This window comes from Parambassis ranga, chromosome 13 (genome assembly GCF_900634625.1).
Source record: "Parambassis ranga chromosome 13, fParRan2.1, whole genome shotgun sequence".
Lineage (NCBI taxonomy): Eukaryota > Metazoa > Chordata > Actinopteri > Ambassidae > Parambassis > Parambassis ranga.
In genome coordinates, this window is record NC_041033.1 from 9,821,310 (window position 1) to 9,943,205 (window position 121,896).

At 41.0% G+C, this 121,896-nt stretch overlaps 4 protein-coding genes across 13 annotated transcripts; 3 read left to right on the top strand and 1 right to left on the bottom strand.

Annotated features, from left to right (window-relative positions):
- The first annotated feature begins 20,829 nt into the window (after positions 1-20,829).
- Positions 20,830-82,720, top strand: b3gat1a (beta-1,3-glucuronyltransferase 1 (glucuronosyltransferase P) a). Of its 6 annotated transcripts, XM_028419207.1 has the most exons (12): positions 20,830-21,326; positions 21,461-21,530; positions 22,118-22,147; positions 23,697-23,797; positions 47,598-47,820; positions 63,922-64,076; positions 69,329-69,471; positions 73,564-73,635; positions 73,741-74,252; positions 77,482-77,778; positions 79,771-79,877; positions 80,129-82,720. In XM_028419207.1, exons 7-11 carry the CDS (start codon positions 69,360-69,362, stop codon positions 79,855-79,857), a joined length of 1,080 nt encoding a protein of 359 aa, XP_028275008.1. In that variant the 5' UTR covers positions 20,830-21,326; positions 21,461-21,530; positions 22,118-22,147; positions 23,697-23,797; positions 47,598-47,820; positions 63,922-64,076; positions 69,329-69,359; the 3' UTR covers positions 79,858-79,877; positions 80,129-82,720. The 6 variants fall into 6 exon arrangements, with proteins under 6 accessions (XP_028275008.1, XP_028275009.1, XP_028275010.1 ...); XM_028419208.1 differs by lacking the exon at positions 22,118-22,147 and having other exon boundaries at positions 23,662-23,797; XM_028419209.1 differs by lacking the exons at positions 21,461-21,530; positions 22,118-22,147.
- Positions 82,721-83,186: 466 nt separating this feature from the next.
- On the bottom strand, positions 83,187-100,408 carry LOC114444546 (beta-galactosidase-1-like protein 2). Of its 5 annotated transcripts, none has more exons than XM_028419200.1 (20): positions 100,340-100,408; positions 100,183-100,260; positions 97,942-98,124; positions 97,769-97,837; positions 97,271-97,366; positions 96,715-96,823; positions 95,943-96,035; positions 95,709-95,790; positions 95,140-95,204; positions 94,720-94,804; positions 92,501-92,644; positions 91,590-91,670; positions 89,880-89,986; positions 88,293-88,439; positions 88,109-88,180; positions 87,701-87,779; positions 87,457-87,544; positions 85,794-85,908; positions 84,643-84,759; positions 83,187-84,075 (listed from the first exon to the last, which is right to left on the bottom strand). In XM_028419200.1, the coding sequence occupies exons 2-20, from the start codon at positions 100,185-100,187 to the stop codon at positions 83,989-83,991; spliced, it is 1,824 nt and encodes a 607-aa protein (XP_028275001.1). In that variant the 5' UTR covers positions 100,188-100,260; positions 100,340-100,408; the 3' UTR covers positions 83,187-83,988. The 5 variants fall into 5 exon arrangements, with proteins under 5 accessions (XP_028275001.1, XP_028275002.1, XP_028275000.1 ...); XM_028419201.1 differs by adding an exon at positions 98,212-98,443 and having other exon boundaries at positions 100,183-100,404; XM_028419199.1 differs by having other exon boundaries at positions 100,183-100,404.
- A 906-nt stretch (positions 100,409-101,314) lies between these two features.
- Positions 101,315-106,498, top strand: LOC114444702 (beta-galactosidase-1-like protein 2). Its single transcript, XM_028419444.1, has 18 exons — positions 101,315-101,493; positions 101,602-101,670; positions 101,737-101,832; positions 101,910-102,018; positions 102,091-102,183; positions 102,263-102,344; positions 102,426-102,490; positions 102,572-102,656; positions 102,804-102,941; positions 103,026-103,106; positions 103,232-103,338; positions 103,658-103,804; positions 103,920-103,991; positions 104,113-104,191; positions 104,404-104,491; positions 105,157-105,271; positions 105,381-105,497; positions 105,611-106,498. Exons 1-18 carry the CDS (start codon positions 101,330-101,332, stop codon positions 105,719-105,721), a joined length of 1,818 nt encoding a protein of 605 aa, XP_028275245.1. The 5' UTR covers positions 101,315-101,329; the 3' UTR covers positions 105,722-106,498.
- Positions 106,499-106,737: 239 nt separating this feature from the next.
- LOC114445091 (transcription factor 7-like) lies at positions 106,738-110,083 on the top strand. Its single transcript, XM_028420046.1, has 10 exons — positions 106,738-106,874; positions 107,626-107,677; positions 107,996-108,184; positions 108,341-108,412; positions 108,846-108,904; positions 108,985-109,080; positions 109,333-109,486; positions 109,748-109,855; positions 109,947-109,992; positions 110,073-110,083. Exons 3-10 carry the CDS (start codon positions 108,002-108,004, stop codon positions 110,075-110,077), a joined length of 723 nt encoding a protein of 240 aa, XP_028275847.1. The 5' UTR covers positions 106,738-106,874; positions 107,626-107,677; positions 107,996-108,001; the 3' UTR covers positions 110,078-110,083.
- Positions 110,084-121,896: the final 11,813 nt, after the last annotated feature.

Below are 121,896 nucleotides of genomic sequence, written 5' to 3' on the forward strand. Positions count from 1 at the left end.
GAAGTGAAATTGCCCATTTTACCCATCAGAAAGTGAAGTTGTCAAACAGCAGCAGTGACACAAATCATACTGTAAACGTGCACACTAAGTATGACAGAGATGCTGTAATGCGAAACATGCCGTTGTTCCATATCGAGGGGCAGGATGGATAGGACAAGTCATGGTACAATGATTCAACATTAAAAGTCATGTCGTCAGTCCTTGGGGTAATGAATAGTGAAATCCATTTCCATGATAGAGCTATAAATGTCTTGTCCTTTCCAGCTCTGGAGCCTCCTACCTCTTATTCATTTCTCAGCTTTGAATGTTTGCTGCTTTTGTAAAAGTGTCACCTCCTGTTTCCTGTTTTAGTTTATTGTGTAAATGCTCTTTATTTGAAGTGTTTTTAACATTCAGCGATGTGGCCCCTGTGCCAGGTTGTTATGCTGTTCTATCCTGTAAGTTTGTCTCACTGCTTTCGTCATCTGCATGTATAGTGTGCTCCTCTGTTAGAGAGTGCCAGCAGCCTGTGCTGCATGTGCACCGGGTTATCAGGTTATTACCATGCCTCCGTTTTCTTGCAGGTTCCTGCACTGGTGATTTAAAAGTAATGCTATGGTAATAGTTGCCAATTTCAGCTGGAAAATAAAATCTCTATCTAAGGGTCATGGCGGTAGGCCCACCTGATTTTGCTGTATGCTCACTCACAATGTGATTGCTGGCAAGGCAACAGGTATTACCTCTATTATAAATTTGTGGTAATTTCATCATAATGTGTAGCAATTTTGAGACTGCTAAATCTGTCCGTACAATCACATGATCAAATGATGATTGCAGGGTAATCATTCTGCTGCTCTGAAAACGCTTTCATTTCATTCATTCATTATTTTCAACCGCTTTCCCTTTTTTTATCTTTTTGGGATCGCTGTTAAGCAGCAATCAATGAAACAAACAAGCTTCCTGCATCAAACTATTGAAAGAAGGGATGGCAGTGAAAAATGTGGAAAAATATTACATGGCAATATAGAAAAAGACACATTTACTTCACAGGTAATTGAGTTTTCTTTCACATGCTTCAGAATGTAGTGTAATTTGTATTCATCTGTTCCCTCTTTTTTCTTTTTTCTTTTTCACATTACCACCAGCTCCATCCAGTTTTCCAGTACTCTTGCTAAAAACACCTAAAAACTAGATTTTTTTCATTTTTAGCTTTCACTGCAGGGTAGTACAAAAGTTCTGGCCCATAGTAGCTGACTAAAGATCAATGTACTGTACTGCATTACACTGTAGGCATCGGGCATTTAATTTTTTAATGAAAAGACAGCGTTTCACAGTTTTACTGCATTGACTTGTAAGTTTGTATTCGTTGCTATTTGTTTCACAAAATAGAGTACACTTATACAATAAGTACAATTATATACAATACAATCAATTTTTCATTTTTCATTTCTTAGTTTGAAAAAGTATTGATCTGCAGGACGTACTATTCTTTTGGACTCAGATTGTAATATTGTTTCTTTTCTTTTGTCCCTAGAGTTGTAGGGACATAAAGTGTCAATTGGACAGTGTAGAGACACAATTATGATGCTGATGATGCCTGACATGCCATAAAAAAAAAAGATAAAATTAGATTAAAAAAATTAATGTGCTAATAAAACTGTGCGTTGTGCTGTGTATATCCGAGACTGATCACAGCAAGTCAGAAATATGATTACATCAGTGAACAGGATGTGTTCTTATATAATTTAACAGCATTTGTTTAAATATGAAGTAAAGACATAAATATAAACATCCATAAAAATGAAGGCCTGCTGTGACTCTGCTCAGTTATATTTTAGTTTTGCTTATTATTATTCGACTAAAGTCAAAAGCGATATATATATATATATATATATATATTATTATTATTATTTTATCACTGCTGTTATTTATTATTATTATTAACTGCGGTGGAAGTGTCACATGACATCTGGCCGGCTGCTACCCCCCAGATGTTGAGCCTGTTGAGCCATATGTGCGGTATCACTAGAGCAGGGATAAAACCTCTGGATTTTACAGCATTAGACCTGTTTTATCTCAGCTTTGCTGGGAGATTATGCTTCACAGAAGAAACCAGCCATCTGTCTACTGGGTCAGAAAATAAAGGACGTTTCCATACCTCTTCATGGAAGGAGGGATAATATAAGTTGCAGATCTAACAGCAGCCATTCTTCATGGTGCAGTGTGGTCAGAAATAGCTACTTTTATGTGCAGGGCCAGTGTATAGTAGACAGACTAAAGCCTGGTAATGTCCAATCTGTGTGTCTGAGTCATAACTGGCTTACATCGAGTCTGTGAACATATTTGCAGTAGTATTTATAGATTGAGTGATTATGACTGGCGTATTTGAGGCTTCAATACTTACAATAAAAAGCCACATATTTTCACATTACACAACTTTATTTGTTTCCTTAGAGGTTACAAATATTCTGGCACAGACTATATCAACTTTAAATTTGCTTCTTTGACTTCAATATGTTTTGCACAATACCTCAAAGTGATAAGCAACTTTTATTCTGCTGTGCTTGTAGAAATAAAATCCCAAACTTCGCAAAAAGATGCCACAGCAGTTGCCAACAAGGTAACGCTGATCAAATATTCATGCTGTTCCCTCAGATCCCCTGTCTGCTACTACACCAACAGAAACAATGCTTCTGAGCCCAAACACATCCTTGATACGTCCCTGACCAAATCATTTTACATCATTATAATACTGTAGTACATTAACAATTCACTAAATACACTCAACAAAAATATAAACGCAACACTTTTGTTTTGCTCCCATGTTCATGAGATGGACTTGAAGATCTAAACTTCATTCCAGATACACAATATTACCATTCCTCTCAAACATTGTTCACAAATCTGTCTAAATGTGTGATAGTGAGCACTTCTGCTTTGCTGAGATAATCCATCCCACCTCACAGGTGTGCCACATCAAGATGCTGATCTGACATCATGATTAGTGCACAGGTGTACCTCAAACTGCCCACAATAAAAGGCCACCCTGAAATGTGCAGTTTTGTCTCACAGCAAAATGCCACAGATGCCACAAGCATTGAGGGAGCGTGCAATTGGCATGCTGACAGCAGGAATGTCAACCAGATCTGTTGCTCGTGCATTGAATGTTCATTTCTCCACCATAAGCCGTCTCCAAAGGCGTTTCAGAGAATATGGCAGTACATCCAACCGGCCTCACAACCACAGACCACGAGTAACCACACCAGCCCAGGACCTCCACATCCAGCAGGTTCACCTCCGAGATCATCTGAGACCAGCCACTCAGACAGCTGCTGAAACAATTGGTTTGCATAACCAAACAATTTCTGCACAAACTGTCAGAAACCGTCTCAGGGAAACTCAACTGCATGCTCGTCGTCCTCATCGGGGTCTTAACCTGACTCCAGATCATCGCCGTAACAGACTTGAGTGGGCAAATGCTCACATTCGATGGCGTCTAGCACGTTGGAGAGGTGTTCTCTTCACGGATGAATCTCGGTTTACATTGTTCAGGGCAGATGGCAGACAGCGTGTGTGGCGTCGTGTGGGTGAGCGCTTTGCTGATGTCAATGTTGTGGATCGAGTGGCCCATGGTGGTGGTGGGGTCATGGTATGGGCAGGCATCTGTTATGGATGAAGAACACAGGTGCATTTTATTGATTGAATGCACAGAGATACCGTGATGAGATCCTGAGGGCCGATTGTTGTGCCATACATCCATGAACATCACCTCATGTTTCAGCAAGATAATGCACGGCCCCATGTTGCAAGGATCTGTACACAATTCTTGGAAGCTGAAAATGTCCCAGTTCTTGCATGGCCAGCATACTCACCGGACATGTCACCCATTGAACATGTTTGGGATGTGCTTGACCGGCGTATACGACAGCGTGCACCAGTTCCCACTAATATCCAGCAACTTCGCACAGCCATTGAAGAGGAGTGGACCAACATTCCACAGGCCACAATAGACAATCTGATAAACTCTATGCGAAGAAGATGTGTTGCACTGCATGAGGCAAATGGTGGTCACACCAGATACTGACTGGTTCTGAGTCCCCAGACAAAACTGCACATTTCAGGGTGGCCTTTTATTGTGGGCAGTTTAAGGTACATCTGTGCACTAATCATGATGTCAGATCAGCATCTTGATGTGGCACACCTGTGAGGTGGGATGGATTATCTCAGCAAAGCAGAAGTGCTCACTATCACACATTTAGACAGATTTGTGAACAATGTTTGAGAGGAATGGTAATATTGTGTATCTGGAATGAAGTTTAGATCTTCAAGTCCATCTCATGAAACATGGGAGCAAAAACAAAAGTGTTGCGTTTATATTTTTGTTGAGTGTAAATCACAGCTCAAGCGTTTGGTGTAAATGCCATGGCCCTGGATTCAATGAACTTGCTACACAATTAAATTCAATACAGCAAGGCTGCCGTGAAGATGCTTTCATTAAAGGTTTTTTTCCACTCATCACACACTGTACACTTGCTAAGCTTGTGTCACCGTTTCAGCTGGTGAATAATGGCTCCTCTTGTCTTTTTTCTACCAAGTGAACTTTAACAGAAGGGGGCAGCTAATTCTTCCCCTGTGTTTTAGCTTAAAACTACCATTTTCTATGGATGCATTGAAAGAGAGATGACCGAGCAACAAATGAGTTCAATTTTTCTTTTTCTTAATGTGTCTCAACAGCTTTTACCTGGTGAGAGCTGGGAAGTCATGGACAGGGCAGAGAGGAAGAGCAGCCATATTTGTGTCATCCATCAGTCCACAGTCAGTAAAATCTGTAACTGTGATGTATAGAAAAAGATGCAATTTCAGATATAAAGACAGCTCATGTGAGGTTTAATCTTTGTTATGTCAACAGTATTTGAACTAATTAAACCTGTGTGTCACGTTCCACTGTGTCTAATTAGATTTTAAAAAAAAAAGGTAAACAGTGCTTTGTTTGTCCTATCACAATGTTTGTCTTCGCCTCAACAGTCAGGAGGACTGCTGTAAATGAAGGTGTCCAATGAAGAACAGCAGTCATGTGGGATCCTCGGGGTGCTCAGAGACGTGATTCGGTCTGTCTTTAAGGGCAGATGGTGACGCTCAAAGCAAATCCCACATAACATCAGATCCCTGCGATAGTTTGCTCTTCATTAAAATGACTTGACTGTGATGAATAAGAGAACAAAGACAAACGGCACACCAGTGAACTCTGTGCTGTCAGCTGTGCTGTGTTGTTGTTCTGGTACATGATGATGTTTCTATTGTTTTCTTTCACAGAATACAGATGAGCTCTATTAGGGCGTCAGTGTGTGTAGATCGTCTTTACATAGGAGGGGCTTATCTGGTGGGGCACAGATTAAAAGTATCTTGAACTCAGGCATTTTTTTAAAAAGACAAAATCAAATCTGTGCCTGGTCCTGGCTGCTTTCAAATGCGAGAACTGAAGTCATAGCACCAGCCCCTTAGAAACATGCAAATTAGACTGCACAGGCTCGTATAATCTGATAAACATCCTCTATTGAATACCAAGTGCCTAAACGCAATTTCTGCAGGAAATTATAGTGCTGATGAGCAGGAGATACGTTGTTATAAATGGAGGTATAAAAGCCCATCAGGGATTTGCAGTCACAGTCTTATTGTCTTTGAAAAATATGTTAAATGTGGCTCGTCCCCCTGTTGTGGAATTAGGAAAAAAACAGTTTTACCCTCTAATTAGTTGAATATTCTGACCCAGATATGATCGACTGGATTTGGAAATGGGAGACGATACGCTTGCAGGCAGCATGTCTCTGAGGGTTATCTTATCTGTGAACACAGAATCCCGATAGAGGCGACGCACAATCAGCTCACTCTCCTCCCCAGACGGATCATAACCAAACTGTAGTCTGCTGAAATCCAACCACCAAAGTCCTTGAAAGCATAGAGGACCAGGAAGAGGGTTTAAAGCCTAAATTCAACTTAAGCAGACTGCATCACTTAAAGTTTTAAGAGGTAGTTTAATATGGGTAATAGAACTTGATGATCTTGATAATCTTTCACTTAAATGCAAGCACCAAAGTTTGCTTCTTAAGCTACAAACTACTTTTTATCTCTGGGTTTCACCTTGAAAGTGATGATGAGGGCTTGTTCTTTGTGGTATTGATCCAGTCAGAGATGCAGATCACATTTTGAAGAAGTGGCTGTTTGGATAAGAGCTCCGGGGCTGATAACTATGACTGTCGGCTGACATTGGCTGCGTGGACGGTAGCTGAACTCATTAGACTAATGAATGTGGGGGAGGAAGGGGAGGGCAGTGAACGATGCTTTGGGAGGAGAGAAGAGAGCAGGACAGACTGACCTTTTTGACGACAAGAAAAAAAACAGATATGTGAGACTCAGGTTAGCTGTGTCAGCACTAACTGGAGAGCTGTGAGCATGGGGCCCAAAGGTAGATGTATATGAAATGATAAAGCTGTAAGGGGCTTTCTAGGAATGAGTTACCAGACAAGACATGTATTTATAACAAGCAGATGTGTGTGTGCATTTCTCTGTATTCATATAGCACCATCACACACAGATGTGATGTAGCTGCATGACTACAACAGGTCTATTTTCAGTAGCTTTATTAGTTATGGTCTCCTGTTTCCTACTTTGGATGGTTGCAAAACTTTGTTAAGAAACTGCACGGCTCCCTCTAAAAAACAACTTAAAAAAACATCCTGGGATTTAAAGATGCTACATGTGTTTCCAACAGCTTGACAAGAACTGTGATTGACAACAGAGATTCTGCCTAACAACAAATGTGAAGTTTTCTTCTTCGCTTTCTTGCCAAGAATTAGTTAGAAGCTCTCCAGTTTGTGGGATAAATAGAATTCTAGACAAAGACGCTGAGTATTGATAAATCAGTGGTGCTGTCCATGGTGCTGAAGAAGCAGACCAATGTGTAATTGCTCCTTTTATCCAGACTCTCCAGTCATTGGATCTATATTGGTCACCAAACTATTTATTATACTTTCTCAGCCAACCATAGCATAGACTGTACTCTATGGACTAGTGTCTGAACAGTATGTGTAGTCACACATGGTGACACACTGCTGCCTGTAGTTTCCTTCAATATTTCTATGATCTATTTAGCCTAGTAGCAGTTCTATCAGTTTGAATTTGTTATATCAAGAATTTAGCTGTAAAATAAACTTATTAAACTTATCAAAACCGCTTCTATAATCATTTTAAAAAGATGTTTTATTCATGCTGTGTATAACTTATCACCTATCATATTGGCTGCAAACTTTGTGTGTGTGTGAATGGTGTTGTAGGACACAGAGGTCATTTCTAATGGGCCAATCACCCAAAATAACAAACTCACCATCCTGATGTGAATACAATACATATTTGTTTAAATTCTATTATGGTAAACAGAACAAAATCATCCCACATGAACAGAACCTCAAAATAAACAGCAGTAGAAAATAAATGGTTTAGATGGAAGGTATGTGCTATAAGCTAAAGAGACAGTACTTAAATGGCTCACACAGTCACACACTGTGTAAAAGCACTTTGAGGCCCTGAACAAAGCTGAGGTAAAAGGGGTCCTTTAAGATTCCACTGACTGTCCTGCCAAAGGCCTGCATGGGAAATGGCTTCCACAGGGGGGGGTGTGACAGCGAGCGTCCACACACTGCTGGGGAGAAATGCAACAGAGACCAAAGGAGAAATGAGGGTCAATGAAAACATCCCATGGGCTGATGTTTTCTGGTTCAGTAGCAACACTGCACTTTACCAGTAATTTCATTAAAAGGCCTGACAGCAAAGGCAGTCCTGGTCTCTGTTATAGTCGTCCTTTAGCCTGTAGACCAGGAACACTCCATTTTTGGCAATAATGAAATAAACAGCTAGCTTACCAAGTGGCCTACGAGGTGTGCACCACTCCTGCCTGAATGTGTTAGCTTGGTATCTTATGCCACATCTATAAATATCTTTTTTTTTCTAATTGCATGCTAACCTCTGCATTCCCCTGAGTACAAAAGACACCTGTTTGGTTAAAGCTGCATGAAAAAAGTCTATAAACAAAAGTAAACAAAAATGTGGAGCTTAAAAACAACAACGGTAGTATTCTCTGGTAAAAACACATAGAACAAGAGTACAGAGTCCCGCTGAGAGCAAGCTGCCTCTCATGTTGAAATCTGTGACCCTTTCAGTGAGATGCGACGTGCAAAATCTCTAAATCAACACATTTCATGCTCACGCTCTTTGTCTCCTGTGTCAGTCCTTTGTCTCAGTCCCCACATACGGTATATCAAGTATTTGCAGTGCTTTCTACACAAAATCTATTTACCCAGCAAAAGGCAGCACACAGCAGGACCACCTGAGTGCAGCAGCAGGCCTGTACATCATGCTCTTTATTACATAACATTTATGGTACGTTTGACTTTATTTGCCTGAATACAGTGGAATGCTGTACTCATTGACCTGGTAGAATATATGTGGTGTGTATGGTGGGCTTAGTGCAAAGTAAAAAGAAATCAACAACCATAAAAGACACGAGTACAGTGACACTCTAGAAGCAAGTACAAATGAGGTGTTTCGCAGCAAACACCTGTCTCGGTGTTTAGAGCCAACACCTTCCTCTGCTTATATTAATATAGTATCAAATGTGTTGAAGTGTTGTTTCCATGGTAGCCAAGAAAAAGTTATGCCAGATAGAAAAAAAATGAATGAACATATCACTAAAAATAGCAACGATTCCCTTAGTAATTAATGGATGCCTCCCTAACACATCTTCAGGTATAGCTGGCTTCTTTATAGCACTCTCCGTCCATTATGTAGCATTTCCCATTTTCTGCTGCTCTGTTTCTCATTCTTACAGGAAAGCAAAAGGCTTTAGTCGCAAAGGATTTTCACCCTCTCCTAATCTCTTTGATGTTTTCTTGTAGATAGTGAGATATTCCCACCAATCTGACTTTGGTGATCTTGTGCCCTTCTGTAAATCCTTCATTTCATCTTTATCTTTTCCTGCAACCTTTTCATTTTCACTCTTGTCATCTTAGCAGCTTTCCTGAACTCCTTTCTGATTAACTTTTTCCTTCCCTGTATTGGCACAGCATGGTTCAGTCTCAAACAGCCTCTTCCACATTTGTAACCTGCCCTCTGCCGATTATAGATTACACACCTCCCTTAAACTTGAGATACCTTTTCAATAATCATACATGTCTCTCACATCTTTGTTTATCTGCCCTCATATCAGTATTAGTCCATCTTTCTTTCATCAGTTCCTAAAGCGTTTCCAGGTTTTCAGAGCACTTAGACAACACTGTTTCAGATCAAGTGCCCTCCTGTGGTCATAGTTAGTCCATATGAAATGCATTGTTCTTGTCACCACGCAACCAAGAAAAAGTTTGGAAAAGCTTGTTCCAAAAGTTACAATATACAACACTCCTATCCATCTTTATGTTTTAATGCATAAACATAAAGCCCCATGATTAAACATGACCACAGGTGTTTTTTGAAGTGGGTGAATATCCCATGACTGCACAATTTAGGTAAAAGGGACTCTGTCGGAGGCTGTATTTTATATTTGGGATGACTATAGGAGCTTTGAAACTTTAAAGCTGTTGGACTTCATCAGTAGCAACTGCAGAAACAGAAAAATCGATGCAACAATAACACTCGCTTCTCCTTTGAACCGGGTCAATGTTAGACAGAGGTGTTTTTGTTTTTTTTCTTTCTGCAGTCCAATGAAGCAATTCACCTCCTTACTGCTGAGAAAATGTGGATTGTGGATGCGCTCTATTCATCACAGGATATGCAGTGGCCCCTCCATGTGTCACTTCCACAAAATCCCCACTGCACTCATTTACGGCAGATTGTGTTTTGTCTTTTTATATCAGAAATTTGATGAGCTCACCCCAGTAGAGCAACTTTATTACCTTCACTGTATTTTCGAGGCACAGGAGAGCAATGCTCATTCGTTTTCATGAATCCTGAGCTGGTTTAAGAATCTGAAATCTCATCTCACGCATAGGCTACATCACATGGGGTGCACGGTTGTGTTGCTGTGGCATACTGTTTGTTGTTGTCTACTCTTATGTTGTAGACAAAGAAACTACTGCAAACATCTGTGTAGCATGAATAAATAAAAAAAATTGGGCACAGCTGCATGTTGATTTGTTTTCTTGGACAGTGAAGCATTTCAGTGCTGACTTGGCACCACTGAGATTTTTGGATATGCACTTGCTCGCTCACACATACACACACACACACACCGTAAGCATATTTTTTATTTTCAGTGACAGGATCACATTGATCATAATCAAAAACACAAAATACAGAAAACAGAGTCAACGTGTATGACAGCCACATACCTTCCATATTTTCTGCATAAAAGTGTGGCTTACATTACAGACAGCTAAAAGCTATATTGCCTGCTTATTCTTTTCAACTTGGGTGTAAGTTGTTTAAATGTACTTCGTGAGAAGCTTTAGAACGTCTCCTTAGCTGAGCAGACATGACAAAGTGCAGCGAGTACGTGCTGCTTTTTCATAAGAGGTCACAAACTAAAAAAGCTTGAGGCAACATTAGCTGCTACAAGTGTAACACCAGGAACTCAAACCAAACTGTCATTCTCTGAGATGCACTGTAAGTAATGTAGGCACATGGTTATCGAAAGCGAGGAGGGTGAGAAGAATTAATGCAGACACTTCCTGAGAGTCAGCTGCACGGATAGATTTTTAAACTGTCCAATATGAGCTCAGCCATGTTATAAGGCATAAAGACTCAGTAGAATCATCTTCAGTGTACAAATATCTCAAAATTATAACAGACAGAACTATAAAAAATACTCAAGTGCTGCCAACACAGCACAGCCAGAGCCTTTTAAACAGGAAACCTAGTGGTGCCATCATATTTATTTACAAATCCTTACATGTCTATGGTTTGAATCCAAAATTATTTTGACAGTGGAGAGTCAAAAATGTTTTTACAACAAGATTCAGACAGCACACTACAATATCTGTAGTATGATACAAACAAAAAACAGTGACCAGTGAAGTCACTCTGACAATTAAAATAGTGACTGAGAACGAAGCAGAGAAGCTATTTTTGGAAAATATTTTTTTCTAGCAAACACAAGATACAACATGTTCTCATACATAAACAGGCTATTTAGTATCTAAAATCCTTCCAAACCTTAATGTGAAACCAGTGTTACTGGAGATGTGTGCTGTGCAATTTGCAGGGAAATACTGCTGCAGGCATATATTGTGGTCTATTGATGACAGTGAAAAAAGGTAGCGTTGGATGTAGAAGTCACATTTATATCATCTTATATGACATGTAGAGGCATATACATACACTATGCAGCATAGCAGCTCAAGCTGTAAGCAGCTTTGTAGTTAAACACTGTGATAATGAAAGAAAATGTAAGAAGCTTTTTGTTTGTTTTGGCCTCTCAGAGGATGCTGCTTGATGCACTATTAGTGACCCACTGCTTTCATTCTGCTTTCTCTTTGAAAGAGTAAGTGCACCACCAACCTTAAATAGAACCAGAGGGCTGTGAAAGCATGGAGAGTTGGGCCTTGCATTGCATTAAACCCAGAGGTCACACTGTAAACTGGGTTTGTTATCACAGAGTCACACATTTAAATTCCCAGACCACCTGGGAAAACTGGGTTTGATAAAGAAACAGCCACCGCTCCCTCACGTATAGTCCTGAGGTGCCCTTGATCAAACAGCCCCTCTGCCCAAGTGGAGCAGCCGAGAGGCCGTCTGCAGTTGCACTGGGCAGCCAACCTCCCACACACGTCATTACTGTGACTATGAAGCAGGGAGGTGAAGGAAAAGAGCATGCCTTATCATGTGACTAAGATAAAGGTCAGTGTTATAAAACATTTTTCAAATGCTGCTCGACATGCAATTTATTCTTTCTGCCTGTGTCTTAAACACAAACCGAATCCTGTCCAAAGACATTGAAAGGTCCACAAAACAGGCTCAGCTTTATGGTCAATAATGTATCATGTTAATGCACAGAAAGATGCATCATTTATTTAAGTGCTGAAACACAAATATCTTCCTCTGAACAATTGATCCTCACATCAATAAAGTGGATTGAATTACCAATTTAACCTTGCCATCAATAAACCTACAGAAAGCTCACTGGAACACACACACACACACTCACACTGCTCTTGTGTATAGCATTAATTTATAACAACAAACAGCAGTTCCTCTCAGTGTTTAGTTTAGCCTCTGTTCACCCTACTGTTTTATCTGCCTTGGAAATAGGTCTGACTTCCGGGCTCATTACGCAATATTACTGCACAAATCCCACACTATTCAGAGACAGAGGAGGATTAGTGTTCTGATTTCAGATGGGAATATATATAAATATATAACATATGTCAGATAAAGTCGTCTAATCAGACCACTGGTGGTAATTCTTCATCTGTCTGCTGCGCATTTCCGTCAGCTGCATTTATTAAGGATCTAAAGTGAGTTGAGCTTTGATCCTTTAACGAAATAAAAATGTTCACCAAATACATCATTTCAAATTTTATTTGTGTGTTCATGAAAGGCTGGAGGAAGAGAGAAGGCAAAAAAAGAGAGGGAACACAGGCAGTGTTTGCTTAAAGCCAATGCTTCATTGATTACCTCATTGGTTTCAAGGTAGCACAGGATTCTCCTTTTCCTGCGTTTCCTCGCAGCGTTTTCTTCAGTATACTTCAGTAACCTCCATAAATTTGAAACAAACCTGCCTTGCAAGCAAATCACAGGGCTGGCAGGGCAAAACTGCAAACTCCATTCAAATGCAGAGGCTGCTGGTTGTTATGTTTCTGCTGCTGTTGCTTTTAGCAGTGTTGAAAATAATAAACATTCATCCACAGTAATACCCTGTGTACTTTGATACAGGGTGTTTGTCTATTCAAATATTAAAATGTTTAATGACCATCACTCTATTTATATTCTGAAGTGGTGCTGTTATACAACTACTTTCATTTAGGGGCCAAACAATGCCCCTGCTCTCAGCTCCCAGCTCTTTTGCATGTAAAACAGCATGTACACCACATTACACTACTTATATGTGCACAAGAGAAATCAGAGATATTATGGCATATGTAGGCTGATACAGCCGAGAGACATGCACCACATGACACCAGGATTTTTCTCTCTTCCAGTGCTAACAGGGAGCCTGACCAATATACTGGGAGGCACAGCTACTCTGCTGTGTATGTAGCTTTCAATAAAACTTGGAATAATTAACGAAAACAGCTTGCTATACATGCAAAAATGAAAGTCTTCACTATAACCACCATACCCACATCCTAGGTCAAACAATATTAAGTGTATTTCTTCCACAATCAGGTGACTATGCCCTTGTAATGCTTCAGATGAAATAAGGGTCATGGGGGCTACACAGGTTTGTGATGGGACTACAACACCCTCTAGCCTTGATGTAGCATGCTGCTTGCTGCCAGCAGGTGAGGACAGCAGTACAGAGCTGCTTTGTGCACAGCAGTGATCAGCTTCTTTTGGATGAAGCATTGGCATCAGGCTACACATGAACATAAAAGTTGGGTTCCCTCAGCAGGAAAATGAACCATGGTTAATATTTCAGTCCTTGATATAGAACATGTGAGCATAATTATCTGGCCAGTGGCCAATATGATCATTTGTTTAACATAAAGTAACCATGTGTTGTATCTGGATGTGTTAGTATATAGATCCTGAAAAGCATCAGCAGCAGTGCTGTAGTGTAATGCTGGTTTGCTATCTTATTCTGGCCTATTTTAGTTTTCACCCTTCAAATGTATAGACAAAAAGGATTCAAAAATATGTCTCACTTGAGGGCATCTGCTGTAAAAATGCCACCAATGTATCACCTGCTCTCTCTCGAGCCATAGTGGTAAGTCCTTGACAACAGAGCAGGACTTCCTCATGGCTGCTCTCCATGTTTCCTGGTTACAAAGAGCAGATGTTGAATGGAGGGCAGTGCACATGCTATTGAAGCTACTAAGTATGTCAGAAAAGTGATAGCCTTGCTAGCTCCCTGTTTTTAACAGGTCCACATTGCTATTTCATGGGAAGTTTATTGTACTGGTGTTGAAGAAAATAGTCATTTATCCCTTTAAATCAACAAGACAATCATTTAAAAAGAAAACACAGATGACTGTAGTTAATTCAGTCAGAGGCACAATCTCACACAGCTGTTAATGGGCTGCTACTTTCATCATTTGTATGAATGGATAGAAAAGATTAATATACTCCATCTGTTTCTCCATACCTGTAAAAACCATCATTCGCTGACAAACTCAAGTGTGAAAGTGCTGCCTTTGGTGAAAAATCGATACAGAGGAGACAAGGCTTTTTAAAACAGAATAATATGTGTTGGAATGTTCAGATTCACTTAGTTTATCATCTAATATATGCAGCAAATGTGTTGTTGAGTTCAGTTTTGAGTCATTTTGCCTGTTTACACCTCCACTTTCAAAACACCAGCCGCCGCTCGATGATCGTATTTTCCTTGGACTCTAACATTTGCCAATGCATACTGATGAAACTACGTCTGCTACTCATTACTGTGTTCTATATCACCACACGAAATCACACCTTTCACCATTTGAAATGAACACCGAGAGCAGTATGTAAACACAGCACCATCTGAGTGCAGTTTCAAGTACACAAGTGATGCATAAAAAATGTGTGTGAATCTGACATGAGGCATACTCTTGTGTGCTTGTTAATAGTGCAGTGGGAAACAAAGAATGCAACTTATGTGCAGCAATAGAAAGAAGTTATTCAGAATGTAGCTAAAACTTGTTGACCCACCACTGCTCACATGAACTACTTTGTGTGTGAATGGAGTGACTTCCATTTTAATATTGTTCTTTAATAAGTGATTAAATATCATGATCAGACAGTCCACTGTCTCTAAAGCAGCTACGAAGTCCTTGATTGTCAGTCAATGATCATTTTGAAAAAAAAAAAAAAAAAAAAAAACAGAAGAAAAATCATTACAGATTCTTGAAGCATGAAGTCCAGCAGATGGGCAATAAATGATTCCAAGTGTCTGTTTTCATCAAAGGTATTTTTAAATTAGGGTGACCACCTACACAAAAATCTGACAGAGAAAGGCAAAGGGTTAAGAAGCTGTCAATGGGATTCAAAACGTGGTCCTCCCTCACGTCTCTTTGGTTTTTTATGAGAAAAATCCAGAAGGTAGAAAGGTGGTATTGTGCATGAATGGTAGTGAAAGAATAGTGGAAGCATGGGGGTATGAATGATAGAACATTATACAGGCAGGTATAAAGTTAGACATCATAACATGGAGGTCTATGGGGATCAAAGCCACCCTCAAGGGGCCACACAGGTTTTTGTCGCTTCTGTACTGACCTGGTTTCTCAGTCTGAGGTATTGCTGCTTGGTTAAAAAGGAAGTACTGCATACATTCATCTTTATTCTACAGAGTTTGGATTATACCTTTTCAAAATCCACAACTATCCTCTTTCAGGCTGCAAATTTGTGGATCTGTTCAGGAGATCGGATTTATTCACAGCCTGTGAGGTCTAAAACACAGACCCATTCACTTCTGCAAGACAAAGATTCTCAGACTCTTTTTTACTTGCAAGGGGAGACGTGCACCACCTGTGCCACTGACAATCTCCAACGTCTCTTTCCCTGTGATCAGTATTTATGAAGCACAAAAAATAAAACATGGTTACATGGGTATTGATATTTTGAGCCCTTTCATCATGGGAGTGCATGTGCCTCACTCCCTTCTGTGGCCTTGGCTGGCATATGAGTGATAAAGAGTGGAATGTGCAAAGAACAGAATATACAGACTCTAGTTTTCTAACACAGAGCAAAATATGATACAATTTACCTACATAGCCCCAACACAGCCCTGGATTTGTGAATAGGAAACTAAAATTTTTACAGCCAAGCAGCCAAAGGGGGCATCGATGCTTGTGTAATAACTGGAGAGCTGTGAGTTGTTAGTGCCTATGTTTGACATAGGCACTAACAACTATGTTTGACAATGCACAGCGGACTGAGTTCATGAAGGAGTATTGATGTGTACAATTAAAGTGAAGAAAATATGTAAATCATATACAATAAGAATTGTGCTGAAATTGCAATCACTCTAGTTATGAGTAGTCAGTCAGTGGTTAAGTCCTTCCATCATCATATATTATTTTCTATTATTATTAATTAAAGCTATAAGACAGCTAATGCTTATATTTGCCAACTTATTCACACAGAGCTGGGAAATCACTCTGCATTAACAACTGATGATGATAGTCAGTCCATGGTTTCATTTTATCTTATGGTTACAAAGAGAATATACACTATACACTATGCTCATTATGTGCTCTAAATCCACTGACATTTGTCAAAGAAGCACACATTTTCAGGACATTGTCCATAAACTGATGGAACACATCACACAATTGATCAAGGCAGATCAAAGAACTATGCAAACAATAATCAGCTGCACAGCTAGTAGAGTGCTGCATCAAGATTTCACACCTTTAGAATGAAAACCCACAGTATGCTACAGGTACATATGGTGTCCATTTACTTTTCGTCACATAGTGTATTTGCAAAAGCTCCCTCCAAGTTTGACTGTTATTTATTATAATTCTGATGTTCAGTGACAGAGATATCCTTAACAGTGCAACCAGTGTTAGAGGGAACATGTCTGGTGTGCTGCAAGGGACATGTACAGTATTTTTATCCAGACGGGTGAGTGTCAGGAGCTCAGCCTTCTTACAGATGCAGGAGTGTCAGTCTGTGATTTGTAGCTGTCTAAGGATTTGCCCTTGAATCACTGGCGTCTGTTTGTTGATCTGTCTGAGTCGCTTGTATGCCGAGGACCCTGTCCAACTGATGGCCTAATTCAATGTAAATACAGTCCACCCTCAGCCTACCTGCTGTTGCCAGAGACAGCTGTTCACTGGGCAGGCTTGGCCTCCCGCCACCCCCCCTCTGAGCTTTTCAAAACACTGTAAACTACAATTCTGGCCTGAAGGAGGCCATTAAAGGATGATCCAAGTTGTTCTTAGTCTTACATCTTTTTCCTGACACAGAATAAAGTCTGAATAAGACAGCATGCCTGTGAGAGATGAAACGTTTTGGGGAATTTGTGTCCGTACAAAGTGTCATGTGCTCACCCTGACCTAAAGCAGGGACCTGAAACGCCCGTTTGACATCATTTCCTACACAACAGTGAAGCAAGTATGATGGCAAGTGTTCAGCTGCTCACAGATGCACTACGCCCGTCCTGTCTAATACTGTGTGGAAGATTCAAATCCTTCCAAGGACAAAATCAAATCCATTTTAAAACTTTTATTTAGAATAGAATAGAATATACTTTATTAATCCCTTTGGGAAGGTCCCTCTGGGAAATTTGGGAAATTTGCTGCTACTAATAAAGCTTTCTCACATTAGTTGCAGCAATTTCAAGCCAGAGCATTTCTTTTGTAGGCAACAATATTTCAGTTGAAAGGTTTACTCTCATTTCCCCAGCTGCTCTCTAATTTTGGATCCCGTAAGGCCTCTCATCTGTTATGAGGAAATGGGGCCAGTGCACCTTCACTATCTATCAGTCTTGGGGACTACCTGCGGGGTCACCTGGCAACACACTCCCCTCCAAGTAATGATAGAGCCCAAGGCCGCAGACACAGGGAAGCTATAACGGTGGCTGTTATTGGGCTGGCCACCTGCCCATGGATCAGCTTAATGTTCCTTATAACCATCACACACACAGCAGTGTCATTCATCCACACCAGAGAGAGTTTATTGCAGAGGTGTCTGGTTCAGAGACACCTATGAGTCATACATTTTGGTAAACAAGCCGCCTCACTTTTTCTATACTTACCATTATATTGGTCCCAAACATGCATATTTGCACTCTCTTGTATGCCGCTCGGAGAAATGGCATAATTGAGTCTGACACAGCCCTGACACTACCCGTTTCCATTCTCACTCTGTTGTCCCTGGTAAATGTGTGCCTCTAGGCCATCCTGGAAGACATGAAAAACACAATTGTGTGAAAATGTTGCACACCGTGAACTGAATTCAGACAGCTTTTGACAACTAAATGTTTCCATAAAAAGGAACTCTCAGAAACATGCTCACTGCTAAACTGTTTGGACACTCCAGGGAGCAGTTATCTTGCCTTTACTCCGCTTCCTCTCACATTTACACATATGTTGTCAAATTTTATTGTATGTTTTTTGCTTTGCTCCCATATTTCTGCAACAAAAGTGAAAACAGGATGTAAACAGTGGGTTGTTTGTGAGAATTAGGTGTTTATGTAATTCGCAGTTTGACTTTAAGTACAGTGTACAATCTGAAACCTCTCACGAGGGAGTTGTTTTGGCAAGAAAGAAATCATGCAGACCAAATGAAGACTGTGTTTGGAATAGTATGCAATAATAGCAGAAGAAACATTCACAGCTGGAACTGCAGGTATCATCACTCCTTTTAAATGTTTGAGTGATGCAGGCCATTGAATACTTACAAAAACTGATCATTTGGTTTAGAACACTTATCATCCAGCAAAGAATTTGTGTAACAATCCCCAGAGTGGTATTAGTGTGCCAGGCAAAGTAGAATTACATTGTCTGGATTCAAATCCCCACTTCAAAGTCTGTCAGAACATTAGATATCAATGGACCCCCAATGAGGCCAGTGGGGCCTGCCCACAGGGCCTGGCATCAGCACTAGCAGCCTATTGGGGCCCCTTCCATCTGTTGCCCTTGTCCTGTGTGTGTGTGTGTGTGTGTGTGTGTGCACACTGGCCCACTCAACTCCCATTTCTATCATCTGCTGAACTCCAATCCCTCTCTGTTTATCAGCTTGAAAAGACACACCAGATGGCTTGTGGGAAAAAATCAAACTCCTCCAAAAAGGCAAGAGGCAACACCCGCAGCCATGTTCTGAAAGATTTAAGACATACATGACATACTTTAAACACACACACACATTTGTGTAAGGCCTGTACAGATGACACACACACAGCAAAAACAGACCGGCAGCAGCCGATAAATCAGAACTCTAGGATTCTTGATATACAGACCAAACATACATGACCTTGACTCTGTGACTACAAGGTGTGTCAGAACAAGTACTGTGTGTGTAATCATGTTCTGTTTGCAAACTGAATAGTCCGGTCAAGTTTATTTATAGCCCTTTACACAAGCGCGTTTCAAAGGATTCATATATCAAACACACTCAGGGGTCATTCCGAGTCTCCAGAACACCTGAGCTGTTTATCAGAACAGGGGGGGAGTAAAGCTGTGGCTGAACTCCTGGACCTGTCTGTAATGTGGCAGAGATCTTAAAGAAACGGTTTGAGATTTTGGGTATTACACCTCTTGATTTTGTGGCAACGACCTTTCTCATTAAAATCTATCTTAAATCCTTTATAGATGAAGAAGTGCTTTACATGGGTTTCTACCTATTTATTTCCATTATGCATTAATTTGAGCCTGATTCTGTTCATGTGATTCTAACCACACACTGGACCTTGTTTCTTGTTTCCACCCGTAATGAAACACACCCTGGAGCACTCAGCATTTCCAGTAAATTGTTCTGTCCAAAGCCTGTGTCACACACTCAAGCCGACTGACGAACCAAAGCTCAAAATACTGCATGACACTTTGCAGTGAAATGTAGCAGACAGTCGTTAGATCATCCCAGAGATTGTTTTCTTCAGGTTATCCAGGCATACAGACGCACAGCATTATATTAATGGCTGGAATCTTAGCAGCAATTTAGCAATTTCAGTTCCCTCTAGGGTGCAGCCTTTTTCATTATACAGTGAGGGGAAAATGCAAAGCTGCCTGTGAGTTTTAATATAGCAGACTTAATTAAAAACACAAATGTGTAGAGATGTCTTTGTATGAGTGTTCTCGTTGTCATGCATGTGATATGTTCGGGAGTTGTTATATCTTGTTCTCTCTCACTGTGGTCTTGTTTTTCCAGGTGTGATGTCCAACATTGTGTCTCTTGAGCAGGGACACCTCTTCCTGGTTCAGCTCTTCAGAGAGCCAGGTTCAGTCTCCAGGCTCAGAGGAGGTAAGCTGGCTGCTTCTGATCCTCAACACCAGACACTGTCTCACCTCCACAACACACAGGCTCTTTATTCAGTGACGCCTGAAATTAGATGGTGCACTTTTTTTTTGTGTGGATGGAAATGTTATGACAGTATTGGCATTGGAGCAGTCTTTGCCCGTCCCAGCAGCATCTGGATATCTAAGCTGTACACATTCTATTATCCAGAATAAAATATCTTTTATGTTCAAGCAAAATTTTCTTCATTCCACCCAATTTCCACAATATGTCTCTGCATGTGTGCCGCTGTGCAGTCAGTCATGCATGAGGGAATGCTTTATTCATTGCAGCTCGTCCAGAATTAATTCACTGCTGCTAAAACCAACATATGCTCTTGTCTTATATAGAGTGACTCTGCATATGTTCAAGTTGCTGTCTTTAAATGTCTTTATCAGGTCGTGTGTGTTTTAGAGCCGATGCCACTTCCTTACGCATCATTAAATGACAAACAATGAGAGGACTCCTTAGTGGGCTTTTTCTTTCTTTTCTTCTTTGACCACATCTTCTTCTAAACCACCTCTCTCCAAGCAACTCCCCCCTCTCCTTCCTCCTCCATCCCCCTCTTTCCTTTCAGTGCTGCAGCCCACCCTGCTCCAAGCTTTAATGGTACATGCCATTAGAAAGCCCATCTCTTGAAGGGAGGAGGGGAGGGTGGTCTCAATCTCAGCTAAGAGGCTACTTTAGTCCCCCAACATAAGCACATTCACAGATGTCTCTGCACGCGTAGAGCCATCTCACGACAGAGCTCCTGTGTGAGCCAACGAGCCAGGGAGAAACAGAGACGGGAGACGAAGAGAGGTAGTGAAACCAAAGGGTGGGAGGGAGAGCAGGAGAAAGAAGAGGTGAAGAGCCACAGAGCAAAACATACATCGCTGCCACTCTGACGTCTCCCCTCATGTTCCAGCGTGTGTGAGAGCGCAAGAAGAGGAGACAGGGAAGGGAGGAAAATAAATCCTGGGAGGTTGAGACCTCTCTTTGCTTTATATCCCCTTCTTTTTTTAAAATCTCTATCATCCAAGGCATGAAGGCGGGTTTCAGCTGGCACGGCAGAATAAAAGAAGGGGATGCTTTGAATGCTGCCTCTCTTTCGACAAGGGACAAGGAAGAGGAAGGGGGGGACAACACAGAGCAGAGACAAAAACAGGATTTCTAGAATGAATGGGAGTCCTTCTGCCGCATGCACTGGGAATAGCAGCTTCACACTGAAGTCTCTGAATGAGGTAAAAATAATGATACCACATTATCTTCTTTTTCATCTTCTCTGCTTGACTGGCCAGCATGGTCAGATATACATCTGCACTTTAAAGCATGCATGGGAGCTTGACAGAGACTAACCAATTTCCATGCTGATCAGGTTTGGAACAGCGGTAGAGAGATTGCCATCTTTGTGCCTGGGTCGCTGCGTGCAGCAGCACGGTGGAAGTGTGAGTGGGGAAAATGTATGCATGTTGCATGCTGCAGAGAGGCAGAGTGAGCAGGCGCTAAGAGAGTCTTTGTCGGCCCTGATGAAAGAATTGCTGGTAATCCTCGTGATGAGCGTTTGGGTGCTGAGATAGCAGAAGGGCACGGGGAGATTTTCTCTTAACTGACCCATAGAGCTGCATGGTCCAACTGGAATTTCTAATCACTGAGTTCAACTGATAAATGCAAATTAAATCCGCTTCTTTATGAAATAAGACTTTAAGATTTCATTGTGCACACTGAAAAAATCAGATGAAATTTTTTTTTAAAAAAAAGAAGGGATGAGGAGAACAAAAGTCTGAGCACTTTGTAACCCTGGAGAGCAGTATACAACCTGCCAGACAGAAAATAACAACTTGTCCACAGAGGTGAGCAAAAAAGAGGCGCTGACATGAGCAAAGAGAAGCCTGAGATGAAGTTAAGTGGGCTTTCTGTTTTCTTTTCTGACACCCTCCAAGGAAAGCCCGGCTCTGAGAGGAGATGTAGAGGCAGCTTAAACCCACTTGTGTATTTTAAATATGTTAACATCTTTTTTTGTGTTCCTGGCTAGTAAACAGAAGAAAAGTGGAAGCAGCAATATGTACGTATGTATGTATGTATGCGGATCATGCCTTGCAATATCCATATTGCAGGGTTCAGAGCTTAATTCTATGTAATTTTTCTGCAGATTAACAACAGACTCTCAGTAGGCTGTTAGTGGAAACTCTTGCACAGTGTGGTTACAGTGCCATAAGACTGGGCTTTGGTCCTGAGTTCTTACTCATGTGTCAAGACACATCAGGCTGACTAACCCTGGAAGTTCTGACTGGTCCGGTCACCGCATGCTGACACCCATCATGACATCAGACATATTGGGCAAATATGTTTTCTCTCAACCTCCTACTTTCTCAAACAAGACATAGTGTCAAAGCAAAAAGGCATCTAAAAGACTGAGTTGTAATGCATCCCTGTCTTTCTCTGTGAAAGAATTCATAATGAATAAATGACATAAAATATTTTTTGTTTCATGCTGAGACACAATAACTAACTAACTAACTTGCTGTGCTGCTCTAATTTCAACATTTCCCTCATATGTTCCACAGTCTACATATATGATGGCAGCAGCACCTGGTGCCCGTTCCTCAGTGTGTACAGTAATGTTCACATGCAGTGAAACCGTGTGTGTTCCCAGCTGTTTCTAACACAGGCGTTAGCATGCTTCTGTAGCGCTGCACTCTCTGACATGTTTATATTTAGTTTCAGGCTCAGTCTAGCAATGTCAGCAAATAGCATTCAGATCTCATTTATGGAAGCGGACGGCTTGTCATTTCATTCTGCATTCAAGGTTGCCGTTCGGCCCTGTGCTACTCAAAGTGCTGCAGGGGCCAGAAATGCACACACAATAACTCCCACCAGCTTAGAATAAGCTCCAAATTATGCATTAAGACATTGTAATTTAGCAGTTACCAATCTTTTACAATTATGTATAAATTAAATAAATGTTTTGATCCACCAGGTCTAGCTTGCCTTTACATATTTATAGAGCTATTTCAGCTCCTTAATAAGTCAAAAAGAATCTATCTTCTATTTTCCAGAAATAAAGACACACAAACACACGAAGTATATATACATATAGCTTTTCACATAATATCCACTGAAACATGAAGCACAAAGACAAAACAAGCACACAAGTGTATTTTTTAAATATATTATACAGTAGCACAATTTCAAAATATTCTGTTATGTATAACCAAAATAAAACACTCACAAACTCACCGTTTATAAAGGGCATTATCTTGTGAAAATGCAGGTGTTAGGCATCTGTATGTGGAAGTACACATGTTCCTCTCCAGCTCAGCAGTGTGTCACACATCATTGCACTGTGTAATAACACGTATGAAGCCTGACAAGACAGAGGAATTAGACTTTGAACAAATGTTTTGAAAGCTATTGACAAGGCTTGGCAAAGTTTGGAAACAGAGGGCAGCACGTGGGTGCATGAGAGGCATGTCTACCTACACACACACACAGCTCAAAGATACAGGCCTTTTTTTAACCCCCACTCCACTGTGCAAAATTCCTTTATGTTTGATGTCTGTTCAGTGTGTGCTGTAGGTTTTCTCTTTGAAGGTAACTGAGCTACTGTGCAGATCCAGTCAGGGAGCTGTCCAGCCTAAGGCAACAGAGGGCCGAAGCATCACATATATCTATAAGACTGCACTGTGTCACATGTTTGTGCATCTAACTGAAGGTGATTTTACATGCACTCACAATTTCTTCTATAAGTCTTGATTTGTGATTATGAATAATAATCTATACAACGTGGCTATTTGCAATCTCTTTGAGGGCCACAATGATCATTAGTCACAATGTGGAGTTTAAAGCTTGCATGTTGACAGCAGACAAGTAGCATTGAAGCATTCTATAGTTTGCATGTACAGTGTCAGTGGCAGCAACGCCTGGTTGTATCTGTGCTTATGTACCTTGAAAAATCCCAGCACATCATTGCTATTAAATCAGAAAGCAGAAGTTATTATTTATGCAGAGCTGTATATATATATATATATATACATATATATATAGATAGATAGATAGATAGATAGATAGATAGATAGATAGATAGATAGATAGATAGATAGATAGATAGATAGATAGATAGATAGATAGATAGATGTGTGGCCTTGACGGTACTGTCATCCTCCCGTCTGCCCTTTAAATGCCTTGCTGTTAAAAACTGTATAAACTGAATTTAATCAATATTGTTGTGAAAAAGCTTTATTGTTGGATTTTCTTCAGATTTAAAAGCAAAGCAAGAAGAAGAGAAGATGCAAAGGCAGCCTGTAACAACAGTGTTTGCTTTTAGCACTAAATACAGTGAGTCACTCAGGATGTCAAAAGCTGAAGTCTAAATTGAATGAAAATATAGGAGGGCATGGTTTGGACTTTGGCCCGTGGCTGTCCCAGAGGCGGGGGCTTAAAACGTACCGGGCACATGCCCTTTTTAATGAACAGCTTAGAAGCAAAATTAAAGCAAAATGACGACTAAGAACAATCTGTTGGGCCTTGCAGCAGTGCTGCTGTACCTCAGTGGATTACACTCCATGGGGCACTTAAATCTGTCTGGCTGCCCATTAAGACAGCCACTATCCTGGCTCATTAATGTCCTGCAGAGGAATTAGAATAAACTGCACTCCACAGACTCGTGCTGGCGGAGGCTCTCTGCCTTCTCTCCAGCAGCTTTTCTCCCTCCAGGGAGAGCGGTTGTTTGCCCGAGGTACATCAGAGCAGCTTGGAGTGACCAGCAACACCGAATAATTAGATGCTCAACTCCTCCAAACTGCTGTAGCTGTTGAATTCATCCTGACTTCTTACAGCTATTTCAGCAAGGTTGCCAGATATAATCACTGTGTAGACCACCACTGCTCACTTAAATGGGAAATTGGGTTTGAAAAGCGAGGATTATAAGCGGAGGATGGGGTGCTATCTTTGAATCAGTGCATACAAGTCAGAGGAAAGAAGTGCATGAGGTGGATCCTAATGACTTATATTTGATCTGTTTTCACCAAGAGTTTGATTATTCATTTGTTTTTTTACCTATGGAATGTTTTCAAAAAACTTGTTGAGACGGCTTGCTGCTATGCTAACAATGCTAAAAGGGTAAGCTGCAGTCAGCTGATTGGCTTAACATAACTATCTAAGCCATATTTTATAAAGCAAGTATTCAACTTTTAAATGTAACAGCTAATCTGTTGGTTTTATTGTTTTTAAATAGACTCCAACGTAAATACATACATTCCCCAACAAATGTTATGCTGGAAATCGCAGCTCTTTCAATGGAAACCAGGACAACCTGTCAAATGCAACATAATTCTTTGTGCTGAGAATGAAGACCCTATGGGTTTGGTTGTTTTTTCTGCTGATGCTGTCATGATCCTAGGCTATAAATAAATTGAGTCAGTAGATGTCTGCTTCACTTATATATCATTATTGTCAAATGAAAGCTAATGTGCTTGTTTGCTGCAACATTGTGCCAGTTAGAGCAGCTACACTGGAGTATGGTTCTCTTTGTTTTGTACTTGGGGTGCAGTTTTATTGCAGAAGCCTGTGCTCGTGCTAACTGCTGCAGAACAAGTCACTCTGAGTATCAACAAAATGAACTGCAGCATTTTCTGTTTTACAGGGATTTGCTGCTAAAGCTTGTAATGCTGTTTGCTGGTTCAATCAGTAATGCCCCACAATTCAAATAAGTTTACCCTTTTTCTTAATGATTCTTTTTTGTGTCATATAATCTCATTAAGTATATTTTGTGGGTAACCATAGTCCCTGGGGGAAGTGTTGCAGTGTGAAAAAAAGAAGGCATTAGAGACAGCTGGCAGTGTGGTATCAGTTGTGTTCACATTCATCAAGCCTGCTGGAGATTAGCAGACAGAACAGAGATGCTACCCGAGGCGTATACAGTATGTGCAGTCACATAGTGCACTGTATACACAGACCCACACATACAAAGACGTACACAGTCAACAATATCTGCAGGCACAAACAATAAGCAAAGCTCCTGACCCAGCCCTCAAGCTTTACCTCCCCCACTGTCAAACCCCGCTCTGCCACACAGAGTGACCAAGAACGGAGCAGAAAACAGTGCTTCTATATCTGTAGATATTGTCCTACATGATTACAATTACATGACACCGAAGAATGAACAGTTGCAGTCCCATTCCATCCATTATGGCAAAATAAACTTAACCTATAATCAGTGCAGAGTGTAGATTGCGCAGTTTGTGACTGTGTGTTTAGCAAAGTGTTCAGCCTAGAGGAAGGAGTTGTTGTGTGGAGCCGTCTGTGAAGCTGTTGTATGTGTCCTGTCTAACAGTAGGTGTCTGAGATCAGGAGGCTGAGATGATCATTGCGCATGATGACAGAGGTCTTCCCTTATCACCACACAATCATAATGTGACCTGACAGTGGTGCTGGACACTGCAGGCGAAGTCTGTCTTAGTTAAAACTGAAGTATACTGCCATCACACCAAAATCACAAACCAAGCAGTATCACAAAAAATAGTTATTTGTTGAGGATGTGCAATTTAGAGAAAAGAATGATCATTACTGACGTATTATAAAGGTAGGATTCTACTCGCTGCTAATAACATCAAACAGCTGTGAAACATCTACACCTTCTATGTCTGTCTGTGTCTGTGATAAACATCCAGTCCTTTCAGGGGTCGCTGCTCGCTGTAATTACTCACAGATTAGGCAACAGCGAGGGAAAAAGCACACGGCGCAATGAAAAAGTCCTGGTTTTGAGGCACAAACAAGCTTTCTCAATTACCCTCTTGAGAAAATCCTGGAGGCTTTGTTGTAAATCCCTCAGCTTTAACAAGAATAAGTGCCCATCCACGTCTGTAGGGGGGAAAGGATCGCTTTATGAACATGCGGGGAGATTATTTCAGTAACACTGGCCAGTGAAAAGGGTTCACCATTATTACCCAGAGCTGAGTCGATGAACATATGTGAACATTTATGAAACTAAATCGGTGGAAATTTAGTAAACCTGTAAGAATAGGTTAGAAACCACAATAAGAATTGAAAATGTTTCATAACCAGCGTGATTACACTCATTTCTTGCATGTTACATGAGTAGAAACCCTTTTCAAATTTGATCAACTTGGCTCTGTAATGCAAACTAAGCTGCTCTGCTTCTGTGGATGGATTTGCAATCTTCTTTGAAGGGTTATAATTACACATAACTTTACATTTGACCTTTGTAGTGTTGTGTGTCAGAGCCATACAGCAGCGCAGATATGTCATTATCTCTTCTGTTTTCACAGCACACACTGTGTAAATGATAAAACGCCATGCCTTCTTAAACACGCCTCACTCATTATTAAGCAGACCTTTGATGTGTTTTGGGGACCCATTGTTAGCGTTAATGATGCTGCCAGGCCTAAGAATTCATCATCAGATCTCAATTTCATTTCTGCTGGTCTTGATCCCATGTGTTATTTATAGGCAGGTTGTTTGTTAGACATAAATTGTGTCTGTAGGCTGGATGCTTGGATGACTTCTCGTCATTTGAAAGTTGGGTTTATAGAATGAGGATGACAATATTGTACTGTACAGATCGGATATTTATTGCTACAAACCCAGTTTATAATAGGGTTGTTTATCAGGAGCCTTAGCCCATTGTTGCGTTTCCCATTTTATTCATTGACTATATTTCCATCAACCAGAAATATAGACTGCATTAAAGGAAAAAAAAGATAACAGTCCTTGAGGTGTTTTGTCCTCCTCTATTGTTAGACTTGTGGTACAAAATGGTATTGCATGAGGATAAGAGCAAAAAATAATAAGAAGAAACATCAGGGTTGGTGTTTTATAACTTCCATATTCTAAATGATTTTCTAGATCTGAGACCAATCTGATTTACTAATCTATCCCATAAAATCACTATTAAAACCGTGACAGTTTTTTTTTTTACCCATCAATGCTAAGTGTGCGGAACTCATTTTCTTGCAGTCATCCCTGTTACTCAGTATGAAATGGGATTGGCTCAGAGAGAGGGCTGTCTGGTTTTTCTATTCAGAGTTACTAGAGGTAACGCAGGCAGCAGTTGTGACTGCTTTGACTGAGTGAGATGGATAAACATTCATTTGCAGTTGGGAATTACTCCAGATTAAATATTAATGAATGCTTTTTTTCCTTGGGTGGTACATTTATATTTCCACACCCACAATAGCAGCAAAGTGAAAGGAGTGAAAGGGGATTAGAAAAATGAAATGTAAACACTTAAAGGAATGTTAGTGACTGAAGTGAGGTGAAGAATAAGGTGCAAAGAAAAGGAGTGCCAGCGGTCACAGAGTGTCATGCAGCATGCTGAGGAGTGAGAGATTACAGGCCTGAGCTAACCTGTTGTTTTTGTTCCTGTCATTACTTGTGTAGCATTTCATGTGCAGAAGGTGCCAATTACATCTAAGTCACAGTGTTGCATCTCTGACTCACACTGGCACAGTGTGGATGCAGAGTGTCCCTGAGAAACTGTTGCTAATATGATGATATTATATTGTTACTTTACACCAGTGCAGCTTTTTGAAAATTCTTGTCACCTGACAAGAGGAGGCCTCTTTAATGTGATTGTCAGTTCATTTTTACAATCAATAAGTCACAACTTTTAAAGGACAAGGTGACCTGTTGAAGCGTCAACCGTGCGCGATTATCTTCTTTCTGGTTTAGGCTTTTAATTAATAGTTTAATAAGGGCAGTGAGCGACCTGCCTACCATTAATTTGCTGAGCTTCTTGGCAATGAGAATTAATTACTGTGAACAAACTGTAAAATACAAATACAAAATAAAGAGCTTAAACTGGTCATGCTTATAATCACTTCATAAGTGATGTGTCTCTATTTCCAAAGCAGATTGGCATGTTGTGAATATGTCTGTGACAGACTCACGCCTAATGTTAACCAGCACTTAATGCAGTTCACATATGCAGTCCTGAGGGCTGCTGCACGATGCCCCGAAGGCTACAGCTTCTGAGCCATCATCTGACTACAGACATGATTACTCTGAGTATCATCACTTAAATCATATCTGGGAATTATTAGAGCAGAAGCAATAACTTGTGCATTCATAGTGCAAAAGTGGTACTTTGTATAAACATTAGCACTCATGTCTGTTTACAGCATGCCCTTGGTGTTCATTTTTACTGAGGCAAATATTTAAATGCACAATCAGTGATGGGATCCCCTCTTAGAAAAATATTTTGGTGCTGCTTCTGGAAATGAGCTGCACATGAGCTGTAAAATGTGAAATGTTCATGGTCAGATCATGGGTACAGAGAACAGCAACAAGCTGACAAGGCAGCAGGAAGACTTCCGGTCAGAGCAGCAACACCAGCTGTCTCAATCATCACCGATCCTCACTTTAAGGATCATTTCTGTGGAAGGTGAATTTTGAATGGCTTATCTATTGGTTTTTAACAGATCGACTGAACTGTGCACAGAGGGATCTATTATCCCGTCTCCCTTCACAGCTCTGGTACAGTTTCAGAGGGTTTCAGTGAGAATGAATCAGCTCTGCAGTCATTTGGTTCCCATGAGAGACTTGAGGGAACGTCTTGTTTATGTCTGCCTCATCTTTATGAAGCACAGGAGAGAACGGAGCAAAAGTATGTTGCCAGACACACTTGTTACAAATTACTGCTGTGAACTGCTGCTGAGCAGATAAAGTGGTAGTTCCTTTAAATGCCATCTAGGTATCTGTGACAGTGTAATAATTGTTTGTGCTGCTCAGCTGACGCATCTCGGTGATGAGTTGGTTTGTCTAAAGTGCTGCCTGATGATCAAAGTGGCTCTGTGAAATTGGCAAATGTAGAATTCGATGCCTGCCTCAGGCAGAGCTGAGCTTTAACCAGTTACAGTTTGACAGTGTCCATTGCTCTCTTGTTTGCTACCCTGATGTGACTCATGTTCTCAGACAAATCTGTACACTGAACAGCAGTGAATAGTTTTCCTGTTGGCTTGTTCTTTGTGGGTTCAGTTTAAATTTAGTGCACACGTCTGGTGTGATATTAGCTCTTCAAATGAAGGGAAATGAATGTTAGCTCAAGGTTTTGGAGATTTAACGAAGAAGAATAAAAGGAGACATTATTGTAGCAGTGCACACCGAGCACACTGTCAATTACCCTGAGAGAAGGAGTGAGCTACGGCCTATGTATATGTGCATGTTCAATGTGTCCTGTGCCTGCAGACCATCACACTTAGCAGTATTTTAAGATCATTTGATATGAAGAGGCTGTCTCAGTTAGGCTGGGTGTAGCATTGTTGCTAAACATAACTGCAGACAGAAGAACAGAAGAGAGGAGTTGAGTTATAACACATTGCGGATTGGAGGCCTGAAACAAATGCCCTTGTGTGATTGATTACACACTACAAGCTAATGAGATAAACAGAGCCTGAATCGATTCAGTCGGGGGAGGAATCATGCCAGAGGGGGCACATGCAGCCGTGTGCAATGGCTATATTGACATGCTCATATTCAAAGACCTGGTGAGAAGCTACGGGTTTGGCTGAGAACGGAGCTGTGTCCTCTTTCACTGCATGGAGCGGCTTCGCCCACTACTACAATCAGGGTCGATGCTGCTCAAATCAAGCACTCGTGATGGGATCTGACAAGTTGGGCACTTACTGCTTAACAATCACTGCTAGAAAAAACCTTTTTCTAGTGAAAGACAAACAAGACGAGGGCTGTGTAGCAGGCAGTCTTGCGTTAACAGATGGGTATGGGAGAGCACCCTTAACTGTAGCTAGTGACAGAGCACATTACAGAATGAGCATGGGGCCGTCACCGTAATTTGGGGACTACGTGCTGTGGCCGCTGCCGTCTTCGTCTTACTAGTTCATGACAGACATGCTGGTGTTTCAAAAGTTCTTTTTAACCAATTAAAACATTTATACAAAGATACAAATACGTAAGACATGTCTGTGAAATCACAGGGCTTCGACAAAGTTATTATCTGTTTTTATTCTACCACCTGTTAAGGTGACTGTTTTTCTCTGTCATTGTCATGTAACAGACAATCATTCCAAGGTTTTTAAAAGAGTTTTGTGTTTATAATAATACACATTAGAGACTTAGTCCACCAGTATCTTAATATCTATTAAAACGATAGAGGATGCAGCACCACAGCATGAAATTTTAGCCTTTTGATACTCTCCGATGAGCGCGACAGCAGGGAAACACGACCGGGCGCCTGGAAGGACATTCAAAGGAGGTGTGTTTAATTGACTGCTTTATGATTGTGTCACTCAAGTCTTGAGCGTGCACCAAAGGACATGAGGGGGTGAGTCATCAGTCATGGCAAGCAGAGGGAAAGGGGGGTGACAGAAGACTGGAGCAGAAAGCGGAATCTGGCATTATTGACTGTCTTTTTTTAAACAGAAAACAAAGGGACAAGTGTGTCTGTGCTAAAGTTTCAAAGAAAAACTTCATCAGTGTCTAAACCTTGGCTTTAAAGAAAGGAGTAACAGAGTAACTACCATTAGTCCTAATATCTTTAAATGTGTTTTACCACATCGTGAAATTAACTTTAGAGGCTTTTATTTAATTTACATGCAAAATTGACTGTTAAGAGGCAAAAATAATTCACCCCTGCTGCCCTTCACTTTGCTAAGCTCTACATTTAAAGCAGTGCACATGTGCAGTCAGGTTGAGTAGACTATAATCAGGTTAATATCATTCGCTATCAATCTCCAATCAGTGCCACAGTACCTCACTCTCTGATGTAAAGAGGAGTGTTATGTTAAGTTTGCAGTTGGGATTTTCTGTAGGTCTTTCTCTCAAATCAAAGAAAAGGAGCTGATTCCACGGTCCAGCGGCTGTCCAATGAGTTCACCGCACCACACCACCACACTGATGATAATCACCATGTGATTGATAGACACTCTCTAAATGTGGTCTTGATCATGCTAATTTCAAATATGGCAAGAAGGAAAACAAGCTTTTACACTGCGTTCAGAGCTGGGGAAAGGGATGAAAATCAATACGGCTTCAGCCACGCCATACAGCAAATGAAAAGCATGCACACCACGATAATGGATATGGATTTCTGGGTGTGTGGCTCATGTTTTATTCCCATGCTGTGCTGAAGTCTTTATACTTAATGCTAGAGAAGATGATGGATGAGTACATGGGACGATGAGTGTATGCCTACATGCTATCATTTCTTTTACACTATGCTTTCATTTACAGTGGAGCATTCCTTTATTCTATCTTAGTCTGCAACAGTCCACAGCCAGACCTGCTTTTGCTGCTGCGGTTTAATTAGCAGCTGTCAAAGGCCAGGTTAGATAAAGACAGAATATGAATGAACTCTCAGACTTATGTTTAAATGGTGGGTGAGACGCTGTGAAAAAGCCAAACAGGGAGGAAAAGGAAACAGCAACGAATAAAAGAGAGAAATAGTAACATTACAATATTTACCATGCTGAGAGTAGTGGGATAGCAGCCTTGGGATGTCTCGCATTGTTTGTAATCAGTAAGACACCCGCTCTGCATCTGGCTTCCTGGTGTGTCTTTATGTGCGGAAGCCTTTCATGGTAGTGTGTACTTGTGTGTGTGTGTGTGTGTGAGAGAGGGTCACAGTGTTGCATCCCTGATACATTTGTCTGATATTTGTGGATTTCTAGGATGCTGTTACCACGGTGATAGCTCCTAAACGCATCAAACAGGTGAATGTGGTCATAAAGATGTATAAAGATTTCTTTTCATATTAATAAGATGTGGCTGCTATAAAAGTGGGTCACGCCTGCTTTTATATGAGCTGTTATGAGTTACCAAACAGACTTTTCTTCTGTTTTCTTGTCTGTGAAATCCAACTTTGCATCTCGGTCTTCTCCATCACCTGCTCTCTGAGCCCCTGCTGTACTAAGGGTTAAATATGTTGATACACATTTTTTCTCATTTCAACTTTCACTTCAGTATGAGAGGGTTAGTCTTCTCTTTGTAGTCTTCTCTTTTGTTGTGTTGCTACACACATTTTGCTTTTACTGTGTGCTTTGTCTTCACTTTGGTTATAATGAAACAGAACAGCTTGTATGTGGAAAATGAGCCGTCACAGACACCTTCTGTGTGTCAGTACACTTTCACAGTCCACGACTTCATCCGTTATCATTGACTCTAAGACAGACTGGGTGTTTTGTACTGCACGATAGTAAAATAAAAGAGGCTTCACTGCTTCACGTTTTTAATGTCAATGCAACTGAAGCACATACAGCTCAAGTCTGACACGGTATGGTTAAATAAAAGCAGGGATCTGCACACTCAAGGCCAGAATGGAAGAAAGATTTTTCTTCACTAGTTTTAAGATTAAGATTATGCAACCCTTTATTTGTTCTACAATAGGGAAATTGCATCTACTGCCAGTCTCTTCCTCTACTCCATTCAGTGTTAGGAACTGCAGGTATTATAGCAGTTATTACGAGGGTCTGTGTCCTTCACAAAACACACAGAGGGCTCCTGTGGTAGTTTCTGAAAGACCCGCTGTGACTGTGTAGCAGCTATTTACATACTGGGATGTTGCATCGCATTGATTATTTCTCAGGTGTGCAAATAGCTATAGGAGTTAGGAGCTAGTCTGAGTTTGTTGTTTTATTGGTCCAAGCAACGAGCAGGCAGTTCAGACCAAATTCATACCAGGAGGTTAAAAGCATTTTGTGTCCTGCTACTCTTTAACAAACAACAACATTCAGGACCTGAATGCAGATATCCCGAAATTTCCTCTGTGCCATGTTTTTTTTAAAGGTTAATAAGAGTGCATTCAGAGATAGTAGCACAATCCATCAGCTAAATAGGTTCAGACTAAGAAGCTTTAAGCCATTTAAAAGAAGAGAGAGGATCCTACAAAGTGTTAAGCTTCACACAAATCTGATAAGTGTGCAGCTCCCAAAGTAGCTTTGTGTAGTCTTATAGCAGCTAGTGGGCATGACACACACTGCAGCTCAGAGGTGGCACACATTCGAAACCAAGCCAGTACAACACAGACAATTTAACAGATAACTTGCATCACTGGAGACAGACGACAGCATTCTGCTTTGCTAACCACCTAATCAATAAGAGTCTTATCCATCATGGATGGGCAGATATAAGCAGGATGGTTAGGATTCAAGGAAAAGGACATTTTTCAGCAGTGTGGGCAGAGCATGAAGGCACAAATGAAAGGTTAAGAGTGCCTCCTAAATGTCATGTGTCCCCAGCGTGTTCTTAAAATATTATATAAATGTTTTTGTGAGTCCAGCCTGTCTGGTGGCTCAGGTTTGTTCTATCTTAGGCCTGTAGTTGCTTGTTTTTTTTTGTTGTATTTTGATGTATTCTATAATCGTGTTGTCATTTGTCACAAACACCTACATAAAGTATAATTAACAATAAAGCTGGAGAAGGCTGTAAAAGAAACACCTACTTCCCAATCAAGACAATTAAGATTAATAAGCCTTTAAACTGCCATCAGCGAGTAAATCTAAACATGGTCGGAGAGGATATTCCTTTAACAAAATAGTGCAAAAAGACAAAGAGAGAGCATTCTCCCCTGGCTCAGATTAGCACACGCAGCACGTGTGCCCACAGACTTACCAACACTGAGTTTCCTCGCAACAGAATTATAGCAGGAAATGTTACATCTATTTGCCCCAGGTAACATCTCAAGGTTAAGAGAAGTCATGCATGATGTCTTTATTCTCTAAAAGAAGACTTGCACTTTAAGACCACCAGGGCCATTTTTTTCTTTTCCTCCCGGGCTCCAACCTACATCTCCATCCGACCTTCCAATGAAACCAGTCGCCTTAACTTGTCTGTACTTCTTTTCTGCCTGAAGGCATTCAGGTTGATTCCAGATACTGTGTCAGCTCTACAGCCGTGCTCGCACTACTACCGACTGGAGGTCAGCGAGAACACACAGGTGTTTTCTCACATGGTATCACCTTGACACGTAATTGCAACATGGTCTAGTGTTAGAAGATGGAGCCGGAGTAGGCGATAGTGCTGTCAGGATGATCAAACAAGAAGCAACACACCCAAATTCTATTACTGTTAATTGAAGTGGAAAGAAAGAGGCGAAGTAGGGAGGGAAGGGGAAGAGGCAGCAAAGGGAGCTCCATAAGCAAAGAGGGAAAAAACCTGCAGTGAGCTTATCACCATATGAACCTCCCCAATGTGAGAGGTTAATTCAATGTCATGCCAGGGAGATGGAGTTTATTCCACTGTCTCAAATGGAGGATAGAACTGAGATGGTATTTCTACTTATGTGTGAATAAAAGACAGTTTGTGTAAACATTTATGCCAAATTGTAGATGCAAAAAATGATTGCTTTTTAGCCCAAATCACTTTCCATTCTGTTTCAGAAGTTTCTAAACAGTGAGGTGATGGAAATTAATACATTTTCTCCTTAGGTATGTTTAAAGGGATTGCTGCACAGTACTTGCTGTCTATAGATTATAATGTATTAATCCAATTATTTTTTCCCAAAGGGGTGAAACAAAAGCAACATGAGCCAGGATGCAAAGAGAGAGGGGCATGTCTGCCATCCATTTCTTTTTATTACTAAATCTGCAGTACACAGTGTGGGATTAAATGTGTAGGACCAGAATGTCTTAAAGACCAAGAGACTCAGGCCTGAAATACCCAAGTTGAAGCTGTCATAAAGAAATCATTCAAGGACACGAGTGTGACAGATGCTTTATCTGAGAGTTTGTATTGCCTTTGTAAATCTTTGAGTGACATTTCCCTGAGATAATCAATTCTACACCTGACATGTGTTTAGGGCCACTACAGGCTCAGTAAATAATATGTACACAGTAAATAGAGGGTGAAAAATATCTGCCATGTCTCTGACAGAACTAAAAACTCCAGGCCTGGGAGATAAGTCCCTTGGGACGTAGGACAGTACGCCACAGCTTTTTCTGAGACAAAAATATACAAATGTACGAAATAAGGAAGTAAATTATGAGACAACAATATCATATATGTACATAAACGTCTAAGCAATCTATACTGAATTCACATAAAAGTTAATTTTATACAACAAAACTTGGTTCTACCCTGCAGTACTGCAGCCATAGCCCTGCCTGAAACCTTTTAGTAGGTGTCACTGATCTCAGACTGGGTGTCAGAGCTCTACCGGTGTCGCAGAGTGTCCCCGGCAAGAGTTGTCTGTCTTTAATGCTGTACATCCACAGAAGCTGATGGATGGTAGAGTAAGGACAGAAGCCCTCACTCCATTCATCAAAACTAGACAACCACTTCGAGCCTGGTGGCCCCAGTGACAAACGAGGGCCAGAGCCCCAACTGGAGGGTGAGAAGGAGCTTTGGAGAAAGTCCCAGCCTGGTCAAAAAGCAGAAACCCATTTTTTTTAAATCCATATTCACTCCCCTGTGCCCACGGTTTATAAAAAGCCTCTCAACGTTTTGTCTTGAGCAATGAACTGCATGACAAATTGCTCTTTGCACTTTAAGCTGAGTTCAATAAGGTCCCAAATTGGTATTTAAAAGTGTGCAGTGAGAATGAGGCAGATGCGGCTGAAGGAGGCTATGGAGACTTGTGGAGACGTAAATCACATTTTGTATTTAGAACAGCGAGGAGGCAGGCAGCAGGGAGAAGTGATTGTACTTGAAAGCCCCATATCAACTGGAGGCTTCACAGGATATTGTTAGAAATCTGTTGAAAATGGGAGGACAGCGTGCTGGTCGAAAAGGAGAAAAGATACATTAACGTGAACGTCGCAGAAATTTGCACATCCCTTTCAAAACCCTGTAAAGAATGACTGCCAATTTACATGTACAGAGCTGCAGCGGAGCCACATTAAAACCATCACTCACACTTAATAATTCCATATATATTTTTATAGCAGACAGCTTACTGTATAGAGGTAACAGTGAAAGCTGAACAATCTCTGTTATTACAGCTTACAAAACATTCAGAGATCATTCAGTGGGAGGTTATAGAATTACCACCAGACAAATGTGGCTCTGCACGGAAATGGTATATTAAGAAATAGCAGCAGTTGAATTGTTGCAGTCTGTGTAACAACAACACTCCTTTAAGTGCTCCAAACTGCAGAATGCGTTTTAGGGCATTACTGATCAACACAGAGGGGGTGAGAACATGAAGACCGATGTATGATGCTCAGCTTAGTTGTCCTTTCTTTGGTCACAAGCGCAGAGAAAGTCTCTGTGGTGCTGAGAGAGCACACGGGGACAGTCACTGTCACTGTCCTGTGCACAATCTTGTTGGTTTGTCAATATTTGGATGCACAGAGCGATAAAATGGAGCAGAAATAGGACAGCACTCCACTTCATTATCACTTTGGCTGTATATCTTATTGAAGGGCACCTTGGATATGATTGATGAGGAAGCAGCCTGTATCTAACTCGCTGTTATTATTTCAGCTTCTAAATCTTTGTGGGTCACATAGACAGAAAAACAGCGAAGCTAGAATAGCTGCTAACTTGTAACTTACCAGATAAATGGTTTGTTTGTTTTTAATTGGAGTACACAGAGATCGTAGTGTATTTGTGTCTTTACACAGCTCAGGGTATGGTGCTTGCTTGTCTTCCAAATACATCGCTCACACTGTGGTCACAGAAAGTCATACATAGATGAGAGAAGCTCAACTGAGCTGTTAAATTCTCTTATTTTAAAACTTTGGGTCACTCTTTCACATTGCACTGCGATCTTTTTCAATGTCAGTAAAACTATTGATTGAGGGTAAAACATTTTCTGCAGCTTCACAGAGCCTGACCTGATCAGCCTTCATTTAAAACGCTGAGAGAGAGAGGAGCTATGCCTGCCCGCACACACTCTCTCACCCTCTGTCACACATGCAAGGACACACACACTTACACACACACACACACACACTTAGTGTTAGCTTAATAGTGAACTGACTTTGACTCCGACTTTCATTTTGCAGCTTAAACCTTCCATGCCCCAAATGCAAAGGAATCCATAAAACCCTTAAACTTCCCAGGGTAATTGTTATCACCAGTGGCTCAGTGAAGTGTCTCAGTCAGATTTTTTTTTTAACCCTCTGCATTTGTTTTATGAAGACTGGTTTGCAAATCTTGTTTGGTTTGATGTTTGCACATGTTATTGATTTTTGCTGAGTGCTCAGGGTGGTAAATAATCACAGAGGATATAATGCCTTCGATGCAAGTTTAGCTTTGTTTACAGAGACGGGGCGGTTTAATTGCACTTTGTGCTTAGTGCTCAAAGCAGCTTCATGTGGAGATTGATTGGATTTTAGAAATTTGTTCACTTTAATTGAATGTATTGCCTAGTTCTGTTTTGTTTAAAATAGATTATTAAGAAACTGCATTTTCATTAATGTTTTGCACAGCATTTAGATTAGAGAACCTCCTTGACTATAATGTTTCGATTCACTTTCTCCTGAACTTAAAACTGCAGTGAACATGGTTCAGTTTGGAATTAAATGCCTTACACAGTATACTTCAGTTGAGTTTCTAGAGATATTTCATGCATATTATTTATATTTTCCTCACACCAAGCCATCTTGCTTTGTTTGCTGTGCTTTCTCATTTTCTCTAATTCTTATTTGTCAGTCTAAGCAGAACTACTGGTTTCAAATCTAAACAAATGCACATCTTTGCAACTTCAGCAATCACAAACATGCTTTGAAAACAAATGATGTAATAGTAATTGCTGCAGGAACTTAAATGACAGGCCACAGATGTCCCATTGAGAACAGATAAAGAAGTAAGCCTCAGACCTCCATGGCCCCAAATTCAATGTCAGTTACTCCCACAGAGCCCTGTTTTTTTTTCCTATGGTAACACTGTGAAGAATTCTAGGTCTTATACCCACTGCTGCAGCACATCCTATCAGTCACTTCATGAAACCCCTTCTTTTTTTTTTTTTTTTTGCCTTAAGCAAGTGTTACGCTTGGCTGACTGTCCACAGGGAGCCTCAGTGAACATGCAGCCTCAGTGTGACAGGTCGGTTCTCAGATAGAGGTTATTCCTACAATACTTAACCACTGAAGACATACCTGCATTAACAAAGACCTGTGCATATGGGCCCGTGCTGAGCCGACCTCAGATAGGACTCTGCAAAATAATCAGAAATAGATTTTCGTCTCCCATTGAATTTGTTCAGTGAAATATGCAGATACAGAGTTTATCTCATCTAACATCGACATTTTATACCTCTGAAATATATATCAAACAAGTTCAGGTTTTATCCCAGTCAGCAATTATACCACACCAATATTTGTAATGTGATCTGCTATGTCGGCGTATCTCTCCTTTCATTAGCGCGCCTGTCTTGCAAAATACTTGCAATTAAGTAGAGGATCTTCTAAATAGCAGGAAAACCCATCTTGCCAGTGAGACAGAGGCAGTCTTCCTGTGGACTGAGCTGACATATTGCAGTTCAGCAGCAATTAAGAGGAAGGAACAAAGAAACTGATAGAGTCATTTTCCCATGCTGGCTCTCCAGGAAACTGGCAGAGAGAGGGCGTTTTATAGCCCCAAATGATGGTCTGTTTCCTGGGTTTGATCACTTTGAGCTCAGTTCTAATGGCTCACAGTCCATATGACAGAAACCTTTATGTTAATGCCAAGACCAGAGGTCTAGACTAGCAGTCCCAGGAGTGTATCAAATCAATTAACAACAATCAACAACCACGGCAGGCGGCGTTTTTAATGACGTTTTTTGGAGATTGTACAGAAAAGAACCCTTGTTATGAAATGATAAAATCCATCTGACAGCTCAGCAAAAGATTCTCAGCAAATAGACCCCAGGAGGTGCATGAAATGTGCTGGACTCTGCATTTTAAAAAGTTTAGGGGTGAAATACACGCTGCAGCCTCTTGCAGTCCCGTTGAATCAGCTATCAGATAAATGAACTTGTTCTGTGCCTTCTGAATCCATCGGTATGGATCCACAGCCTTTCTGCAGAGTGGGATGTTTTCCCTGGCCGCAGTCGATGGAAGGAAAGAAAAACGCATCCTTCACCAAGTGACCATGCTGTATCAAATCAAGATGAAATGCAACAGTAACTCAGAGCCGCTTTCGCTCGTGACCCCTCTGCAGTCACCAGTGATGGCACTGTGCTGTTGTGACTAAAGAGGAAGCGTGGTGTAACGGGAATGCAGAGGTCAAAATACCCATATCGAATGTGAAGCAGTGCCTGAAAAAGCACTGAGTGAAGCAGTGTTCTGTCAGGCCTGCTGACGGCAGAGTGGGGAGGATGTGTCGTCATTTGCTTCTGTTCTGATCTGAACTGTCAGTTGAGATTCATCTAGTGAGAAATACATTTATTTAGCTCCTTCCACAAGTATTCTGTCTTAAAATCCAACACTTGACTTATAGATAGATAGTTATATTTAAACCTAGAGTAGAGTCATGATGCTGCTCACACTGCTTCTTGTCAAAAAAATGCTGTGAGGGAACTATTAACCATGTCTTTATCCAAATGTGGCAGGTAGTCACGTAAGTTATGCAGCAGCACTGGTCCAACCAGGGCTTCCATGTTCTTCTTTAATGCCTCCCTTCTCACTACAATTACTTAAGCCTCCAATTTTATGGGTAGTGAAGCCCTTCAATTTCCCCAAGCCCTTGTAATTATGCAGACAATGAGTATGAACCATGTGATTGTGTTCTACGGTAGAAGGTATATTACCTTTTTAGGGTGTCAAGGAGAGTTCCTCCGGGAGCAACGTATAATTGCAGTTCGTGCAGGATTCAATTGTTAGAGCATGTTAGAGGGATTTTCTTATTGTTTGCCTGACTGCACCAGCAGCCACAGCCATGTTCAGACTGTCAGCACAGCTGTGGAGTGAAATATGTAGGCAACATGATACATGATTAGAGGTCGCCTGGCAGCAGAGTCATTTACAGTGCAGGAGCACACTTCACTATAGTTTTGAATTTCTAACAATTTTGGATATTCTCTGACCTTTCATCTCGCACCAACTTCAAATCAAATATTTAACATGTATTTTATGACATGGGATCATTCCACTGATGGTAAAATTGAGTATGAATCCAGCAAAGAGCAGAGTGCAGGATGTAACCAGGTTTTGGTTTATTTAAATGATAGATTATGAACAAGGAGTGATCGTTACCAGCATAGCCCTACCTGCAAATATGATGTGGTTACGATAATCACGTTCAGCATAATACTAAGAAAAAAAAGAGAAAGTGATAAATATTACAGTTAGCATGCTTGTTGAGATTTTACAGTGACCACTACAGTTAAGATAATAGCAGCTCATAAACATTCAGTGCAGGAAGGCAACTAAACTCTACGCCTGGAGCATGTCATCACCTTCAAAGTTTCCCAAGGTGCCCGGCGAGGGCCGTTTATGTGCACTCTGCACTTATGTGTTCTGCATCTGACAGAACGTGAGAGGCAACGCTGCCAAAAGTAAACAGCAGCTAGTAGCCAAGATTAAAAAACAAAAAAAAACATCCCTCTCCTTTACTGTCTTTGTGGGATCAACTCACAGAAGCTAAAAATGACCCTGTCAGGTTGAACGACAGTTGTGAAGATGAAAGGCGTCTAGTGAAAGGTTGTGGTTTGGAAGTGAATGTGCTATTAGTGTAATGGTACTCTAAACGTCAACACTGGCCTGTCATATCAGGGTAAAGTGAAGTACACAACAGCCACCTAACAACCACGAGGCTGTGGTGGTCATATTTTTAAAAAGTAAACAGATACATAAATACAGAAAATGGCATGGTTATAAACAATGTTTCATGGTATTACAGTGTTCCAATGGACGCAACGAGGAGCTATTATTGTTATTCCTGTATGACTCCGCAGCTCTAGCTCAGGCTGGAAATTCTTCACAGGGATCAGTGTACTCCAGAAATGGTGTAGGTGTGTGTGTGTGGTGTGTGTGTGGCAGGGGGAAGAGAGGTAATATTACAGGGGGATTGCCTATAAATCCACAACCTTCTCCTGTCCTCTGGCTCTGAAGTTCCCCCTCAGGGAGATCAGCAGGTGGTGTTGAGAGCGCAGTTTGGCTGCGGATTTAGAGGTTTTTACATTTCTATTTTTATTATTTTGTTATGCAAACTGATTTTTAATATTTAAAATGCTGGTTACTCAATATAGTTTGGTATTCTAAGACCAGAATCCTGCTCCTGACATTGTAGAAGATATTGACTCTACAATGATATTGATATATGACCCTTTAATTTAAACACTTCAGACACATTCTGTGTAGTCCTACATTAAAATCTGTCCGAACCTCATGTTTTTAGCCGTATTTTCTTCTGTTAGTTGCTATAAAAGCCAGCAAAATGCTCTCAGTTGCTGGGTGTAGGTCAGTAGAAAATAGTTCTTACATAAAGGTTAGTGTATTTTCTTAGGTAACTGGATCATGACTTCTCAAAAGAGACATTGTTTATTGAGTTTTTCACCTTTTTGATGCTTATATCTCCAAAATATGTCCAAGTGCACACTAAAACGGTGTTTAAACATGCATGCTTTTTGTTTGATTTTTATTTGCTTTTTACTTTTTGCCAGTTGTCACTGTGGACTAACTTTGCTATTGCATATTTTTCTCACTGCTATATTTAAATTACAGAAGGTGGGTTATGCGTTGATGGGATTTTGACCCTGTCACAGTTGTCATCACTTTCAGCGCTGCTATTGTGGTAGACATAGCTAGGCAGGTTTAATAGCTCTGGCTGTAAGCCAGGACATGGAGGAGCCCTGGTGCAGCAGGGGCCACATGAATCGATGCAGCTATAATATTAGCGGCCACAGGACTGAAACACTGCAATGAGGCCTTAAAGAAAAATAGCAGCTACTGGAGTATTCTGCTGATATTTGGTGAATGCATGTGCATTATCCATGCTCTGCTTTTTACACTAAGGAGTCAGTGGGTACAAGAGGAAGACAGGGTGAAAGGGATTGAGTGGACAACTGGATGTTGTTAAACCCACAGTGACTGTCCGTTTTTATGCTTTGGCATTGTTGTAGTTGTTAGCAGGTTCTCCTAACATAGTAAGGTGGCATAAAGTCTGACAGTGATAAGAGTACCACAGCAGTGCGTAAATGTATAGTTCTTTTGATTTAACCTGTGCCAAGCTTTTCTAACACACCATCAGTCCCAGCTGCCGTGTGTTGCCCTAGCAACCGTTGGTCAGGCTGAGTTCAGCACAGTACAGTTTTGGTCTTGAGAAAACCATAAACAGGAGGACAAACAAAGACTGCTCTCCAAAGCTGTGAGGAGAGAACACAGAGCTGGTATTGATGCCAGCCTGCTTACTGTCACAAGTATGCAAATTATCGTACTTGGTGAAGTCTGTGCTGCATCCATCATCCGCATCTTGTGCTATTTCGTCGTGTCAGTACATACAGCGCGCAATTACATTGTATACCTCACACAATGTATGAGGGTGTCAGGAGATTATTGCAGTAAAATCTTTCAAATAAATCACCTAAGAGATAATTACATCACATCATTGCCATTAAGCCTTTGACATTTCCTTTATTCTTTAATGTGAGTATAATGAAAGGCTAGCATTAAATCCAACGTGCTTCTACCCAGCTGATAATCGACTAAATGGGTAATTATGATTTAACTGGATGACTGTGAGTTCTGAGGGCTCGAGGGTGACCCGCTCGCTTGATGATTGTTCTTGTTAAAGGACATCCTGTGCTCTGTGGCTTGGCCTTCATTGAGCTGTCAGGAGCTGTGGGGGATGCAGCTCTGTCAGCCTGCCTGCCCACCTCCACAATCCACAGAATCGATCACACCACCGCCGCCTCCTCCTCCTAGAGAAACCCAACCACCACAGCTCCTCCAATTACTGCTGATGGGCCACATCCTTCTAGTGGTAGGTGTCAGAGCCATACGGCGCCTTTCAGAGCCAGGGACAGAAAGAGAGAGAGGAAAGGATAGAGTAGCAAGCCTGAAGTGGAACAAGAGGCAGGGAGAAAGGAAGACAGTAAGAAAGGGACGTGGTGACAAGCGTGCACAGCTGATGAAACCTTCCATGTTGAACTTTGCCAAGACGGATGCTGAACTTAGACCCGCGTGTGCATTATTAATAGTGAGCACTTACATGAGAATAAAGACGCATTTACTCACGAACTGACAAGCCTGAATTAATCATAGAGTCATACTCAAAAGGCATGATTAATTCTCATTCATGACAAACCTGGCAATTTTCACTTAAATGACAGATGTCTTCAGAATAAAAAAGGCCACCAGCTCTGTCATTAACTCTGGTATTATCTGACGCACCATCAAGAAGAGGGCAGTCTTTTTGTTCTTCTCAGCAGGGCAGTTTCCACTCACTAAAATGATGCCGCAGCGGTGATCATACATATAATTCAAAAGATAATGTTTCTATCTCTTTCTATCAAAGGAATCCAAGTGATGTATAAGGGAAGGCTGTCAATATACTGCGGGTTGGGGGAATTTCCAGCAAAGGTCTCACTCCTCAAAGATATATGTATATGTGTATATTAATTTTATACTACTGGCTCCCTGGAGGGTGAGGGCTGAACTGGAAAGATTTGTCCTCCATGTTGTCCCTAAAATATCAAAAATCATGCAGCAGTCAGTCCATATAAAAACATTAGGGCCTCCTCACATCACTTCTGTGTGTTTTATAACAAATATCGTTTGTCCCTTAAACTAGATGTCCTCCTCCAAGACCACTTCCATGTGAGAAATTATCGTTATGACTGAGTGCACAGAAACAGCATAATGTGAAAGTGGGTCCACTTCTGTTCTGATGTGTTACATTAGCAGGTTTGCAGTCAATAGCAGCACTGTCCTGTCTGTCTGGTTTCTCTGCCTGCTTCCTCTATCTGCAGGTTTCATCTCCTTCATCCCTTCATCCATCACTGTCCAATGCACAGACTGACATGGTCACAGTGGTCAGCCCGCCACAGCCTGCTGCACAGTACGAGCTTGTCTGAGTGTGTGTCTGTGTGTGTGTGTGTGTGGTATCTGGCCACAGAGCAGAACATGACAGAACGGTGGTTGAACAGGGTTATAGATCTGACTGCTGCAGTGTGAGGTTTGTGACTGTGTTGAGTCCTGCAGAGGTTTATGAGTGCAGTGCAGATTTAATAACACATCCAAAGTTATTGTGTTGGTGCCTCTTGAATGTGAATATGAGCAGCTAGGACAAATACACAAAACCAAAGGGACAGTTTCATTTTGTAAAGATATAGTGCCTTTCCCGGTTCGGGTTGCTGTTGTTGCAAATTCTATGTAAAGCTTTGTTTTTGTAAGTCACATACCAGACACTGCAGTATATACAGAGCACAAGGTGCCTCAATTTAGCTTGCTGTTGATAGCTAGAGGAGCAGACATCCTAATCTTAGCTCTTCTGTTATTCATGCTCTCCAAAGGCCACTTACACACAGCATTAGCCATTGATTGTGTTTTCCTTTCACGACCTCCTCATCAATATGATGGATACGACATCTTAGAGACGTTTTTTACATAGCGTTGCTGTTTCTTCAGATCAGTGTCACTTCTTAATAGAACACACAGAAAGTTTTGAAATTTTGTTTCTCATCGACTGTCAGTAGTTTTCATGTGTACTATTAATGCGATTAAGTGGAACAAGCTATTTGAGGTCACTCATGTAAAAAGAAATAAAGACATTCAGTGTTCAATTGTTCCCTTTCCAAAGGGTTGCAGATTTGGATTCCTGCTTCAATCAGCCATTGTCTTTTTCTGTGGTCAACAATCCTGGCAGCCAATCACAGCTGTAGCTCATGAATAATAGTCATATAAAAAAGGCCTCCTTTATTTTACAGTGAGCATGCATGCAGGTGCGGGGGTTCTAGATTAAATAATAATGTGTCTAAAACATTAAAAGCACTTTACAGCCATCCATCCATCGTGAGAACTGTCACAAGGCTTTAGCTCATACAGTATCACACCTCCTATCAGCAGCAGATTTATATTTAGTGTAGCAACCATAGCTGCTATATGTACAGCAAAAACATTTCTTTTTTGACTTAAACAGAGTTTATGTCATGTTTTCCTCCGTAACACCACTGAATTATTCTGTGCTTGTGTTTGATGCTGGTTTTAATGTTTCTACACATTTTCTTTTGTTAGGCAGATATTGCTGGGCTGTAATAGTGACACCACACAAACAGCATGTGAAAGAGCATCAGTGGTCGCTGTACAATGATATATTGTTCGCCTGTCATGCAGGAGGTGCAGGTTTGCAGTCTTTTATCTTCATCATGTCGTAGCACAATACAACACTGTGATGGAGCAAAAGGGTGTGTGTCTGTGTGGGATTGTGTGGAAATGATTTCAGCTTTTTATATAAAACTGCTAGATAAACAGTGTGTGTATGAATGTAATGTTGCCTATATATGATGACACAGTCCTATATTCCAGACAGCTTAACATACATTGTCATCTTTGATTTTGTTTCAGTCAACCTGCACAAAGAAACAGCTGTTTTCTTTCCGAGTGACCCTGCAGCTTGTTTTTTTTCTCCACTTAGCTCTGCAGTCATTTTCTCAGTCATTTTTCTTTTGTTGCTGTAATTTGGAACCGTGGAGCACGTTTTAAATCCTTGGGCTCAGGTCGAGTATCTGCACGTCAGCTGGACGTACAGGGGTATTCCCCGTGGTGTTGAGATAATTACATTCCCCCCCTTATGACAACCCTATTGAATTTAGATTAAGTCAATAACAAACCTGTAACACAGCATGCCCTCTGGATCACATCCTGCCAATAGGCTGTTAATGTGCCCGACCCCTTGTCTTATTTTTCCTTGCGTGGCATCAGCTGGTCCCTCTCTACAACCGCAACGGCTGCCCACAGGCAAGTACAACCAACACAGTGGCAGATGAGGCTGACAGAGGAAGTCTCATCAATAATGAAGAGCGGTAGCTGGGGGAGCCATGCAGAGGAATTGTGGTGGAGTGAGTGAGAAGTGCAGCTGGTGTGTTTGTCTCATTTTCTTCCAAATGGACATTTTGAAATAAAACTCCCTAGAGGCCACGCATAAGAGGAAGGCAGCTATTAATAGCTGATAGGCTGAATAAGTTGTCAAATTGCTGTTAAGCTTTGTGCCTAGACATATTTTAATGCTTAATGGACATTTTCCTTGTCATTATTTCCGTAGGGAGCGAGACAGATAAACTAATTAAACACAGGGAAATATAGAATTATACACATTTGGATTGTTACTTAAAGCCATGTAGGTGGTTGTTACACTATGTGAGAAAAATGTGAAACACCCAAATATCTATCCAGCCGAGGTCAGCTACATGATCCTAAAAGACACACCCCAAACCCAAATATCTCATCAATTTCCTGTCTGTCAAGCAACACACAAAATGATTATCTTTCCTGACAGCTGTCCAGATGCAAACAGCAAATCTGTCACAGAAGCACTGTGAATGACCCAGTAGCTGTTATAGTATGGCAGCGTCTCCTCCCAGCTGCCATCCTGCTCATTCCCTTTCTTCAATGCCCCTCATTGTGTTGGGAAGAGGAGGCCCATTCTTACTCACATCTCTCGTGCTCTTGTTTCTCCAGGGGCCTGCCCTGAGGACGTGAAACTGTCGGGAGATTTTGGATGTCAACGGTGACACAGCTTCCACTGCGTTCAACCACATCGAACCTCAGCACACATCTCTGCTCCCCAAACACGCACCAATTAAACAAAGAGCTGTGACTATCCGAGGACACACAAAGGGAGGAAAGCACACAGGAGGAGGGGTCAGTGCTTTGCTGAGAACGGGCAGAGCTTGAGCTGCTTGTGAGTATCATATTGTTTTCATTGTTGTGGAGGAACCCATTTCCATACAACTACCAGGGTCGATGGCATTTTTTTCTTTCAGTACAGCAGCTCATAACTAGAATGAACAATGAATGGATATTGATTCCTTTGGTAGAAGCAGCACAGTTCTATCTAGTGGTGTTTTTCAAATATATCAGGACATTTCTTTATCTGTGTAAACCGTCTGTGGTACAGACAGCCACGCTGACCTTGACTATCTCACTTTGTTCTGTTTTTCCCCACTGTCTCTTACATTCCTCAAGAACAAACACGCAGCAGCTTTATTCATTTTTTTTTTTTTTGCTCCAGGATAGCTAAATAAAACTCTGAGCATCAAAGCAGGTGGTTATATGTAAAATAAGGCAGTGGTGTAGGAAGCATAAAAAATGTGGGGGGACACCTTCTGTGGGTGGGTGGTGAAAAAATGTACATTAGTATATTATGAAATATAATAAGTAGTTGCGATTTCCTGCAGATTTTAACAGGAGGTTAAACTATTTTACCTACGGAAGTAAACACTCAAGGACTATTTCAGAGACAGATTCACAAAAACACATTGATTTTAAAACATGTTGACATACAGAAACTAATTCCAAGTGAAACAACAGTTTTGTCAACCATACTGGTGCTACTACACTTACAGATTATACAAGCACCTATATCTGCCACCTTCTCTCATTTACAGAGACAAAAAACTGGCAAATCTCCCTCATGTCCACCTGATAGAACAATAGAACTTCCTACACTGGCCCTGCCTCTGACTCACTCTCAGTACCAACCTCAAATATGGAGTAGAGCGATGGAGATAGATTGTGCTTTACTTTTCAATTAACAACCAATATAAGTGAGCTTTAAAATATATCAGCATATGTTGATTTAACACAGTGGTCTTCTCATCATCTGAGTTTCAAAAAGTTGTTGGACCATGAACCAAACTCTGCTTAATGCAGATAATACTGAAACACTAAAAATACTAACTTACAAAAAAATGCATGTCTTTATTTTTATTTGCTTATAAAACTGCACAATTCACAACAAACCTTGTGGTTGTGCTTATTGTATAATGATGCACTACCTTATCTGCTACATCAGTGTTTCCCTGTTCATATAATGCACCACTGTGTCCTGACGGTCCATTAAATTTATTTTATTCTTGCTGATAAGAATACGAGCAGGTGGCTATGTGCGCTGGCTAGGCGAGGCTGAAGCTAGCAGGCTAACAGGAGCTAACCTGCCTCATTACAATATGGGTTAATGCTGAAAACAACTCCAACTCTCCGTGTCTTTGTTGGGAATCTCCTCATGTCCATGTGGGGAGGCAGCAGAAAAGGCAAACAACATGGAGTGGATTTCAGCTGTGAGGTTATTCTCTTATGAAGTGGAATGGAGTTTTTTTGCAATCGAAACAGCGTTAGGTGGAGTTTCCTAATCAGTAAATGTTAGTTGGGGTCCAAACGGGCCATTTTAAAATGTGGGTGGGACACGTCCCCCTCTGATATAATGGTAGCTATGCCAATGAATACGGATACCAGTGATAGTGCCTCAACCCACTACCTTTCGTAACTCAGTCTTACTCTATCACAACTGTCTTTCTCCTGCCTTGTCTTGTTTCCTGACCAGGAAAATCCAGCAGATAAATTAGGTAGAGGACAGGGGCAAAATGATCTGACAGATCCACTTACCTCCGCTGTCTACGACCCCCCTAGCCTCTGATATTATTAGAGGTTGATATATATGTAGGCTCAGAGCACAGGGGAAGGGGATGTGGAAGGGAAGGTGTGAGAGCTCAAGAGGTAGTGCAGTTGATGACAAAGCTGCGGAAATAATCTTAAGGTGTGGAGGCAGCAAATGATTAGATAGAGAGGTGGGGAAGTGGGTGAAGGGGGTGTTAAATTGCTAGAGGTGTTGTCTCCGCAGTATATGTAGCAAAGACAAAGGATGGCAAAATTTCTTTCTGGCAAGCTCGGGGAAAGATGAAGCTAAACTTTATACTCTCTTATTGCCTTTTGCCCAGTAAAACACACACACTGTTCTGATAAGGCAAGTCAGGACACCGATCTATAGGAGTTACATAAACCACAGTGGCCTGAGATCACACTGCTGCTTAATAGCACAGCTCCACACTGCACCAAATATTAAACTTTTAAGCCTGATATTCACATGGAAGCTTTGATTTAGTACACACTGTTACCAATGATTTACTGCTGTCACAAAGGTGAAATAAAAACAATAAATAGGAGCTTTGTTATTAAATGGCATCTTTATATTTTTAATAAATTTTAAACATCGCAAATTTAGTGTGCCACGTAACTGAATCAGCAACAATAGTGAACATTAGTTCATCAACACAGTGTCACTGTAATCATTTAAACTCTCTTTAATTTTATCAAGTGCACTTCATGTGTGCAATCTGCTCTGTGGGAAATTGTCCGCAGTTATCAAAGTGCACATAATTGTGCCAGCCATGCTTTCACCCAGTGCTCACAACACTAGCAGGATTCTATAGAAAGGCTGCAGCAGATGAAGGATGTCGATAAAGTTAGCTCTCAAATTTGGTCTTCTGGTTCTTATAAATATGTATGAGCTATGTAAATATGTATGTTATAAACACCGTGTCCTTGGAGATGGCTGTACATGAAGCCATCAATGATCCATTCACCAAGTCTGTGGAGCACCGTGATTTGTGCTGCAGCTATGTTAAGGTTTGCACTCAGGACTTCTCATTGCCTGCTGCAAGAGGCATGCAATGGATGTGTAGTAATCAAAGGTTAAACAGCAATTAACAGCAATGTCAATGGAATTCAATAGAACAGCAGTATGATGTATTTTTTTAAGCTTGCAGGAGAGATTTTGTCTTTGATGTTTGATAATGCAGTTTGTTTTATTGGACTGCGTTATACTGCAGTGTATCATATGTTCTCCAATGCAATATTCCCGCAGGCTTCGCATTAGGTAATAATTTAGATAGCACTCCCAACCCCTTTAATTGGTGTGAGCTGAATTAGCTCTGACTAATCAACATCGCAGTTTCTCATCACAGATTTATAGACGGCTATGATTGCTGCCAGGGTGAAATTAACTCTTTCTGTCTGCAGGGAAATGTTGAAATGTTGCCTGGCTGGAAAGCACCCCCCCCCCCCCCCCCCCCCCCCCCGTGTGCACACAGACACTGGCGCGCACACACACACACACACACATATATACACATACAGTTATATGCAGATGAGACTTGTCTGTTCCTTCTGGCTGTCTCTGCAGAGCTGTCACACATGGAGCACCAGGAGGCCGGGGTTGACTTGAATTAAACTGAGAGGATGTCCTTTCCAGATCTGCAGAGGGCCACAGAGACACATCCGCCCACAGAGAGAGCCAGTCAAAAAGACAGGAGAAAGAGAGAGAGAGATGAATGGAGGAAGAGAGGTGGGAGATGGGGTGGAAAAGAGCAGGAAGTTAATAAAAGGTAGGCAGGGAGAAATTGCCTGTGAGAGAGAAGGGTAGAAAATGAGGTGCAGAAGGAGGAGGAGGACACCAGAATAAGGAGAGAAAGAAGATCAAATTGTGTGTGTGTGTTTGAACTGTGAAAAAAGAAGAGATAGTTTGGAGAAGCTCAGGCCACTAGACACACAGACAGAGAATATAATTCCTTTTCATTGTGCTCTGGTCAACAGTGGATCAAAATCCCACATTATGTGATCATCTAAAACATATTGCTTACAAAAAAAAGATTCTATGACAACTCATCATTAATGAAGCACATTATCTTTCAATTTATTTGGTCTATATTTCATGTCCTTATTCGATTAAAATTAAACCTCTATTTATTGTAATAATAGCCTATTTTTACAAGTAAAACCTCAGCAATTGTCATTATGGTAGCAAAAATGGCAGAGAAGCTCATAGAATTCAATAGTCTGATACAGGACACGAACCCCCCTAGTCATTCATTATAGGTAATACAGCACCACATGCAAAACAGAGAAAATGTGTTATTATTAGATGCAAAAAGACATATGCAGCGTATGCATACGTACAGTGCGTGCATAACCTGCCTCAGCTTTTATCAGAGCTCCAGCATTCAGACTAATCTTCTAAACAGAGGTGCACATCTGAACAGCAAACAGTCACACACACAACAGTGCAGTGTATGTTTAGAACAGATTACAGTAATGTATATCTTGACCTGAGGCTGCAGAACATATTTAGAAAAGGCCATCATTTTCTATATCCAACCCCTAGGCATTGTTATTAACAGTAAGCGCATTCCCCATTCTGTTCTAGCATCCCCTGTCTCTGGCTAGGCCCGGATGATAAACACACTGGAGACCGAGGTTTTTGTAGAACAAGAAATTGGACATAAATTATTAAGTGAGAATGCACTAAAAAAAGCATCCATTGTATTTTTTTTCTATTTGTGCCTGAACACCAGGCAATCCTTGAACCTCCTGCCTAGATATGAGCTTGATAATGCAGGATGAGTGTGTTAGTCCTAATACAGGGAAGACATGGCCATCATTGTTGGTAGCAAATCTATTTTATGCTCTTCGCAGCATTTCTTCTGTCCTTCATGGCTCGAGATCTTTGTTCTGTTATGGTACAAACCCATAGTATGCACTTTCTTGTTTCAATTTCAGGGCATTAGCTGCTGAATCATTCTCAGATTAATAATGCAATTCCAAGCATGACACACAATCACTGAATGTGAATACGTACACACAGGGGAAGTACAGTTCAGAGATAATAACACACATTTGGTGCTGTTAGGAACCTTTTAAATGCATTAATACTTGATTTTCCCACCTAGGCTACAATTACATTTGTGCCTTTGGCAGTTTTCTGTTGTATTAATTCTTACAAGCCAAGCAAGCCTACAAATGGCTGACCTAAAAACACTGTGCTGAAGAAGCAGCTGCCATGAAAATGCTTGGAGAGTGACTTTTTATGCTTTTCTGTCCTAGCCATTTATACGTCATCTATTTGACTTTTGAACTCAATAAAAAATACCTATTAATTTCCATTTTTAAAAGGCTTACAGAAGGAGGGATTTCAAATATCATCTACAAATCGCTTAAAGAACAGCTCAGGACAAAGGAAATGTAGAGCACATGCAAGGAAAGAGATTGTTCAAAGACATGGATAATGTTCACATTGTAAGGTTAGAAGGAGCAACAAGGATGCAACTGTTTGCAATTCCATTGTTATCATGAGAAATGTCTTTTAATGTTTCCCTCCTAAATACTAAATTATTCACTCCACAGCAACCTGCTTTTGGAGTGTAAACCATTCACAAAGCAGTTGTATGGCACAGTTACTGGCATTACATGCACGACGCTTGCAGACAGAATGCCAAACCAGCCTGAGAAACATGTTTTTCTGGCAGACAAAAGGACCAAAATTGAACACAGTAGATCACTGAAAGTTCAGCATTTGAAAAAAACACCTAAACCAACATGACCCAAATAACTGCTCCCCTAGACGTTTTGGGATTTATCCACAAACCAGCCTACTGCAGTACTGCATGGTACCTGCACACACTGAGCTCCTGCAAGATTAGATAACTAGGTCTGCTCCGAGAATCACAGGGGTACTGGGGAATTGTAAAAGTTGGTGTTGACTTGTCTGACGAAACCCACACAACATGCAGAGAACATGTAGCGGCTGCATGAGCACAAACAAAAACAACTCCTGGAGGCTTTTCTAGATAAATCCCCATAAAACCCATCAAACGTAATCATTGTCTAAGTGATTTCGGGCGTGTGTCATCAGCACTATTTATAAGCACAACCCTTCAGATTCACCTCATCTCTGTTGGGACCAAAAAGAAGATATGCCAGCAGTGTTTTAGCCTGCAGCTATACAGCTCCAACAAACCCCTCTGTTTTCCTGCCTGACATATGGCCACTGAAACACACTGAATCTGGCAGGTTGAATACCACTCTGTTGGTATTTCACAAAGTCAAGGGTGCTTCCTTGGTAGGACTGGCCCTTCCACGTTGATTCCCTCAGAGGCCCAGAAGACTTCCACCTTTAAAAAGATTGCCTTCAGTAACACACATCCTAGGGAACATTCACAGCAACACTGCAGCCCACTCATCCAGTCCTATGTTTGTTTGTTTTTTACATAGTTAAGTCTAAAAACTTTTCCTCCTTGGCCAATCTTGTCATGTTTCCATGGTAACAATCAGTGACACCTGCTGACAAAAGTGGCACAGCGTGACAATGATGATGTGAAGAAGGCATTGGAAGAAAGAAAGCTTTCAGAAAGTGCAGTAACCTGTTTTTTTCCAGTTTGTCTGAACTCTGTTAGTACAAGTTGTGCTACATTATGAAGTCTGTCCAATCTGCAGCAGGGCTGCACTGTGCTGACTTCATAATGCTGGAGGTTTTCTTGTATTGTCGATAAAAATTTCACAGTTCAACGTCTTCCAGAAATCAAACATTTTCTGTAGGAGTGAGATCTGAGCTGCATCTTTTACTTTAAAATGGTTTTAAATTAGCCAGCCTTATCTCTGTTTGCCAATCACTAACACCTTTTTTTCCTAACTGTTGCCAAACCCGCCCCTGCTGGGATCAATCACTATAAAATATAAGGAAAAAACATGGAAACCAATACTGACATCAATATTTTTTTCTCTCACTCTTGTCATATACACAAGTCACTGTCATTTAGTGAGTACACCAACAAAGAAAGAAACATATACACAATAAGGCTAGGAGCTGCTCTGAATTTATGGCAGAACACGATCAAAGCAGTGAGGCTGATAATGAACAGTGACATTTTAATGTTTGAGATTGGTAAACAATAAAAACACATACACACATCCATCTGGTGTGCAGGGACAAACACTAGATACTAACACTAATCGAACTACAGGCATTTGGCAGTGGAGGCTGTGTGAAGCTGCTTTGTCTGTGGGAATATGAGGACGTGCTGTATGTTTTGAGTTCCCTGGACTCAGAGCTGCATAAAAATCTATCTGTCTTAGTTCCACCTGGACAAAAAGGCTAATCAATAGTGAGCTGGTAAAATCCTCTCCAATGCGCAACCAGAGCTTCCTCCATAATGCAGCAGCACTGGAGGGAGAACAGGTCATTTTTTTGCCCACTGGCACCTCTTAAGACAGAGTGAGCACGAGAAACACAACAAATGCACGTCCTACTCAAAACTAAATTCTTTCAGTGAGTATTGAAACAGTGCCACATGTGAGATCATGTTCCTCTCTTTGAAAATCCATTTTAAAATGATGATGATGTCGTAATAACTGCACATTATAATATAATTTAAAACACATCCCGGATAGCTCAGTGTGATGGAACACATAATTCAAATACACATTTGACATTAGTACATGATTAGAGCATGACAAATGATTGTGTTAGGCCAATGACCTTTTCTCCTGCTTAATGGCTCTACTCCATCCATCCGGCTACAAATCAAAAAGGGCAAAGGGCTACAGGGGTCAGTCAAACTTCAGTAGATGCATTCATCAAACCGATGCAAGAGATCATAAACATACAACAGTTCCTTTAATCTGCTCATGATCTCGATGTGTTTTGAAAGAACAAGGCTTCTCTTCACAACCTATTGTAATCATGATGATCTGATGTTATGCAAATGCAATATGCATATATCAGCATCTGACATAAAGCAGCAAAATCACATTCTCATTACCATTAGATTGAAGGATTCACTGTGTCATAATATGAGTCTTTAAACTGGAATCATTTTGTGAGTAAAAATAGCACTTTGATTTGTGCAATCAGCAGAAGCAGTACAAGAAGGTGCAGGCTAACAACAGTGATTGAATGCAGCTTACAGAACACCTGATTGTAGCTCAGCCCCATCCATAACCACCCCTTTAACTTTGTTATTGTCCAGGCCTCCCCTCCCGGAGACTTTACAGCTGGATGGCCTAATTGGAACCATTTCCACATATAATGTGGCAGCCCCAAGGGGGCTCATTATACATACTGGGCCAGCCCAGCCTCCAATATTCTTCTGCAACCCCTGCACTAGTGGCCTATGGTTCAGTCCAGTGGCACATGCTGTAGGGTTTCCTTTATCATACAGGCTATTGATCACTATTAGGCGGGAGGACAGTCATTCTGGCAGTGATTGGTGACTGTGTATGAGCGTATGTGTGTGCCCGTTTAATGCTGGTCACTGCAGAAATGAGTCACCTCTCATTTGTCCAAACAAAACTGAAAGGAACATCGTAATGGCTGTTGCAGTTGTCAGTGGAAATAACATTAAATGATGGTAGATATAGTGCTGTGCTGGTTTAAATCTCTAAGGCTCCGAGAGGACTTGTCCATGATGCAAGAATAATAAACACATGTTTATAAAAAAAGGTCTGTAACTGAAATAAAAGATGTTGCAGCTTTAAAGGGGATTAGTTCCCCTTTAAGCTTTTCCCAAAAAAATATATTAGCATCGTTGTATTAGCTGTATTAGCATGAACTAAAAAACTGCATATGGATTTGGCAACAGTGTTGTGTGCGAAGACACGCTGTCACTCATCACAGTTCTCTTTATCTCAGCAAAGTCATTGCTCTGTTGAGTCAGTGACACCCCTGTAATATAGCATCAGCAGACATAGTCGCTGTGTCAACACTGTTCTGTCGGTGTCATCTTTCTGTGCCCCGGGGTGCTCTTTGTATGTGACTGCATAGCTGGATACAAGCAGGGTAGAAGGACAAATAATAATAGTAAGTGATAAGTAGAGGCCAGCAAAGAGCAGAGTAGCAAGGATCAGTTTGAAATGTCAAAATGTGCCTTGTTTTTGAGCTGATAACTATGCTGACCCGCTACTTTATGAGTCATGCATTTAACATCATTACTGAGTTGACATTTTTCCAAAGATCTTTAAATGTTAGCGCTTTTTTTGTAATATTCGGATTACCATGTGTGTGAAAGTGGTGTATACTGTGTGCTAAAGTGTTAAATGTTACAATAACTAGTGCTTTAAAGTGAACATAATAATTTGGACTGCAGTGCTACATACTGCTTCAATAAGGCAATAAACAATTAAATAGTTTCATATGCGCAGTAAGTATGGGGAATCATAATAATAATGACTTATCCATACATTACAAAAAGCATTAAATGCATCTCCAACAATTAAGTGCCTCTAAGGGGCTATGTTTTACTGACAGGCTTGAAACTAATGACAGCATGTCAAATGGAAATGGCACACACCAACTCTCTGACTAATTATGTAAGTAAGCAAAAAAAACAAAGATGGACACAAACATAATTGCTATGTGCCAAGTTCCTCTGCCTCTACATCTGACATATCATTAAAACTTCTCCTTATCTGAGTGAAGGTTTTACATCCTCCTGTACTTATGCAGTGCATACTCACACATTCAGCTACACTACATGACGACACACTCGACATCTCAGAGCCACCCAGTTTTCACATGTTGGTCACGGAGCGTTTTCCCCACTGGAATGTCTCTCCAACTTGAGGCTTCTGGTATCCCCATGTGTCATTTTTCATACCGTCACCCTTAGCTCTAAAATCTCAGTTTAATTTTTTCTGGAGGCACACCAGCCATTTTCAGAAACTAAATCAACATTTCTGAACCATTTTCAAACAAGCAGCAGCATTTTAAAGAAAACATTTTTCTCTTCTCATTTTATTTCTATTTATACCAATTATTTCCCAGCCTAAACAGAACTCATAGCTATTCACTGTCACTGCATTGGATGAAATCCCCCAGGTTTAATTAGCAGTGATCAGATTCATAATTATATATGCTTTCACTCCACAAGGGCATATAATTGGGGAATTTTGGCACTGGGGAATCTTTCATCAGAGAAATCCTTGGTCTAACCCTCATTAAGCAGCTCAGAACTCAGTGGATCCACCATGTTAAAGTCTGAGAGAAGGAAGGTGCAGCCGAGAGTCAAACACCTAAACTCCTACTCAGGAAGCAGACTTTAATTAGCTAATGAGTCTGGGAGCTCCCTCTGCCAACCTTTGACCTTTTGCTGAGGCATAATAAGCCTTTTCACAGCGTGAGACATGTCACTTGCAGTTGAAATCAATGGCTTGCCCTGTACACTAACCCATTTTAATGATAAGCACTGTGCTGTACACATTTATGAATCATTCCTGAAGATGCTCCAAAGATTCAAACGCATCAATTTAGTGCTAACAAAACCCTGGCTTCATGATTGATAACATTTGTTAAGTGGACAGCACACAAAGATCAAGGAACTAATTTACAGTTTAACCACATCTCAAAGGGAAGCAGTGACAAAACATCCTGGACAGCTGTAGTTATTGTCCCGTTGCCACAAGTAGTGCCTATGTTGTTAAATATTACCATATGTTACCATAATGTTACCATATTGCCACCATGATGTACAGCAAGCATTATGGAATAGTTATAGATATAGATAGATATAGATATTATATATATATATATATATATATATATATATATATATATATATAGATATAGATATAGATATTAGCAAAATAGTTTTGGGACACAGAAGAAGAGAACCTACACATATTATTTTTCTGTGGTAACTTCTTGTCTTTGTGGTAACCTTATGATAAATACAGCTAGCCAAGCCCTGCCCAAAGGTCAGAATCAGCCAACTGGGACCACCAGAGTAAATGGACGTGTTTTATTGGCTATCTTGTAAGTGGTGGCTTCAGACCTGCAATATAAAACTCCAAAACGACAAAACATTGTCACTGCATGACAGTCATGATGATTAAAATAAAAGAGGAGATGCTTCAACTTTCAATGGCAGCTCAGTAACAATCCTGCTGGCCACAGTCAGAAGTACAAGTCTGTTTAGATTTGATGTATTCATTTTTAACATGTCCAATAGCTGTTCAACGTTGTGTTTTGGAGCACTCTCCAGCAGTCACAATGATGCAAGACTCTGAGACATTGCCGTTATTACTCTCGTCACTCCCCACAGTCTCTGTGAGATGACATCTCCCTAGACTACCCTCTGATCAGAGCCAAGCTTTGCTGGCCAGACATGGCAGGTCTGGTCTCAGTGGCAGCCTCTGCCGTCCTGGTGGAGCTCCTTCGGCCAGCTGTAAGAGGCTGCATCTTGCTCCCAGGTCCAGTGTTGGAAATGTACCCCGGGTGAGCCGGACCATAAATTAGTCAAGATAAGTTAAGGGCAAGCTGCGCTAGGCAATCCCCCATGGCTATCAGCAGAAAAGAACCTGCCTGAAGGTTGGTGCTCTTAAATCTTTTACCACTGCTGAGCCAGCCTGATCCACACATGGACCGGTGCCATCAATCAGGGTGAATGCTCGCAGCTAATGGGTTATTCAAGTTTTCCGGAAAATAAAACAGCCATGAATCACACATGACAAACAGCACTAACAGCAGCATTCACTGGCTAATCCTTGTATCAAACAGCATTTACAGTGATTACACTAGTCTTGCAAAGACAAAAACAGGTTTTCCAAGTTCTTGCACCTCTGAATCACGCTCCAGACACTAATAATTGTCTGATCACTTCCTGTTCAGCACAAATTAAATTGAATTGTACACACCCTCTGTACAAATGTACAGTAGCTGTTCCTGTGTCACTATTATTAGCTTGACTTGATGCAGACACTTGTTTCGTGTGGAGAGGATCACATTTTGAAAACAGTCACCCCATGACAGGTGTGAATTGAACTGATGGGACAAGTATGCAAAACCTGAGAGATGGTGACCTTTCGTTTAAACTGAATCTAGAATATGGCAGCATAGGCAGAACAAGCAGAGCAGATCACTTAAAGAGATGGAATGTTGACTCCCAAGCCAGTGACATGAAAATCCTCCTTAGTTAAATTGTCATTTTAATTCTGAAAACTTTAAAACATTCACATTCAAATTTTGAAGAAAACAAATTGCCAACTCTGCTCAAGATTTCAATTAACATTGTGCAGTGTGTCATCGATTTCCCCTCTGCTCACAAATGAGTTTAATTATTTTGAGAGGAAAAAAAAGCACAAGACTGTTCCTGGTTAATTGTTTTTTCGTCCATTCTATATAACATTTCTCTCTGTGTAGAAGAAGAAACAGATTAAATTAGGCTAAAAATAATGTTAGCTATTAAACACAGTATGCTCTGTTTATTTAATTTGTTTTGCCTCTGAGAAAGGAGGAGAGTTGCTGGTGTATACTAAAGGTGTCCTGTAGTATACTCATATTTATAGTGTATAACTGCATCAAAATGTTCCCAGCATTCCCCCACAGTGCCTGCACACTGAGAAAATTTGGTGACATTCTGATTATTCTGTCCCTTAATAACCAACCCTGAGAGTACATGAGAAGCAAAAAACTATCAGAGGAAACCATGATGGATCACTTGCTCCTGGCTTACTGTCCTTCAAAAGCAATTAAGCCAGTTTGAATCAATGCCCGCAGATTCAGAATTCACATTTAATGACACCTCTAGGCGAATCCATTTTTTTGGAGCTGTGACAGCAACATCAATAATGATCTATTGTCGTGACTTGTCTTCTAAGGTTCCCCAGATATTTTTGAAAACTGTTCTGGGCTTTACCAAGTTGGTCAGAGACCAATGAATTCACAAACGAAAGCGACTGAACATAACGGGACACACTATCTCCAGAGAGCTTCCCTTCCCTGCCGACTGGAGAGTACATCAAAATGATGCCACGGCAAAGCAAGCAAGCAAAAGATGATGTTATTATTGGTCCTCGGGAAATAGGAGATGTTCATGGCCAAGGGAGCTCAGAAGTCACAGGCAGACTGATTACAAACTTGGAAACTTGCCCCTGCTTCGTCTTTGAAGACTCAGCTTTACAAATCTGAGTGAGAGTGCAGAAGGAGGAGAGTGTGTGTGCCAGCAGGGACTGTGATATACCTCTCAGTGTGAAGGCTGGAGACATAAATCATCAAAGTTTACTGTCCATTAAAGTATTTTATAGCCCAAACTACAGCGATGCATTTCAACATACTATAATTCAACATACATGTTCAACATATAAATATAGGGGTGGTTGACAAGTTTGTGACCCTACAGCAGACTGAGATTGGGATGCTGATTATTGTTGGATAGAGGGGCTGTTTAATGAAATAAAATCCACATTCCTGGATGGTGCAGATGTAAACTTGTAGACTAGATAGGTTCCTACACTCTGTACAGTATCAGTCAGTGTGGTAGGCCCTGTTTTTATATCTAGCACATTATGTTGTAAAATGTTGGTACATTTTGATCTATAAACCTGTTTAAAGCTGATTTAACAGACACAGCAGCCTACAGTTTGCAGTTGTAGAAGAGGCTATTACACTGTAGTCCAGATCTAATCTCTTGTATAATTATCTCAGTCACACACAAACCCACTAGAGAAAGGTTGTTTCACCTTTTGAGGCTAATGCTGTTAGTTCAACAATCAGTACAACAATATTCGCATGTGGCATTGTTGCTGTGATTCTTTATTAATCAGCACCAGGTGTTCCCTTCACAGCTGGTTACCTCGTGCTGATGTGAAAGGCTGTCAAGCTTCATTGTCTGCCATTGGCTGCTGCTGTGTGGGCCTGACTTTCTGTATTCTTGTTACAGCACACAGTTCAAGTGCCACAAAAGCAAACAGACCGCCTGGGTGCTTGTGGGGTACAGAGGCCTCATTACCACCATGCTCTACACAGTTAACTGTTGGTATCATAGGTTTTTTTCCCCAGACTTCTACTGAGACAGGGGATCTTTGTTTCACATTGGTATGACAATAGATGTTTGCTGCCTTGCTGCTTTATATGTGGGTTTGTGCTCACAGTCAGTTTCGTTTGGAGCCACCAGATCTGTTCCAGAAAAGCCAAAAAGATCTTTGATTGCTCATGATTGCATGGCAACACCAGCCCTAACACAAAAGCTGGTGCTTTACAGGTTGCATCTGCATAAAGGTCTGACATGGTATACACAAATATTTCATGCCCTGTACAGCTGGTAATAAAATGTGGCAGGAGCTAAAGTATGTAATTCATTACCTGTCTCTATACCAGTGGAAAAGAAAACACAGATAAATTGCTCCTGTTGTTTTAGCCTGGTAATGCACAAATGCTTGGGTATGTTTGGCAATATCACTCTTTGATGCTTCTTTGAGTCACAATACAACATACGAATTAGAGCTTTGCACCTTGTTATGGTGTTAATGTTCATAGTTTTTAAAATAAATACAGATATTTGCAAGATCTTGAAAGGGCATTTTTATTATGTCCAACTTTACCATCATATTCAGTCACGATTATCTGTACAACAAGAAACCAAACCCAAATAATAACTTACAATGATAAATGTATAGGATGCATACATTCACCACAAACATGTGTCTCTGGAGAGACATCACAGCATGCTAACACAAGCTTAGAATAACATGTTAGCATAACGTTTGCTAAAACATGTTGTACCCTTGTATTAACCAGGCCTAAGCAGTAAACACGTCATGTCCAGGCTGTGCTACTGTCAGATTAGCCACCTAAAAAAGTAACAAGGAATAAATTAATCTGGTAAAGTGCCATACTGCTGGTTAAGTTTTATTTTTTAATACAGTGTATAAAAATTCAACTGCACCAACACACCAACTGTTCATTTGGAATCAAAGAAAAACAATCCCGACCATGACCCTTAAGGGGCTCTGCTGTAATTACAGCTAAATATTGCTTGTGCTTTGCCCAACTCTGTTCAGTTGTGTAAACAACTCTGTTCCAATGACGAAATCAGGACTTTTAATGAATGCATTCATATCACAAAACACCCATTTTCTGTTCTACACTCTCAATAGCGCACACAATAGAGTTCCAGCTCCATCCAGCTGGCAGGGCTTACCACGTTGTTTTGTTATTCCAAACATTTTCTTTCAAAAATGTTTAGCACAGACGCCATGCTGGCCTGTTGAAGACTGCAGGATTTTGGCAGGTTGTTGAACTATAGCAATTTTTCTTCTCTTTAGCTCCATCTGTATGTGTGAAAAGAGAAGAGTGTGTTGTACAGAAATCAGAAAGACAACACTGTCATTTGGAGCTTGCACACATGACAGTACCTGGCAGCAATCGCAAAGCCCTTCAGTTGGTGCTGTTTAGTTTTTTTATGTCACTACAACACTTGCTTGTCGCTGTCATAAAAAAGGAAATACTGCACAAGCTGCACTTATCCATGAAGACTGTTCCCTGTATTCATCTTTTATTCCTTTTTTCTCAGAGTGATGTCAGAACCTCAGACACATGATCTGTCTGTTTGAGAAATTGGACAACAAGTCTGTGTGACCTGAAAATAGATTGTTTTGAATTTTAGTGCACATCAAGCACAAACATCCTTCTACTGCCTTACTGGGTCACTGGCAGTTTGCCTTTTTTTTCACACAAACAGTGTGCGTCAGTGAAATGACTCCAGGTCTCCTGCTGCTTATTATCTAAAACCTATACATTTGCAGTTTATGATGATTTTCTTTCACACAGATGATAAAAAAATACATTCTTTAGCAATCAAGAGCTGGTGCTGATGCAGCGCGCAGACATTGACTGTGTGAAGCATGAGCCTCCACAGAAGCAGCTTTCCCCTCAGATGTATTTGAATAAGACATGATGCCAGTTTATTTTTGTAACATCCCCCACCTCAGACTGTTGGCAGGCATCAGAGTTGTGACTAACCCTCTTCCAGCTTCCATATTAGGCAAATAAATAAAAAATACTGAGTGTGCGTCTGTGCAACAAAAATTGAAATGAATCAAGCCCATCCTAAGTATACTGTGAGAGTGTACTCAATATAGTCAGTAATAACAAGCAAAGACTGCAGCGTAAGGCCGCTGGATACCTTACATGAACCAGAATTGGTGTTCATTACATTTTACTGGCACACTTTTTCTCTGCTGCACTTTTAGCCCCGACTCTTTGATCTTTACATGTCTCATAGCCACACTGCACATGAAGAACTCTCTGTCTTTCACTCCCGTTTAAACTGCTCTAAACGGTGTGATTGTCCCTGAATGTCTTATGCTGACGTAAGTGTAAGGAGCGGCACATGAAAAAAAACAAAGGAGATATCACAACCTGACATGGCTGACCAAAATTATAACCTTATCTTCCCAGGTCTACACTCAGTCTGCAGGAGTGGATAAAGCAGAGGAATCATCAGCTGATGTATAGTCATGGAGGATGTTACTGCTAGGTAGCCTATCCAGGATGCAGTGTGGCCTTCCCAGCTGCGCATCCCTCGTGGTGCCATGATCCAGTTCTAACTGCGGGTGAGTCTTTTTTTAACCATATTCTGACATTTGTGTTATTAAAATGCTACTATACCAACTTTACAGTCATTTTCATGATAAAATATGTGGTCATGTCCTTAGCTAACCAAGCTAACCGAGCCACAAAGCAGTGGGATATGACAAGGATCTCTAGAGTTAGAGCTTTAGGGTTACAATAATAAAAAGGCTCTCAGGAAGTGGTGTTAATTGAAATAAAGACTTTCAATTTATAGGTGTTTTTTAACCCTCTGCAAGCTGTCAGTATCTGGGGAAAGGCACCAGTTTGTAACAGCGGCATATAATCATAAGGGAATATTCATAACATCAACAACTACAGGCTGCCCCCCTTTGCCATTAACAACTTGATATAACAGAAACAGAAACTTGCAAAGCTATGCGCTTCCACACGCTCAAAACACATCTCACATTTAAGCAATATCAATAAAGCCTGAATGGTAGATGTTGGAAATCTGCGTTCCCTGAGTGCCTTAGAAGACTCATCCAGCTGAGTAGAGATGAAACTTGTGTCTGTCTGCTGGGCTGGATGTTGTCAGATTGTCAAATTTAGCTCGGCTTCTTCTATCATTAGGAAACACATATCTTTAGCAACAGAGTAAGGTCTTAATACTGACATAAGGTTTGGTTGCCTTAGCAATGAGTAACGTCACTGAATGTTATCTTTGGATTCACAGTGTTTAATGTCCCATTATTTTCTGTGTAAAAAAAAAAAAAAAAAAAAAACATTTTCATGGTTTTATCACGTGATTGATCTTAATATTATCAGCACATCTTTGCACACTATAGCAGTGAAGCATCATCCGGGCAAATTTGTTAAAATCCTAAAGAATCATTTAAAGATATAATTTAAAGATGTTCAGCTTATCTCTCTCTGAGCGTACTCAGGTGATCCTGAGGAAAAGATCACCTCACACATTGACTTTGAGAAATTTAACATTTGCTTCCGACAGCCATGTTTTTAAATAATTTGCTGTGTTTGTATTCAATATGCATAGAAAACACTTACAAGGCAGTACTTAGCTGTAGCGAAATGTGCACCTTCAAAAATGTATCTCCAAAGGAGGCGTTCGGGGAGTTAATCAGTACCATTTGCTCTGTTTTCTCTACATTCTCAACTTTTTATGCTCATACATTGGAAAGCAGAACCATGCACAATACCTCTCTGAAGTAAAAAAAAAAAAAAAAAAGTAAAAAGCTTTGCAGCACCACTTTTCTTATCACAGCCAGCATTTATGTGGTGTTTCTGTCAGACCTGTTCACATCTAAGGCTTAGGCATTAATGGTGTATTTATTTATAGAGTTCAATGATCATAATTGACAGATTATACAATTATGTTAAGCCTCTACATACTGCCACCTTCCACCACCGTGGTAAAGGTGATGACTTGTTTCCTCAAGTGTAAATCTGAAATGAATACGCTAAACACCTGTGCCTACATTATGCCTATTTTCTCTTTGTTTAATTGAGCAGATCACTTAATAACTGCCTTTTTTCAGTCCGATGCCAGAAGCAGCTCTGAGAGAGAGACAGACCCTGGGAGAGTTGGGGAAGTCTGTCATCCTTAAATTCAATTTAAATGAGCTACAGAGTACAGGGAGTGGACATAATATAGCAATGCAATGTATAACAAAAGCCCAATAAAATATACTGGGATTAATATTTGTGCTGCCTGTGTCAGAGGTAAGAATTAAATTTCTTCTTTTGTAAGAAAGAGCTAGGAGTGAACAATTTTAAATATACTTTGCATAGAAAAGAGGTATATTCTCTGAAACGCCTTTGGAGACAGCTTATGGTGGAGAAATGAACATTCAATGCACGAGCAACAGATCTGGTTGACATTCCTGCTGTCAGCATGCCAATTGCACGCTCCCTCAATGCTTGTGGCATCTGTGGCATTTTGCTGTGAGACAAAACTGCACATTTCAGGGTGGCCTTTTATTGTGGGCAGTTTGAGGTACACCTGTGCACTAATCATGATGTCAGATCAGCATCTTGATGTGGCACACCTGTGAGGTGGGATGGATTATCTCAGCAAAGCAGAAGTGCTCACTATCACACATTTAGACAGATTTGTGAACAATGTTTGAGAGGAATGGTAATATTGTGTATCTGGAATGAAGTTTAGATCTTCAAGTCCATCTCATGAAACATGGGAGCAAAAACAAAAGTGTTGCGTTTATATTTTTGTTGAGTGTATATTTTTGGCTCAGCATATCTTCAGAATGCATGGGCCGATTCAAACCATTCAAACATCAAAAGATTCAGCTCATTCGGGACATTTGTGGAAACCGTCAATAATAATTGCAAATATTATAATATTAAAGATATTAAACATTTTCCATGTCTTCTGCAAAATGCTACTCCTCCTACAAATTACAAGATAGAGAAACCATTCGAAGCTTAAAGTACTTCCAACATCTTGGTCTTCAAAACTTGCATACAGAATTTGGAAATTCAGCCCCGTCTTCAAATGGCCGGGGACTTTTGAGGTCTCCTCTGCTGTTACCATGGTGACAGACTGATGCTACTTTCAGCTCCATCTTCAAATGGCAGGGGAAACTTGAAAAAATTCTTTATGCATTTAACCAGGTTGGTTTACAGTCTGCAATCTCACCACTAGTTTTATCTGATATTTTATTGCCACATTTTTATTTTTGTCAATCTTATGGCGTTTGAGCCTTCTCAGTATCCGTAGCTAGGAGTGTTGCTTAGAAACATATGTCAACAACTAATGTTGCTAGCTTACGCCTAAACATAAAAGTAGAATCAGAAGGTGGATACCACTTGCAACTACGTTCAGGTAACAGGAAGGTAATTACGTGAGTTAATCTGTGTATCTGTAATCTGTATATTATTTTATTTTTATTAGGGCCCGAGCACCGAATGGTGCAAGAGCCCTATTGAAACCCTTAGGATTATTATTTTTCTTTCCCATATGTGTGACCCTGCTGCAAAACTTTTCATGCCTCGCATACTTCATCGAATTGAGCTGAAACTCACTGTGTCCACTCAGGACACCATAGGGAATAGACGCATTCCAAAACTCTTACAAAAGTCTGACGGTGTGGCCGGGGCGTGGCCTCAAAGTTTGACCATTTCAGAGGAAACAGGAAGTCGCTATAACTTCTTCGTTTTCTGTCCGATCTGTACCAAATGTCACATGTATGATCAGAGTCTGACCCTAAACACATCTATACAACAATATTGAAGCTTTGACAGAGCGCCACCTACTGGCTACACAAAATGTTGTGTTTTCATAGGTTTTTCTGCCTGCCCCCCTGGCCTGTTTTGAGTAGGGTCATGAAAAATGGCACACATGTGTATCACCCCAAGATGCACAAAAAAAGTCTCTTGGACCCCCCCTTCAAACCCAACAGGAAGTCCGCGATTTTGAAATTTCTGTTAATTTTTGGCGATTTGTGACTCTGCTACAAAACTTTTCACGCCTCGCATACTTCATCCAATCAAGCTGAAAATCACTGTGTCCACTCAGGACACCATAGGCAATAGACGCATTCCAAAACTCTTACAAAGGTCTTATGGTGTGGTGGGGGCGTGGCCTCAAAGTTGACCATTCGCCATTACAAAGGAACTCCCTGTATTTTTTGCCCTAACGCGTAGCCCCGCTGGCCAGTTTGACACAGGATCATGAAAATTAGCACACATGTGTATCACCCCAAGATGCACAAAAAAGTCTCTTGGACCCCCCCTCCAAACCCAACAGGAAGTCCGCCATTTTGACTTATGTGGCCATTTTTTGCTTATTTGTGACCCTGCTACAAAACTTTTCACGCCTCGCATACTTCATCCAATTGAGCTGAAATTCACTGTGTCCACTCAGGACACCATAGGGAATAGACGCATTCCAAAACTCTTTCAAAAGTATTACCGTGTGGTGGGGCCGTGGCCTCAAAGTTGACCATTCGCCATTACAAAGGAACTTGCTCTATTTTATGCATTACTACCCATATACTTCATGCAATGTGGACAAAATCTTACACTTCTGCTATGGACCTGACTCTGAACAGATATATATGCTAATAGGATGATACGGTCATAGCGCCACCTACTGGTAGCAGGAAAATTGGGTTGTAAAGTGTTTGTTGTATATCTGTGGATATGAGAGGAGGAGAGCATAGGACAGGAGAGTATAGGAGACGAGAGCATAGGAGAGAAGACTGCGATGGCCCCGCGGATCGCAAGGTGCGCGAGGGCCCGCAATGCTGCTTGCAGCTTTAATTTTTTTACTTGGTTTCCTGGTTTAATGGATACTTCATCTCCAAAACCTTCTACATATTTATCCGTGTCAATCTTTTGCCTGGTATTATTATGTTTGGTATCATTTTAAAGGGGACACTCTGGGCTTTCATTCAAGTTCTTTTTTGACTACAGGCATGTATCTTTTCAAAAAGTATAAGCAACCTTTGCCACCTTGAGTGGTACCAATATCTCATCTGGCCCATGGACTATCGTTAGCTTTCTGATGGTGTCACTCTTAAAACTCAACACCAAACCGTTTTGCCTTTACAGCCAGCTGTTTGGGGAGAGTGCCGGTCATTCTTCCATTAGGACATAATGTAAAACCAAAAACAGAGAAACAGAGCAGCCCTATTTTCTAACCCCCCGCCATCTCCACATCTTTGACATCATAGACATAAAAATTATACTGTGTTGTAGAGCAACTTATTGCGATTCTCATGGTGTCCATATGTTTTGTCTAAAAGCTTCAGTTTGGACAAAAACAGAAGTTGTTTAGAGGGTGTTTTACATTGGAAATGCATTAGGAGCCATTGCAACATTTAGGTTGCAATGGCAGGCAGGCATGGCTGGTGACAGGATTACAAACAAGCAGCTTTTCCACATTAAAATCACACAGCCTGTGCTTCTTATAATCTTATGGTATTATTCCAGCCTGAGACCTTTCATATGGTTCTTCTTTAAGGTCAGTGACTTCATACTGTTTTTGTCTTCAGCAGTGTCTGTGTAAATTCAGATTGCAGATTCTCCAGCAATTCAGAGCAATTCTTCACATCAGCATTCAAAGCAATGCTTCAGCTGCAGCAATCAAACTTGCATTTTCTTTAGGAAATACTTTTCTAGTTAATTCAACTACCCTATTTTGTAAGGTTTTCTTTAGTGAAAATAGTGTGGTGTTTATGCTGCTGCATCTGTGAAAATATAAATCCTTATGTTAAAACTGCATAAAGTCAACACGCCTATCTTATTCATCCAGGTAATGCCGAGCCAAATAACCAATCCTGGAGATGCCGAAGAGAAGAGATATTCTTGCCATCGTGTTGATCGTGTTACCCTGGACTCTGCTCATCACTGTTTGGCACCAAAGTGCTATAGCTCCACTCCTCGCCATCCGCAAGGGTAAGAATCACACCGCACTCCACTGACAATATCAAACTTGAAGTGGGCTCTCAAACCTAACACCGCACTTCACATTTAGACAACAGGCAGTTCATGTAGAGGCACTCGTAAGCCATGACCATCAGCTTCATCACAACTCAATAACACTTGTCCAGTCACTGTAAATCTCATCAGTGTGCACTGTTTATGTGCATGATAAAACCTTCAATCTTACCATCACACACCCACTCTCATACATTATTTTGGTTTTACACCACTTGAATATAATGGTTAACCGTTAAGCTGCCTAGAGCAGAATGTGACAAGTCTACATCACAGCATTAAAGGAAGACAAGTGTTTGGGTGTCCAGCATAGCGGCTTGTTCATGGGTGATAAAAACTGTTGCCATGTTGACATTAAAACACATTACATATATAGATATAAAAACAGTTATTACCGTAAGACATTATCATCACATGCTGTCCTCTGGCCGGTGGAGACTGGGTGGTGCAGGCCAACAGGTCAGGTGTATGGGTGCAGCATCTGGTCATAAAATCACAGAGCTGTGGATAACGTGACATAATGTAAAGTAATTACAGCAAGACATAAAGAGTGCACTAGTAAGACTAAACAATGATAACAGCAGCAGCTCATATGAAGAAGATGATGCTGGTCTGCTCTTCTTCAGCAGAGCTGAGGACGCAGCTACAATAACAAAGAAGAGTGAACACTGATGTGATCATGATAATGACCATCAAAAAAAACAAATGTATCCACATCAAGTTTGCTCACCGATCGGAGGGAAACTCAGAATAATAATAAATGGAATAAAACCCCGCTTCAAAACCAGAGCCTGTTAGCAACATGTTAGCAACGTGCAAACTTAGCCTGGCGATAGCTGGCAGCGTCACAAACATAAAACATTCAGCTCAACAAGTAACTGAATGCTGGTTAAAGTGGCTACGTAGTCAAGGAAAATAATAAAATCATGTTAAAACAAACACTCACACACGTTCAGCCTACCTGTCCGGAAGAAATGTGGCCTCCACGGCATCACTTTGTAGCCGCTTCTGCTCCGTCAGTCGTCGCCAGCGCTGCAAAGTCGTTCCGATAACCACTCTTGCCTTACATCTTTCTGCATCGAGCCTTTTTCTGGTGGTTGCTTTTTCAAAAACAGTTTTTCTTTTCTGACTCGCCGGCTGTTTTGTTTGCCATCTTGCGACGGCCTACTCTCACTCAGGGTTGCCAGATCTGAGTGACAGTTTCCAGCACAAACTAAACGTAAAACCCGCCCAATGCGAAAAAACACCAGCCCAAATCACAACCTCCCCAGAATCTTAATGTTCAGACTGCCATATGCAGGAAAATTCAGTTCAGACAGAACAACACAGTGTCTGACCTCTGCGCAGCCGCAGTATGTGTGTGTATCTGTGTCCTTCTCTTGGACTGAACGCCAAGATCAGACTACCGTCAGTGTGTGTGGCTGATGTTTATGTTAATGTTGATTGGTTGAACTCTTCACTCAGCTGACCATTAGGATTTCATGTTGCCAGTGGACCAATGATTGTCATACTTGATGCCAGTCGATCATTTTAAAACAAACTGATAATATGAGGGGGAGGACAGTGCTGTTTTACTTAAATTAATGCATACAATGACAACTGGAATATTTCATAAAAACTCGCCAAATGCTGTGAAAAGATTTCACTAATGTGCAACAAACACTTGAAACATGACAGAAATGCACAAAACACTTAGAAAGCCACACACACACACACATACACACTGGTACAGACACATCATTTCATGTTTAAATGCAAAATATCCACTCATTGTTGTTCCTATTCTGGTTTTCAGTGAAATAAGTGAATACTTTAAAGGAGAAATTTAAACAGATTTACATGAGGAATGAGGGCCGTGTCTTTACTACAGCAACAGTTGAATCGTTTACAAGCAAAAAGCCAGACTGTGACAGTGACTCCTTAAAAGACATGTTTAATGGGAACATTGCTTTTGTTTTTTCACAAACAATCAAAACACAGTTGAGGTGGACTAATATTTCCAGCTCAGTAAATGTGGCTGTACTGCTTGCACCTTTTCTTGCTTCCCGCCATGTTGTTTGATTAAGTTTTGATATTAAACTTTTTTATAGCTTGTGTACATTTTGATTGGATGTGGAATTTTAACCAGAGCAGAGCCGACAGAGACTGACAACCAGCCCACTGTTCCGTACAGGGTCCATGTTTCTGATTGGCTGATGTTTTTAGCGTTTTGTCACTTCCACAGATGAATAATATTCTTCATTTTGATGCAAAACTGTCTAACTAATTGGCAATTTAAGTGCCTCAGAATGACATCTCCCACACAGCAGCATGTCAGTCAGTCAGGTTTCAGCTCTTCTCTGTTGTCACTCATTCAAATATAATGTCAACTGTTGTTCATCAGGGAGGTTAAAAAATTACGTAGGATATTTTGCGTTCATGTGTAATATGTGTGTACATCAGTCTGAATCATTACTCATGAGTCTAGATCATCTCCAGTGACCACGAACCAACAGTGCTGAATGTCAAGAATGCTGCTGAGTAAACATGCTCAAATTAGACTGACGGCAAATTAATAGGCCCATTTGCCCTGCTCTTACTGTATAATGTCATGAATGTACCTATAGAGGTTAACCATCAAAACAGGTTTGCTCAAATAACCCGAGGCACTAGCAGCTGAGGATAATTAAAATCACAAACAGCACTGTAATTAAAGATAAAAATAGAGTTTATTTATATCTTTTTATTGTCTTATGCCACTCACTTGTTAAAAATTACACATATTTTGTTGCCTGTGCAATCTGACTGAGCTCCGCCCACAGGCTTTCCTTTGTGTGCTCCTAAAAGAGAAGGTAGAGGTTTTGTTGGCAGCGTGCTCCCTGGCAGCCTCTGCTGAACATCTGGCCATCAGCAGATTGTGTTAATCTATGTGCTGCAGAGAAGCCCTCTTTATGTTAGAGGTGCGAATGGAGCTTGTGCAGAATAGTGACTGCCATTAGCTTTGGCACAGTGAAGAGAAATTAACAACTTTAATGATTCTATAATCTTATTCTGTCCATCAGATTAGATTCCTATAACATTTACTACCACAGAACTACAGGCTTTGATCGCAGACCCTGGTGATAGGTTCTATAGGCTGTCACCATGACTTCAGATAAGGGCTGAGCACAGAGCACCACTGTCACTCAGATCTTCCGTCCTTGTAATCCTGACCATAGTCAGTAATCCTGCTGAAAAAGATATGGATATGAAGGTTTTTGGGAAAGACTCACTTTTAGAGCCAGCTCCAAGTGACCACTGGAAGTTAGTTAGGGCAGACCAATGCATATTGTGTGCTACCTGAGAATAACAACTCAACCTCCTCCAATCTTCTGGTCATAGGTTGGTGAAATGCTTCTTTTCAGCCTGCTACGTTATCTAAGACTTACATAATGATCTTAAAATATTTGGACTTTAAAAAACACCTACATACAGTGTCTCATACATGGTGTCTCATCCTTAGAAACTGTCAGGACACGATTCATGTCAAGAGTTTATAAAACATGACAGCTGATTGGACCCTGTGTTACAAATTTATTTTATTTAATCTTATTGTTTACAGAATACAGTGGTCTCACCTGCATGAGTGCAGTAAAGTTTCTCAAAGGAAACTGAAACTGATCAGTAAGAGTGTTGTTCGGCCACAGGTGCATTGCTTGAAACGAGACAAGATGGATTGTCACTTGATCTTTTGTGACTTGTGTCTGCTTCAGCTCTGATTATTTTATTGCGGCTTGAATGCAGAACCAAGACAGTATTTACATAAATGTCTTAAATACTGTGAGCACTTCACAACCCAGTATTTACAACAAAAGTATCACAGCAGAGGATGAGGCCGTCTGTGGTGGAGTCTAGACATTTCAAAGGGCATGTCTGCCAGATCCACATTCCCATATTTTTCTCTATAAAGACAGGCCCAAAGGCAGCACTCAGAGACTAGCAGGGCTCATCTCTCCCCTCGCACATCTTGTGCTGTCTTTCTGTCCATCAGCTGTGTTATCCTCTCACGGTGCCTGCTTTCACTTTTTGCAGCCTGTCACCACCTAGTAAAAGAGATCTTTATCATTCCAGAGAAGCTTGCAGTCCGCCACCACCGGCTCTCAGGTACACTTTACCCCCATTGGGTTTAAGTCACCTGAGGCAAATATACAAAGGGCAGCTCAAGGTTGCACTAATGCCTTACATGTCTTCTTATCCCCATATCTGCAGATGATGGTGTCGATGGCAAGAGGGAGGCAGGTGGCCAGGTGCAGGACTCCAAGGAATACTGTGCCTCAGATAAGGACATTGTGGAGGTGGTAAGGACAGAGTATGTGTATACGCGGCCTCCACCCTGGTCCGACGTGCTGCCCACAATCCACATCATCACTCCCACATATAGCCGTCCCGTGCAGAAAGCAGAGCTGACACGACTAGCAAACACCTTCCTCCATGTCCCCAACCTGCACTGGATCCTGGTGGAGGACTCTCAAAGAAGAACAACCCTTGTCACACGACTGCTCCGGGAAACGGGGCTGAACTACACCCACCTCAATGTAGAGACCCCCAGGAACTATAAGCTGCGAGGTGACACTCGGGATCCCAGAATCCCCAGAGGAACCATGCAGCGGAACCTGGCCCTGCGGTGGCTGAGGGAGACCTTCAATGCCAACAGCAGTCAGGCTGGAGTCGTCTACTTTGCTGACGATGACAACACATACAGCCTGGAGCTGTTTGAGGAGGTGAGTGTTCCATGTCACTGCTGTTGGCTTTATCATGCATTTTTTACAAACTCTCCAGAAGTGTAGGACATGAAAAACACAAAAGAGCGCGCACACACATTGGCTTAAAGCTTTCATGAATAAAATGTGCCACGTTGTAAAAGAATCATTTGACTTAAAAATGTTATATAACAATTGTAAAAAATGAAAAAAATATTGCTCTCTGCTGACATCTAGGGGCAGCCGTACAAATACAACACTGTCAAATGCACAATAGTTTTGTCTTTAATTTATGTGAATATTTTATTGACACATTGATTTAAAGTAGTTGTTTACTGTTGGCTATAGCATGTATGTAGCACAGTTATAGCTTTATAGCCTCAGGAGTGCTGCACTGTTTATACTGTGCTTAAATGTAACAGACTTTATTTAAACATCTTTTAATACAGGCTATAAATCATGGTCATTTTATGCACTGTAATAAAATATCATAGACATTAATAGGAAAATAGATACACATTCTTTACAAATGAAAATATGTACTTTTTAAAATGCATGATTTCTTCTTCAGTAGCCCATTCAGTTCAATATGAACTATGAAATATGCAGTATTAAAAGACACATATACATATAATACAACAACAGTAGAAAAACAGTAGAAAATTCTGTTATTTGACACATTTTTTAGCTCTTAACAAGCATAGTCAGAGATCTGGAGCTAGTGGAAAGAAGTTTGGGGCGTGTAATCAGTACATCTCAGACCATCCATCTTGACATCAGTTGAATTACCTGAGCGGACACGGTCTAGGTCCTCCGAGTATTAGCCTCAAGTCTTGTTAGTAGTGCAGACGGGGTCCGTAGTAAATGGAGCACCGGGTATTGACGGGGCCTGTCATTACCTTTCTCTGGGAATCAGCCAAAGTGCTCCGTCTCCCTCAGAGGCCCTCCATCACCTCCAACAGGCCTATTTATGGGCCAGAGTAACGGCCATAAGGGGCAGAGAGACAGAGAGAGAGAGAGAATCGTGGAGAGGGAGAGTTAGGGGCAGGAAATAAAATGAGAGGAAAAGAGGAGGTGACAACCAGATGGACAGAACACAGAGAGTTGACTGCTGCTACAGTTTTGTCTGCTGAAAGCAAATCATAAAATTATAGAAAATTCATGCACATGCAGAAACATGTTGTTGTTTTGTGCTGTAGTGAAATCGTGCAAAGATGCCACAGCAGTGAAGCCCTTACGGTCATACCTGTATGTAACATAATTTCATTGTCACTCTTATAAGTTTCTACTGTCTGCAACATTAAATGCTTCAGTAAAGCGTCTCCTATCTTGTATCCTTGTTGAAGGGTGGCCTGTTCAAACGATCGAGGATTCATAAGCAATAATCCTTACTGTTTCTGACACACAACGCAAAAAACCACTCATCATTTTACTGATATTTTCATCATACCCTACAATTATAAATCAATTTCAGTGATGGCTTGACGTTTTTTGCAAAGAGTTTTTGCCTAAAAATATATCCAAATGATTTCCAAATCCCTTTACCTGAATAATTGCCTTGAAATATTCACATCCATTGTATTTGGGAATAATGATTCTATTTTCACAGCCGACACAAATAAGACCAAAAAACAATGATCCACCATGCAGACATGTTAATGACATGGTTCAGTTTGCTAATTGTAGTTATTTTAATTAGGACAATTTAAAAAGGTTAAATGGAAGTTAGAGCCTCCAGTTTTAAATGCACTTTGTCTCTGTAGGTTTCTTACTAAGCAGGAGGGAAACAGAGCTTAAATGCACACATAGGCATGCAGTCGCATACTGAACCAAAAACAAACACATCATATTCACCAGACTGGGACGAGGAGATTCTGGCTGCATTTTTTGATTTGCTTCAGAAGGAATCATGCTGTTTTACTTCAGTTGATATTCCCACCAGAAGCAGCAGGCGGAACGCTCATTTCCACATTTCTAGTGTAGATAGGAAAGTGACAACCCTCTTTTTGAAACTCCTTGCAAAGAGCCTGATTTATTGTTTGCATTCATTTCAAGTCATATCTGCGAGGTTAGCATGCAGGTGACATCTGTGCTCTGTGATGGCTGGATTTACTTGTGGCCTGGCAACATTTGAGAGCAGTCTCCTCTGCCTCTGAGAGAAGTTTCTGAGAACTAAGCTGAGGCGTTGATGTAGGAAGCTGAGGATGGCTAAGCACGTGGAACACAGAACAGACAGAATAAGAGTGTGATGAGAGATGGTGCTGGCTGGAAAAAAAGGCAGAAAATGTAAATGATACCATCATACACATGCATATAAGCACTCAAAAGCACTCTTTTAATATTAACACCCGAAGCTCATTAAGATAGAACATCCTGCCAAATCTTATCTGGGTGACTCGCACAGTCCCTAAAGCTCAAATCCACAGATTCCCATAAGCCCCCAGGCTGCTTCAAGCTGTTCAAACTGATCACCTGACCTGACCATCAGATCGCACAGCAGCTCTAGCACAGCGGCTCTGCATGAGATTTGCACAGAATGCATGCAGTAAAAAGCATGTAGCAAAGCTTGCATGTGGATAAAGATGTTTTCTACAGAGGCATGCTTTTTGTGCATTCAAACACTTCATCTTACAGACACACATGCTGGATACTGTCCACCACCATTATTTCTGCAGGTTGAGTTTGATTAAATGACTGTGCTGTTCTAAACCTTCCTCTTCCCTCATTATAAAAACGTACCTTTTATGACTGCAGCAGCTCGTGCTAGAATAGCAAAGACTCGCTGAGCAGCAGACAAAGGAGAGGGCGGCAAAATCGTTTGATGCTGGAAGATTAAAGCACAAAAAAAATGTGGTGCTCTATACCTTAAAGAATCTTTTCAGCCAACTAGAGCCACTTGCTCTAATGGCTTGGCTCCTTCAAACTCTCTCAGTGCTGTCTGCATTTACTCCCTTTAAAGATGGTTGAGCCTAATTATCTCATTGTAGGGCAGCTGTTGAACATTGTGTGTGATCTGCCTTCATCTAACATTGTGTCAGCTGCACAGGGCACAATGACTTGGTCAATATTCGCCATCTTTCAGAATGAATAATAGCAGCAGCACTAAGAACCCTCCTGTCCAAGCTCTGCTGTAATGCTGACGGCTGATGCTCAAATACTGTGTCTCACTGTCATGTACGCTTTTTCAGATGACTAATTTGCTCTCACCTCTCTCCTCCTCCTTTTCTTTTCTCGACTCTCCTCTGACTAGATGAGATCGACTCGGAAAGTTTCAGTGTGGCCCGTGGCCTTTGTGGGAGGTTTGCGGTATGAGTCCCCCAAGGTCAATGCAGCAGGAAAAGTCTACGGCTGGAAGACGGTGTTTGACCCTCACCGGCCCTTTGCCATCGACATGGCTGGCTTTGCAATCAACCTGAGGCTCATCCTGTTCAAGCCACAGGCGTATTTTAAGCTTCGTGGGGTGAAAGGAGGCTACCAGGAGAGTAGTTTGCTCCGGGAACTTGTCACACTCAATGACCTGGAACCTAAAGCAGCTAATTGCACTAAGGTAATTTCATTTTTTTTTTTGTTTTTACTGATGTTAAGCTGCTTAACTTAAGCGGTTTGTAGCCAAGAGTGTGACTAACCTGCATAACATACTGTATAAAATCTGTCTGGAGCATAAGAACAGCCTAACCTACATACAGTATTTGACTGGAACATAAAAAGGTCTGAACCATCCTCAAAAAAGAAAGTGGACAGAAAACACCTGGCTAAATATTCTTGCTGTTTAATGAGATGTAATAGTCCATTTTTTAGCTTTCTGTTGACAATACACTGTCATATTGATGCAGGAAACAGTGTTACTCATAAACATAACATAACAAGGGTGAACAAGAGTGTGATATCCAATAAATAAAGACAGGTTACAGAAACTATTTCTGACCATTGAAAGGCAGTGTGAATCATTAAAGAAAACATTCACCTTCCTTACTGCTTATTAACTTTTGGAGCATTTGCTTTGTTTCTAGTTTTTCTGCTAGAACTTGGCTAAGCAGCTGTGGCCTGTAGCTTCATATTTATAATACACAATAGATCATGGTATTCTCAGTGAGAATGCAAATAATCAAATTTCTCAAAACATTGAACTGCTCCTTCAATACAAAGCATTGAACTTGAAGTGAACTGGTGTTTTGTTAGCACATATCAGATTGAGGCCAGATCACTTTTCGATGCTTAAACCCACCTGAGCTACACCTGAGTGACCGCTCTTCATTATAAAATGGGTGAGAAAATATCACAATATTCTAATGGTCAGAATTTCAATTAGGTCAACATTTGTTGCCTGGAAACATGGACATTATTGATTAAGATTCACATACTTCCCACATCCACTCTTCCTCACATCCTCACATATAGTTAAGTGAAAAGCGTGAGGGCGGCAGTGGCAGAGGCAGCAACAGCGTTCTCCATACCCACTTCACCATTCCTACTCACGGCCGTTGGTCTGGGTCACTTCACTAAGCCTCTCTCTGGGCAAAGAGGAGTCAGCCAGAGGGCTTTAGCAGGCAATATCCACACCGCAGCCACCCTTACACACAAAGAACTGGAGACAGAAAGAGGGGAAAGGAAGGGAGAGAGAGATACTTTCAGCCAGGTTTTTGTCCTGCGCTCCCTCTGCCATTCAAAGGGCTAAATGAAAAGAGGGGATTCAGGGAATGGCAGAGGGAGCGGAATTGGAGTTAGTGGGGGAACAAACAGAGAGGCAGGGACGTCACACTGATTACAGATGAGAGCAGGGACAGACGGAAGGGCAGGAGAAAAAGAGGAAGGAAAAAAAATGGAGAGTCGTGCACGGGCATTTCTCTTCCTTATAATCTACCACTTCAGATGCGTGCGTGACTATTAACCTCCCTCCTTTACACCTGTGCAAAGTGGGAGTGGGCTCCTGGCACAGCTCAAACACACCATATGCATAATTCATGAAGGCTGTGCGGCAAGATGAAAGGACTGAGGTTTCCAGCACGGCGGAGAGAAGGGAAAATGAGCCTAGCACTTTTCCCCCCTCCTCATTCCCTTTGCTATCCTTTTACTGGATGTCTGTCCGGCCCTCTTGGGCCAAAACAAGCCAATGTGAAGGTTTGATAGTACACACAGAAGAACTTCCTGAAGACCTGTAGTGCAACCTCAAAGCTGATTCCTACGGCTGCAACACATTGTGAGTTGGCAGCCATTTAAAGGTAGCCATTATTTCATGGTCAGGAGAGTACTTTACACAGGCCAAGCTGAGAGGGCTCTGTCATATTTGTAGGATAACACTCTCCTGCAGTCCCTCTTCACTCCATTCTAATACAGGGTTCACGCTCAAGTAGCTCTTTACACATAGATGGGCCCCTTGGTGGTGTATGTACCGCTGGAGCTATGAGCGGAATTGAATGTTTTGAAGAACATGAGGTGGAGTGGGAGCTGACAGGGAGAGTACACTGAATGAGTGCACTAAGGGGAACAGCATGTTACTAATGTTGCTGTTGTTTGTGTCTCCATGCTGTTTTCTCACCAGATACTCGTTTGGCACACAAGAACAGAGAAGCCTGTCCTTGTAAATGAGGGGAAGAAAGGATTCACAGACCCCAATGTGGAGATCTGAATGGTCTTCCTCTGAAGATGGTAAATTATTTTGTATTAAAATGCTAAACTGGCCAGGGGGAAATGGAAATGCATTAGACAACAAAAGAGCAGGTGTTCCTTATATTTCCTAATAAATTGAACAGTTATTTCTAATGTCCTTTGGTTAGGGCACAATTACAGCAGCTGTTGTCCATTATTAAATGTCACCAAGGAAATAAAAATGTTGAATGAACTTAAATTAAGCTATAGTGCTCCTTCTCAGCTTAAAATCTTAATCCTCTCACCTGCAGGTAGCTGGCCCTGGACCTGCGACAGCAGAAAATGGTTGAGTTTCTTCATAAGTGCAACCAGTGCTCATGTCTTAATCTTCAGAAATAAATATGAGCGGGGGACCTTTTAAATGGGATTTAATCCTCTTGACTGAATCTGACATTTTTAAAATATGGACCAAAAACAGAATAAATGTGTTGTACTTAAAGCACAGATTTGTCAGGTCTACCACTGAAACGCAGAGGAGACGACAAGAAAGACGGCCTCACAGGCTGCACCTTAGCTGTACAATGGCCCCATGAGGACAACCTAACAAGGGACAGCACAACATGAAAATCATACAGCCAGCGGATTCAACCAAACAAGCAGGTTAAAAACAAACAAACAAACAAACAATACCCTTCACCTCAAATAAAAAAAAAGTGAAAGGGTCTGGATCTGCACATCAGAGGAATTCCTTTTGGATTTAAGGACATCATCATCAGCCTGGATAAAAACACGGCTTCAAGGACACGGACGTCTCATGAGGATTTTCCTTTGAGCAAACACAGCAAGAGAAGGAATGTTCGTTTGATAACTAAGAAATGTTTGCTTTAATTTAATTTAACTGGTTTAGGCATTTTACAAACTTGCTAGATCAATACTACTGACTCTGACTTGCATTTATTCTTGGGTTATCATTGTCCATTTTATAGCGTCATTATAACTCTGCCCATACACTTGAAGAGAGACTCCTGTTTGAAATGTACCCGTCGCGGGCTTTGGAGCAGAAATGTAGGTCTAGACATGGAAATCCTAACACTCTTCTTAGCACTTAAACGTACATACATACGTACACAAATACTCCTTTAAGGGAACAATCAGGTCTGATGACACAAATGCATTGTAAGTAATGTATTTATATGTGAAGAGAAAAGAAGACATCTCCCCGACTCCGTCCTCAGAATGACACACACACACACTACAGTAGGTCCAACACAAAGAAAAGAGAAATAGCACAGTTCATTTTGTTCATCACAGAAGAACTTGAAATCAAATAACTAACCTTACACTCTCCTGTGTTCATGTAAATTTTGTCATATTTCACAATGCGTTTAAATGTCCCCTCGTCTATGCACACTTGTATGCACTGGGTACACAGAGTCAGCTGTGTGTAACTGTAAAGGATGAAGCACCATCAGAGTCTGAGAATGTGGTTTTACAAAGTTTGTCAGTGTCTCTAAAAAAAAAAATACACTTAATATGAAGGAGAAACAGCCCCAAATACTACCATATAAAATCAGATAAAACATGCAACTCTAAAAAGTCAGCAGCTAAAGATAAGCACAAATAAATCTTATTTTTGCTAACGATTTGAAGTAGTGTTGTAGATGAACTACTAGTCGCTGCACCTTTTACAGCAGGCCTCAGCACCAGTGATGCTGTACAGCTGAACACTTTAACAAAGTTATTCTCTGCCTCATATAACAGGATCTCTCCTCTGCTTGGTAAATCATCCATCTAATACACAGCGGTGACTCTTATCTAACACTGACCGGCAAAAGTAGCTGGAGATAATTCAAACACTGAGCCTCTGTACTGTTGCCAGATTATCTCTGCACACAGACACACACACACGGACTCCCAAATATGCCGTTGTACTATGCGAACTTACAAAGACGATACTGTATTCTATGAAGCTCATCAGCCAGAGAGGCTGTGTTATTACATATTTCGCTGGAAAATGATAAGATACACACTCAGACAATGGCTGTGTCCTATCTCCCATCACACTGGCTGTTTTTCATTGACTGCATGATATCACACCGCACAGCCACGGAGATCACCAGCTATTCCCCACCATTATTTATTCAAAATTAAATTTAATATATTTATTTATATATTTATTTCAAGTGTGGATGTGCAATTGAACCATAGCAGCCATTCAAGTTCCGGCTGCTCTTCAAAACCGCATGCGTGCACACACCGTGTAGATCAAAAAGGTTAGTGCTCAGCAATGAATGAATTTTACCAGAGTTGTGGAAAAACACCAGTGTATTCATGAAAAGACGATCCTTTAAAAGGCAGTGTAGTCTGTTTTAAACTTGTTGTACATCACTTTCTTACCAAATGAAAGGAAATCCCTGCTCTCATCATGTAAATGTTGCTTTTGTGAAGACGCAGGCCAACAGAGGTCTTGTGGTGTACAGACCAGCATGTGGTTGGATTGGTTAAATAAGATTCTGTGATGTTACTCTCTGTGGTGTGTCCTGAAGCAGCAGAACAAACTCAAAGGGCTTCACCCTCATGGTGACGTTACAACTTGGCCCTACATTTAGTTTAATTTTTTATTTGTTATTTCAACAGACAACACATCGAGCAATATCTCTATCTCTATCTATACAGTTAACATCCACTTTAGCCCTTACTGTCAGTTGATGAGTGTTACCCCCTCTGAGGGCTTCTCTAAGGCACAATACACTTTACACAAGTCCTCCCTTTTTCCTCATCTCCACTGTCATCTTCCAGCCTCATGTGATTCACATTTTATGCATGTGACTCTTACGGTTGTTTATTTGCCACAGCGATTCTGTCTCAGAGAAAGTTGTTAGTTGAATCAAGAGAAATAAATACCTGAGAAGAACCTCAGCTGGCCCTGTGTGTTGTATCTACTCTGCATGTGTTCCTGTCCTGAGACAGCGTCACATTCACAGGCTAAATTCCTACACATTTTCAGGACAAATCATAGTGATTCAATTTCAAAAACAGTTTCCAGAAGATTGTGACTGAAGGTTCCTCCATCTCTAGCATTGTGTATTTATTGTGTCTGTGGAAACAATTCATCAGACTTCCTCTGTGTAACTCAGAAATGTTTAGATAAGCTATATTTTGGTGGTTATTAGTGATGCTATGCATTTTCTTTCAAACTAATTTGATTGCAGATTTGTGGATTTGCTGGAGGCAAAAGGCACAGAGCTGTTTTGTAGGCTGTCTCATGTAGAAGTGTGTGTTTGCCTAGCTTTTGAAGATGTCAGTCTCACTTTTGCTTGACACTCACACAGAGGCACATTTTTGGCTGCAAAGCCATAAAAACCCAGCTTGTGTGATCAATTTATTTATAGAAACAGGGACAAAGCCTAGACACAAACATTCTTTCATACTTTTGCATTCATGGTTATTTCAACATCAGATTCAAGACTTTTTAATACTCCATAAGAACCTGAATCAGAAAAAAACATGATGTTTTTGCTCCCTCAAACAGCCTGTACGACCAACTCCAGCTCCACACGACAAAATAAACAAACTCATGCCAGTTCATATGTCCTAATCATAACTGTGAGCAAAGCTATTTATTAAAAGGAAACAAATGAGGTGGAATCCAGAGATAACACACAGAAGATGACTTTCCAAATACTGTTTGTGCTCTTGGCCTCCTCCTTCACAGCAGATCATCACAAGCTGAATGTTAATAGCCACCAGAGTTTATGATACATAGAACACAAGCTTCCTTAGCCTTGGTTACTGCACAGAGGTCAGGCCTCTAACATTTACATGTTAGAGTAACTTGAAGCCTTCTAAAGCGTTTATTGTAATCAAGATCATTTTCCTTAACAGTCTCCACTTATGCAGTGTTTGACAGAACTGGTAGAAAAATGAATAAAAAGTATTTAACAAAATATCATTAATACCGTCAGTAACAAGAAAAAAAACACAGTAAGGGAGTTCATTACACTGCTGCTGATTGGTGTCATGTTTAGTGACATGTGCCACTGTTAAGTGCTGCTGGTCACGGTGGGGTGTTGGTGCCTGTGTGTTCGCGCAGTTCATGGCATCTGTCTCAGTCGTGTCCTCTTACACCACACTCCTATCATCCTCCTCTCCCCCCTCTCACCTCTTGTCCTCACTGGACATCAACTGTCATGCCATAGTCAGGGCTGCTGGCGAACTGGATTTTACCATCTGTTTCCTGTTCTTCAAACACTATGACCTGTGACAAAGCAAAAAAAAAAAAAAAAGAATACCAGCTAGTGAAGGCCGTGAAAGGACAGTGAGAGCGGGTGGTGGATGAGTGCTAATGTCAATGTATGCAAACTTCCAGTGAGGTAAAGTAGGAAAAGGCCAGAATAGGGCACACAGATACAGCAGAGCTAGTTTGTGGCCGTTTCCAGAAATTTAGAAACATCGACAAAGCGAGGGAGTGATGGCTATTGAATCTGCATGCATGCAACTTCTAACCTGAGGTTTTATATTTGCCGTATTAAGGGAGGTAGCGGTGGATTATTGGAACAAAATATAAAAGGGTACTTTGAGACTGTGTAAGGTCAAACTTGTCAAGGCACACATATATCTACACTCGGTTGCAGTTTCAAGGACAACTTGAGATATTTTCATCCTAAAATGTCATGTACTAATATTTGAGCTGCAGATTCCTGCAAGTTAATCTACATAGAATTTAATAAATCTGAATGTGGTTATGTATAAATACATGCTAAGTAAAGGATTCAACATTCACAGTACTCCAGTTGAGGCTCTCTAAATGAGTTTGACATGGTACCTGGTTGGCTCCTCTGTGAAGCCAGGGCCCTGGGACATAGAGGGTTTGCTGAGGACCAATGGACCAGTAGCGTCCCAAATTCTTCCCATTGATAAACACAACACCTTTACTCCAGCCCTGTGAATACACAGCAGGTTATTGAACACAGTGCTGATAGTGTGAAAACAACCACAGAGACACAGTTAGAGGGACACTTGAAACAGACACAGTGAATCGATAATAGCATTATGCATAACTCCATATAACCAGATGTGTTTCTGTAAAGATACTTGAAGATATGCTCCAATCTTACTAGCAGGTTAAAGGGATGATATTATTGTATATTCCTATCCAATGAACAATAGGAGACTTTAAACGCAGCTCAAAGAGCTATTTCTCTGGAGGGTTTGCACATGTGTATTAAATATGCATTAAAGACTAATTCAGTCCTTTATGATGCTAAAAGTCAACTCTAGTGCCTTTGTTCTATCTGACGGAGGTGTGACATTGAGACATGCACATATATCAATATTACATACCTTTCAAACTAGACTCGTATAGTATATATACTGAACATGTAGAGGAAAGAAAGTGTTTCTGCAAAACATTATGATGCCACAGTGTAGTAACTTTGACCTTTTGGTTTGAAAACAAAAACTCAATATTTTATCTTATTAGACATTTAAAATTAAAATGTGATGTTTGTTATGGCCAAAAAACTAGCGACCTATGACCACCAAAACGAATCAGTTTATTCTTGACTCTATAGCTGTGCCTCTAAAAGGATCAGTATGAATACTGTAATGGGCATTAAATTGGATGGCCTCTGCATCTGACATAACACAATGAAGTATGCTGCAGGAAAAATCTCACAAGCTGTCTCACAGAATTACCACAGTAGTTGCTGAATGGAGGAACAATAAGGTATCAAGATACAACCAAGACAAAAAAAGTACATACACATCATACTGTGTAGTAATTGGGGCTTTTAAGTATCTAAATGATTAGAGAGTGATTTCTGTTATCTAGAGTAGGTTAAACTGTCACTGAATTTATGGTCTAGTCTGTAAAGCTTTTCAAAAAATGTCCAAGAAGTTTCAAAGTTATGCCAGTTTTTGAGGCTTGCAGTGCTGCTGATCTGGACTGGAAGCTCTGCTGGCAGTCCTACTCACTGAGAGCTTGATGAATGTGTCCTTAGGATAGCTGTCCACATGGAGCTTGGCCTGGAAAAACCCAGGGAAGGAGGGCCGCTGGCGCATACTCATCCAGTGGCCTGAACTCTCAAGTCTGAAAGGGAAGAATAAAAAGTACAGCTATAACAAGTGTTTTGGTAGATTGTGCTGCAAATTTGGCATAAAAAAATCTCTTTTTCTCGACTGAGGGGGGCCTCTGTCAGTCAGCAGTTATTCACATCCTACATGTTACTTTAATATGTCAAGCCTAAAGTTTGCAAGTGAATGGCAGAGAAAATATTCAGATTATATTTTGCCTCCAAGTTAATTCAAATGGTTGCCTTGGTATTAATTTGTAGCTTTCATTTATACAGATCTTAAGTGGCCTGACAATGACTGTGGATGCTCTCTAACAAAGCAGACAAGACAAGTGACCCTGATGTTTATCTGTAGAAAAAAAAAATTCAGGCTGAATGGATGAAAGGCAACAGTGCTAATGACAACAGCAATCTATGGAATGTCTTAAAATCTTGGAAACATGGAAACATCATCATGTAAAATTACCTTTTAATGCTTGAGTGCTGTGCTGTCATGTATACTGTAGAAATTACCAGACATAATGACTATAATGGGATTATGGAATGGGTGACACATTAAAAGTCCTCCACCATGTTTAAATTGATGCGACACACATTTAGCTTCTAAGATAGTCCTTGGCATCAAACAAATGTAAATCGCTCATTGTATACTGCACTGCTGTCTGTGCCTCTGGTTTTAAAGGAGAAAATGAGGCAGCAGTTCCTTTCTCCAGAGGTGGTCTCTGTTGTTTCTGGTAAATACAGTGATTATCTATTGGCTGAAAGTCTAATTAAATCGGTAAGTAAGGAACAGTTTGTTAAGAACAGGAGCTGAAATGTGACCTGTGGAGTTAATCCACTTCTCCACTAGGACTGTAAACACTACATAAGACTTACAGCACAAAGCTGCACTCACTGTGGCATCTTATGCTGTCAATGTGGGGGCTAGCTAGTTAGCAACGCCAACTTCAGTAATATCCATGCAACACATAACACAGATGATTTTGACATATTAGCTGTTGCTTTCGTCACATTTTCTTTTTATGCATCCAAACACAGTAAAATGGATAAACTGACTGAGTCCTTGAAATGGAAATGGAACATTCATTGACTCACATTACTTTGAAAAGCAACATTCAAGATGTCAGAAACATGCTGCTGACTGAAAGCAAGAATAAATTACACATTAACCTCCCTTTTGTATGAAGTTACTTATTATTGTGTCCACTTAAGATGCTGCATTATACCTACATGCAGAAGAAACCATTCTACAAGTAGAGCCTGCTGTATTATGAACCTTGTCTTGTGGTAAAAACACCAAGAAAAAAATAATTGATCCTCTGTCGTTTTGAGCTTCTCACACATTCGTATTATCAAGTCTATGTGGCTTATATATTTTATGATATTTGACAGGAGACCCTGGATTAGAGGGGCATGTTTTGGTTTCTGAATTTTGCCACAGTGTTCCCAGTGTAACTGTGTTGGGCAGGGTGATAATCAGCAGGGCTGAATCAGAGGCAGGCAGGTGTAATGACAGAGAAACACAAACATGAGGGAGAACTGGATAATAATTGAAAGACACAAACCTGTTTACAAAGCCAGGCTTCATATCCAGACTATGAATAATGAAGTCTCGGAGGAGGTGCTGGTTCAACTGAATATCTCCAACAAGACCTGAAAGGAGAGTCAAAGCTGCTATCAGTTTCTTTGCGGATCTTAAGACACTGTTAATTAGAATCTTTCAAGGTCCCTAATGAAAACAGATCTTTTAGTTAGACCAGTGCTAACTGGAACATCTACGAATCCATCAGTGTGTGGAACTGTTTGTACCTTTGCGCTGCTCATCCAAGGTTTTCCCATAATTCACTCTTCCACAGTTCTCCACCAGTAAACTCAGAGTTCTTTTTCCCTTCAGAGTGAAAAAACATAAAACATGAAAAACAGCAACATTTGATACTCAGCGGAAAGAATCCACACACAAAAAAACAAAGGAGGCAGAAAGCTGGTATGATTTTTGCCATTGATCAAGGCTGCTCTGTGTGTGTGAGACTGACGTCGTCTACTTAAATTTGCTAAGGTAAGCAGCAACCATTCTGTCAAAAAGGGTTAGGGAAGAAAAAACATCTGTCATCATCCCTGAACGTCACATGCAGCGTGTTGTTAAATATTAACAACGTCATCCTTTTTGAAACAGCAGACTAAACTACACACAAAAGAGCACACAAGCTCAAAGGGTACCTTTCCATCAGGGAGTGCCAGTTTTTGCACCTTATAGTCCAAAACACCTACAAACTGTTTGTCCACAAAAACCTAGAAAAAAAGAAACAGGAAAGCTGAACTGGCAATAAAATATTTCAGAGAAAGTTCTCACAAAAAAAAGTTTAAAGGTTCGAGTGTGGGTGCGTTATGTTGCTGCCCTCACCAGTGCTCTGTCTCTGATGTTGTTTTTTGAGTTTAGGGTTCCTCCACTGTTGATTGCGGTCTCATAGAGTGTGTAGCCGTATGACTGACCGTTGTTGTTGTTGACTGGAAGATTCTCCATGTTCACCGGCAGCTCTGACTTAAATGGCTACAAAATATGTCACAGAAGAGGAAACACATTATCCAATGTATGTCCAAAATTTGAATAAACATGCTGCTTAAGTTCATTTTTTGAATGTTGTGTCTGGTGTTCTTTTATTCTGTAACACTCTCTTGCACAGGAGGTTGTAATATGCACTATTAAGAACTCATGACATGACATAATTAACTACATATCTACAGCCACATATCAAGCAGCCCTCTCTGAAGCCACAGAAGAGAACATGCTCCTTTGAAATGAGGGTGTGTGACTGGTCAGGGACAAAGCAATCGTCATCTCCGAGGGAAGCAAATTATTTCAGTTGAATAATTAATGTTGTGAGTAACTTCCACACACTATATCTGGTTTGATATGAATGTCAATGAGGAGCACAGTGTAAACTGGTGGACCGGTGGCCGTATATGTGAACAACATACAAACCAGTTGTTCTCTTCCTGTTTGGCAAAGGGAAGAGCACTCAGATCTTATTACCACAACAATCTGCTTTACAGTCATAAAGCTGCACGTTGTTGATTACAGTGGTTCCCTGAGCAAATCACTGGTGTAGTTGGAAGAGAGTCTGAGTTTTGCTCAGGGGCACATCAGACTAGTTAGCAACATAAGTCTGTCAGAGCTTCAGGTTTAAAACATCAACTTAGTAAAACAAATGAATAGGCTGCTAGGTGATAGTTAATTCGATAATGGGGGAAAAGGTTGTAAAAAACAGATCATTAAGGTTGAGATTACATAAATTCCCAAAGAAATGAATGGATTTCTGTCTGACTCACATACATGCACACATCAAAATCGACCAGACAGTTTGGTATGTTAACTGCAAAATTTAGACATTAGGGAGATTTACATTCGCTAACGCAACATGTGGCTACTTTCTTTTGGCTAAAGATACAAAAGCTTTTGTAAAATTGGAGCAAATCTTTGGGCTACACATGGATCAAATTAAATGCAGTGCAGAGAAATGAGCAAGACATTCTGATGGCAACACTGTACTGTTATGAACCTGAAAGTGTGGTAAAAATGGCAACAGTGCAAAGTTTGTAATCCACCAGTGTTACTGCATCTCATCTCATCAGTTGCAATTCATCGATCCAACAAGGTAATGAAATCAGTACATTCTTTCATATCTGACACTCCTGTAGCACTGATTCATTCTTTTGTGCCTAGTTTTATTATAAAATATCACTTTACAGTAGTGCAGACAATCACAGACTGCCTATCCACATGATTGACAGCACATTTTCTCAGAGTTTATTTGACTGGCTTGGTTGAAAACCTATTGTATACATGATGTCTTTCTACTATTGTTGTTGTCTATACACAGCCTTGTAGCTTTGCTGCCCTATACAGATTATGACTGTTTTATGAGATGATGTGATTGTTTATTATTTGTGCACCTCAGATTTCGGCACTCTCTGTGCGGCTGTGGCTCACCTTGTCAGCAAAATGCAGACTGTCCCACAGAGACAGATGCTGCTGCATGACAACAGGCTGGTACGCTCTCCTCTCCTGCAGAGGGGGCAGTTCAGGGAGAGGCTGGGCTGGAAAACAAGCAGGAAAAATTAGCATAGATCTCGCTTTGTCTCTCTGTCTTTGTCCTGTATTTACTCGGGGGACCGAGTAAATGCACATGTGTATACATATACAGAACGTCCACGTCTAAAAATGCATGTACGAATCTATGTATTTTAAGCCACAGAAGGGAGTAGGAGATATTTAAAGAAGCCTTAATACTTGCAGAGGAAAAACTACATGTGTACATATCACAGAACAAAGAGAGTACCAGGGCTGTTTGTGAATTTAAATGTAAAGGTATAAAGGTTTGTTATATTTCCTAACCATTCATTGAAACATCCTCAAAACTATTAAAGCCCCATGGACTGTCATATTGTGCTTTTTCCTCTAGGAGGCTCTGTATTTACCAACATATGAATCACTTCATACCAGTCACAAAAGGCTTCTTGGGTAAGCCATTTTTCCTCCACAGCGACATTCAAAACAGTCTCTTAACAACGATTAACAGTGGTTGCCCGTGCCCTCTAACGGCTTTTAAGGGTGTTAAAGCGTGCAGAGACACCAACAGTCCCCCTGGAAAAGTCTTGACAGCATTCCCTTATCACTAAGTGGTAATAGCTGGATCACTTGAGGGATGCTTTGAGGGTAATGGCCAACACCTTCTTCTCAGTAGCTCTTTCTACCACTTAGACGTCAGCGACATTCTTAAAATTTAACAGAAAGAGACATTTATATACAAATTGTAATCCTAACGTGGAGACGATGTGTTGTTATGCTGGAAGTTTCTACATTTTATTTTATTTCTTTTTTTCACAGAAAGATAAAGTGATGATATCAATAGCGAGCTGTGTGCAAGCCCACAGACAGGCTGCTTAGAGTCAGGAGACATCTATAGCTTGCTCAATATTGTATGCTATAAATTTGTTTTTACCATCTCTGACAGCTGTGAAATAAAAAAAACTAAACCTCCCAGCAAATATGTTTATTTTAAGATTCAAGATCCATTAGTGTGAGACCTTTGACAGAACAGCCTGAGTCCATGCCAAGCAATGCGAAAACAACACCGAGGGGTAAAGAGTAACTAACACAAATTTGACAATACAACAATAAAATAATATCAGGATGATCTAATTAAAGAATTGGGTCATGTGTTTGTGGTTGCTGAGTAGAACACAAAGCATTCCCTCGTATCCAGGCCACTGCTCATTCATTGTTCAGCAGACTACAAAACATAAGGATGAATCACGCATAAGCAGCCTTTCAAACTATCTTCAATCATTACGATGCTGGAAAAATTATTATCTAGCTGTGCTGGATTCAGTCCCACATTGCCAGAAGCTAGCCACAAGAACACTGGAGACATCTGCCCCCAACCGCACAACATGTGTCTCACAATAATGTGTAAACAATGAACATGATACTAGGCTCTGCGTGTTATTTTCACAATGGGCAGTAATTAAGGGTTTCACACACATGAAAAAACGCACACCCATATCTAATCCATGCTTGTAATCATATGCAAAGTTACCCTGCTTTAGCCAACAGAGAACAGGTTCTACAAGCACTATTAACTTAAGAGGAAAGTGAGAGGACATGTGGCCCATCTCAGCAACAACACACAACACTCACTGTGGTAGTGGCTGAATAAATTCCTCAGAAGATGGTACTTGGTGGTGTAATCCCCAGCCTCGGATAATGGAGCATCGTAATCTGAAAGATAATGCGTTATCAGAACAGCAGGTTTAGGAGCCAGAGAGAGGCGGGGATGCCTCTTACCGTGGCAGATGCTTTCAGTGTGCTCCCCTATCAAACATCTTGAGACAGCAGCAGCCTGAGACATATTCTGCTTTATCTTGACAGAAAATGGAGCCTTTTTTTTTTAAAGGCGAAAAGGTAAAAGGCATTCAGAGGAATAAACACAGGTATGAGTGCTAAAGGTCAGAGGTGGCCTTGCCTCCTGCTGAGCTGTTTTCAGAATTGTTTTCTTTTCAGAGGAACCAGGTCATTACAATGTTAAGAACCCTAGAGGAGGATAAAAAACCCATTGTAATTTACATTTCCCATGCATTTTATGGGGTAATGTATTCATCTGTGTGTACTGCATATTTACATTTATAACAAGGAGAGGTCAGAGGCTGCTGGGTAGTGGACAGCGCCACCTACAGATTAATATCTCAATCATCATTTATTCTAATACATTTTTTTCAGTGTAACACACAGGGTCGCGCTTGATGATTATATATGCTCATGAATAATGCATATTTTAGCATACTGTGGTGAAGAATAAGTGGGCTTTCATAATTAGAAAAAAAAAAAAAACGAAGAAGTGCCAGTAATTGAGAAAATTGGTCGAGCTATTAAAATGCAGTTTTGTACTGAATCCTTGTGGCAAAAACCTTATTAAATCCCAACCTCTCAACCCTGCATAAGCCAATTTTCCTCCATATTCTTATACAGAATTTTGTTTACTCAAATGTTAGAAATTTCTGGCATGTGTGCAGTACGAGCACAAGAAATAAGAAGGGACTCATTACACATACCATAGCTTGTTACCATGGGTTTAGATGCTGGTACTCCTACGGCCAATGCACCGTTCATGAAGCCAAAATTGGTTCCGCCGTGGAACATGTAAAGGTTGATGGACATGTCCAGCTTGAGTATTTCTGTCACCACAGGTAACATATCTGTCAAAAAAAAGAATGCAAAATAAACAAAGGTAATTAAAGTTTACACAGAAAATAACAAAGGCTACAAATTAAGCCTCACCATTTTTCTATCCAAGTGAAAAAAATCTATTTGACATCAGATTTAACAAGCCAGAGCCACTATTTCAATAATCCTATTGCCCTCAATTCCAATTCAATTGAAGCACAGGCAGACACCAGCCACACCTCCTATTACAGGTCACTGTTATTCATTACAGGGCAATGCTCCCACCCATAAAAAATGGCTTACCTCCTTGCACAAATTAGCTACCTATATTTCACAGTGAACATGGCAGAGAATGCAATTAAGTATTCAAATTGAACTTTAGTAGTGAAATTGGACTGAGTATAATGATTTAAATCAAGGGCACGAACTTCAGTGAATAACAATTGGGCAGGAAGAGTGACAGCACTGGCCTCGACTGGTTTCACGGTGGTGGCGCTAGCTCTGACCAACTGCTGGGCGTACTGCAGTCTGCAGAGCACTGAACTGTCAAGGACACCAATCCCCTCTGAATATTCCAGTGTTCATTTCATTGGTGTGACACTTTCTGCATGGTGAGCCTTTTCGTTTTTGTTTTTTTAACTCCTTCTCACAGAGGAGAAAAAAAAACTTAAAGCAGCAAGACAGCTGGCCCTTTCATTTTCAGAACAGTTTTTGTGAAGATGTGGAGGGCTGCTGGGAATGACAAGAGTAAAAAGAAGGCTTGAGGCTCTGCACTGTTTGAAATAAGATGTTTCTAAGAGTGCTCGAGACGGTGATAGAGGGTGTGAGCCATTAATCTTTACCATTGTGAAAAAAGGTACCATCACTTATGTCATGAATATATATTAGACTAAGAATATCGCCATTGTGATGTACCATGTGAACCATGTGGGACATAGCAATATGTAACCTAGCTCTTTTTTTATACCAACACCCAGGACAAGCTGATCTCACATAAACAGCTCATGGTTTAAAGTATGTGTGTTATCATATAGAAATATAGACGCTCTCATACTACTCTAACCTTCTACAACAATGTCACAACATAGGATTTCTGTCAATATTTTCCAACTCATTGTTATTGTAGAGAACTCTCATGAGTAATTTAATTAGTACTGACAGAATGTTTGGCTCCTCCTTCTAGGACAGAGCAATCATCGTGATATGCTGGTATTAGTACATATTAAATGTATATAGAACATTCAGAATTTTCTGCCTCATTTAGAGCCCTCTCTGTATGATAAACCAGGCTGTACAATCCTGAGGCAGAATTGCATGCCTGAAAAGAAAAGCCTACATTTCTGTACAATAAAACACTTCTTATAAATAACTATATAAAGAAATCTTTAGACCTATGTAGACATCAAGACCCCAATGGCAGAAGAACAACAGAATATAAGTGAAATAATACTTGAAAACACTAGGGCATATGGGTGGATGTAGACATGAATGAAGTGAGAACCACTGAAGCAAAGCTTTGAACAATCCTGTGTGAGGCTGTGTTTGAAAATCTGGCCTCTGATCATCACATTTCCAGAGACAAAGATAAGAGGATGGCACACAGACCCTGGTTTGTGACACTTAGCTCAGAACCTACCATGCATGAAAACTAAAGGAATCTCACAAAGCCTTATAAACAAATAAGAATTGACTACATGCTAAGCTGTGCACTGAGCGGGCTCTGTGCCTGAAGAACTTATCTTACACATCCCGCACAGCAGTGAGTTTGTCCTTACCCTGTCTTTCCCCTGGCACGGAGACTATTTTATTCTCAGCTAAAAAGGTTTGTGTTAAGCCTTTCTTACCCTAAGGCACAGAGGCTCTGTCTGTTTTACATTCTGAGATTTTGTAGTAGCTTGCAGCACAACACCTGTCTCGCTACAGTCTCAAATTAGCCTGTATTATCGACCCATTTTTACAGAAACAAACTGTTTCACCCACAACAAAGAACCCATCAGCAGAACTCCCGTCTCACTCTCGTCAGGGTTCCTGTACGTCTCTAAAAAAAAAAAAAACCTGCATTCCCATCTTATCAGTTTGTTACCTTCAGCAACAATGCTTGCCTTACCCTCAGCTGTGTATACATGATGGAGGCCGCCCCAGAGATCAAACCATCCAGACCAGTACTCCATCACCATCTTAGGTTTCTGAGGCTGCAGGAAGAACAGGCTTTAATGTAATTACATGTTTTTAAAAAATGTATACACCAAGAAAAGCAAAAGATAAAACTGAAAGCTTCTTGTTATGTGAACAGTGGTACAAACCTGAAATACACTGTCTTAGACATAAAAATGATGTTTTTACGATGTCACGGCTCGGCTACACATCAGTTTGTAAAATCATTAAAAGCAACTCAATGCAAACCAGCTCCCACATTTACATCATGAACACAGTTCACACATTCCACAGTCCAAGATACATTTAATAACATGAATCTGAAAGGTAGGTAATTTACTGTAGAATTTCTGCATTAGGGTTTCAGACTCACCTGTATTGCATCCAAATGTGTGAGGTCACTTAGGCTCAGTTTCTGAAAATTGATGGTTTCCAGTGCTTCCAACGAAAAAGCAGAATGTTGAAAAAAACACAAACCACCTGCAGTGTTTATATGGACCTTAGCTGATTGCACAGCTGGACTGAGAAATGCGTACATATTGTGGAAACAAATGAGTATAAACTGCATCAAAATATGTTAATATTGGCAACAGAGGGTTTATTGTAAATTCACTGGTGAATCCTGGCCTGTGATTATATGAATAATTTTAATACAGTGCTAGTTTATGGGAAAATACAATATAACAGCAATAAGGATCAACCTCATAACAGCTTTGTATGCTAATGACTGCATTAAATAAACATGTTCTTCCTGCGTCACAGTAGTTATGCCATTTTATGCTATAACACAGTATCCTCTGTGTCTGCACTTCTAAACTGAAGTTGCATGGCACTGAGCTGCTCTTTGCTTAGTCTACTTGCCACTGTGAATGAAAACAACACATCAAACATCATACTGAATAGTGTGTGTGTGTGTGTACATGTCAGCCTATCTGACAATACCTCCTTTCACTCCTCCAAGCTTTAGCCCTTCCTTGTTGTCTGAGGTCAGGAGCAGCTCTGTGATGCCCCTCGACAATAACGCCTGAAAGAGGGAAAGGGGATTATGGAGGCAAAACAACAAAGTCCTCTCTAAAAATACAACTGTTGATTTTGTGGGTGAGTAAAGGACAGCAGGACGAAGAAAGGTATCATCTACGAGCTACAAATTATTATTCCAGTGGCTGTGTTTCTTACCTCCTTGATGAAATGCATGTACTCTTCATCTTTAGCATAGGAGCCATATTCATTCTCCACTTGAACCGCAATAATTGGGCCACCCTCCGAGTACTGTGCATTAATTAGCAATGAAGAGAGGACACATATAAGGCCTTGGTGCCAGTTCTTGACCATCCCTACTCTTAATACAGCCGAATGATAAAAACACTGTGAAATGGAAATCAGAGTGTTTAATGATGCATGGAGCTGATAAGGAAGGGAAGAAAGCTCAGAGGATGCTAGCTGAACAATTCGAGTGTGTATGGTGACCACTGAAATCACATTGATCACCTCGACTGCATAGTTACTGTTCAGTGTTGCAGGTTGCAGGTTGCAGGTTGCTGTGGGCAGCAGTGGCGCAGCGGTATAGCAGGGTTGTCCCGTAACCGGAAGGTTGGTGGTTCGATCCCAACTCCTCCCTAGTCACTGTTGTGTGTCCTTGGGCAAGACACTTTACCTGCATAGCCTCCAGTGTACTCACGCTCTTTGGCGCTCTTTGCTGGGCTGCCTTGAGCAATTTCCCCATTGTGGGACTAATAAAGGTTTCAATTATTATTATTATTATTAATTGTGCTAAAGAATGCTGACACAGTGATAAGATGTGATTGTTTAAAGAGATGTTTAAACAATCACAAGTGATGGTTATGTAAAAAGTGCCTATGTTGGAATCATATATGCATGGTGACATTTTGCAAAACGATTGTGTGTCATTTCTCCTCATCATAATAAAAGAGTTCAGAGAAAAACCGACCTGAAAAGGAACAACTTTCTTGATGAGCTGATCAAAGAAGGCGTTGACTGCCTTAGTGAACCCCGAGTAGGTTGTTCTCAGTCTCATGTTGTGATCTCGTAGTAGCCAGCTGAAAAGCACACCAAAAATGTCACTCTTAGAGGCTGTTAAAGATGATCGTAACAACCTACGCATGGCTATCATAGAATAAAATTCAGAGCAAGTCATGCTTTGCTGTGTGTCCTGAAAAACACCCCGTTTTGATTATTATCAAATACATATTACCTCAACTTCACATTCCCTGAGGGTAACGCTCCTCCAAAAATACCTACTTGCAGTCTTTTCCTGCCAACAATTATCCGTTTAAGTGTCTGAATCTATTTTGATTGCTGAAGTGAATAAATTCCTTTCCTTTCCTGTCAGAATGAATTAGTTGTAATTCCTCACTAGAAGTCTAGCAGTTAACTCGTATGATGTATACTGCCCTCAGTTTATTTTACAATAATGCATCTCTATCATTTATTATGTTACAAAATAAGGTACTTATCTGTGTGAGTGTTTTTTTGTTTTTTTTTACCTGGGCAGCCCTCCTAAATCCCATTCAGCACAGATGTATGGCCCTGGACGCAAAATCACCCACAGGTCCAACTTGGCTGCAAGGCGAAGGTAGGCTCTAAGACAAAGATGCAGTTAGTTTATTATCAATACAGTCCATTTTAAAGGTTTACCAGTGTTTTCTCAGGACAGATAATCATTCTTTATTTCAGGTCCAGCCAATTTCTGTCTGCAAATGATGAAATATTCCCTTGATTTATTTTCATTTTCTTCCCATTGCGAGATGACATCTGTTTTTAATATATATTCTGCAGTCAGCATAATTGATGGAATAATGCCATCATGATCAATAAATTAACAATCACTGGCACACAGATAATTAATCAAAAACATTTCTAAAGGGTAAATGTACACTTTCTCAGCTGCTTTGCAATACAACAGTGCCACCTGCAGGTGAACACTGAGTCGCAGGTGGCTCCTGTGAATTATGTGAAAGCTCTGCCTCTCCATCAGCCCTTACTCTAAATCCAGCTGATCCTTAAAGTCATAAACCCCCCGCTGTGGCTCATGCAGGTTCCATGGTACATATCTGAAAAAAATACAGTGTTTCAGTAGTAATCAGTTTTGAAACTGTTTTTTGTAAGTCAGTCAAATCTTGCTCTGAAGCAGCCATGAGTCACAGTGGTAGCCTACGTTGTGATAGTATTGAGTCCACAAGCCTTCAACTTTAGCATTCGGTCCTCCCAGTAGGCTCTGGGGACACGAAAGTAATGGATGGATCCTCCCAGGATGCGGAAAGGTTTTCTCTCCAGAGTGAAGTGAGATGAGTCGGCCCTCAGACCCTCCACACGGCTCATTCTTGTTAATTTAGGGCGGCTGTTGAGAAGCAAAATACAATTAACACCTGAAAAAGAACTAGAACTGGATTGACAAGCATGAAGAGTAATGCTGTCACAGACAGACCCCAGACTGTCAGAGTTGGTGCCAGGACATCAGCCACAAAGACTGTGAGCATAGGAACCCCCCCCCAAGGCTGCATGCTCAGTCCACTGCTGTACACCCTCTTCACCTACGACTGTGTCCCCTCCCAGAGTAGCACATCCATCATTAAGTTTGCTGATGACACAACTGTGATCGGGCTGATCACTGGAGGAGATGAGGCAGCCTACAGGCAAGAGGTGGCTCAGCTGGTGACCTGGTGCCAGGAAAATAATCTCTCCTTAAATGCTGAGAAGACTAAGGAGATGATTATTGACGCAAGGAAGTGGAGAGACCAGCACGCCCCACTTTACATCAACGAGGCCCAGGTAGAGAGGGTGAAAACCTTCAAACTCCTCGGTACCCACATCAGTAAGGATCTCACCTGGGTTTACAACATACGGCAGATGATCAAAAAGGCTCAACAGAGACTCTTCTTTCTCAGAAAGCTGAGGAAATTTGGATTACCCTCCAAACTCCTCAGCAATTTCTACAGATGCACAGTGGAGAGCGTACTGACAAACTCCATCACAGTCTGGTATGGGAACTGCACCGTTCAGGACAGGAAGGCTATCCAGCGTGTCATTAAAATGGCACAATTCATCTGTGGAGCAGCCTTCCCACCTCTACAGGACATCTACAATGCCCGGGTCACAAAGAGGGCCCACAACATCATCAAAGACCGCACTCACCCACAGCACACACTGTTCACACTCCTGCCATCAGGTAGATGCTTCAGGAGTGTGAAAGCAAGGACAACATATTGCACATATTTGTTTTTGCATACAATCTGTAACATATTTGCACATTCTAAATGTATGCTTTTAAGCATTTATGTTGAACCACTGCTTCGAAGGTTGCTTTGGTGCGGGAAAACCCACGTGACCAATGACTTCCGAAGCAGTAACTTCTTCGGTCCTCTCAGTGACTCACATGACTGGTTCAAATCACTCGACACTGCTTTGTTTATAAAAATGTTTGAATTACTATCCAGGCATATCCACAAGCTCCTACTGCAATACATACATTTATAGACTCAACTGACCGAAACAAATTAATCAGTCTTAACTAAAAGAAATGTACATCACACACCCTGGTTACTAAAATGAAGCTTTGAATGAATGAACCCATACTCGACACAATTGATGAAGTGGTTCAATACTGCTTCATTGCTTCATTTGGACATCACTATTGCAAAGTAACAATTTCATTGCTCAGTGTAACTGTAAAGTGCTGTGCATTTGACAATAAACTTCTTGAATCTTGAATCTGTACAGAAAGAGGTACAGGTCAGCAGGTTTTCAGGTCTGCATGGACACACAAAGTTGACTGTCAGTCACTTCGCCATGTGGTCATACACTGGATATATATCTGATGAATCAATATATCTATATGAAGCATCAAGATAAGCGAGTCTTACAGATGTTACAAAATCTGAAATAAACAATGGCTTCTGTAAACCATAAGACAAAAAGGTGGCTATTACTGCAGGAATGCCTCTCGTGAGTTATCACCATTTGAATGTAACAGTAAAGTGAAGCCACACCTTTTGGGTAATGGCAGGTGTGGATCCTGCTGCTGCTGCTGATATTAATAATAATCATCATCGTCATCATCATCATTTGTGCTGCATGTAATCAAACAGGTCTTCATATCACACAGCTCCTTTTGGGCTCTAAGACAAATGGCTAGCTTTATAACCGTTAGCCTTACCTTGTAAACTGATAAACAATAATCGCTGCAGCAGTGATGCAGAGCAGGAGGAAATATCTTTGTTTTAGGGACAGACGAACACCAAACACCGACGAGCTTTCCATTGACTACAACAGCACGACTGCAGCGACACGTTCTCCCTCTGCTACGATTCTCTTAAAACACACATCACAGTACGGCCCTCTTCTAAAACATGTACTGTCTGAAGTACAGTCGTGTCTGTTATGTAAACGTCATGCTAACCTCATGCGTGCCTGTCAAAAACTGACATGCTAGCGACGATGAATTTAAGCTGCCACAGAACAGGACTTCCGGGATGAACTGTCGACCAAAAATGAACACAAACATGGTCAATGAAAAGTAAAAGTTACATCTGATCAGCTGTGCTGGATAATATGACCTGTAATGAAGGCAGCGATAGTTGTAGAAGTCTAAAGTCTACCAACACTACTACTTTCCACTCTTAGGGACCATCAGAAAAATACGGTACAAAACAAAAACGAAGAACCTGTCAAACTTTTAGACTGCCAGAAGGGAAATCACTTAGGAAAGTTTACACTTGGGGAATAGAGCACTGTGTGCTTAGAGTGTTAAATGTTTACATTCCTGTATACAGTCCTGTGGTTTTTTAGGGCCTACTGAAATACAAGCGTTTTTTATTATTATATGGAAGCGTTTATTATTATTATACGTCATTCTTCTTCCGGCACTGGTATCGCGATTTTGACCCCCTGAACATGCTCAAAAACTCACCAAACCAAACTTGGCACCAAATTGCCCCCCCCCCCCCCCCCGCTCATTTAGTGAACACAAATTATTGAGTTATTATTAGTTTGAAAGCTGTACTAATTTTTGAACAGTTCAATATCTCTTTCAAATAATAATTTGTCTTTTTCAGCCTCCGAAATAGCGTATCAACATTACTTTTTCCACACTCCCTTATTTTTAGGCTGTTATTACTTCCATAGCCACTGGAGGGCACCCATGAGTTCTTGCTATAAACAACAGTAAGAGCTCAGTTAACCAGTGAGAGAGAGGGAGAGAGAACAGCATTATATTTTTGTCCTGAAACAACAATAGTTTCCCTTATTCACAGCGTTTGAGGCCTCCCAGCACCATCCACCCGTCTGTGGCAGGCTCAGTTTCAAGGCACAACACTGACGAGGCTTTTGTTATAACTGGGACTATTTCCAACATTTTGGACTTAAATGATAAGTTGGTAAGGTTTTCCATTATTGTCCTGTTTATGTTCTTACATAAAACAATTGTTGTTGTCTTTTTTCTATTACTTTCATACAACTGGATTTTATCATTTTGTGTGTGTGATCTGCTTTGATTTATTTTCAGCTGCACTATATTCCTCCTTAGATTTCACTTTATAGTGAGGAGAATGAGCCGTTTGGAGGGTCTGAAGGCCAACTCCTCTCAGTTCACTCTTGAGGGAGAGCCTTTCCGCATTCTGGGAGGGTCCATACATTACTTCCGCGTCCCCAGAGCCTACTGGGTGGACAGGCTGCTGAAAATGAAGGCTTGTGGTCTCAATACTCTGACAACGTAGGGTGCCAATGTGTTCATACCTCGAATCACAAGAATCTCACTCTTACAGAAATCAGAATTAAAGTAAAATATTAATGAAATAATTTTTTTGATTGCATTTTACAGATATGTCCCATGGAACTTGCATGAGCCTGAAAGAGGGACATTTAACTTTCAGGATCAGCTGGACCTCAGGTAAGACCTTTTTTCGTCTCTCTTCATTAGGACATTATATAAAAAGCTCCTTGCTGCCTCTCTCAGGGCGTATGTCAGTTTAGCTGCAGAGCTGGGTCTCTGGGTGATCCTGCGTCCTGGACCTTACATCTGTGCTGAATGGGACTTGGGCGGGTTGCCAAGGTAATATCATCTGTTTGTTACTTTAAAGTTTGGGGTGCATATTATCAGTACACCACAAGCTGTGTTGTATTTCTTAGCTGGTTGCTACAGGACAAGGACATGCAGTTAAGGACAACCTATCCTGGATTTGTACTTGCTGTCAACACGTACTTTGACAAGCTTGTCTCAGTCATCACACCTCTCATGGTAAGCACAGATGATGTCATAATTATTGTGAAAGCCATCCCTTTACTAAAATACTGTTTGTATGTTTTTTAGTTTAAAGAAGGAGGCCCAATCATTGCAGTCCAAGTTGAGAATGAGTATGGATCCTACGCCAAAGATGAAAAATACATGCCATTCATAAAAAATGTGGGTCTATTAATGGTTTTCATTGTTACTAAAATGTTTACTTCATGCATCATGATATAGTAAATTCTCTGTCTGATAGTGTCTTCAGTCCAGAGGGATCAGTGAGCTCCTGCTAACCTCAGACAACTGGGAAGGCTTGAGATATGGAGGGATGGATGGAGGTAGTGAAGAGCTGTAAATAATAAACTTGATTCTACTGTGTTTACTTTGCCTCTAACTTATGTCTGTCTTTATAATTTTAGTTCTAAAAACTATAAACCTTCAGAGGCTGTCATTTGGAGCTATCCAACACTTAGCTGACATACAGGTAAGTAAATGCTAGTGTTTGATGCCTTTTGTTGTTTGTTTATACAAACTAGCCTTTATTTGATTCATGTTCTGTTCCTAGCCCCAGAAACCTCTAATGGTAATGGAGTATTGGTCTGGCTGGTTTGATGTGTGGGGAGAGCATCATCATGTGTTCCATGCTGAAGGTACGGAAACCCTTCTCTCACCAGATTGTACTGTTCATTTACAGACAGAGGAGCATTCTTGTGGATCTTGCCAGCCTATTGAGTCTTGCTGCATGTTGGTTGTTGCATATTACAGACACTGAGTGATGTGCGTTTCCCCCCCGACAGACATGCTCGCTGTTGTGTCAGAGATCTTGCAGAGAGGAGTGTCAATTAATCTGTACATGTTTCATGGTGGAACCAGCTTTGGCTTCATGAATGGGGCCATGGACTTTGGCACATACAAACCTCAGGTCACCAGTTATGGTATAATATAAATAGCTTGATGAGCATGTTTTCCAGCCCTAACCACTCTGCTTCAGCCTGTCCTTGCACATGGTGTCTTTACAGATTATGATGCTCCCCTATCTGAAGCTGGAGACTGCACTACAAAATACCATCTGCTGAGGAACTTATTCAGCCAGTACCACTGTAAGATCATGCATATCAGAGTTTATAGGAGCTATGCACACTTGGCTGCTAACTGGACTTCAGTATCCAAAATTAACATGCATAGTTAGACTTAATTGCATGTTTTTACCCTACTCGTGTTCTAGCTGGGCCTCTTCCTGAAGTGCCCTCTGCTCAGGAGAAGACAGCTTATAGCCCTGTTTTCATGGAGCAGCACCTATCACTCTGGGACAGCTTGCACTTTACAGACAAGGTAAGCTACAGATGACATGCACCTGTCTGCTGTGACAGCTGATGATCATCTCTACAAAAGAGAAAATGCTACCTATCCAAATTGGACCATATCATACAGTATAATGTGCCTACTGAAAAGAAAGGGGAATGTGTCGAGCCAGATGCTGCTTGTGCTCAAGATACATATCACACACCTGCCTGTTGCATTAAGTTGTCAACAAGAACTCCTTTTTTCAGGAAATGTAACTTCCTCCCACCAACTGTGATTGTATCTTCTCTACCACAGCTAAGGGTCGAATCCTATTGAAATATTGTATCTGTTATGACCATGTAACCAGCCGTACAGGTCAGAGAGGCCGGTGAACATGGAGAATCTGCCTGTCAACAACAACAGTGGTCTGTCATACGGTTATGCACTGTATGAAACCACCATCACCAGTGGAGGAGCCCTGAACTCCAGGAATAACATCAGAGACAGAGCACTGGTGAGTGCCCACAGACACACACACACTGTACAAGCACCATGAATAAATAAATAAATAATAAATAAATGAATAAAGCATTTGAAATAATAATCCTGTGACTGACAATGTTCTCCAGGTTTTTGTGGACAGACAGTATGTTGGTAGTTTGGACTACAAGACTCATGAGCTTGCACTTCCTGATAGCAAGGTACGGACAGTTTTTACATGTTTTTGTTCTGTGATCTTTTCATGTAAGCTGCTTGTATCATGATGGATGCTCTTCCCCTGATGATTTTCTGAGTGTGGTACTTATGTTTTGTGCATCAAAGGAAGACAGGACGTTGAGCTTACTTGTGGAGAACTGTGGAAGAGTGAGTTATGGGAAAGCTCTGGATGAACAGCGCAAAGGTATTCTACCTTTTAGAGCCATGTTCTGTGCTGTTTAGTTCAGTCCTCTGAACCTTTGACGGTCCCATTGTGAACTGCTTATGTGTGTTTGACTTTTGTTTGAACATTTTTCATTGTGGCATCACTTTGACTGTAACTCCTTCCTGGGCCATTCAGAGATGCAGGTGTCTGTGAACAGAGTCTGTGTTGCCTGTCCTGATGATCTGTTGCAGGTATTGTGGGAGACATTGTGTTGAATCACACCCCTCTGAGAGGATTTACCATCTTCTCTTTTGACATGAAGCCAGGCTTTATAAAAAGGTTTGTTATATGAATTCAGTCTGTTCAAGATGAGGAGCTGATAGGAAATTTTATTCTTTTATCATGTGAATATAGGATGTTGATCTTTAGATATTCATGCACCTATTATTGGCTAAAACATTTTGGTTTTCAGTAGTAATCAGTGATCAGAAATCAGTAGTAATCAGCAAGATTTAAATTAAATTGTAGCTTTCCTGTTAGACTGCGCAGCCTCTGGGCCAGGACCAGCAGACTGAGGGACAGCTTCATCCACCAGGCTCAGGAAGCTGAACTCTCTCCCTGCTGTGCCCCACTTTCTCCCCCTTCCCTGACACCCCCCCCCCCTTCCCCAAGATAGGAACTCTTTGTACCAGCCACTTTACCAAAAAGGAACTCTGTGCGCCAGCCACTTTACCCTGTGCATTCTCTTGCACCTTAGTCATGTCATACCAGTCTCACATAAGCTGCTATAACTTAAACTATTCCTGGACTATTTACATTATGCCAACTGCACTGTCTTGCACTATACATCTTTTGCACTCTTACTGCATTGTGCCTTCATTTTGTGCCTTGTATTTTGTGTGTGCCTCATTGTAGGTACATTTTTTTACACTTATATGTTATATGTTGTCCAGCACATATAGCAGATTTGACAATAAAGCTGACTTTGACTTGACTTATTTTAGATTAACACACTCAGGGCAGTGGAAGACTGACATCGAGTCAGCCACCGTCCCAGGATTCATCCAGGCTAGACTCATTGTGGAGGGACCTCCCAGAGACACTTTCATCAGACTTCCAGTGAGTCCAAGTGCTAGTTATGCATTTAAATTCAGGGTCATTGATTATAGTTTAAAACAGACTTTTCACACAGTCACTTGAATGATGATAACACTGCATTTCTCTGTAGGGTTGGGGCAAAGGAGTTGTATTCATCAATGGGCAGAATCTTGGACGTTATTGGCACATTGGTCCCCAGCACTTCCTGTATCTCCCAGCACCTTGGCTTAGAAGTGGAGAGAATCAGGTACAGAGCACTCAGAAACTGTAAAGAGATCAACATGATCTGCTTTCTTGAACTATTTTAAATAATCTGTGACATGTAGGTATATAATATGTAGTTTTCCTTCACTCTTTCAGATCATTGTTTTTGAGGAACAAAAAGTGGAGGACAAAATACTGTTTGCTGAAAATCCGGACCATGGAAAGACTGTTGATGTTTACAAACTCCCCTTTTGCACATTGCTGTGAAAATGTGCCACACACACGCACACAGATAACATTCTGGATTAAACCTGAACAAACAGTGGCGGTTCTACATCGAATTACTCCCTGGGCGAGACCACCCCCCCCCCCCCCCCCAAAAAAAAAAAAGCAGAGGTCATTAAATAAAGGGGAAGGCTTCAATTCAGTTTTATTATTATAGCGCGTTTTACAATCACAATTTGTCTCAAAGCGATTCACAGAGACCCAGAGCTTGAACCCCCTTAAGAGCCACAGTTTCAGGAAAAACACCCTTTTAACAGGAAGAAACCTTGAGCAGGATCCGGCTCGTAAGGAAAACCTTACTGCTAACAGTCGGCCGGGATGAAGCAGAGAGAGAAGAAGAGGGAGACAGGACAGAGAGGATGAAGGAAAAAGAGAGAGGAACAAACATGCACAAACATTACAGAAAACAAACATGACAGGTTGCAAAATGGATAATATGATGATAAATGGTATAAAAAATAAATTCCCCATTGTCTATATTTTTTTTAAATTAACCTAACATAAGGCATGTACACTAGAGCACTACAATTGTACTGGTTCAAACATGCACTGGGCGACTGCCCGGTCTGCCCGTGCCCAAAACCGCCACTGTGAACGAAGCAGGATTTATTGCAGGTTTCTATTCATTTGAGCATGATGAGTCTATACAGTGACACTTTCCTAATATTGGCTGCACGGGTTTGCAAAGTCCCTGAAGTTCACTGCTTGTACAAAGTTAACTCTCCCTCATCATGACAGGCAAACCCAGCTGAAAGTAATGCACACATACACTACACACTGTAGCTAAAGCTAAAACACTTTGTGTATATGAATAACTATAAAGACAAATTCTTCATTAATTTTGAAAATGTACATAAAACAGAAGGATTCAGATTTCACTCCTGCTCTTAACTGTGAGTTTTTGTGTATAATGTACAATAATTCTATGTAATGATGTCATAGGACTTGTTGCCTTGCAACTGCTTGAAGTTTTAAAAAGTCACAGCAGCACAGTAACCATAGAATGTTGTTATGTTATGTTTTGAATATTGTTCATTTCCACAGCAAGTACACAGAGAGAGAAGCTGCTTTTTTTAGCTCCTGCAAAAAAAGAAGAAAACCCAACAGATTGACAACAACTGAACAACTGAATTTGGTAAATACTAACAGATAGTTTAAACTCATTTAGACTAATGTAGTGATCTGACCTCTGTAACAACTGAATGATGCACTTTGATGGTACACACAGATATTCTTCCTAAGTGCTGCTGGTGGTTTTTAATATAATGTAACGTCTGTATCAGCAAAGGAACTTGTACTACAGCTGTTAAATCAATGCAAGAGTACAGAAAGTAGGGATGTCCCGATCCGATCACGTGATCGGAAATCGGGCCCGAGTACGTGATTTCAGACTCGATCGGACATTACCTCCCGATCAGGACTCGGATATATATTTATTAGGGCTGTCAAAGTTAATGCCTTCTGTGCAGGGTGGCTCTTCGTCTTGTAGTGTAGGGGTATGACAGTTGCTTTTGGTGCGAGAGGTCCTGGGTTCGAGACCTCGATGAGCTGCTGCGTCTGTGAAATCTCCCGGTGTGACACACACACAGACACACACGGGGTTTGCTGCAATGAGCTATAATGCCTTTATAGAGAATCCTGAAAGTATCGGATCGGGACTCCGTATCGACTCAAAATCAAATGATGGACTTGAGGGCAATAAAACCTGATCAGGACATCCCTAAAAGAAAGGGTTCAATATTTGAGTATTATGGATAATCACTAAAAATAAAATAAAATATGGGATTATTATCATTGATACAGCATTTTGATTTGTAGCAGATTAAGATAAAATCAATGTTAACAGCATTTTATTTGAATAATAACACTGTCTATATATTTAACAGGCCATCACAGACAGAAGACCCTTTAGTGACCAGCCATCACTGACCACATCTGGTAAATACTAACAGACACTTTCAGCTCATTCAGACTCATTTGCTGATGTGACCTCTGTAACAGATAAATAATACTCTTAAATCTGATTAAATCTACATGAATATTCTCCCTAAATGTTTCATGTAAATATATTCTTTGAGTATAATGTACAATTCTTAAACCATGTTGGAGTATTATTGATGCAGCATTTTCATTTGTAAGGTAAGGTGAAGCCACTTAATGATATTATTGTTGAATTATAATACATTTCACTGTGTTTACTGATCCATAGTTTGAACATATGTAAATAACAACAAAAAACAAATGTTCCCTGCACAGTTTAAAATGGACCTCTGGCCTACAGTGGAGCACATGGTGCAGGAGATGGAGTGGGGGGAGGTTGTGTCCTCTCTTGAAGCAGCGGTTCTGGATCTGCTTCAAGATGGTGCATCCGACCCCCCTCCTCCTCCTGTGCCTGCTGCATCGGACATCCACCTACAGCTGGACACTGGAGCCAGCCAGGGACAGGTAAGACACAAAGTGGAGGTCAGGGACAGAGACAAAAACACCTGACCCACATATTCAGACAAAAGTCTGAATATTGACCATTTAGTTATTTCCACATCAAAATAAGGCAGACTCTGAGTGTGTTATGTCTGCTCAATCTTCCATGTCTCTCTGCAGTACCATCATGAGTCCCCTGCCCCCTCCTGCAGCAGCTCCACAGCAGCAGCAGCAGCTTCACCTGGGAACACAGTAAGACCCTCGATAAACACACTAATACATGTTGTTTGGTTGTTGGAAACAGCAGCATCAGACAAGAGGAAGGGCTGAGTATAAAAACACAAGGTACACAAGTTAGGAAGCAGACACAGCTGGACCTCATGAGGACGGAGTAAGAAACACAAGAAACCTTCAAAATGAAACACTACATACTACTAAACACCTTTTTGAAGTAACAGTAATCAGAACTGTCAGTAACACTGTGGACCATGTCTCCACCTGTCCCTGCTTCACATGCAGTAACCACACACAGTCTAATCACAGACCCACAGAGGCTGATCATGTGTAACAGTGAATCAGATTTACAGTTGAATACACACTCTCTGAGCCTCAGCGGGATCCTTATGACACATTAGCAGATAGAGGACACCAACTTGTCTAATCACCTCCACATTTGTTTCCTCAGTTTCAACATCCAGTGGTGAAGCTGCCGGACAACGTCATCCTTGTTTCTGTTTTTGAACCGTAAGTAAATCACACAAACAAAAGAATGATTAAACATGGCTGCTGCTGTCTAACATGGACATCTGTGTCTCTGTCTAAAGGAGCGGACAGTTGTCCTACTGGCCTGTTGTTGTGGAGCCTGCTCCTCCTCCTCCTCCTCCACCTGCTGCTGCTCCTCCCCTCCCCACCACATCAAGGTAAGTTGCTGATGCTGCTTTTAGACAATATGTGACTGATCATGATGAAATCATCAATGATCAGGTGTTCAGGTCTGTGTGATCATTATTATAATCTCTGTCTTTGTATTGGGCTTTAATGCAGCTGAACAGCTTCCCAGAGATGAGTTTGAATTGTATTTAATGTCATAATGTAGCCTACTTGTGTCCTCACATGTGCACACAGTGGTATATTGTGTCCTCACTTTTGTTTTTCCTGTTGTGTCCCTGTAGAAGAAGAAAACATGAGGATGAATCAGCGTCACAGCCGCACATTAAAAAGCCAAGGAACGCCTTCATGCTCTTCCTCAATGAGCAGAGGCCCAAGGTCTCTGCTGAGAAGGGCATGAAGAGCAGTGCGGCTGTGAATGCAGCTGTGGGACAGATGGTAAGAAACACTCTGGATCAAGAGTTTGGTTGAACTGCTGTCATCCACTGCATTTTGGAAGCTATTAGCCAGCACTGATCTGACACTACGAGCCTCAGAATGCTGACTGCAGTTCAATTAATGGCCACAGGCATCAATATTAACAAGGCTTTTCTGATTTTATGACACACACACACAGCAGAAACACACATCACTGTGTACTACTAGCCTGCAGGTGTGTTTTAGTACATGTACTGACAGTCAGTTGTCGTCTGTCCACAGTGGAAGTCACTATCAAAGGAGGAGCGGGTGAAGTACTACGAGGAGGCGGAGGCAGAGCGGTGGCTCCACGCCCAGCTGTACCCAGAGTGGTCGTCTGCAGACAACTATGTAAGCACACTCTGCTCACATACAACTACGACACAACTCCTCCACAGACAGTGAAAACAGAGTGTAATGTGTGTGATGTGTTTGATTTTAGGGCAAAAAGAGGAAAAGGGTCAGGAGTAGGACTCCAGCCACAACAGGTAAATATGCTGTTTGATGCAGGTGGACACACACAAAGTGTCACAGAGGACTAATCATGTTTGTGTTTGTGTTTCTACAGACTGAGAGGACGAACTTCATGTAAAGAAGTTTATTTTTGTAAATAGTTTTTTGCCTTTTCATGTTTTTTTTTGTCTTGTAAATAGTTATTTTACATTTAATTTACAAAAACATTGTTTCTTGTTCTGATTTTTTATTGTATATAGTTTTATTTTAATTCTTTATTATTTCATTTTATAATAAATCTTGTTCATAAATTGACAAATCCTCTTTATTTGCTGATACATCACACTTATATAGGGAAGCCATTTTTTACAACAAAACAAATTTTGTAAACATAAAGCAGACAGCCAACGAGAACTTTGTTTAATTTTTATTTTCATTAACTAGATTGAAATATTACATCTTATCTTACAATGCAGTCCATGTGTGTAATGATATACAATAATACTAGCTTCAAATGTCATAGCACTGTAAAAAATACAGACAAATTCTGTTGTTAGGAATGCTGAGGAGTTTCCTCAGTATCCTCCTCTCCGTCACCTCCACCACAGACTCCAGCTCCACTCCTAGTACCGAGCCAGCCTTCGTAATGAGCTTGTTGAGTCTGTTGGTGTCAGCCGTCTTCATCCTGCTGCCCCAGCACACTACAGCGTAGAAGATGGCACTGAAGACCACCGAGTGGTAAAACATCTGCATGGTCTGGCAGAAATTAAAGGACCTGAATCTCCTTAGGAGATACAGGCAACTCTGTCCCTTCTTGTATATTGCCTCATAAGCTCTGTTTGAACAAATCAGCAGGTTTTCAGGTCTGCATGGACACACAAAGTTGGCTGTCAGTCACTTCACCATGTGGTCATACACTGGATATGTATCTGATGACATGAAGCATCAAGATAAGCAAATCTTACAGATGTTACAAAATCTGAAATAAACAATGGCTTCTGTAAACCATAAGACAAAAAGGTGGCTATTACTGCAGGAGTGCCTCTCATGAGTTATCACCATTGCATTTGATTGTAACCGTAAAAGTGAAGCCACACTTTTGGGTAATGGCAGGTGTGTATCCTAATAATCATCATCATCATCATCATCATTTGTGCTGCATGTAATCAAACAGGTCTTCATATCACACAGCTCCTTTTGGGCTCTACTACCACATTTCAAAAGTGAGACACAGATAACTTGATCTCCTCCTGATCAAAGGAGCAGTGAGAGGTCTTAACGTTAAGATCATTAAACAACACAGAAGTTTTGGGGCCAAACAGGACAAACAGCAGAGCTGCAGGCAGAGAGACAGAGGACTGTAGTCTGATGCTCCTATTTTAGTACAGTAAAATATTTCGGTGTTGTTTGTATAAGCAGGGATATGTGTTTGATCCAGTACAATTGTAGCGCTCTAGTTTTATTTTTTATTTTTATTTTTTATTTTAGATACTGTATTAATCCCAGAGGGAAATTCTTTACGGCAGTATCATACAATGATAGTTGTGAACAGTGACTAGGGAGGTTGGGATTGAACCACCAACCTTCCGGTTACTAGACAACCCTGCTATACCACTGCGCTACTGTTGTCCCCACATGTTGTCGCCACATGCCTTATATTAGTTTAATTTAAAAATATAGACAATGGGGAATTTCTTATTTACATTAATGATCATCATATTATCCATTTTGCAACGTGTCATGTTTGTTCTCTGTCTCTCCTTCATCCTCTCTGTCCTGTCTCTCTCTTCTATACTCTTCTCTCGCACTATATTAATAAAACTGAATTGAATTACCGCCTCCCCCCCTTTATTTAATGACCTCTGGGGGTGCGCTCAAGGGGGGTCTCGCCTGGGGAGTAATTCAATGTAGACGTCTAACATGGACATCTGTGTCTCTGTCTAAAGGAGCGGACAGTTGTCCTACTGGCCTGTTGTTGTGGAGCCTGCTCCTCCTCCTCCTCCTCCTCCTCCTCCTCCACCTGCTGCTGCTCCTCCCCTCCCCACCACATCAAGGTAAGTTGCTGATGCTGCTTTTAGACAATATGTGACTGATCATGATGAAATCATCAATGATCAGGTGTTCAGGTCTGTGTGATCATTATTATAATCTCTGTCTTTGTATTGGGCTTTAATGCAGCTGAACAGCTTCCCAGAGATGAGTTTGAATTGTATTTAACGTCATAATGTAGCCTACTTGTGTCCTCACATGTGCACACAGTGGTATATTGTGTCCTCACTTTTGTTTTTCCTGTTTTGTCCCTGTAGAAGAAGAAAACATGAGGATGAATCAGCGTCACAGCCGCACGTTAAAAAGCCAAGGAACGCCTTCATGCTCTTCCTCAATGAGCAGAGGTCCAAGGTCTCTGCTGAGAAGGGCATGAAGAGCAGTGCGGCTGTGAATGCAGCTTTGGGACAGATGGTAAGAAACACTCTGGATCAAGAGTTTGGTTGAACTGCTGTCATCCACTGCATTTTGGAAGCTATTAGCCAGCACTGATCTGACACTACGAGCCTCAGAATGCTGACTGCAGTTCAATCAATGGCCACAGGCATCAATATTAACAAGGCTTTTCTGATTTTATGACACACACACAGCAGAAACACACATCACTGTGTACTACTAGCCTGCAGGTGTGTTTTAGTACATGTGCTGACAGTCAGTTGTCGTCTGTCCACAGTGGAATTCACTATCAAAGGAGGAGCAGGCGAAGTATTATGAGGAGGCCGAGGCAGACCCGCCACTGGGTAGAATACCTTTGCGCTGTTCATCCAGAGCTTTCCCATAATTGACTCTTCCACAGTTCTCCACAAGTAAGCTCAACATCCTGTCTTCCTTTGATGCACAAAACATGAGTACCACACTCAGAAAATCATCAGGGGCAGCTTACATGAAAAGATCACAGAACAAAAACATGTAAAAACTGTCCATACCTTGTTATCAGGACGTGCAAGCTCATGAGTCTTGTAGTCCAAACTACCAACATACTGTCTGTCCACAAAAACCTGGAGAACATTGTCAGTCACAGGATTATTATTCAAATGCTTTATTCATTTATTTATTATTTATTTATTTATTCATGGTGCTTGTACAGTGTGTGTGTGTGTGTGTGTGGGCACTCACCAGTGCTCTGTCTCTGATGTTATTCCTGGAGTTCAGGGCTCCTCCACTGGTGATGGTGGTTTCATACAGTGCATAACCGTATGACAGACCACTGTTGTTGTTGACAGGCAGATTCTCCATGTTCACCGGCCTCTCTGACCTGTACGGCTGGTTACATGGTCATAACAGATACAATATTTCAACAGATACTGAAATAGGATTAAACCCTTAGCTGTGGTAGAGAAGATATAATCACAGTTGGTGGGAGGAAGTTACATTTCCTGAAAAAAGGAGTTCATTTTGACACCTTAATACATGGCCAAGCCTGAACTGGAAGGTGTGTGATATGTGTCTTGAGCACAAGCAGCATCTGGGTCGACACATTCCCCTTTCTTTTCAGTAGGCACATTATACTGTATGATATGGTCCAATTTGGATAGGTAGCATTTTCTCTAATTATGCGTAATATTACTAAGATCAGGAGCATCCTCTCTCAGAGTGATGCTGAAAAGCTCATCCATGCTTTTGTCACTTCAAGACTGGACTACTGCAACTCTTTATTGTCAGGATGTCCACATTACTCCATCAACAGTCTGCAGCTGATCCAGAACGCAGCAGCTAGAGTTCTGACAGGAAGCAGCCAAAGGGATCATATCTCTCCTGTCCTAGCGTCTCTTCACTGGCTCCCAGTGGACTCAAGAATACACTTCAAGATCCTTCTTCTAACCTACAAGGCTCTTCATGGACTTGCTCCATTGTATCTGCAGGACCTGATTGTACCATATGTTCCTAATAGGACACTCAGATCTCTGAGTGCAGGTTTACTAGTAGTTCCTAGGATTCATAGAAGTAGAATGGGAGGACGAGCTTTCAGCTATCAGGCACCGCTATTATGGAACCAGTTACCAATCTGGGTCCGAGAGGCAGACACTGCCTCCACCTTTAAGACTAGACTTAAAACTTTTCTGTTTAGTAAGGCGTACAGTTAGCCTTAGACCTAGTGTGTAGCACAGCTATGCTGCTCTAGGCCTACGTTGTCGGGGGGCACAAACATGATCCACTGAGCAGTTTCCCTCTCACCCTCTAACCTCTCCTTTTCTCTCCTTAGTCTGGCTCACACTGGTCTCAAGACCTGGATGATGACCTGCAGTCCGGCCCGTGAAGTCTCTCTTGCTCTACGTTGTCGGGGGGCACAAACACGATCCTCTGAACACCCTCTGACCTCTCCTCCACTCTCCTTAGTCTGGATCATACTGGGTAATATCGTCTCATAATCTGTGTTAACTGTCTTCCTTGTAGTTCTGTGCCTCGCTCTCGCTCTCTCTCTTTGCAGGTCTCAAGACCTGCATACTGACCTGCAGTCTCTCCTGTGCTCATCGACTTCACTTGCCCCTGCTGCTCATCTTTACTATCAAATTACTATTCCTACTTATGGACCGACGATATATATAGATATCATTACAATATATCACTGTTTCATCTTGCTGTCATGTTTGCTCTGTACTGTATCATGTTTGTATCATGTTTGCTCCTCTCTCTCTCTCTCTCTTTCTCCTTCATCCTCTCTCTCTCTCTCTCTCTCTCTCTCCCTCATCCTCTCTGACTAGCAGCAGGACTGGTTCCCCCTTAAGTTGACGGGTCCTGCTCAAGGTTTCTTCCTCTTAAAGGGAGTTTTTCCTTGCCACAGTGCTCTTAGGGGGGTTCCTGTGAAGCGCTTTGAGACAATGTCTGATTGTAATATGCGCTATATAAATAAAACTGAATTGAATTGAATTGAATTGAATTTTGGATACTGAAGTCCAGTGTGCATAGCTCCTATAAACTCTGATATGCATGATCTTACAGTGGTTCTGGCTGAATAAGTTCCTCAGCAGCTGGTATTTTGTGGTGCAGTCTCCACATCACTCAGTGTCTGTAATATGCAACCACCAACATGCAGCAAGACTCAATAGGGTGGCAAGATCCACAAGAATGCTCCTCTGTCTGTAAATGAACAGTACAATCTGGTGAGAGAGAAGGTTAAATGTCCCTCTTTCAGGCCCATGCAAGTTCCCTGGGTCATATCTGTAAAATGCAATCAAGAAAATGATTTCATAAATATTTTACTACTTGTGATTCGAGGTATGAACACACTGGCACCCTACGTTGTCAGAGTATTGAGACCACAAGCCTTCATTTTCAGCAGCCTGTCCACCCAGTAGGCTCTGGGGACGCGGAAGTAATGTATGGACCCTCCCAGAATGCGGAAAGGCTCTCCCTCAAGAGTGAACTGAGAGGAGTTGGCCTTCAGACCCTCCAAACGGCTCATTCTCCTCACTATAAAGTGAAATCTAAGGGAGAATAAAGTGCAGCTGAAAATAAATCAAAGCAGATCACACACACAAAATGATAAAATCCAGTTGTATGAAAGTAATAGAAAAAAAGACAACAACATTTGTTTTATGTAAGAACATAAACAGGACAATAATGGAAAACCTTAGCAACTTATCATTTAAGTCCAAAATGTTGGAAATAGTCCCAGTTACAACAAAAGCCTCGTCAGTGCTGTGCCTTGAAACTGAGCCTGCCACAGACGGGTGGATGGTGCTGGGAGGCCTCAAACGCTGTGAATAAGGGAAACTATTGTTGTTTCAGGACAAAAATATAATGCTGTTCTCTCTCCCTCTCTCTCACTGGTTAACTGAGCTCTTACTGTTGTTTATAGCAAGAATTCATGGGTGCCCTCCAGTGGCTATGGAAGTAATAACAGCCTAAAAATAAGGGAGTGTGAAAAAGTAATGTTGATACGCTATTTTGGAGGCTGAAAAAGACAAATTATTATTTGAAAGAGATATTGAACTGTTCAAAAATTAGTACAGCTTTCAAACTAATAATAATAACTCAATAATTTGTGTTCACTAAATGAGCAAAAATGTCTGGTGGGTTTCGCACTCCTTTGGGCATCTCTGGTAAACCTTCTCGCTAGGAAAATGAAAGTACAACACACAGTTATTTAAATTATATTTTACGTGGTTCTTTCTTAGATTTATCAGGTCATACGTCTCACTTTGTTGCACCAATTTATTCCTTTGTTATACATCCTGTGTTAAATTTTATTTTTTAAATTTGGGCTTTGTTTTCTTTATTCTATTATCATTTATTTTTCTTTAGTTTCACATTTAAGTTTGCTGTTTTTGGCAGTGCACTGTATTCTAAATCAGGCGCACACATTTGGTTTACTTATTATATACTTTGAGTTATCATTACTTCCTGGTCTCAGAAGGGTGGAGTCAGCAGGATGTATGGGACCAGACCTGGAAAACCTTACCAACTGGACCAGACCATCCATGTTCTACAGCTAGGGGTGGAAGTGTTTCCTTTCCATTGTGTTATTGTGTTTGTCTTAGTCATTTCTCCTTTTGTGTGTAATGGTTTGATCAAGCCACTATATGTTCCCCTTTTGTCTTAGTTGTTAGGTCTGTTTGTTTAGGTCTCATTTCTTTTGTCTTGTTGTGAGTTGTGTTCTGTTGACCTCTTTTGAGGGCCCAATTGTTTGTTAATTTGATTTATTTCTCATTTGTTGTAAGTCAACTTAAATCAGGGAAAATAAAGTCCCTCTTTTTGAAACTGAGAGCGTGTCTATCCTCATATCATGAACAGAGAGTGGAAAATACAGTGTGCCTCTATCCTTACTACATAAACATATTATGCAATTCAATGTATTGTCTTTATCCCTATACATATAAATGTTTATAAGGCTTTTATGCCTCATTTTCCACGTCTTACACATACACCATGTCACACAACACAAACTATTGTTACAGCACACTAACAACTAGCTTCTAGCCACACATGCTCTAGGCTTGAAAGCTAGTCTGATGCTGATATTGAAAAACACATGTGGACCACAGCAGCAAAACACAACACAACAAAGTTTTTCATTTTGTGTTTGCTCAAGACACAGTAAACAGAGACATCACTGACTCACTTTTTGCAGTCTGTATAGTTAGTTTCTCTGTTTTTTTACCTGCTGGCTCCCTTCTTCTTCGCATGTTAAACAAGCCCACGATCTAAATTAACCAATCAGACAGCAGCTTTTGAGATTGGCAGCAGAAATACAATAGAAAAACACCACAGGAATGTATACAGGACTATAAACATTTAAAGGTAGGGTAGGAGATTTCATTCTGATGCACTTTTTGTTAAATTAGTGTATCTTCTCTTCACAATTCAAAAGCAACCAAGGGGCGTGTGTTTACTTTCAAAATCTGGCTGACTCTCACTGAGTTTTCAAAGTCTCCTTCCCTACCTTTAACACTCTAAGCACACAGTGCTCTATTCCCCAAGTGTAAACTTTCCTAAGTGATTTCCCTTCTGGCAGTCTAAAAGTTTGACAGGTTCTTCGTTTTTGTTTTGTACCGTATTTTTCTGATGGTCCCTAAGAGTGGAAAGTAGTAGTGTTGGTAGACTTTAGACTTCTACAACTATCGCTGCCTTCATTACAGGTCATATTATCCAGCACAGCTGATCAGATGTAACTTTTACTTTTCATTGACCATGTTTGTGTTCATTTTTGGTCGACAGTTCATCCCGGAAGTCCTGTTCTGTGGCAGCTTAAATTCATCGTCGCTAGCATGTCAGTTTTTGACAGGCACGCATGAGGTTAGCATGACGTTTACATAACAGACACGACTGTACTTCAGACAGTACATGTTTTAGAAGAGGGCCGTACTGTGATGTGTGTTTTAAGAGAATCGTAGCAGAGGGAGAACGTGTCACATGCTCGTCGGTGTTTGGTGTTCGTCTGTCCCTAAAACAAAGATATTTCCTCCTGCTCTGCATCACTGCTGCAGCGATTATTGTTTATCAGTTTACAAGGTAAGGCTAACGGTTATAAAGCTAGCCATTTGTCTTACGACTCCTAATGCGTGAACATAGATGAACACCCGCCCACTGACACATCATATGTTTACAGTTTGCTAACCTTCTGTTTGCTCCATGTTTGAATGCTTTTTTTATATTATTGTAGCACTGTGCCGTGCAAACAGATCAGCCATGCACTTGCACCTGTCTCACCTGCTGATCCGTGGACATCTCTCCTGTTAAGTTGCAAGCTGCAACTTGACACAAAACGGATGACAGCGGCCACTGAGTTATACCTCTGGAGAAAAAAACCCAGCACAACAGACCAGGATGTTGAGCTCAGTTTAAATTTAATTAAGCAAACAAAAAAAAAACAGCCAGGGAACCCCTCCTCCAACACAAACACAAAGAAAAGCCCGCCGAAAACTCATTCCTCCCATATTTATAAAAACTACCTCCCCTTCCATACCAAACAAAAAGGGGGGGAAAGAAACCACAACCCAATATATTCAACCATACAAAGCAGTCTAATTACCAAACAAATGTACACAAAAATAGGCAAAAACAACCAACCCATAAACCCATATTATAATTAATTTAACCCAACATAGAGAAGAAAAGAACAAATAAATCCATTCCAGCCTCCCTCTCTCTCCAATCCACATAGTAGGCCCCAACAAGCCTGATCTGCCACACCAGGCCTCCATCAGGGCCTGATCAGCACATTCATGGGCACGCCTCTATAACTGTGCTGATGTCAGAGCACCTCAGAGCAAGAGAGGGGTCAGGTACAATAAAAAACTCAAACAAACCCAACAATGCATAAATACACAAATATGAATAAACAAACAAACACATAGGGGCACCTGAGTTAGTGAGGGGATGCCTGCAGCTCCCTCACATTTCCCTCCCCTTCGGAAGGCCCGCAGACATCACTGCGGGACAAGAAGTCAGCCACCGTGTTGGTCTTCCCTGGAACGTAGCAAATGCTAAACAGGAACAGGACAGGAACCTTGTGATCCAGCTGTTGGTGTCCTTCATGGACTCCAGCCACTGCAGTGCCTGTGGTCCGTCTCAAGTGTAAACTCTCTCCCCAGCAGGTAGTACTTGAATCAATTGTCAATTGTCCACTTAATAGCCAAACACTCCAACTCCACGACTGAATACCGAGTCTCCCGGGGAAACAGTTTCCTGCTGATGTAGGCCACTGGCTTCCTCTCCTCTCCTTCTCCTTGCAGAAGCACCCCACCAATCCCCCCCTGACACTTTGCCTCTCAACCAGGCCGTCAGTCTTGGGTGGTAGGGGTTGGTCCGAATACCCTTTATCCCCAACAACCTGTAAACCTGCTCAAGAGTATTTGATAGAAAATTTGTCCCTTGATCTGTTAATATCTCTGACGGGATGCCTACTCTAGAAAAAAGCTGGAGTAGCGCATAAGCAAGCTGTTTGGCAGTAATGTCTCTTAAGGGGAAAGCTTCAGGGTACCTGGTGCTATATTCACACAATACCGGAATAAACCGGTTCCCTGACTGTGTCCTCTCCAATGGCCCCACAATATCCATAGCTATTCTTGTAAAAGGGACATCAATGATGGGAAGTGGTTGCAGTGGGAACTTGGGGACATTCTTCTCTCCTGACAGCTGACAAACCGAACATGACTGGCAATAATCTTGCACCTCCTTAAGAACACCTGGCCAGTAAAACCAACTAGCAATCCTGTCATAGGTCTTTTTAAAGCCCAGATGCCCTGCCCATGGAATATTATGAACCAAATTCAGGACCTGTTCCCGCTGAACTCGGGGCACAACTAGCTTCTCTGATCCTGACTCACCGGATCGTGAAATAATCATCTCTCAGGATATAACCCTCCTTAGTTGCATCATTGGCTGTATCACCCTCCTGCACTAAAACTGCCTGCTTAAAAGCACATTGCAGAGACTCATCCTGCTGCTGAAGCTGCTTGAAGTCACCTGGTAAGTTGACCCTGTCCACCTCAGGGTCCAGTATTTCCTTCGACTTCACCCTTACAGTACCCTGCATCTTATCCTGCCTCCTATGGCGCTTACTCTTCTTTACTCTAGCAGAGCTTTTGGAGAGAATGTCAGAGTCAAAAAAGGCAGCTCTGACAAAATGCTTGACTCAGTATTAACTGGGTTCTGGGTAACCTGCTGCTTGCTTTGAACCACCCCATCTGATTCAACCTGGTCCTCAGCACTGCCCCCCTTCTTCCATAGCTGAGACTGCTTTTGTGACCTTGTCGCCACACAAACTGGCTTACAAGATTGGACCAGCTCCCTCAGTATGGGAATATCCTGACCTAAAATAACCTGATGGGCAAGATTTTTCACCACCCCCACTGTTAATAGGTTCGTTTGGCCTCCCACTTCCACATATACAGCTGCTGTTGGATAAAGTTTGTGGTCTCCATGCACACAAGAAATATCTAGACCTGGGCCTCACAACTGACACTGGTCCTTTAAAATGGAGTAATGGACCAACGTCTGCACACTTCCTGTGTGCTTGAGCTGACTCTCCATTAATTTTAACCTCCATTATCTGCTGTAGTAGTAGTAGTAGTTACATTTTTCTCTCCAGGTCTCATTAACCCTACGGCTGGACTTGGACCACCACCCACACCCAGCCCCACAGACTTACCCTGCCCCACGCTGGACTTCGGGCAAGGGTCATGCCGGAAAGATGTTGGGCCTCGTCTTGCAGCTAGGAGGTTTTCCACCAGCACTGCAGCTTCTTGGGGTGACTCTGGGTTTAGTTCCTTGGTCCATACTCCAAGGTCTTTAAGCCGATTGTAGAACTCCCGAGGAGTTTCACCACACTGAAACTCAGAGTCACTAAATCTCTGTCTATACACCTCTGCATTAATCTTATATTTGGTTAAAATGGCCTCCTTAACCAGTTTATAATCACATGTGTCCACATTGATGGGCGTGCCTCCATAACTGCGCTGATGTCAGAGCACCTCAGAGAGAGAGAGAGAGAGAGAGAGAGAGAGAGAGAGGGGTCAGGTACAATAAAAAAACTCAAACCCAACAATGCATAAATACACACATATGAATAAACAGACAAACACATAGGGGCACCTGAGTTAGTGAGGGGATGCCTGCAGCTCCCTCACATCTCCATAACAAGTTAACCTAATAGCTGCCGTGCATTTAAGGCTTCACTTCACTGCTCCTCTGATCAGGAGGAGGTCAATTTATCTGTGTCTCACTGTTGAAATGTGGTAGTAGAGCCCAAAATGAGCTGTGTGATATGAAGAACTGTTTGATTACATGCAGCACAAATGATGATGATGATTATTATTATCAGCAGCAGCAGGATACAAACCTGCCATTACCCAAAAGGTGTGGCTTCACTTTTACTGTTACATTCAAATGGTGATAACTAATGAGAGGCACTCCTGCAGTAATAGCCACCTTTTTGTCTTATGGTTTACAGAAGCCATTGTTTATTTCAGATTTTGTAACATCTGTAAGATTTGCTTATCTTGATGCTTCATGTCATCAGATATATATGCAGTGTATGACCACATGGTGAAGTGACTGACAGTCAACTTTGTGTGTCCATGCAGACCTGAAAACCTGCTGATTTGTTCAAACAGAGCTTATGAGGCAATATACAAGAAGGGACAGAGTCGCCTGTATCTCCTAAGGAGACTCAGGTCCTTTAATGTCTGCTTTACGGTTACAATATTTGTTCTGTTGTAAAAAATGGCTTCCCTATATAAGTGTGACTTATCAGCAAATAAAGAGGATTTGTCAATTTATAAACAAGATTTATTATAAAATGTAATAAAGAATTAAAATACAACAATATACAATAAAAAATAAGAACAAGAATGTTTCTGTAAATGAAAGGTAAAAAAAATATTTACAAGACAAAAAAACGTGAACAAGCCAAAAAACAATTACGTACAAAACTACAGAAATAAACTTCT

Bases quoted from the DNA above. Each gene is read 5' to 3' on its own strand.
- LOC114444702 (XM_028419444.1), top strand. From the start codon at position 101,330: ATGAGCCGTTTGGAGGGTCTGAAGGCCAACTCCTCTCAGTTCACTCTT. The intron at 103,805-103,919 runs GTGAGTGCCCAC...AATGTTCTCCAG, and splicing joins ACATCAGAGACAGAGCACTG to GTTTTTGTGGACAGACAGTA. The intron at 104,492-105,156 runs GTTTGTTATATG...GACTTATTTTAG, and splicing joins AAGCCAGGCTTTATAAAAAG to ATTAACACACTCAGGGCAGT.
- LOC114445091 (XM_028420046.1), top strand. From the start codon at position 108,002: ATGGACCTCTGGCCTACAGTGGAGCACATGGTGCAGGAGATGGAGTGG. The intron at 108,905-108,984 runs GTAAGTAAATCA...CTCTGTCTAAAG, and splicing joins CTTGTTTCTGTTTTTGAACC to GAGCGGACAGTTGTCCTACT. The intron at 109,081-109,332 runs GTAAGTTGCTGA...GTGTCCCTGTAG, and splicing joins CCCCTCCCCACCACATCAAG to AAGAAGAAAACATGAGGATG.
- b3gat1a (XM_028419207.1), top strand. From the start codon at position 69,360: ATGCCGAAGAGAAGAGATATTCTTGCCATCGTGTTGATCGTGTTACCC. The intron at 73,636-73,740 runs GTACACTTTACC...CCATATCTGCAG, and splicing joins CCGCCACCACCGGCTCTCAG to ATGATGGTGTCGATGGCAAG. The intron at 74,253-77,481 runs GTGAGTGTTCCA...TCCTCTGACTAG, and splicing joins GCCTGGAGCTGTTTGAGGAG to ATGAGATCGACTCGGAAAGT.
- LOC114444546 (XM_028419198.1), bottom strand. From the start codon at position 100,043: ATGGAAAGCTCGTCGGTGTTTGGTGTTCGTCTGTCCCTAAAACAAAGA. The intron at 89,987-91,589 runs GTGAGTGTTGTG...CTTGTTTTCCAG, and splicing joins TTTATTCAGCCACTACCACA to CCCAGCCTCTCCCTGAACTG. The intron at 85,909-87,456 runs GTTTGTGTCTTT...CTTCCCTTTCAG, and splicing joins AAGCCTGGCTTTGTAAACAG to ACTTGAGAGTTCAGGCCACT.